This window comes from Phasianus colchicus, chromosome 1 (assembly GCF_987193195.1).
Source record: "Phasianus colchicus chromosome 1, bPhaCol1.hap1.1, whole genome shotgun sequence".
Lineage (NCBI taxonomy): Eukaryota > Metazoa > Chordata > Aves > Galliformes > Phasianidae > Phasianus > Phasianus colchicus.
Genome location: NC_143436.1, coordinates 132979017 through 133123195, shown reverse-complemented (window position 1 = coordinate 133123195; position 144179 = coordinate 132979017). Strand labels below are relative to the sequence as shown.

Below are 144179 nucleotides of genomic sequence, written 5' to 3'. Positions count from 1 at the left end.
GACTGCCTCTGCACAAAGCAGATTTGTACTCTTTGAAGAACACAAATAAATCTGCCATAGATTTGCACTGTGCCACTGAGTACAGACAGCTCTCCATCAGATGTGGTGATGGGTCAGGAGTAGCAGTTTGCCCACAGGATGATGCCACTAGCCCTGAGCTGATTCTTTTGGTGCTGGTTAGAGATCTCTGCTCCAAGCTCCCAGAGTCAAGAAACTTCTTAGTTGTTGTACCCTATGTAAGTTCATGAAGGTATCTTTGCACAGGTGCAGCACAAAAATGAGTAGGTGCTGCTGGACATGGGATGGGCTGTTGGTGAGGACAGGATGGGTATTTCTGTTTCTTGGTGCAGTTTCTCCAGAAACCAGTTAAGCTACTTGTGGCTGAGAAAATCATGTTTTGTAACTAAACAATTAAATTAAAGAATTGTTTACAATCCTTTGGGCCCACTGGTGGGGTCCCTATTCTCTTGTTATTTCTTCCCTCTTCCTGAACTGGCCTGGAGAAAAAGCTAGGGAGACAGTTCTTCCCAACACACCCTATCTGCAGAGGTCTGAGAGGGCAGCTCACATCAGAGAAGATCCTGGTGTAGATCAGAGCCAGCTTTTGCTCTGTACTGATGGACCTACTGATTGCTCCCATGTCCTGTTTTCCCTCTGATCCTCTGCCAGCCTGTAGTGCTTCCAGCTATGGTCCACCAAGCTTATTCTACTACAGAATAACAATTGGATCATTCTTGTTCTCACAGATTGTACTGTACTATTAGAAATAGGCCAAATTTCAAATATCTATGCAATAGAAAGACATATAACTCCTACTTATGCATTAGCTCAATTCACCAGTTTGTGTATCCAAGTACAAACCTAGATGTTCGAGTACCAGGCCCCACAAAGCCTTTATGAAAAAACTGTGAAGCATAAACCTACATGACTAATGTCAGGCATACTTTTTACTTAGAAATAACACATTTTTTTTCTGATATAAGAGCTCTTTGATAGATTTAAGACTCAGTGCTTAAAAGAGATGATGATATGGACAAGTATGAATTTTGCTCTTCATGTCTGAGCTAGTTGCATGACCCTCAGCATAAAGCTGCCAGAGAATCTCTGCATTACTGGACTGGTGTGTACCTGAGTCCATAGCTGTACCCTTACTGAGAACTTTTTTGAGGAAAATTCAGCTCTTCTAACGTACTTATAATTGTAGGTGTCTTCATCTGACTTAATTACTCTGGACTCCCTTTATAATCAATGGAGTGAAATAGGCAATTTTAGGCTGTGACTCATCTGACATATCTTAGACATCTACTTAAGGATGAAGTGAATCATGCTTTGGAGCTGTTTTTTTTTTCCTTCTTCTATATATTTTTTTTTCCTCCCAAGGCAGCTAGGAATATTAAATAGAGCAGAGAGATCTACAATATAGGCATCTGTATTTGGACAGGTGAATCTTATTCTTTCCTTCTACACTGGAGTTCCTTCTCCTTTTGCCCTAGAATACACACAGGTCATAACAGCTCCTCTTAGTCTCTAAATCCTATACTTTGCTTCAGGTCTTTCATACACTTAATTTGCAGTCTTGTCAGTCCTTTGCCATGACTTACAACGTATTCATTGGTGAAGGTCTTTAACAGTGATCCTACAGCATTCTCTTCCTACATCTACACCTTGTGACTGTCTGCAACCTGCCAGAAACTCCTGTCTTTGCCTAGGACTGTCTTCAATCCTTGATTTGCTTCTGCCTCCACGTTTGCATGGTATTCAGTTGACAGCCAGTCAGGTGGCAGCTGGGCACACACCTAAGCTGAATAGGAAGAGCAGAGCATACTGTAGTTTCAGGAACAGAAGCCATGGTTCAAAAGGACATTCTGAGTGAGACCAATCCCAAATGAGCCCTGTTTCTGCAGGAGGAGTAGCAGTTTGGGGGAGAGTTCATTTACTGGCACATTTATGACTGCATAAGAAGGATCTGCATGTGCCATTATTGTTCCAAGCACAGGCTGAGAATCCCATTTTCTTGAACCTTCCTGGAATGTCAGGTATACTGGTAATGCTGATAACCCATAGATATATTACTGCCATAGTACTATTGCCAAATTCCCCAGGCTTGCATCATTCAGCCAGTGACCAAAGTCAACTGGGTTCCAGTTAGCAGTAATCACTGATTATTGCATTTGATAGTGTTGAAGTGGTAGCTGCCTGGCGTAAGCTGCTGATACAGATCCATAGGAGTTTGTTTCCTCCTGCAGAAGTTCTAGAACCAGACTATGCCCTCATCACGGTGTGTGAATGTGCTTGCTTCTAAAGAGCTGCTTTGCAGGTGAAGTAATGAGACAATCAGAGCATCTATCATGTTGTGCAGATGTGTGGTACCCCCTGCTCTTGGAGATCCTCTCAGTATTCCTGCGGGTCCTAAGTGTTTCTTTCCTCATGAGGGCTTCAGCTGCTGGGAGGTACCAAGCAATGCAGAGCAGTTGAGCTATCACTTTTAAGCAAAGCAACAATTTCCATCTTTCAGAGCTGCAGAGAGCAGAAGGCAGTATCCATTGCTTCCGTGCCAACTGCTGTGCAGAAGGATCATCCCTTATGCTTAGAGATGCTCTGCTTTTATACCCACTGTGCAGGGGTGCCTGTGCTAGCTTCCCAAGCTGCACTCTGATGCCACACACTGGGAAGTGGAAAGGTCTGGCCTGAGCCATATATTGACTTGGGCTGAATGGAAAAGGGACAATCACACAGGCTGAGCCAGAGAAAGGCTGTGCTATCAGACACTCTCATTTGGAAAATGGAAAAAATTACAAGATGCAGGAAAGCATGGGGTGGGATGTACACTCTAGGAAGTGTACGAGGGACACAGAGTCACAATGTCCATTAACCTGACTGAGATTTTTCATTCTGATATTACGTAAGATCTGACAGCCTTTTCTAATCCCCCAGTCACTTCGCATACTTCTTACTACTTGTTTTGCATTTTAAAAAGAGATGGAAGCAGCTATGGTGTCAAACACTCCTGGGGAAAAGGGAAGAATAAAAGCAGGGGGACAGATTGCAGCCTATTGCTAGTTTCCGAAGAAACAGCAGTTCTATCACCGAAAAGGAACCCGTAGTGCAATATTAAAAGATAAATTTCTTTGAGAAGGAAATTACTTTAAGAGGGATGAATACTCTATTGCATATGTGCATTGGTGTTCATCCAGGAGAAAAAAAAAGGACCTTTTATAAGGTCAGAAGAAACATTTTCAGCATTAGAAAATGTTGCCCATTTACATTCCACAGTTTTCTCTTATTTTAAATATTTTCTAGCACAGAAAATGGTTTTGGGCTAAGAGAAATCATTCACTAGAATTACTTTTCTCTTTGGTTTGCTCACTATGTATAGGCAAAAGTGCAGTTCTGCTATCTGCTAAATCTGAGCTGTGTTTAACTACAAAAGCAGCCCAGATGAAACAATCATTCTTTGTGGAGAAGAGACAACTCAGTGAGAATACAGCAGATCCTTGACAAGAGACTCAGTCCTGTGAGATGCTTAGCAGTCCGGTGCTTATCCAGCATAGCCCCTAATCTGAAAACTGTGGACCTAACTGTGGGCCCCAGTATTGCAAGACACAGGCCTAAATGAGAAAGTGAAATAGCCTGAGTATGGCTTGTGGGAATGACAGTAGTTTATGAAATGGTAAGACAGCTGGTGAGGTTGAAAAGTATCCTCAAGAGGTACCCAATTTATGGGCTATTGGTGCGTGAGCCAGACAGTTTTTTAAATGGATAATGACTGGTAAGGTAGCTGTATTCCAACCAGCTGGTATCCTGTTCTTCATCTTTAGATAGAGGATGGAAGCAATTAAAGTTAATCCTACTATATATGCTACATGGAAGATGTGGGAGCCAACAAGATTGCCTGCCACTTGCTGTAAATTCTCTTCCCTGTTTTTTTTTTTGTTGCTTGTTATTATTATTTCTGAGGAGAGTCTGGATATTCCTTATCTGTCTTTAAACATTAACACCCTGAAGTTTTCATATTCTGGCAGATTCTGGAATTTTTCTTTCTGACTTCAGTGTCTTAGACATTATGTCTTGATTTCTCTGCCAGATTTGAAAATAATGACAACAACAACGATAATTGAAATCCAGTAGTTTACTTCTTCAGGGATACTTCTCACTGTCTTTTTCTGGAATAAAAATCTCTGTTTTTGTAATTTTTTTTACAGTCACTCACACCTGGGGGACTTTCCACAGGGATCCTTCTTTTCCTGGGTTCTCTGCCAGCCCTGTGCACGGGGCCACAATCACAGGAGGGCACACTGGCTGCCAAATTGTTTTAATCCTGAAATGACTGCCAGGCTCTCTAGGTGAAGGCAGGGTCCACCCAGAAATATCCCATGAGCTGCTGGATATCAGCTGGACCACTGTGAACAGAGCTGCTTATATTGCCCCATGGATGCACACAAGAAAAGAGGCCATCCTTCCTTCTGTGGAAAACAGAAGAATGATAATTCTCCTTTTTCCTAATAAGGAGATTTTAGAGCAAGTTTGAGTTTAGCCAATTTTTGTCGCACATTGCAATTTAATTGTTTTCTTCTCTTAATTAAGTTCATCTGACAGGATTTAGCCAGAGAACTGTATCTAAAAGCTTTTTTTGCTGACTGTAAACACTTGTTTCTGAGAACATTTGTCCCTAATTTTTTTTTCCCCCCGCTCTGCTTGGAATTGCTGATGAGAGCTGTCACAGGTTCAGGACAGGACTTTTGGTTCATTTAAGGAAGGCTTTGAAATATATAACCAGCAAAGTTTAAATTTGGATAATGGTATTAGAACATGCCACAATCACTCCTCATCCCAGTCTCCCCCCAGAAGGCACTGAAACATAGCAGCAAGACCAGAGGTGGATAAAAATCTGCTGAGCTTCAGAATAACTACCTTAGTGAACCTGAACCCAAATTCCATAACCTGAGATGATTTATCGTTTTGCAGCAGAATCATCCAAGACTTGGCTTTGTGTGGTTGTAAGGGAAAATTCCACAGCTTTGACATGTCTCTGATTTTGTTGTGCTTACACAGTTAATTTTTAAAAGGCAAAACAGATGCTACTTTGAGAAAATCTATGTTAAGAGATTAAAGGAAAATTATGATTGCTGACTGAAACAGAAGAAAAGGAACAGTATATACAAACAGTTTTTTGGACATTTTATTTGCTAAAAGTATGCAACAGCTAACATTGCTTTCCTTGTAAGAGATACAGGAATAATTATACCTTACAGCAGTAAATCCTTTTTTTTTTTTTTTTTTTTTCAGTAAAGTTTTGAGAGACCATTTCAGTCACATTATTTGCAAGTGTTTGCTCTTTCTTAGATTTTGGAAAAGAGTCCTCTATTTTTTTTTTTTAATGCAGACCCATGGGTTTCCAAATGTTATGTAATGTTTCAATATATACAGCTATGAGTTACAACACCTGTGCTTCTGCCCTTGTATTTCAGTATTTGTATTGATCACTTTTTCTTTTCCTGAGCCATGAAGAATTGTCTTTACCTGCCTAGCTTCAGGAGAACAGTTGTCATTATTTGCAAAATGTCTGTGTCTTTCTTATATTTATCTCTACAAAGGACAGAGGAAGCCCAACATAACGGACGACAATGCATTTATTACAATGCAGTTTCTTGAGTCTGTGTCCAGCAGGAGCAGCCTATTTCTGGAATGCCAGGTCCAAATTTCCATTAATGCTTCCAATAAATTCACAAATGGTTCCAGGCAAGCAGGGTAGCAAAAAGAACTCTAATTATGAACATCTGGGCGATAACTTCCCAGCAATCCTAAATAAATCACAAGAAAATGTCAATCTCTCACTGTGGTTGGGTCTTAAAGCACCTCTCTGTGGTTCTGTAGCCCTCTGAGGTTCACCTTGTCCTGTACAGTATGAGGAAGCTGCACAGCCTGGAGAGCATCTTCCAGCCACGTTGTGCTAGAGAAATCTCTTTGCATCCCTGAACACCTCTGTAGACCTATAAACCCCATAGGAATTGTGTACAGAATGACTATCTGTGTATTTCTACAGTGCTCGGTGAAATGAATGGTCAGCTTTGATCTTGAAAGTAGTGGACAAGCAGGTTGGGAGGGAACGAAGAGAAGTTGTTGCCAGGAGGTGATGGCGGAGGAGGAGATAAATTCCCATCTAAATGTTCCCAGCTCACCTGCATAAAATGAAACTGATTTTTTTAATGGGTACGTAAATTGCTAGGCAAGCAAGCAGCCTCTTAGTTCATGACAAAATGCCGAGCGCAATCCTGCAGTAAGCAGCCATGTTGGCAGAAGAAAAAAGGAGATATTTCCATTTATAAGGAAAGGATTTCCTCCATAGGATGAAAAGACTTGGTAGTCTGCAGGAACCAACTCTGTCCTTGTACCTTAAGCAACCACAGTCCCAACAAGTCTCTGAACAGAACTCCAGAAAATGAAAAAAGCAAGTGTCAGACATGCTCTTCTAAGGAGATTATTTTTCCAATTGATCTTTTACGTACAGAGAAACTGATTCTGTCCCGTCTCAATCAGAGTGTGTTACAACATTTGCCATTTTTCTAGTCTTCAGTGAGCAGAATAATAGTTTGCTTTTTGCTTCACCTTGGAGCAAAACACTGAAACCTAGAATTATTGCCGCCAAACAGATGGGGATATTTCTCATGAAGATGAAAAAGCGAAGGCCTAACAAATGAAAAACATTTGGAAAGAGAAGGTTAAAGCAGGCTCTGCTGCACTGTTTGGCATTGCTATTTTAGCAGTGTATATAGTTTTATGAACTATTCTTTTTTTTTTATGTTTCAAATACTGCAAAGCCTCAGAAGGAAAGTGTGGTTGTTCGTTGTTCATCACAGAGCATCTGCCTGACGTGGGCACAGTCAGGTCACAAACTGGAATAATTGTTTTGTGTGAGTGTATTTGTTTGTTTGTTTCTAGAGTGGAAGGAAGAATAATTTATTCCTTCAAATAGTTTCTAGTCAGCTGAAGATTTTCTTTCAAAATTAATGTATGGACAGTGCTGGCCCTTGAGACCAAATATGAATAATTGGTGAACCAGCAGAGAGTGTATCATAAAGTTACCAGCCTGTAAAGCTGATTATACCAAAAGAAATTTATAGATTTTAAATCCAGAAAGGACATTGTGAATGTGTAATATGACCTCTTGTGTAACACAATCCATTTTCTCTTAGCAGTTCTCACAAAGCCCACATTAACTAAGCCCAAGATTGTTGGACTCACTTCAACAACTCAAGACTTGAAGATATATCCTCTATTGTTTTCCCAGTGTCTAACTACTTCTGCTATTACATCCAAGCTATTCTCACCAGTGATCACCTCATCCCCACAGACATTCCACCTTGATCCTGCTGATCAGGATGAGCTTCTTCGTGCATCATGATGAGCTAGATTTTATGGAACTTAAATCATTCTTGCTGCTGTAGGTGTTTTATCTCCTATTATTTATTTGTTTGTTTATATGTTTATTTATGTTATGCTTATCCGGTGTATCAGCATCTTTTTCACTTCCAGAGAAATTATTCTTTTCTCTTTTGGCTCAAGAAGTCGTGTCAGCACTTTGTGGAAGCCAGCAGAAACTCTGAGAGCCTCAAGCTTTTCCTTCAGCATGCAATCAAGAGGCTTTCCTTTAGTGTCCGATCAAGAGGCATTCTTTACATTGTTGGCTTAGCTCTTCTGTTCTCACTTCCTGCATTTCCTTGCTAGCCTTTGAAACTGGCTGCTGGTATGCAAGGAAAGGACAGCCTTTGTTTGTGAAACAGTCACTGGTAGGATGAATATTCTGCATTGTCTCTAGGTGTACTTCATCCTTCTGAAGGGACAGGCTTCCTCCAGCTTTTCTTTTTAGATGTGGGTGATACATTTTTCTTTTTATGACTGTATGTATCATCTTATACAGTTAATAAGTGACAGCCAAATATCATTTAACTGTACAGCAGCTTACAGAATGTTATGTTTTTATACTAGATTGTCATATTTTCATTGTGGATAAGCAGGCTACTGCTCTGCTAGAAATCTCAGTGATTTCATTTGGACTCCCTGTGAAGCGGCCCCACTGACAGCTCAGCCTCCTCCTTCCTCCTGCTAAGGCAGTCACTGGCACGAATAGGGACCCTTTGATCTCCAGCATCTCAGCTCTGGTGAAACGGCAGTGTCACCAAAGCTAGCAGGATGAGGTTTGAGTTTTTGCTGGAATGTTAGGCAGGCTATTGTTTCAGATTTCCTACTTGGTTTCCTTTTAAAAATGCATTTGATCTAACTCCATTGCTGGTAGTCCAGAAATAAAGCAATTCCTAGGGGTATGAATGCTATTCAGAAAAAATAATACCAATATTTTTCTGCTTTCCCTCCCTGGTATCCAACAGCTTTGCCAGGTCATTTTTCCTCGAAGAGGAAATAATCCATTTCTGGAATTCAGATTTTCCTGACTTCTTGGAAACAGGGAGTATCAAGTGTTCTGAGTAATGTTCCCCTTTGAAGCTTTCTTAAAATAGTCTTTTTAAATATCTGCCACTTTTGAAAGGTTTAAGTTTCCTGGGGGTGTAATTCTACTGACATTGATGGCATCTTCCAGCAGAAGCTCTGCTTCTGCAGCTTCTTCTGTGAGCTGCATTGCCCTGTGCTTGATAAGAAAAGCTCATGAAGTGGGTCCAAACCCAGCCACGAGAGTCTTCTGTTATGCTTTTCTCCGGCTGTGCCCAGCATTCAGGCAAGTCTGATGCTGATCTGACAGGGGCTGAGCCACTGCAGTTACCAGTCATCGCTCACACAGCAGAGAGAGGGCAGTGCTCACAAGCATTCAATAAGGACAAAGACAAGTATCTGATCATTTACCTGTGCAGCCAGTCCTCCCAGGAAAACGACTACATATCAGAACGAAAGTCTCTCTCATGTTACCAGGAGAGAGATAAAAGGCTCATAATTCTTATGGAACAAATCACATGCAAGTGAGTCATTCATAATTGCTTTATAAAAATAGTGAATAAACGCTGTCTTATTCTGTACTTGATTAAGCACGTGTATAACTTTTAGTCAAGAGAACCTGCCTTGTGAGCATAAAGTTGAAGGAACAAGGCTTAGTGAGAGAGCACCTTGTGGAAAACATAAATCCCAGAGCCAAAAATGTCTCTGGAAGACGCAGTTCTCTTTTAAAGCACATCTGCTGCAGAAAGATTTGCTTCTGTGCAGAGAAGAGCTTGTGCTTGTGATTTCCATCTATCTTTGTGAAAATAAAACTGGTTTCCAAGGAAGGTTGGTAAAGGCAGGAATTTCACCTATCTAAAACTGAGATTTTCCATACAATTATGTTTTTATCTACCTGGGTACTGGATGTGAAAGATACGTCATTTGTGCCTTCTCTTTGAGTAGTTAGAATTTCGCTCATAAAACAGTTTTCTCCCCGTTAAGGTATCAGTTAAACACTGAATATGAAATAGAACTGAGCCAAACATTTGGCTGCAACACACTAGAAGTGTAAAAACTCATTCCATGACAAAGTTTCACAGTCTCATTTTTTTAAGGTAGATACTAACAGTTTCCTTCCAGCGCAGTAAACTATCTCTAAAGCCAAATTCAATTCAAAGAACAATTTTCTTTTTCACACGTACATATGAAAGTCTATATAGATGTGTGATTTTGGACTGAAAAATATTTTCTTTGGTGAGTATTGCCTGAAAGATCTGTGCAGTGTTCAGTCCTCCCATCTACAGCTCTCTTAACTGATAGGTGAGCAAATTCATTGTTCCTCTGATCAGTATTTCAAGAGCCTGCATGGGAAAGAAAGCATCAGAAAGCACTTGCAAAGCAGAGCAGGGGGTGTCATTGTGGAGGGTTAATGAGTTTGTCAGCACAGTCTTGGTGGGGATTGTCTCTCAGTCCTACTCTGGAAATGCCACATCTCATCCACTCGTCCAGTTCCCCTATGGGCAGAGGTCTGCCTGATGCATTTATGAACCCCAGCCCTGTGGGCTTTTAGTTCTTTCTGACTCTACAGGCCTGTCAGGACTCACAACCGAACACGAAAAACTATGTGCAACATGCAGGTGTCTCTGCAATAGTGGCAGCTTCCCTTATTGGTGATAGGTACCTCATCAAAGCAGTGCAGGGACTGTCCATTGTATTCTGAAAGAGATGGCTACATGGCTACATATATATATATATATATATGTATATACTATATTGGCTCTTCACACCTATATGAAAACACCTACATTTAAGTGAGGTATATGCTGGCTGTGGTGGGGGATTCTTAGGTAATCCTCATGTACTCAGAGGCTTGAAGGAAACGTTGGTTCAGGCAGCTCTCCATGGGGTGGCTTGTTTGTTGGAAATGGTTTGAAAAGACTCAGACTCAGTGGGATGGTGCCTTTCTCCCAGTTTTCTTCTGCTAACAGGATCAAGCTGGGATCTGGGCCTTCTGATGCTGGACACTGTGGCAGCTTTGATGAATGTTCTTGTCACCTTCTGCATTGATTCTTTCAGTTCTTTTTTCATGTCTTTCTCCTGCTTGGTCTAATTCAGGAGATGGCTGCTCAGCAAGAATGTTGCTGTCTCTTTCACATGAACAACATAACCTATCCAGGCATGGTCTGCTTTATAGAGAGGACACATTTTATTCCAGATCTACAGTAGGGTGGATTTGTGTATCTCTTCACCACTTGCTTTGTCCCTGAGCTCAGCTGGCCTGTTTTACCAGGATGCTGGACATCCACCCTGCATGACTATTGATGGTTTGCACACCATGGGTGTCACAGGTGGTTGGTGTTCTTGGAGAGAACATGCAGCTTAGAGAATTTATCACAACAGTGCTGAAGAATGGAGAGGAGGTGAATTACCACATGTCCACTCCATCCAGCACTCAAAGGTCCAGCTCTGCCTGTGATTAGCATGCACATTTTTTCTAAAAGAAAATGCAGCCATTAGTTACCATCTGATGGGAAATGAGGAGACGTTGTTAAACATCTCTCTAGTAAATGTTCCAGCATCAACTCCTAACTCTGTGTTTGTTGCCTTAGGAAGAACATGAATGTGGAGGGGCAGCTATCAGTCCCAGGCCAAACACAGTCAGATCCAGCGCTGCACTATTCTGCCCATGCAGGGGGAGGACATTTCCATGCCTGACCTCACTCCCTCCTGGGACATGCAGCACAGGCTGGTGGCAACAGTTTGCCAGCCCAGAGCTCCTCTGAACATGCACTACTGGTGCATAATAAATGTGTCACAAGATTATCCCAAACTGTACTTGGTAATGAGTTTAGGTACACTAAGAGAACGAACCTGGCTGCCAATGACAGGTACAGCATGTGTATGCATTGCATACCTTGGAGTTTTACTAGAATACTCCCATATAAAATTGTCTTTCTTGTCAATTCAAGAGCAAAAGACAAAATAGAAAGAAGTTCTCATAGTAGTTAACATACCAATTTGATTAAAAATACAAAATAGTTTTAGTATAAAATTGAGGTACAATATTTCACCACTGGATGGCAGAATCTTCCTCCAGTCTAGAAATATATTAACAGAACTGTTTGCTTATAATCAGTCTAGCGTCTGATCAAAGTGGAAGGATCTACTGGAAATGTAAAAAAACACCTATATTTTTAGAAACTCCTTTCTGACTATGACATCTGAGCTTTTAATATCTGTCTCGAACACATGAATTACAGGGCCTTCGTTTTTCTCCAGATTTGTCAGTGTCCCCCAAATTTGCCTGCTTTGTCAATGTGATACTCGTGCCTACACTGACTGTTTTTTCTCTCAAATCTCATTTTGTGTCACAACAAAATGTTTGAACTGCAGAAATCACGACACACTTGGGAAAGATGCTGCAGTACTATAATCTCTTGAAAATACAAACAAAATACTAGCTATTGATATGAAAGCTCAAGTAAAGTTGTGCTTGGACCAAAAATGACAATATTTTTATTAAGAGGATTGGTGTTTTGAAACAGTTGTTGGAACTTTTCCGAAATTACTTTAATTAGAGAAAAATAATTCAGGTCTGACATTTCTCCTTTTATATGTGTGCTATATACTGAGCAAAAGGAGAAGAAAGAAAATGAGCTAAGCCTTCATCCTTATCAAGAAGGAAGACAAATTTTGTTCTTAACCTTAGAGGGTTTGATACTAGTTTCTATCAAGCAAAGACTATTAGTTTTCTATTAGGGGTGACTATCAATTGCTTCTAGCAATTGTTAAGAAGCCCAAACTCAGTTTATTTTCTGAGACCTACTCCCATGGATTGTATAAGCTTTCGCTGAAAGTTTTCACAAAGTTTTGAGTAGAATTATAAATGAAACAAATCTCGTAATGCTTGGCAATCATCATTTTAAATATTCAAAAGAAAACTTCCTCCAAATGATTGACTTTTATATAGGAAACAAGAATTTTACAGATAGATCAGAAAGGACAAAGTCTATGGTAGGGCATAAAAAGCTGTTCTAGTGTGTGAAACATACTGCAGAAACAAGTTCAAATACTTCACTATAGACTTTGTACAGGGTATGCCTTTAGAAGTCCTTATTATTGTTGCCGCTCCCCTCTTTTTTCAGGTCATTTCTGAATAGCCTGAGCTACACCTATTGATTAAATTTTTAGCTTGAAAGAGCCAAGATAGCATTTACACCGATAAGAACTGAAATATGCTTTGAATCTCAACAACAACCATACAGACAGTGAACAGTGCAGTATAAGTGAAAAAGAAATCCACCAATAAAACCAACAAATAGCATGCAGACATTTCCAGATGCCTGGGGGATGCAGTGTTGTTGCAATGAGCTGAGCATCGTGAGCACAGAATCCTAGAATGGTTTGGGTTGGAAGGATTCTTTAAGATCGTCTAGTTCCAACTCTAGACATCTCCCACTAGACTAGATTGCTCAAAGCCCATCCAGTCTGACCTTGAACACTTCCAGGGAGGGGCCATCCACAATCTCTCTGGGCAACCTGTTCCAATATCTCACCACACTCATAGTAAAGAATTTCTTCCTAATATCTATCTTCTCCTATCTTGCAGGCACTGTCCTGGAGTAAGGTTCCAGTGAGCAGGGGCAGCTCATATGGACAAACTTTAGCAAGGATTGGGAATTGCCCACTCTCTCTGCCCTGGCAAATATTACCTAGGTCAAGATTATGCTCATCTTGATTGAAAAGACTCCCCTGGTCACCTAAGATGAGGCTTGACCACCCACAGATCTCCTGACATGTTCTCTGAAGAGCATCTTTGCTCTGAAAACTGCACAGCTCAATTTCATAGAATCTTAGTATCATCAAGGTTGGAAAAGGCCTGTAAGATCATCTAGTCTACTCATCAATTCATCACTACCATGCCCACTGAACCCTGTCCCTAAGGGCCACATCTAATCCTCTCTTGAACACCTCCATGGTCAAGTGGCTCCGTCAATTGGCCACTCTTTCTGAGAAGTTATTCCTAATATCCAACCTGAACCTCCCCAGTGCAACTTGAGTCCATTACCTGTCGTGCTATCACTGTTAGCTAGAAGAAGAGACAAGCACCCAACTCACTTCAACTTCCTTTCAAACAGTTGTAGAGAGCAATAATGTCTTCCCTGGTGCTCCTTTCCTCCAAACTGAACAATCCCAGTTCCCTCAGCTATTCCTCACAAGACTTCCACAGCTTCATTGTCCTTCCTCTGTGCACTACCCATCAAGGTATGCCAGAGGGTGAGTGGACTTGAGAGATTCTGGAGTATAATTAAACAGGAATTTGCAGTAACCAGACCTAAGTGGTTTGAACAAGAAATTTACTGCTATTAAAGCCAGCAGAGTTTACCCAGATAATCTTCTGTGTTTTCTTCTGTTCCAAATTAAATTCAGCTTTGTAATTTGTACTGGGGGAATACTGGGAAAGCTGCTTCTTCACCTGAGGACCAGTTTCAATTCCAGTAAAAGACTTCACTCAGTAGTTTTACTGTGTGAGGATCTTGGCTTCTTTCCCCAAGAGACCCTGTAAGGAGTATGTCCACCCAGTCCTGGAGCTTTTATTTATCTTTTTTTCTGTGCTTATCTCTCTCTGTGGGACCATCCATAGAAGTCACCAGCCATACAGAGCACCATCTATGCACATGTGAATCCCTTGAGGACTCTTCTTGTGACTTGCATCCACCATAAGACTGACGCTGATGTCTGACACTTGCTGTACCTTTGTATCTTTGAAGTTAGATTATGAACTATAGGCAAAATTTTTGCTCCTTTAATGCATGGGACAGTGCTAACGGGGTTCATTGCAAATGAACAAAATGTGAGGCTTTGAGTGATATTTCTGGAGGGCTGTGCTGGTGCTGGGACCACACAGCCCCAGTACTTTGAAGATCTGCTTCAGAAGCAGCCAATAAGCTAATTTGGCATGCCAAAGCTAATGCTGTGAAATCCTTGGGAATATCAACATTTCAAAGTACTAACACAGATGTCAGCAACTTCAGGGATGGAATGAGTTACAGCAAACTTATGGCTTAATCTGTTATGAAGATTAGTCTCTGAAAAATTAGTAATCCTGCCTGTGTTTTGCAATGTTTGTCTTTGTTTGGCCTTGATATAAAGCTGAGGTTACACTGAGAAGTCACTGCTGAGTGTTTAACAGAAAAATCGTGTACAGCCTTGTGCCTGTATAATAACCCTTAGCTTTTGCTTGTGCTTTGAACATTCATTTATTTCTTTTATTTGTTGTCTTTCCTTCTGCAAGGTTATCCCTGCTATGTTAGTGTCTCTGTAACATGTTGCTGTCTTTCAGTACTAGTGTCATGGATAAGGAGCTTTATCTCTCTGCGTCTCTATCTTTGACTGTAAAATAACACATTTAACTGCAGAAGAACAAACAAAAAGACTTTTGGTCCTTCCATTGTTAGTGACACCCAATCCATTAATGACAGGCTAATTGAAAAAATTTCACTTACGGCCTAACCCTGATATTTTATTCTGAAGGTCAGAATTATATAATATTTTCCTTAACCAAGATCTTGAGCACTAATTCCTATTCTCTGGCAAAAGGACTTGTAGGACTTGTGAGAAGAGATTCACACTCCTTGTCTCTGATGTGGAAGAAGAGTCCCAGTGCTCATCTCCAGTTGCAGAAGCCACTGTTCATAAAATCTTGGGTCCACCTGGGTAATCCGTCTGCTGATGAGTCCATCTGTTCACTACACTATTTGGAACTGCCACAGCCTGCCTAAATGATGTATGTTGGAGAATAAATGTCACCTATCAAGAGGCCTGTGCCCAGGGGAAAATTTCATCCGACAGCTCAAGTCCTTTCTGTAGGCCTAAATTGTCCCTTAGTTCTTGCAATGGATACAAACCATCATCCCAGGATACAATTCTATCTGCTTTGCAAAGGTAGAAGTCTGCTTCTGCCTCATAAGGTGGGGTATTAATTGCAGAGAAATTTGGGATGGGGTGGAAGGTGCTACCTTTGTGACTCAATTTCTTGGATGGAATGCAAAGTAGGATAGAGATAATATAGCAGCAGCAGACAATCAGTCATGGGCACATGCTTGGAGGTGTTGCCCAGGCAGACAGGATGAAGCAAACACATTAGGTGATAAATCTCAGGTCTTCATCTCATTGCTCTGTGCATATGAAAAGGTGCTGGTGGGGGGGGATGCAGCCACCTATGGGGAAGGATGACTGGATGCTGCCCCTTCTGCCAGAGGGTTTGTGGTGCAGAGATCTTTCAACAGCTTCTCGATTCCTCCTCATCTTCACTCTGTGTTTCTGGGACTCCTCAAAGGACCCAGCTGCAACATGACCAGGTAGCTGCAACGATGAACTCTCGGAAACTCAGGCTCTGGCAGTATGTTTACCACCAGCATGAAGTCTGCTGGTGGGATTTGTCCAGAATAAATGAGATGTGTATATGAACTGAAGTGGGTTTGTGCTAAGAGGAGCATCTATAGTTCTTTTGGAAGAAAACTACAGGAAGGTCCCTGCAAATCCAGCTTTTTATTTTTTCACGAGAAAATAAAAAAGCTTCACGTTGTGGAAATGAAACTCCCCAAGATTCCCCAGAAACAGAGGCTCATACTCCTCCAGAGCTTCTTATTCCCTTGATGCTCTTTGTAGGGTAATGAAGTGATCTGTGGAGGACTCCTTCAGCTATTCGTCTTCCTAGGATGGAGTGGTAATGCAGAGAATTAAGGCTCCCAGAAGACCATGGCCATTCCCATGGCCTCAATACATTTCATTTCTGTAAGTGGAGAAAGGCTCCAAAAGAATTATTCATCCTCCCCCTGTCCCTCAGAACTTTCTCCATTGCTGCTCTGTAAATTAAATCTTGCAAGGATTTTTCTCCTGAACAGGCTCTTAGGGCAAGTGCAAAACTCATTAAATGAAAACAAATGTTCAAACCTGCTCTGTTATTTCCCTCCCCAGTTGCCCTCTTAAGAAAAAAAAAAATCATAAAACTGAAACAGAAAAAGGTAGGAGTGTCCTGTTTTGCTAAATAAGGTGGAAGGCTGAAGTGAGCCCAGGTGCAATTGGTGAGACTCGGCTGAGAAGAGAGAAGCAGTCTTGAAAGCAGGTGTTGGGATGCTGAGCCCCAGGGACAGCTGGTGGAGAGGATGTGTCTCTTCTTTGGGGGAGTTACCTACAAAATGACCAGATGGAGGCCTGAATAGCAAAAATGCAGATGATGCCAAACAGAGGTATTGCAAAGAGTTTTGAAAACACAATGCTGCTGAACAAAATGCAGTGGAAAACAAAGCTTCCTAAAAACTTGAGGGGGGCTTTACCAGCATCTACGGCTGCCTGAAACAGCAGTGTTTCTGTTTGCTAAGAACACCTGCACCCACGTGGCAGCTGTCCTCTGCCCTGGTCTGAACTGACATCTTCATAACTCTCTGTCAGCGACTTGTATTCGCTGTAGTTCAGAGTAATCAGTCTCTCTTGGGAAGTTACCATTTGACTTTCGCACTTGCCCTTACTAAGCAATACCATAAATCTTTGAATTGTCTGGCTGCCTCTAATCTGGCTGCAAGTCTGTTGCATGCTTGGTGGCTGGAGTGGAGGAGGAGTGAGAAAAGCATCTCTGTGCTGTGCTGAAGTCATTCAGAGTGCCAAAAAAAAAAAAAAAAGGGGTGGGTATTGTTCATCTTCCTAATTAAATGAGTTCAGTTTGCATCATTAAAATCTACTTCATCACACTGCAGACTTGGGAGGAATGTCTGTTTTCTTAAGTGTACGCTGATTGGGAAAGTGAAAATATATGTCTAGTTGACTCATAAAATTATTTGAGTTGGAAGGGACCTTTAAAGGTCATCTGGTCCAAACCCCCTGCAATGAACAGGAACATCTACAGCTACATCATGTTGCTCAGAGCCCTGTCCAGCCTGAAAATGTATCTCGCAATGACTGAAGTTACATTGGTCTATCAAACCATGTCAAGCGGCTGGGACCTTCTCTTTGCTCTGAATCTGCTCAGAGAAATGAGAACGATAACTGTGCCAAGCAGTGCATGAAAAAATAATAGAGGGGGTTGTACTCAATATTTGTGAGACCATCAGCCACATCCATCAGCAATCAGATCTATTAACATGATTACTATCGGTAATGCACCCTTCTGCTCTGAGCTTCCTTAATTTGGGCATTCATAGCAATCAGGTACCCACTGAAAGGCTTCCGATTTTTATTTTTCCTGAATATTATTAGACAAAATGATCAGAAAATCTTTGAAAAATGCCTTCCTCCGGTAGTTTAATTCTGGCATCCTTTTAAAATTTTTAAATTTATTTTGTACTCTGTGAATGTCTGCAACGAGAGCAGAAATAGGAGAAAAACATGTCCTTGAGCTTGTTCAGTGCTCAAACTCAGCTGCAGCACCAGATTTGAATGAGACAGCAAAGTAGGACAATAACCTTTTACTCCTGAATGCTCTTGAGGTCAAATGGGAGAAAATACACCATTCAGCTATAGAGATTTCCAGTTTCTGAGGCAATCATTTATTTTTGCTGTTATCAGCTACTCATGCTACTGTACGTTATAAAAAATGACTCTCCCACCCTTCAATATCCTTGTATTGTGCTTGTTTCTGCAGTTCTGCAAGGAACTTAGGAAACAACCAGAGGAAGCTGGATACTAAGCTTCCGAGAATATTATACATAGCCTACATGTGTGAGTGTGTGTGTTTGTGAAAGAATATATATATATATTTCTCTGGAGGCTATGTAGTCAGGCACCCCTGAATGCATTTATACACGTCCTAAGTAGAAGGGTGTGCCATTATAAAAAAGGAAACCTTGTGTTTATGCAGATAGACACATAGGTTATACACATCATTATGTCTCCACGCACTCAGAAATAGAAATCAACTTGCATAAAAGGGACAGAAGGGCAGTATTTAATCCTGGATCTGGATGTATATCAAGTATGAAGGTCTCTGCTTCACTCATGCAATTCATGGCCCTTACCCGAGGCACATGGACATGGGCTCAAGCCTTGGGCAACTCAGACCTGCTCAGAGGAAATCTGCCGTGGTCTTTCTCTTCTGCCCTACACATGCCCTCTTTCTGGCTACCTGCACAAAAAATGCACAAGCATTTTCTATAGCAGTGCAGTGTGTCATCCTAGAGCTGGGACAGCCAGCCTGTTCTTGACTTATAGTAGGGTGAATAAACACCATTCCCTGCTTGTAAGGTCGGGCCAAGGAGATGATATTCCACTGGGGAAGCTCCGTCAGCCCTTCTTCGTCTCTGCCATATTCCTGTGATCAGGTTGAGTGCATTACACACCAGTAACCCATGCCAGTCACTTTGGAAGTCTGTGTGAGAGCCAGCCAGTGGGGTTGGCATGCTGATATGTATGGATGGACAACCAAATCTGCTGACAGCAGCCGTGTTGGCAGCAGCAGCAGAGTGTCATCTCTTGGTGGTGAATGCAACAAAACAGGACAATGTGGCAGCTGTATCACTGCTACACTTGCTGCTGCCTCAGAAAAAAACAAGCATTACAGACATATTTTTTCCCAAGCCTGTCTCAGGTGTGTGATGCACATGTGCTCAGATGCTTTGTGGACAGGCATACTCGTGAGGGCATTTCCCAAGTGCACCCAATTTGTTTGTAGCTGTTGGATTTCACTTTATTAGTGTTTCAAATGAGGGAAAAAAAATTTAGAAGGATTTGAATCCATCTAAAATACTGAATTTTTCTAATCTCCTTTTGTGCTTTTAAAAGCCTGATGGTGATTTCTTCAGTAACCAAGGAAGATGCATCTATCTCTTTCCAATCTGTACACTGCCTGACAGACACTGAAGGTACCCCAGGTGGAAGCAGCTACGAGCAGTGACCCCAAACCCGGGGTCAGAAGTCTGATTGAGTCCTTGTCACCGTTTGTCCCACTAATAACCAGACACAGTCATCATGGAATCACAGAATGATAGAATCACAGAATGGTTTGGGTTGGATGCAAGCTCACAGCCCACCCAGCCCCAACTTCCTGCCCCCCACCCACCAGCTCAGGCTGCCCAGGGCACCATCCAACCTGGCCTTGAGCACCTCCAGGGATGGGGCACCACAGCTTCTCTGGGCAGCTGTGCCAGGGCATCACTGCCCTTTGAGTGAAGAATTTTCTTCTAATACCTAATCTAAGCCTCCCCTCTTTTAGTTAAAAAAAAAAAAGTAAAATTCAGGCCCTGTTTTAATTATTTTTCAATCAGCCAGAGTGAGTCTCTGAAGCTTAACAGTGCAAAAAGCTTCTGAATTACTTGCATGAACAGGATAGGTAGCAGAAGAAATTCCTGCTAGAAATGAGAGCTTTCTTCTGCTTATTGCTGGAGGCAATCATCTCTCCTGCTTTGCGGGACTTGTAACCTCAAAGCCCCAAAACATCTCTTAGTCACCTTTTTCTCCCTGCAAGATCTTGTTGCTGAAAGGCAGCATCTCACTGTTTTACCTTCCACATGCAGAAGCCCCGTGGTTTCACCCTGCAGCTGCAACACATCTCTGGGCTCAGCCCCTTCCTTACCCTCCCTTCATGCAAATGTTGCTCCCATTTTACCAGCTCCATCAGACAAAGAGGGGCTGTAACAATGATGTTCCATGCCGAGTTAAATGTTGCTAATGGTTTTAAGAGATCGCAGTAGTACAAAATGCCTCCTGGGTGAAAACACAGTAGTTAAATGTGGAAAATGTGAGTCTGTCCACACAGTCAAAACACAGTTTAAAGGAGCCTGGCTCCGAAGAGGCTTCAGCTGGGCAAACATAATGCATACTTTTGTTATCAAAATGCACTTAGATCAGTATGGCTCTTTGAAACCACACGGACATCATGGCTGCAAGAGGTGAGCTGTAATGACAATTGCTCTGTTGGGGATTTCACACGGGGCTTTGTGTGCTCTCAGAGGGAAATGGTGGTCCAGCATGGAAATCAGCACCCCTGCCTCTACTGAGTGGGGAAATGCTATGCAGAGCCATTCGTTTGAATTTTAGTGGAGAGAATGTCTCTAAAAGCTTATGCTCTCTGTGGTATTATGAAACATACGCCTTGGAACGCATGCTATGTCATCTGTTCTCATGTTTGTGTAATGCAAAAGGAACAAAAAATAGGAGGGAAGGCAATGCAGAGATTTATCATAGAATCATAGAATCACAGAATGTCCTGGGTTGAAAAGGATCACAAAGATCATCCAGTTTCAACCCCCCTGCTATGTGCAGGGTTGCCAACCACTAGACCAGGCTGCCCAGAGCCACATCCAGCCTGGCCTTGAATGCCTCCAGGGATGGGGCATCCACAGCCTCCTTGGGCAACCTGTTCCAGTGTGTCACCACCTTCTGTGTGAAAAACTTCCTCCTAATATCTAACCTAAACCTCCCCTGTCTCAGTTGAGAGAGTTCTGTCCTTGGCTTTCTGAGCCCAGATGACATGGCACAGCCAGGTGGCACCAATGGCAAAGGAGGAGGCTCTTGGGGTGAGCTGGAGGGGATGCAGAATGAAGAGCTGATCTCTGCCTGCTTTGGAAAACATCTTCAGACAGAGATTAATTAAATGAGGACGTGCATGCTATAGACAGGGTGAGTGCTGCACGGTGCTTTGATTGAGTGCTGCTCTGCAGCAGCACTTACTGTCCAGCAGGCAGGACAGACAGATACTGCTCCAGCACCCTGCTCCTGCAGCATCCTGCAGCATCCCGCCTCTGGCACTGCCTGGGCTGCAATGCATCAACCAGCAAAAAAGAAAGAAATTAAAAAAAAAAAAAAAAAAGGGAAGGAAAAAGTAGTAAGTAGTATTTCCCTCAGATTTCCCTGGCTTCATGACATAGCTATGATCAAAATACCCAAGGCTGGGTTTCCAGGGTTTCCTGTATACGCAGGAGCTAATTAAAGGATTTTTCTTGGCACAAAGGATCCTCCTTCAGCTGTGGCCGGAGGAAATAGGGCAAACCCAGGCACTGGGAACTGCATCAGCCATAGGTCAGCAGCAACAAACAACGACAAGCTGCAAAGTCCCCTTCCAGATCTTCCACTGCAACGCACTCAGCATCAGGAGGCACTGGCCTCTGCTCTGCCATGGGGCATCTAAATAGGGGTAAGGGGCTGTGAGGTGCCTATCAGAGTAGTGGCAGGAACCCATGTTTTGTGAAATATTTCTCCTGAAAAGCGGAATGCTGCCAAGGGATGGGCATTTCCCCCCACAAGGCTCAGGGCTGCAGCTTCTGCTCCAACAAAACGAAACGAAAATAAAAGGAGAAAGAAATGAGCAACTAAGCTTAATAGCAAGATTGAGAGTCAGCTGTGTTGCGGTCATGGATTCTGCTCTACATCTTATGTGTGCTATGGCTGCTAACTCCAGAAATACCTCTACTAGAAAATAACAACAACAACAAAAAAGTATGCAAAAATCAGGCAGCACCTTCCTAAATCAATGCAGCTGACTGAAATAGGACTATGTGAGCAAGAACATACTTGATTTCACCTTAATTTCCTGTTTGATATGTTTTGAGAAAACAAACACTTTCAAAACTTGGTGATCTTCTGCTGAGAATGCGAATAACTAACAAGGCAGCTGGCTCGTTAGTTCTCTCCAATTTCCCCACACTGCAGCTGTGTCTGTGGGTGAGCCATGGAGCAGCAGCCAGGCAGAGGCTTGCAGAGTTAAGATGCAATGAGGGGTTTCATTACACCTGGGCAGTGAAGGGACACAAAAAGGAGCTTTTGAGCTTCAAGCTGCCAACCGAAAAAAGAAATGCCTGCACTGCAGTAAAACGGCCAATTGCATTTTTTTTATTTTTTCCTGCTCCTAACTAGGAACAATAGCGAATGCAAATTGCTTCTCTCTTCAGACAATGCCTCTCCTAAATTACCTTTAAGAAGCATTCAAGAGCCTATTACTTAAACTTTAAGATATCTGCATGCTTCCTTCCTTTCTTGAAAAACTAGAGCATTCTCTTCCAGTCCTTGGGACATGCTGGGGACAGCAAGTTCTGCTGGTGCACCTGTGCCTGTATTGGTCAAGCATCCCCAGGTGCTCACAGCCTCAGGGGACTCATGTCCCAGAGCTGGTCCTTGTCCACTGCCCTCCTGCTTGCAAAAAGGTGATATTGTGGCCTTTGTTATAGAATGGCCCTCTGGGACACATGATTGTACAATTGTTAGACTTGGAAGGGGCTGTTAAAGGTCACCTAGCCCAACTCTACTGCAGTGAACAGGGACATCTACAGCTACATCAGGTGCTCAGAGCCATGTGCAGCCTGACCTTGGATGTCTCCAGTGACAGGGCGTACACCACCTCTCTGGGTAACCTGTGCCAGTGCCTCACCACCCTCATCATAAAAAACTAATTAAATCCAATCTAAATCTCCGTTCTTTTAATTTGAAGCCATTTCCCCTTGTTCAGCTGAAGAGCCTGTCCCTTTCTTTCTTACTGACTGTCTTTTGATACTAAAAGGCCATTCTCAGGTCTCCCCAGAGCCTTCTCTTCTCCAATCTCTCTCAGCCTGTCCTCATAGGGGAGGGGGGTTAGCCCTGGACACATTACATAGTACGATGCTGTGCAAGTCCTACACAGACAAGTGAGACTAGAAGATGAGTTTCTCTGCTGCTTGATTCATCCAAAGTTTGCATGCATCACCAGTACATACTGATATAAGTGAATTAGTTCACTTCTAAGCCTCAACATTCATTGCAAATCTAAGATGACCAAATGTAATTGTGTTTGCAAAATGTCAGGGCTGGTACAGACTGCAAACACCCAGCCCAGTCGGCATGATGTTGTTTTGTGTAGTACACACAGCTGGCTGAAAGGCTTTGTCAGAAATTTGGGCTTTAAGTAAATATAACTATTGCAGATGTGTTTAAAGCTTTAAAAGGTTTGATTTTCACTTGAAATCAAACCTTCATATTTTCATCAGCAATTTGATGAAAGAAAAGTGCTGTGCATTTTCAGGTTTGTATGGTGAAATGCTGAATATCCCCATTTCCTCTCCCCAGTTACTGAGTTTGCAGGTAAGGGTTGGGATAAGAGCAGCCTCAGCTGCTACTGAATCTCCTCCAGTGGGCAGGTGTGAGGGGTATGGAGGAAGTATCCACCAATACACCTCTTAGGATTGGTTGAGAGGCCTCTCCGCTGCCTTCAGTGGCAAAAGGCCTCTAAAGAGACATGGTTTTCTCTTGTTTCTAGTCACAGAATCACTGATCCCTAAATGACTGACATTGACATGGACCTCAGGGCCCACTTGCTCCAGCCCCTGCTCCAGCAAGGCCACCAAGAGCAGGGTGCCCAGAGCCACATCCAGGTGGTTGCTGGAGATCTCCATGGAGGAGACCCCACAGCCTCTGGGCAACCTATGCTACTGCTCCATCACCTGCACAGCACAGGAGTGCTCCTGGCGTTCAGAGGGAGCTTCTGTGTGCCAGTTTGTGCCCATGGCCTCCTGTCCTGGCACTGGGCACTGAAAACAGCCTCTGTGCACTCTTCCTTTGGGTATCTGGACGAGGAGCTGCGAGATCTGGTTTAGTAGCTTGTGGTAGCAGTGGTAGTGTGAAGACGGTTAGACTAGGTGATCTTACAGGTCATTTCCAACCTTGTGATTCTATGATTCTATGATTCTATGATTTATGGACATTGATGAGATCCCCCTGAGCTTCCTCTTCTCCAGTCTGTCACCTTCTTCCTTATAGCCTTCTTTAGATACTTGAAGGGCCACTATCAGGTCTCCCTGGAGCCTCTGCATCTCCAGGCTGAACAGTCCCAACTCTCTCAGCTCCTCCTCACAGGAGAGATGCTCCAGGCCCTTCATCATCTCAATTCCTGCAAATGATGAGTGCTGCTGTGCCATACTTTGGATTTCTGAAGGGGAAGGTGGCTCTATGCTACCTATGTAAGGAAGGGAAGGAGGGAAGATTTAGGTTGGATATCAGGGAGAAATATTTTACCAAGAGAGTGGTGAGGTGCTGGCACAGGCTGCCCAGAGAGGTTGTGGATGCCCCGTCCCTGGAGGTGTTCAAGGCCAGGTTGGATGGGGCTGTGGGCAGCCTGGTCTAGTATTAAATGTGAAGGTTGGCGGCCCTGCCTGTGATGGGGGAGTTGGAGTTTGATGATCCTTGAGGTCCCTTCCACCTTGGACCATTCTCTGTGATTCTGTGTGTACATGTTTTGGGAAGGAAAGTGGGGAAGAGCTGTTTCTTTGCAGCAGGAAGACAGGGATGGTTAGATACAGTTGTACACATAAAATGACCTGTGAATTAGTAGGAGCCCATAAAATTTACTGCTTTTGGAAAATGAGTTGAGCAAGCACAAGCAGTATTATGCACTTGGTAGCTTACGTTGCCTAGTGCCAGCCTTTCGTTGATGCTTTTTCCAGTCTCTCCCAGTGCTCCCAGTTCACTTGGGAACTATTTCTGTGCCTGTCCCATACACATCACAGTAACATCGGGATGACCAAACTGAGTGCTGAGGTTCCCTTCATTGCTCCGTCTGCTTTGAGGCTGCTGAATCCATCCATAGTTCTCCTTACTGTTGTGTTACATCTGCACAATCCCATCTCTAGTAGCTTCTCCAGTGCCTTTGGCACACACTGCAGAGCATGGGCTGCTGTACTGGCATGGGTGTCCTGAACTCCCACATGCATTCAGTTACAGAAGTACATGTCTGAGTTTATTGTGAGAGTGAACAATGCCTGGGGCACTGAGCAGCTTGGATCAAGAACTCGAAAATGTGAGGTTACCCCTATTTCTAGTTCAGGTTTTGATGTAAATGTTGGGATTAGGGCAGGAATTGCAACTGCCAGATGATTCAACCCAGTACAATTCTGATGTAGTTTATTTTAAGCTTAATATATCTGCACTACTGCAGCTGGTATTAGTGCAAAGCCCTTTCATGCAGCACCTTTAGTGGATAAAGCTCCCCAAATCCCCCATATCTGCCTGTGTGTGGATTGGGTGATTGGCCTGCTACACTTGGGCTGTGAAAGCGTGGGGTGGAGCCCAGTGTGACACCGGGATTAGGGGTATGGCCACAGCTCTACATGTGATGCTGAGAACAGCAAAGAGGTGCGTGGCTGCCCTGGGTGTGGGGCAGTGGTATATGGCTGGAGCACTGTGTGAAAGCACCGAGTGTTTGCTTTCTGTTTTGACATTTATATGCCCATTTCCACTGCACCAGCGTGTGTGGGAGATGTTATTTCTGAGCTTAGAGTGCTAACTTGATAGAAGGCCTCTACGCATCCAAGAGAAATTTATAAAATGGATAAATCACAAAGAAGTTAGTTCCCATAAATAAGAGCAAGGAATACGGAACATTGCAGTGCTTAATTCATAGCTCTGTTCTTCTGGGTCATTAATTTCAACATGGACTTCTTCATCAAGCAAAGGCTGGCAGATGTAGCACTGCTTGCAGGGCTCTGTGAAGTCATTATTTGAAGCCGTGCTGCTCACAGACTGGAAATGGGTATTTTAAGGGCCTCGTGGAACTGTGCATGAAAACAGTTGCATGCTTTGAGAGCATCAGCCTCATGAGTTTCAAGTTTTCTTTTGTAAGACATGAACACGACTCAACTGCGCCAACAGGACTAACTTGAGAAGTTTATTTCTACTTGATTAAAATCAATGTACACAGCTTCGAGAAGCTATTGGTGTTTGCTTAGCTAAAATGTTTCAAATGTTAATAGCAGCTCCAAGTTGTTGACAAGCCCTAAAGCCCAGCAAGTAATGTGCTTTGATGTGTTTGTCTTCTGGCAGCTGAAGAGAGAACTTGATTCTGAAAGGAGAAGAATGAGTTTGCTTAATATTTTCTTTCCAAATGTGAAATCTGTTTGGTTTTTTTTTTTTTTTTCCCCTTTTAATTTTTTATCCTCCTCTCCGTGGTTGAAATTCCATTTGTATTATTTTAGAATTTATCTCCCCAAAGAAAACGGAGGTCTCTTACTGACTTTGTACTGACGGAGTTCTGTGCCCCCAGGGATCTCACTGCATACTTCTGGCACGTGGAGGCCTTGATGTTATGGGTGTCCCTATCTGAGCTCACTGCGCCACTGAGGTCAGTGGGATTATTTGGTTTATGTCAGATTAAACTCAGAGATGTTTGCACCATCACTGCCATAACAAGATTTTTTTTTATCCTTTAGCACAAAGCTTTTACATTTCATGCATTTCAAAATATGTCCTTCATATATCTCTAAGCATGGGTTTTTCTTGCAACAGAACACAGTACTTATTGAGATCTGACTCCCAGCTGGGGTAAATCAGATTGCAGAAACCAAAAGCTGCAGTGGTGGACCTTGATCTACAGGAATGTTGAGCTTCCCTGCACACGTGACACAAGTATACCATACACACACTCAGTGCAGCACTAACACAACCATGTGGCACTGCATGAGCACCTCTCAGCCCCAAAGCAACCCTTTCAGGGGTTGGATATTAGGAACAATTTCTTCTCAGAAAGTGCAGTAAGGCAGTGGCACAGGCTGCCCAGGGAGGTGGTGGAGTCACCATCCCTGGAGGTGTTCCAGAACCGTGTGGATGTGGCATAGAATCATAGAATCATAGAATCACAAGGTTGGAAAGGACCTACAAGAGCATCTAGATCAACTGTCCTCACATCCTTGCAACAACAAGCCACTAAACCATATCTCATAGCTCCTCATGGGTGAGGGTAGCACCGCATGGTGGGGGTGGGCTGCTGGTTGGATTAGTTGATTAGATGAGAGGTCTTTTCCAACCTTAATGAGTCTATAATTCTATGATTTTATCTGTCACAAGGTATTGCTAGCAAAGAATTACATTCCTTTCAATGAGAGTATCTTCCAATAGGGTGCCCAGTGATACTCCAGCTCCTTCTGTTGTCTGCACCAGGCCATGAGGTAGAGGTAAATCAATGAAGTGGTTTGTGCCTGCATGGTCTATCCTGCAGCAGCTGCAGTTTGCTATCTGTAAGGTTTGCCTCAGGTTCACAACATACTGCCACATTTGGGCCAGGAGTAGTAGCTGAGCCCTCAAAATACATCTGGAACTTCCAACTGGCTGTGGGAGGCTGCAGAGAGCACAGCCTGCTCAAATAATAATCCCAAGCTCAGCCTCCATCCCTGTCACTTGCACGCTCTGATGAACCATGCTCTATTTATCTGGGCCATAAGCTCTGCAAGGCAGAGTGACAGGCACACGTGTGACACACATGGCACACTGCTGCTATCAGCCCAGGACAATTGTGACTGAAGGGTGCATTTAATGCCTGGCTACCTACCTGGCAGCCCACACCTGCTGTTCTGTGAGGCCCCATTTTACAGGCAAGGGAATGTTTCTAACCAGATAGCAAAACTGACACATTTCCCCTGTGACATCAAAAGATAATGCACCTCTACGTAGTGAATAATTTAGAATGGCAATTGCTGCATAGTTTTGTGTTAAATACAGCTAACTAACCTTGCAAAACATTACCTGTATGGTTGTCCCATCGGATGCACCATCAAGATACAGAAGGCTGGCAGAGCAAGCAGAGGTGTCTGCATGAGGAATCCTCTCACCCAGCTGAGACAGTACAAAAGGTTTCCCCACCTGAGCTGAGCTGTGCAGTTCCCCTTCCTAGACAACAAAGATCAAAAAGAGCTTTGAGGGCAGCACATCCCTGCCCTGCCAGCATGGAGCAGCAAGGTTGTATGCTGGCATCAGTGCCTATGTCTGCCCACCTTCACTGAGCTCACATCCTAAACTTTTCTGAGTCAGCCACGTGCTTATAACTCCTCACAGAAGGCACTGGCAACCCTGTGAGTCCCTCAGCATATCTACTCTATCCCTAATTAATTCCAGTTCCAAAATGTAGTTTAGCTACATGTTGATGTGTCACATTTGATCAGGGTAACATATTTACAGACTGATGGCTCTTAGATTGCTTTTGTGTCTTCCTTTCAAGAGATACTTCCCACTCTTTTATTATCAATTCTGTCTTTGGGGAAGAGGCCAATACGCCAACAGTGCTTCTGACACATGAGATCTGCTCAGGTACAATCTCAAAAGCAGTGCAGCTCCCTGCTTTTGATAATGGAGCTATCTGTCTTAGACTAGGCTCAGGCACCTTACCATGTCTGATCACCAAGGGCTTGACTGTACCTGGCTGGACCAGCAGCAAAGCTGTGAACAAAACCTTCCTCATGGGCTGCCCTTTAGCAAGCAGAACTGACTCCTGCAGCCAAAGCAGCCCCTCTGGTGCAGGGTCCCAATACAACAGATCCTTCCATGTTAAGCTCTGCGGCAGGCACTTCCTCTTTGCCACCCAATGGTTCCAATGCAAATAGAACTACCAGAAGTTGAACAGCCAGATACAAGGTCACAACCAACCAAATGCCAGGTACTGCAAGTGAGGGGCTGAGTTAGTGTTAACACCAGACTGAGACGTCACTTTACAATATGGATAGTCGTTTATTTATTGTTTTATCATGACACATAAAAATGCTACGGCTGCAATATCAAAATATGGTGTCACTTATAAAATACCAGTATTATTCATGCGGTGGTAAGATACTGTTAACATTTACAGAGACGTGTGCCATAATTCCACAGTCTTGCCAAATGTTTTGCCCCTATGACAAAACCCCGCGGCGAGCAGACAACGGATGGAATGCAGTGTGCTGTTATCATGGTTTTGCATCTTTGATTACTGAATGGCCTATAATGGTATCAATGATTGGTGCTGAATCGAATCCTTTTGGATATGTTAGATGGGTCCTTTATTTTTACAGTATGTGTCAGAATAAAAGAGAAGCATCTGAAAAATAAAGAGACGGCATTTCCTTACAAAATGAGATGAAAAAATAAAAAATCATATAAAAGGAACATTCAAGTGTTTCTTTTTATATTTAAAGCTCTTATTTCAATATATTGTATTTAAACATTCTTAAATAATCACTCTGTACCTTTGATTTTCTGTTTCATTTTTGGAAACAAATAGAGTAATCTTACTATAAATGTGTGCAAATAGAAAATATATAAATATATTTGAGGCCCATGTCATAAAAAGGTGGACTCAGAATTGTCACTTTTCCAATGGTCAGCTGGGGTCCCTTTCATTTTATCCTGGAAGTTATTTGAGCTCTGTTCTTTTAAGTCTTTGAAGTCCTCCTGCAAGGAAGAGCCAAGCACACACATACCGTCTTGTGTTTCATTTTGTAAACTACTTGATGACACCTGTAAAACAGTTCCAAAGCGGCTGAACAGTGGAGTTGATGTGATCCACTTCAACAAACTGAAGTCTGTTTGGTCGACTGCTGAGCTCCATGGGAAAGTTGCTCCCATGGGAGACAACTCCATCTCTGAAGTGCTGTGAGTAATTTCACGAAATCCCACAGACCTTTCCTGGCTATGTGCTGATGAGGGGAGACTGCTTTCTTCATAAAACAGAGCACTCTGAGGAGATGCAGACACATTCAGATCTGTTGCACGTTCTGCCTTTTTGTGCTCTTGGAAAAGTGACTCATTTGTTGGAGATGCTGGTGAAGGTGTGTTTTGGTTGTAAGGCTTAAAACCGTCACTGGCATTTGAGACAAGGTTTGGTGAGAAGCTGTTTGCAAAGGATTGTGTCTGATGTATTGGTCCTTTTTTGACATTCAACTTGGTCAGAAGCTGGGTGCGAATCTCTGGAGATAGTTTACTCAACTGGCGTCCAAGCTGAAGCTGCGTTGGGAATAGTGTTCCCTGAAGGGTTCTGCACAGAAATCTGCAAGAAGAGAATGTGCATATGAAAGGAACTGAAAGAGAGAACGTATTCAAGTTATTATCATGAGAATATATAAAAAAAATGTAAAACGAGATTTATGTGCCCTTCTTATATTTGACACAAGAAAGATGATTGATGAAAACTTCTGACTGCTGTGCTAATATGTGAATAATAACAAGCGGTGTAATAAAAATGGCTTTTAGCCAGTGATCCACTTTGTGATGGCATATGGTCTTTCATCTTTCCTGATGTGGACTTAAAGGCAAAGGGTAGATCAGTCGGTAGGGAAGGCTTCTTAAATCCATAAGCAGGCAAGTGAGTCCACATGGGCGCAATCTGGTCTAGTACCAGATCTGGAGGTTGGTGGCCCTGCATTTGGCAGGGGATTGAAGCTTGATGATTCTTGTGGTCCCTTCCAATTCAAGCCATTCTATGATTCTATGCTATGATAGTTCAGAATTCTGAACTATCAGAATTTCTGTATTGTGCATCAGGACAGGTTGAATCTGGAAGAATCATGAAAAACCTCACAGGATAGAAAATCTCTGCATGGCCAGGAGCTTCAATTTACAGCAGTCTACATGAGCAAACTGTTTACAATTATCCCCCTCCTGTGGTGTACAGCCAGGAGCTGTGGACTCTTCCTGTGGTCAGGAGTACAGAAAAGGTTAAACAACCTGACTTGATATAATGACCCACCGAAAAATGTTGTCTCTGTTGATAAGACAACGAGAGGATATATTTCTTGCCCTCGTAATCATATGTATGAAGTGCTTTCACATATGAGAAAAAATACAATACCTGGGCAGCAATGCAACTACTGGTGATATAATGCAAGTGAAGTAGAATATCGGGTCTCCCATCAGCCTTTCCATAGTCCAGTAGGGATTGGATGGAGGATGGCATACTGGGCAGGAAGCATTGTAAACCAGAGCCACAAAGAAAAATAAAAGGATACTGAAGATGCAAGATGACCAGTGGAGGAATGTCTAGAACAACAAAAGAAACAACAAAAGAGCAGTGATTCTTTCTTTTCTGAGAAAATGATTTTGAATCAACTGCTCTTAATTTCTGAAGCTAAATGCGTGTATGGCAAATAATTTAGAGCCTTGCATTTTCAAAGATTCATATTAGATACAAAACACTACAATGCTGTGCACAATTCACAGTTCAAAACTTTTTCATGTTTTCTTAAAACACTTGATAAAAATAGAATGTGCTGGGCAAACAAAATGAACATTTTGTGTTTTTGTAAGACTGCACTAAGAAAGAAATGAGGGTATGCCAGCAAGTTTCTGTGGAGACTGCGGGTACCTTACCCAAGTTTTGGTTTCAATAGCCAAATGTAGTATGATGGTGAAAAGCGCTGTTGTGGTGATGGGAGTTCCCCAGGAGAAAATATCCACCTCCGAATCATAGTAAGTCTGTAAAGAAGTAGACAGAACTTAGCCCCAACTGTTACCAGTTCTCTTCAAAATGCCTGAAATAGAATGTCTTAAACCAAACACTTACAAAATAAGGGATGAAGAAGCAAACAAGGCTTTGATACATAGCATCAATCATGTTCATCCAAAACATGTGTGGCTGATACTCCTGCGACACAAAAAAAAAAAAAGAAAAGGAAATCAGAGATGCTATTTGCTGGGCTAGGATTTTCAAATGGCTTGTGCCACTGCCTCCAACACTTTGGTGATCACCCTTGGGGATGAATTATGAAGTCTATCTGCAAGTCACTCCTTTCTGAGAGGAGAATCTTCTCCTTCATTTTTGTTTGCTATTGGAGGGTGTAATCTGAATCTGACATTCCAATACACACTCAGACCAGATGACATTTATGAAGGTGCCCAAATTTATGCACTATAGTTACACCAGTGATTTCAAGTGCTCTCTGAGGTGAAGGCATGTGAGTAAATGGGTTTTAAATCACGTGCAGCATGTGCACCCAAACGCGGAATGTATATTTGCAAGAGAGAAAAAAGAAAAAATGCATAGATGCTTAGAAAGGAAGATCCACAACAATGAACTTTAATGAAAGTTCATGTAGGAATGTATGCTATGTTACAAATACACATACAAAACATATGTATATATATAATTTATCTGTGTGTGGGTACAAAATTGCTTGCTAGAAACGATATTTAATCTAACATTTTGATTGTGGTGGTATGAATGATCATAAAAAAGACTGAGGTATAAGGAAAAATAATTTATAAATGGAAAAATATGTATTTATTTATTTGAGGATACAGACTCTGTCTCTAGCCACCAGGCCCATCTCGGGTCTTCCCCCTTTGAAGAATATCACAGCAACCTAAAAGCAAAAACTGAAAGATGCTTAGAAAGAATTCTAATATCCTTTCATCCACTGAAGAAACATGTGAATAAGGACTGGAACAGGTGGCTCAGTGCAACTGTGGAATTTCCAGTCTTGGAAATATTCAAAATTGGACTAGATAAAGCTCTGAGCAACTTCATGTGGCATTGAAGTTAGGCTAGTGTGGAGCAGGGGGCTGGACAAGATGATTTCCAGTGGTCTTTCCAATTTTGAAATTCTACAGGCATACAAGTGATCCTACTTGAAGCAGGACTTTTGACAGGTTTTTAAATTCCTTTTTAGGTATTCAGAGAAAACATTCACCAAATTTCAAACAAACTTAGAATAGTCCCTGTCTTGCTGATGGGAAATAATTGTACTGTGCACTGGAGACTTCTCTCTCCAGTTTGCCAGCTGAAGACAGGCAGACACAACTACCCAACAAACTTAAGTTGTGACTAGATTTCAAAGAAATGTAAAAAAAATGGAAAGCAGGAGCTGGGTGAAGAAGAGAATTTGCACTAAAGCGCTAAAATTCTTTCAACTTTGCAGCACAGTGTCTAGCAGTGTGTCAACAAGGACACTGAGAGGCAAAATGGTCACTGCCTCCCTCAGAGAGCAGAGTGTCAATACTTTTAAGGAAGGTTTTCTCCTTGAAAGCAACAAGTGGATGTGAATAGTTTTGCCAAGCAGAAAGATTTTCCCACACTGCAGCTGTAATTATTGGAAATTTGGTTTCAGTCCCTCCTGGAATTCCTTCTGTCTTCTTTGTGCAACTTAAGCAGACAGGGACAAGGTGCTTTCAACAAAGCTTTCTGAATCTGTTGTCTGCTGATGATGAAGGTTGATAGACTTCCCTCAGAGCCTATCAATCTCTGTGCTTACTTTTAAAACCATCTTTGTTTTTTGTCTGTTTGTAAAGGGCTCGGGCTTGAAGTTGTGAGTAAGAATGGTTGAAGTACTATACAAAATCTGCTTCAGTAGCTATTTGTGAGTCTAGATCATGAGGGAAGTGTTCAGCTCAGGCTGATTTGAAGTGCCCATCTTCCCACCTGATAAACATTTCAAAACATAGCTGTTCTTTTTTGTTGCTGCTGATGTTTTAGATGTACTTTTGCCATCTAGATACTTTGACTCAGTTGAGCAATAGCAAGCAATAGTAACAATGACTATCCAGATCTTTTTATCAGCCATGTGCTCACTTGGAGCCAGGTTGCTTTCCAGTTGAAATTGAAGGCATTTAAGAAAAAAAATAATACAAAAAGCAGAAGCTTTTACCTCCATATTCTGTCCGCTTTTATAAAGCTGAGGTACAGATAGTAACACTTCAGCTGGCACATCCTTATCCAGCACACCAGTAATCAGTTGTGGAAGAGAAGAGAAAAGCAAATTAAAGAAGATGAGATACCACTGGTCAACCATGGATGAGCCGGAGAACCCACAGTAGAACTGGTACCAGAAAAGAAGGGCCACAAACATCTGAAAGAGAACCAGCAATGCCGTAAATATGAGAGGAGAGACAGCATCATCATCCCATTCTGCAATCATTCTCATTCCAGTTCTGCAAGGACTTTTCCATGTACCCTAAACACGTGAGTTTTCTAGTGAAACCCAGACTTGAACTCACTGTTCCTCATGCCTGTACCACTTAACTAAGTTACGGTTTGGCAAATCTGGAAGTCTTTGTGCTGCTGGACCCTCAGATCTTATGAATCAGAACTTGAATTTTCAGTTCAAGTGAAATTCTGAAATGCAACTCAGTTAACCATAAAAAGCTCTCCGAACTGCAGCTGACATAGGTATTTGACTACTCATCACACAGCACTTACATTGCTGTCATAAGAATAAGCATTTCCATAATAACACCTTCTGGTTTAGAAGGCTCAGCTAGTCTTCAAAAGGTAAATGCAGAGTTTTTCCAACACCATTATGAGACTTCCAGAAGCAAGACAGATGAAACAACAGGGTCTAACAAAGTAGTTCTTAACTGTTCTGATCTTCGTGTTTTGAAATTCAGCAGATGAGCAGCACAGTGAAGACTTTTCTACCTTACTTACTCTTTATTTGAATGAAGGAATTGATTGCATATACACGAATGGGACTGTTCATGTAGCTTGGTTCTACTCACTTCTTCTACAATCCCTGCAACATGAAAAATCCTAAGGATTTTAGGGCTCAGGAGAGGTGTTGACCTCACCTGTGAAGGGAAGTTTGAGGTCTAGAAACAGGTGCATAGCTTCCTAGGGAAGGAAATAAATTCCAAGGCTTGGTCCTCCTAAAATTTCAATTTTAATTATTCTTTGTAAAGTGATTAACACTACAGAGAAGGCAACCTTGGCAACTGTCCCTCAGGGGTTTTCCTCATTTTAACCACAAAGAAGGGAAATGACATGACCTCTCATTTTCTCTTCTTTTTATATTTTGCTCTCCAACGCTTTCAGCTAACTGGAGTATGTTAACCCTTCTTCATCTTCAGGTATTTAAAGGAAAATAATAATTTATTCTATTTGAAATTCAAATGTGTAAGAAAAATACCCACAGCCTGCTTAGGCAGTGAAAACCACTGCAAGGAGAATAAGGATGTCTCATACAGGGAAACTGCCAGAAAATATGAGGCTTAATCCTGCTATACATAAATGTATATGGATGTGTATACAGAGAGATATACAGTATGTACATGTTCAGGCAATATGTGCATACTACACTGTAGTAGTTTGTATATCAGTAGCAACATGTCTCACAATCTGTGAGCCCATACCATAAACTAATTTGCTAGAAGTTAAGCAGTAGCGTAATATTAAGGATCAGCTCTAGAAGTGCTTCATATATTTCAGGAAAAATGTCTTCCTTTGCCTAAAACAGGACTGGGTTAACAGAGCTTTTGATCAGTTGGCTGGAAGATAGCAATTTCATTCACAATTGAATAGACTTCAAAATTTACTTCCGTTCCACATCCAAAAGACAACAAAACTTCCTGAGTCTTTTCACAAAATGGAATTGCAATAAATACATGGATTTAGAGACATTTCTCTTGCTTGCTTGAAATAAACATAATCCAGCTAATCCTGGACCTAAGAAATTTTCCTCTCCAGAGCCTTGCTAAATTTCCATCCTGGAAACAGTTTGGCTTTGACAAAAATGGGGAGTCTGATGAAAATACATTCAGATGAGTTTTCTCATGCCATCTCTAGCGTGGGTCTCAGCAGTGCTGTTAAAGAAAGCTGTACAAATAAGTGGCACTTCAGTAACCAGTGAATCAATTTCTCCCCCCTGAAATTTTATTTTGGATTAAACAAGTGTTTGATTTAAAACACAGCATTTCCTCATTTGTGTACATTACCCAACTGAAAAACAGTCAGAACAAATTAAATTTAATGAATTTTCAATGTAAAAATTGAGTTAGCTTTTCAACGAGAAAGGTTTCTTTTTTTTTTTTTTCTCCAGATGAGTCTCTTAGAATTTGGCCCCAAGTGGAAGACTTCAGTGAATACAATGCACATGAAAAAATGTCCAGTGCTCTCTTGCAGAGGTAATGCATTAAGGAGAACAAGCAGTGCATGCTTGTGCAGTAGAAGTTTGTTTATATAAAGTCCCTTTGTATCACGCTTGGTTATTTCCAGTCATGCTATGTTTTAGTTTATATTTTATTTGTATTTTTATTCTCTCTTCCAAGCCAAACATCTTCTTGGATAAGTCATCTGAGTTTCCAAATGGCTTTTGCAGCAATTTGGAATTTAAACTTTGAGTTAGGTTCTACGAGAAAATGGAAAGTTTCAGAATACATGCAACTGGGAAAAATAACACTTGAGTGAGTAAAACCTTGCAGAACATTTGCAGTGTAGATATCTTTCTCTCCACTGAGAATCATCCAGAATTTTCTTCTAGTAGAAAGATCAGGTGCTCCTATCTTTCATTTTTGAATAATCTTACCTTACGGGCAGGCACAGTGTCAGACATATTCATGTCTGTATGCTGGATATCCCACTACAGTTTAGAGACAGCAGAAACAAGAATTGCTCAGAAAACTCTGAAGGCTGCCAAGGCAGAGCCAACACAAAGGGATATTCTTCAGTTATATGCTAACCCTGAGGCAGCAGCTTTTGAAAATGTCTTACTAAAAATGGCATGAGAAATAATACTTGTAATCGAGGGAAGTTGTACCAAAGGAAATGGAAGATTTTATAAGGGCTGAACAAAAATGTAGATATATAAACAACATCTCTGACTGCTGATTGCTGGGATGTCTTACATGTATTCTTCTTCTTCTTCTTCTTCTTATTTTCTAATTTTAATATGAGATTGCTCTGAAATACACTTCCTGGAAGTGGGAGGTTTGATACTGTTAAGCCAAAGGGTATCTTGGAAATGTTCAGTGCTGGAGTTGGAGTGCAGATGTTCAGCATCATCCAGGACCAAGCTGTAGTACTCACACATTTGAAAACCAGCACATATTTCATTGCTGTGTTTCAACAGGTGAACCTCCACTGACTGCAACATGATTTAAATCTACTTGCTATTCCAGGCTCAGGCAGCAATTCAGACTTTCCAAGCCTCTTTTGTTTTTTTTTTTTGCATGTAGTTTCTGATCAGACCACAGACAGCATTTTATCATGCTCCTGTTAGCACAAAGCTGGTTTATTAATGCTTTTGTTCTCCTAAATATTCCAAGAATATTTAAAATTTTCAGCACATAATGGTCTTTTCCTGAGAAGATGACTATTTTCAGGTTGAGATCAGACAGAGATTAGCCAGACGAAGAGGAATTTACATAAAAACTTACCACTGATTGAAAAATTGAGACTGGAATTTGGAATGCAACTTTTACGAAACGGAGAGCTACATTTTTTCTTAGTAACATTTGGATAGTGAGGATGAAATCCATTCTCCCACTCATGGTTCACATATTATCCTCTGGAGTAAGCAGAGGTCTGAGAGCTCTGGCTCTCTTCTTTTTCCCACTTCTTCATATCCCTGGCTCCCAGGGTGATTTGTAGGTGTTGAAAGTGAGGAGATCAATGTGCCAGCCAGCCGCTCCCACACAGCTGATGGAATTCTTGCTTGTCTCGTTAGGCAGTTTTCAATCAATCACCTTTGTACTCTGAGATCAATGCAAAGACACTTTGTTAGAGCCAGGCAGTCGAGCTGCTATGGCTCAGTGCCCAGGACTGGACTAACTCCTCTTTCAGACGCCAGGGAGGAAACACAGACCCTTAGTCTGTTCTTCACCACGGTGTGCTTCCTTTCTAATGAATTCTTTCAGTTAGCTGGGAATAAGATAGATCAATGAAAAATCTTCCAGATCTTGGCATCTGAGACACACAGAGGTCTTGAATTATCTCAAGTCACCAGGGAAATTGTACAATGATTCATAAGCAATTACAAGATGGAGTCAGGAAGAGAATACACACCCAACTGCTACTTTGGACCAATGCTGGATGACCTTGGCATTAAAGACTCCCGTGTCTAGCCAGCTAAATTCTGTGAAACTGCTCTATAAATGAAACTTTTCTTAAGCAGTGCTTGTTATTTCTGTTACCTAATTTGCACATTCAGCAACACACTATAGCTGTTATGGAGTGAGTCCTGTATTTTTGCAAATGGCAGCCAGCTGTCTTTCAACTCTGCAAGTTTTTTTGCAGCTTATTTATAAGCTGTTTGAAGGCTGACCTAATGCTCACTTAGCACAGAATAAACCCTGGAAACATATGTTGCTACAAAGCTGCCAAGTTAAACACTTACTGCATTTTTGTAAAAGAAATACAGCACCATGTTGGCAAGTCGGGAATAACACCAGTGACCATGAACAAGCAAGAGCTTCTCTAAATGTCGGAACCTCGGGATTGCAAAGTCGCTTGCCATCACCGCCTGTAATGAGAGAAAAGTTGAAACCATTATTGTAAGATGTCACTTTCAACCCCAGCAGTGAATCTAGTCATCTTCTCAGCTTATAAAGTCACTGGAGGTTGTGGTGATGAGGAATCAAACTCATTATAGCGCACAGAAAATGCAACCTTGGAATTCACATAAGAAAACCCGGTGGCTTTGCAGAACTTGCCAGAAGACCTGGTCCTTGTCCAGTGCAGATGATGGTCTACACTCCAGGTTGTGACAAGCAGAAGGAAAGCAAGAGGTGGCAGAATGGCTGGCAAGTAGTTGCATGAGCCTGAGGGCTCAGAGTCACACATGTGTGAACATCTCGGTTGCTGTAATGTCTTTCTCTGTAAAACCAAAGGGTTACGTATGGGGCAAGATGAACTGCCAGTGAATGAAACAGAAAAGCACAATTAAGAGCTTGCATCACAGTTACTGGACTTTAAAAGACAAAACAATAAAAATACTGGTTTCAAAGAACATTTCAAATCCTGGCTTATAAAGCTTACTCAGCAGTCCTGAGACACCCGTATTTTGAGGGATTTTTTAAATCATGTGCTAAAACTCTCCATGAATAATCATGTTAGATGAGACTCCCCTGGGGTTGTGCAGACTGCCAAATCAAATTGACAACATGAGACAAGTGGATGCACTTTCTCTCTACTTCCGAATGACTAAAATTCAAGGCACTGTACGTCTAGATGACACCATCCTGTAAGTGATGGTTATCACAGACATTTCATGATCTTCCATATCCTAGGATCACATTAAGATTTCATGTAATACTACCTTACATTTCATTTTTATTTTTTAATTTTGATATCAGCTACTTTTCAGCAAAAGCATGAGGAAAGGTGAAAATCTCCAGAGGATCAAGTCTTCCTCATACTCTCTAGAGGCCATGTGTTCGAATGAGACATCTTTCCTTTTAATTTTTCCCACTTCCTTTTCTTGGTAAACCATCAGAAGGAATCATTCTTCCCAAATAAGTGTGCTTTTAGAAGCTATTCAAATAAACTCTGAAACACTATGGAATGCAGTGTAATTTTAAGCAACAGATTTATATAAACATTTTTCAAATGTTGACCCATCCATCCTGGGATTTCTCAGGGACTGAGATACAGTTGTCACAACCTCACAGCACACATCAGTCTGATTTGTCTTGCATATATGTTGTTCTTCATGATTTGAAGATCTGCTTCCTTATCCTCTGCCCAATCTCAGCCTGTTCCAATGTTCAAGCAAAACGGTTAGCTTCTTTGCAGCTCTGTTTCTATGCTATTACTTCACAACACACTGTGGGAAATGTATAGTTTTTTAAAATTCCATTTTGATTAGAATGAAGAACATGGGAAGACAGTGTTATCCAACTGCATCTGCATGTTTATTTCACTTCAAAATATCGTCTCAATTTTTGCTTTTTAATATTTTCTTCCAGCTTTTTCAACGGAAAAAATGATTCATGCTCCACACACTTCCATAGAATTTGGAAAGAAAATAACTCAGAGTGTATTGCTGTTTCAGACATCCAAACCCTCAGAGCCTTTTGAGTATCTGCATGCATAAGACTCTGACAGCTGTTTATAGTAAAAAGGCCTGCATGGTTCTTTGGACCTTGGAGCAAAGAAAGAGATCTACTAATATTTTCCACTCCACTGAACTTTCATTTAGAAAAACACAGACAGTTTAATGGGTTAATGAGCAAATAACTTTCAGACTTAAATACACCACAAAAAAAAAGAAAAGAAAGGAGGGCATTTGAGGACTTCTCATTGTCAGTGCTCAGCTGAAAGTAGCACAGTGGCGCGAGGAATTAAAAAATGCATGCTACATATGTCTACATTAGGAAAAAAATGGATCTGAATTAATACAAAGATTCTAAGAGCTGATAAGCTGATAAGAGTCGATAAGACTCAAGGAGCCTGGGCAGACCCTTTTTGAATTGGTGGGCTTGGAGAAGACTCCACATTCTCCTCTGGGTTTCCTGGACTGCCTGCCAAATGATGGTGCAAAAGCTATGCAAAACTCTTGAGGCTCTGTTATGTAGCAATTAATATATTTAGCTTAGTTATTAGCTTAGTTCAAGGCTTCTTTTTCTCCTGCCCTCTCCATCCACCACAGTCAGATTCAGAGGGCTGAGATGCCATGTGCACTGTAAGTATCAGAATATTGTGGTAGCTTCTTCCAGTCTAAGTTACAGCTGTGCTGTAGGAGAAGCATTTTTTAAGAAATTTGAAGCTTGAAATCTTTCTCTTTGAATAGCACTGATGGACATCCACTTGCACTGGAGATGACTTTGACTAAACTTCATGGATGATTAAAAAGAGAAAGTAAGAGCTCTACTAGGTCAGGCTGAAGCCCATCATATTCCCTGGTATTCAGTCTTTAACAGTGGCCAAGAGACAGTGCCTTTGGAAGAGTGTATGACTGGAGAAACACCTGGCTTTTCTCTAGACTACTGTCCTAGCTTCTAGAGATTTTTATGCCGGAAAACACACAAATTTGCCATCTAAGTTCAAAGCTCAGTTAGATTTTTATTTCTTAAGTTTGTGTTTTTAACACAGTTAAACCACAGTACTCATGAAATTACCTGGAATAAAAAAACTATCACTACTTCTTTGCTCCACCATGGGGCACAGAACCACCTGCTGGTAACTAAGTTAAGGAGTATGTTTATCTGCCCAGGTCCTAAGGACGAAAACAATTCCCATTCTGCTTGAAGAGCTCTTAGTTTGTGAAAATGAGGTATCTTCCTCATTCTGTGTGCCTTACTTCCATTTTTGGTGTTAGCATAGCAAGTGAGCTACATTAACATTAGGAGACAGACAATAGATAATACAGTAGGTAAATAAGCTTCCTCTCTTCTGGGGACAGGAGAAGTGCCTCTTACACAGTAGGAAATGCAGTAATGACAGCTGAAGACATCCAAAAGACTGCAGGGCAAGACCCTTTACTGTGCCATTCCCTGTGGCAGGAAATGGGAAAAAAAAAACCACAACACTTGGTGCTGTAGGGAACAGTGGTTCTGCAAAGGGCCACAATTTTCTATTTCTTCACTGTTCTGCTGTCTGGATAAGGCTAAGTAAAAAGATGTGTGGGTGTACTGGCAAAAAGATAACACTACACTATACAAACAAACTGCTTCAGCTGGATGCAGTTATTCCACAGGAGGAGTATAACCAAGCAGTACAAGAGAGAATAACAGCAGAATAAGGCGACTCTTATTTCATGTCTAACTAACACATTGCTGAGCTTTATTCCCTCCTTGAAACCAATATTTATTAAATGATTTCTTAAAATACATTGCTTAGAGGGACTGATAAGCTGAACTTTCTGAGAACATGTAAGCTCAGCACAGATCTGAGAACAAATACAAGCTCAAACTCAAGCTGAAAGCATCCCTATGAAGCACAACTGGCACTCAGCACAACTTGCAGGTTCTCCTTTATTTGTGCTGGCTATCCAAAGGCAGCTTTGTCAAGCTAGCATATGGGAAGTGCCTATTTCACTCTTTGCACATGCTTTTCAGTGAACGAGCAACATTACCTGCATGCCTTCTTGACCGGAGATCCCCACACCAACATCTGCAACTTGGATCATACTGACATCATTAGCACCATCACCTGAAGATGACAAGATACAGTTTTGTTTGTCACAAGTAGACCAGGAAACAGCAAAGCAAATGAAAACTAGTTATAACTATGTGTTGGCTGAGTATAGAAAGGGATATGTGGGATTAAAAGAAAAGCCAGCTTTGGAACCTAAGGTTCAAAGCTTGGCAAAGCTGCTGAGACATTCTTTTCACTAAAACATAAAATAACAGCCCTGAACTGAACAAATATGAAAATACTCCAAGAATGAGCTTCTTAGTGCTCCTGCTTCCTTATAACTGTCTGCAGTAAGGTACGATTAAGAATGAAACATGCAGTGAAGACGCCCATCTAGCAAAAACACAGCAATACTAAAAAGTGGATGAATTCTTAACTTGGATTGCCTAGTCTGACATCACTAATATAGCACTGCAGGCAGATTTATCTGCATGGGTTACAGAGTCACCATCTCTTGCTCTTTTTCTAATCATCACACCACAAGGTGACAAAACTGATGTCTCTGTTACTCTTCGAAACAAACTCAGCTTAGCTCATGTTGGTTAAAAGGGAAGATGGAACAACTAGTTTTTTAAACCAGAGCAAGAGCTTGGATTCAATGCACAGGTTCAGGTTGCTTAGAAAGACTGAAAACACAAGCTACTCATTCTTCACTATTGTTTGTAATCTTTCTGGATAATTCAAGTTAACCTGTTAGATATTTTTGACAACATACAAAAATGATGATGCCTACTGTCAGTCAGCCAAAGACATAAAATAAGCATGAGAAAGGAATACTTGTGATAAATGTAATGGGCATGGGGATTCTTAAAATCAGCATACATTTTTTGCTGTAGATGTCATAGGTGTCTGGCAGTTATCACGTAGCCTGGATTTCTCACAGGTAGGTCCAACCCATGTGGTTATGTTATGATTGACTAAGATAGGTGGATGAAATGTAAAAAGTGTTTTGTGATAAAAGATGTTACAATGTGTCTTCTTGTGTAACCTGAGCCTAAACTCGAGATAGGGAAAGAAAAGCTGATTGATTTTTCTTACATAAAAATTATGGAAACATGAAAGAAGCTGCCAGATTTAAACCAGGATGCATGACAAAATCTGCCCTTCACCAACTGAATGACTAGCTCTTAAGTAGTGTAAAAGTTGGCACGATGCCAGTCGTAAATTCATTTTCTATACAGATGGCCAATTCATCTCCTACGCTGTATTGCTTACTTGTGATGAAAAATGCAGACCTTTGAGCTTAATCATGGCTGAGTGAAACAACAATGAGCACACTTTCGTTCTGTGTAATACACTGATTGCAAAATGGTGTTCCGCACAGTATCAGCTAACTCAGTTCTTCACAGCAGTGTTTGGACATGCCAAAACCTCAAGGCATACTGTAGTATCACCAGCACCTAACTTCTGTAGGATGAAATCCTAAATGCTATTCCAAAAGTTCTGTTCTAGCTTTGAATAAATATGTTAAAGCTGTTTGAAACATTTTCAGACACAACTAGAACGTATATGAGTTGTATGGCAGCTGGAAGGATACCATTGCAAGTCAAAAACCCAAGATTCTCAGTAAACATCAAAGCGAGTTAGTTTAAAATGAGATATTTACCTATTGCCAAGGTCATTGCTTTGAGTTTATCTCTGACCAGTTTCACTACCATGCTCTTTTGGAGTGGAGTAGAGCGACAACACAGAACTGAACGGCACCGTTTGGCTAGTGCAAGAAATTTATCTTCTAATGTAGGTTCCAGGGCATAAGCTAGAGTCCTTCCATCAATCACTAGGCCCAAGCTGGAAAGCACAGGGGAAGAGGGTGGATAGAGAGGGGTGAACCCAACAGTCATGTTTCCAGTAGCTTCGTCTATTGTGTTGTTTGAAAATTTAGATTCTATGCATTGCAGACACTGCTCCAGCAAGATAGCACATGTCTCCTGAAAAAAATTCAAAACAAACATGTATGAGAAAAAAGAACATGTGTTCAAAAATTGGTGTTCTTTGTATATTTAGGCATAAGGAATATGGAGGTGTTATATTTGCTGCACCATAAAAGTTTTAATTTCTAATATTCTCTATTCGCTCTAAACACATTTTTTTTTTTTTTGTGGAAGACATGACAGCAATGAAGGCATGAAAGACTTAAAACCTAATTCCTCTTTAACATGCAATATTGTATGCTAAACGAATTTCTTTTAGCTCCTTCTCAGAATAACAGCGTTGGAGAATGATATAATGATCAGTATCAGTACCAAGTTGAGCATGGTGATGAGCACCATGTATACGCCTACAACACTTATCAAGTAGTTATGCATTATTAAAGGCCAATTAAAGGTTATTTAAGCCGAATTTTCTGTCCTAGGCATACTCAACTAGAAGATGTTACTGAGAATATATGAACTTTTAAAATGAAATGCTACTGGTTGTACAGCAAAGAATGACAAAAAACAAAAGATCATTGAAAGTCAGTTTACCAGTTCAGTTGATACACTCAAGAAGGGGAAATGCTGTTATCTTTTCTTCCTTTTCGAAAAGAATTGGAGCTGGATACTTCTGACCTACCTCTCCTCTGCTGATCTGAAGTCCAATTTTATCACCCCATTAAAGGACTACAGCACTATCGGTCTGGTTCCTTGCATGTTAAATCATATCAGTAAACTCTTTGTGACTGTCTGCTTGCGACAAGTTGAGCACAGGAAAGATCAGTAATTCAGAAGAATTAGAAAAGATCTGTTAGGAAGCAAGTCATTACTGTAGGTGTGGTTTTCTGGCTTTTGAGTGCTAGCACTGAAGTTTAAGTATTGTTTCTATTTCCAGAGAAAAAGCCATCTGAGAAAACATGAATGAGTTATCTAGATACTACATTTCAGTGTAAAGCACACATTTTCAATTCAATTGTTTTCTTCCTAACCAAATGTTCAATAACAGGTTGCTTTAGTGCCAATATGCAAAATGAGGGATGTTTTCAGAAAGCATACCAAATGCAGGCATTTATGTTGTTATGGCATGTTGGTGGACCCCAACACACACAGTTAAATGTCTTCAGTAAGTTTATGACACATGACATTATAACTTAGAAATGTAATTCACTGAAAAGTATTCAAAGATTTGTCCTACCTGAAAATTACGGTTGAAGCAGGAAAAGGAAAAGAAAAAAAAGAGGGAAAGGAAAAAGAAGCCATCAAACTCTTAATTGTACAAGTTGAAAACAAAGTAAAGCTATTTCACAAGTAGACTTCAGTATAGTATTGGATCTGCTTACTGGTGATTCAGCATTCAAAGTGATGATTTCCTCATCATGATCTAGTAGCTTGCAGGCATATGCAATATTAACAGCAGTTTCTTGCTTGTCTCCAGTAAGAACCCAAATCTGCAACCCAGCTTTGCGCAAGCTTGCAATGGTTTCTGGAACACCATCCTGTAAACGGTCTTCAATACCAGTGGCACCTAAGCACACGGTAAAAGCAAATTATTCCACATTCAGTAAACACTTACGGTTCACCTCAAACTGTAACCTTGGATTTTTCAAAAAATTACAGCCACTTTCACTGGGAAACAGCTAAATGAAACTAACAATGTATGCAGTATTCAGGCAGCTTTTAGGAGGCATCCAGAAAGAGGAATAGAAAACAGCTGGTGTAAACATTTGCATAGTCAACAACAAATTCAGAGTTCCAAACTTCAAAAGCAACCTGATGCCACTCTCACAGTAGTTCACAAAGCTGATGTACCTTTGCTTATTGTTTCTCTGCTCTACACCTTCAACCTTTCTTCTGAATGTTACTAGATAAGATATTACTGATTTAGTTCTAAAGGCTCTTGACTGCCTTTCCTCAACTAAAAGAGGATTGGTCATTACAGATTTCTCCCTTTCAGAGGGGAATGACAGCAGAACTTCAGCTTGGTAACCACACATTAGGCTTTAGACATAAACTACTTAGTGTCTCGTGGCTGCTCTTTGCTCTTGTAGAAAAACACTGGTTGCCCGATGAGATTTAGCAAGGAATAAATCATAAATCTATAATCCATAATATAGAAGGAAAATGTGGCTTTTTCATACTCCCAGTGAATCTTCCTACTTGTTTATAACAAACTGAGTATTTTTCCTATGCTTTCATAAATCAATAGAAGACAAGATTTTCAGATTGTAGTAAAAGCAGCTCAGGACCAATTTTAGTGCCAACATTGAGTTTTAGAGAGGCTTCAATGTGAGGATGTGTAAGCCCTGACAATCAGACAACCTGAAGATAACAAATACACAAATTACCTGAAACAACAGGAAAAGCAAAGCAAACTTCTGCCATCTCTTTATTACCATTATAATTGTTTGAAGAAAAGCACTTCGGCCATAGAAACCCACCTGCAGACTGAGCACTAGTTGTAGGTGAAGTGCAATGTCATGAAAACTTTTGAATTATAAAAGCTTTTATAATTCAAATAGTTCACAAGGGAAAAGACATTTCTTTTCCAGACTCACTTTTTTTATTCCCAGAACCTAAGAACTCTCTTATTTATCGCACAATTCAATTTCCATTTTTGTTTTTCAGAGCACAGCCAGAGCCAACAGGGACAACCATGGTGGGATCTTCCTGATTAATGTGGTCAGAATCAGTCACCTCAAGCTCCCCTTTAAGTCAGAGGAGAAAAACAGCCACTTTGAAGGCATGATTCATCTAATCCTAAAGGAGGTATCTAAGACAGATCAAATGAACTGAACTTTGCTTTTTTTCTCTCTCCACTAGTTATATAATGAGCCTTAGAGATCTACAGTAGACACAGCAGAAGTTCGGTAAGGTGGATCTCATCTCCCAGAGACAGGCAAGTTGGCAAACAGTGGAGGCTGTTACCTCCATCAGTGCTACGGCTGTCCCAGTTCCCCTGTCAGAGAAAGAAGTTGGATGCTTGGAGTAATAGTGGATACATATGTATTTTAGAATCTCAGCGCTCTCAACTGAGCAGAGAAACAGCATGACTTTGCACTTGGAATATATTTTACATACACTGATTTTAACTACACCATTATGAAATATTGCAGTCCCCTTCCACAGTGCACACAGGCCCTAAGTGTTGAACCTGACGTATATGCGTTGATGCCTCTCACAGAAGCAGTTTATGAGCTTTGCTTTATGAACACCTCTGGCACCCCTGGAATCGTGGAACTCCCTGGAATAGTAAAGAGGTTCCAAGCTACTGAAATTCTGCAGCCAAGATTGGCCAAGTCCTTCTCCTACTTAGAGCAGCAATTCTCATTTATGACACTGTGTCAAATACATCTCTTGCTTTACTCCAGCCATTTCACTAATGACAAAATGATTGCAGGAGCAAGGATAAAAAGGGTATGTTTGTTATGTTAATCATAATCCTATTCCTTTGTGGTGCTGCACATGACAATTATGACAAAGTCCAAAAGCATCTGATTTCTGTACTGTCCGAAAATATTTAAAGAATGGATTTCATAGCCAAGCTTTCAGAATTTTCAGCACTTTTTAATTTTATGCCCAGCTCTCATTTCATTACCTAGCAGATGCAAATTCTTCTCTATCTGCAGTGCTGACTGAAACAGAAGTTCTTCACGATTCTCAATAGAAGATTCTGCTTCCAGATGACTTTTTAACCAACAAGCATACTCCTCTTTGCTCAGAACCTGTTCAAAAGAGTATGTGAGGGCACAGTCAAAGTGATGCAGAAGCATTCATACTTTATTGAATAAGATGAAAAAAAAAAAAAAATGAAAAAAATCAGAAATCAAGAGCAATAAATTAAGACAGCCTTCAGTTATCTTTGCCAAGACTCTTAAAAGAAAATTAAGATCTTGCACTGACTTACTCGTTTTGCAATACAGAGGGTTCGCAGCCCATCTACAGCATACAGATTAAGGTAATTCTGGGTTTTGGTTTGGATTTTCTTTTGATGTTTGCCCCGAGGGTCACCTAGATATCAATAAAAAAGAAATTAGCGACTGAAAAATAACAGCAGCTGAACAGCCTCAGAAAATAAAAGTGTGTCTATAGTACTTACGTACCATCACTTTAAAACTGATACTTTTAAAGAGCTGTTGATATCTCCTGGGAAACTTTCAAGTAAAACATTCCATTTAGAAAAAAAAAAACACCCTATCTCATAGTTCCATCTTTTCTTTCTTCCCTCTTCAAAAGTCATTCTGAACACATGCTAGACAGACCTTCTTTTTTTTACTCAAATATTTGTTTGGCCCGAAGGCTTTGAGAAATCACGATAATCTTAACAACAAACAATAATGCCAGAAAGGGAAGCATGATTCAAATAGCCTACTGGCAAATCCTTCTGTACATCTCATCATGTGCAGAAAAAGTACACTTAGTTTTTCTCATGGGTTAGTATTCCAGGACAACCAGAAACTGTGCTCTGTTTTTGATATCTAAGTATATTAAGGTGCTACTGTTACTACTGTATGGACACGACTTTGTGGCCTGAGCGGCAAGAAGTTCTGGGTGTGACTTTGATTCACTCAGAACACATTTATGTTTACACAAACCTCACAATTAGCTTCTACCTTGAACGCACAACTTCCACCTAGTTTACTCTTCCCTTAACCCAGGTATGTCCAACCTGCGGCCCAGCAATGCGGCTGCGTCCTGCCCTGCACCATCATGGCGGTGGCTCTGCTCTGTGGAGAGGCCCAGGTGCTTAACGGTCTGACATGGAAGTGAGGAGGAAGCAAAGGCGTGTCATCAAATTCCTCTGTGTGAAAAGAACAGCACCCACTGACATTCATTAACACTTACTGAATGTTTATGGAGACCAAAGAGTGGAGGTGAGCACAATGAGACAGTGCTGGTGTGTGTCAGCAGTGGGGAAAGTGACAGTGGGTCAGCTCTGCTGGTGCGTATTTTTATGAGCGCAGAATGCATGCTCTTGTTCATTGCCAGTGAAAATGTATAGCTAATGGTGACGCCCGTGTTAAAAAGTAACGATCTGTAGAAAATAATTTGTCCTATCAAATAATGTTATTATGCTTTATCATTTGTAGTTTCCATGAAAATAAATAGGAGGCGTTACTTTTGAAGTGACCTTTGTGTATGCATCCCAAGACAATTCCTGCTCACTCAATGCGGCCAAGGCAAGTAAAAAAACCTTAAAATCATGTGTAAGAACTCAGAATTGAGATGGGATTCCACTCCTTCTCTTTCTTTAGCTGGAATTGGCTCAATGTACTCAATATTGTGATTTAAAAAAGGTTAATGAATATGGAACTAATACATTTTGTTCCACGTCATTACCTGAGATGAGGTCTTCAGGAGTTTATAAAATGTGATATATATATATATTTTAACATCTAGAATCAAAACTGATTCATGCACACTACGCTGTTGTAGTAACTTTTAATAACATAAACAGTAGTGTTACTACTCAGGAAAACTGGTATAGGTTTTTTAATGAAACCACTGATGAGAATGACTGCTACTCTGAGGCAAGTTTCCTATTTCCTGATATAATCCTTTTTTTATACCACTACCATAAGCAATTAATACAGGTATCTAAATGAGATGTCAGGAATATCCAATTCTTTATACTTTTCAGTACACATGTTCCCAGCATAATTCATACTCAATTTGATCTTGCTTTGTGTGACTAAGTACACACATACCTGTCTATACACATTTGTAGAGCAGTACAGAGTCTAATTAGGTATTTGGAGACTTTGGTACAAATGTTTAGAAGTACTGATACTGCAGGAAGCAAGGAGTTGGGCGTTTGGAACCCCAATATTCTGGTTTTGCACACTGTAGTCTGTGTAGCAATTTTCTCACCATTAGAGACTATCTGATCCTCTCTAGATCTGTAAAGTTGGGAGTGCACATACCCAGATTTCCCTGAAGGACTCTATAATGACTGTGGTATTTCATACATTCCTCACCCCTAAGTGGCAAATATTGTTGGGAACATCTAGTAGGTCTGTCCATCTATCTATTAATACTACCTGTGCTATCATTGCAGATTTTTTCAGATGTACAACACAGGTAAACTGCTGTGGAAGAACATCTCTATGAATACAGCTTGCAATTGGAAAGGTCTTCCTTACGCTGTGTAACTCTGACACACACCACATATTCCTGCAAAAGCTAGTTAAGCAGTTCACAACCAAACTCAGCTGCAACATACAGCTGAAATATGTGTGTACTGAACTGTGATCTAAGATTTTTATTTAACTTCTTTTCTATCTGTGCATAATATCTGAGTTGTCTGTATAATACATCTTTTTTTTTTTTTAAGGAAAAAGTGTTGCAGCACACCTTCTTGGGGGCTTCTACTAAGCCTTTTTTTTTTTTTTAAAGAACAAAATAAGCAAACACCATTCCTAAATTATAGTGATGCATCACTGCTCTACAGAGAAAAAATGTGTTTCTTGCATAGCTCACACGCAATTGTCTTATGGGAGTGGCTATTTCAGTCCCTCACTGATTTCAACTGGTGCAAACTGGAATAGCAAATTACATTTCTATCACTTTAAGGTTCAGTGGTATTAACCACTTCATATCTGTCTGAATATCACAGGCACTAATGCAGTGACCATAATGCCAAACACTTATACTACCTTCAGTGAACAAAGACAGTAATTCCCTACAAGTAGAAATGTGCACACTGGTTTCCATGTGAATTTTCAGTTCTAGTTTAAAGAACTGAATCTCCTTCCTCTGCCAGCACACCAATGAGAGGTAAAACTCCCTCTGGCTCTCCTCATATGCTTTATCAATCTCAACTGGAGATTCACCTTGAGATCAAAAGTTAAAAGAGGGGAAGGGCTCTCTTGCAAACAAATCCAGTGGTGGAATTCTTTTTAGTTGGGATGATGCAGTTTCTATGCTTAGCAGCATGACCACATACACTATGGAAGAAAAAACCAGAAAATAAGTCTTCTAAAGAAGAATGATAGAGAGCTAGTGGCATTTTGCTTGCTTCATTTCCTACCATAATCACTAGTTGAAAGCCAGCTCAGTCATTGTTTTCTCAGTGACTTATGTTCACAGTTCCTGTGTGAGCTAGTTATTGACTCAAACAGTAACTTTCTTATTTATGAACATGGTGACTGCTGAGATAAAGTAAAAACAATACATCCTTGGGAATCATTTCAAGGCTTTTGAAAATATCTGGGTGCTGACAGAAAACGACAGTTTTCAGAGTCTAGATATAGAGGCAGAAGGAACAGAGGGAATTCAGAAACTTTTAGGTTTTGAAGGTCATGATGATTTCTATTTGTTTGTTTGTTTTTTTAGATATATCTGAAGCTACCACAAAGTACTTTTGCATCTATTTTGGGGCTTTTCACCATGGCATTTTTAAAAGACTTTTCCTCATAGAGAAACAGAAGCTTTCTGTGTCATAGGACCCAGTCCTTCATGGAGACTATAGACACAGCATTGCCTTGGTCTTTCAGTCTGATAGCACAAGCATCACAATGTCTTAAAACATACAATCAACTTGTGTACAATTTACCTGTCCCTGAGGCACTAATACAGCAAAAAAGAAAAAGGAAAAAAAAAAAAAAGAGCTGTCACATTGATTAATTTGTTGGTCCATTACTTGAAGTGATAATTGCTTGAATTCTTCATTTCCTCTCACATATTCCTTGATCAATGGAGAACAGAATGAAACCACAGATAGACTCATATATATATATATATATATACACACATATATATACACATGTAATTTTCACAATAAAAATCTTTGGGAAATCCCTCTATGTGGGGAATACCACCCTGTGAGGTGACAAGGAGGCAGCTCCCTCAGGAAATGACAACATGTGCCCTGATGTCAGGAAACTACAGACAGGGACCATGAATTCAATTCCATGAGTGAAATTGTTCAAGAGACATGTCAAACATTTTTTAGACAGATCTGCTGAAACTAACAGAATTACTGAAGCCAGCAGCAGATGAGAGGGCTAGAAAATAAAGGAAACTGCTTATGAAGTTCTAGTAACTGCACTTTACACTGCTTGTGAAAGCAAAATATACTAAAACTCATAGTTCATTCGGGGCTAAAAAAAGTTTTAAAAAAATTGCACAAATTCAAAGCACCCTTCAATTGCCTGTAAAGATGCAGCAATCTCTGTATTTGCCCAGCTACATAATTTGCTCAGTGATAACAACTGTCTTCAGGGATTCTGCTCCTGCATTTCTGACACAGCTCCTTCTGTTGTGTTGCTGGTGGTTGGTTTCTAGCTGCCCCTGCTGGATCTACCCAAGTCGGTCCTAGAACCACTTGGAATTCGCCCCCAAATTCCTCCATCCATTGAATTTTTATTTCGTGGTTGTGACAAAATATTTGAGATTTGGCATAAGATAATGATTTCTTTTTGATGCTCAGTTCTCAATCTGAGAACTTGTTTCCAAACATTTTTTTCCTTGTATGTTACTAGTAATTCTGAGTATCCAAATTCTCTAGTAATCTGGAGGGAAACAATTTTCCAGACGTTCTCAGTACTGTCTTTGATATCAAATCTTAACCAGAATATTATTTATGAATATTTTGTTGTTAGTTGAGGACAAGTCGTTCCTAATTTTTTGGCTCTGCTTTGATTTATGTCACTATAAACTTAAAACTAACGCCAACATTTTTCTGTATTTCATTAAACTAAAACTGCACAGTGTAAGCCTTTCACAATTGTTTTCTCCAGCTAATGTCAGAGTAACCGCACAGTCAATGCACTAGTGACACACAGGAAGCACCTCCAGCACTTTCGGGTTCTGTCCATTCATACTGGGGTAACCCTTAAACAATTAAATTCAGTGTTGAACATACCGTAAATTAGATTCAAACTGACTCATGCAAACTGGCACTCCTATGTTTATGCTAACTTCTGAAAGCTTACAGGGTTCTTCTTGAATCCAATTCATAATTAGCCACAATTAATGTTCTTCCTGATTCATGAGATACCTGAGTGTTGCAGACTCTGGGGAAGCAGTCCGTGATCTAGGGAATTAGCTATTCCCTAACACAATTTAAGATTTCTCAAATGAACAGATTCTTTCCTTATTTTGCCACTACCTTTCTGTTCCAATGGCTGATTGATTCACACTGCCCTTTAGCACCACAGTCAAATGCAACATAAATATGCCGACGTATGCAAATAAGTTACTACAAAAGCAAGTAAAGATTCATAGGTGAAACAGATAAGGGAGCTGGAGTAGGAACTGATTGAGTTTCACATAAAATACTGAAATAGCTATGCACTGCTGGGCATGTTCTCCTCAAGAAATGTAAATTGTTTCGGGAGACTCTCAGGAAATACATTCAAAATAAAGTTTGCTAGTAAAAGTTCCTGTACAGAAATTGATGTAATTAATTCTTGTAAGGCAAAGAACCATTCATTAGTTACAGAAGATTTGCTTCATAACAATGAAGTTCTATAAAAGAAGAGAGATGGCTGCCTTTCTACCATTTCATGTACTCACAACAAAAGCAGGCAGATCTGCTTGCTAGGAAAGGCAGCAAGACATGATCTTTCAGCAATTAAGGAGAACCGCCTCCCCACACCCCCACTCTTACAAAGCTAAGAGGTGTACCTGAAGAACAAGGCAGAAGGAGATCCATAATAACTGAATCTGCTCCTTTAGTGTAAACATTTATTTCATCCGTGAGAGGATGTCTGACCACTACTGACATCCTCTTCCTGATGGAATCAAAGCCCAATGTATGTAATACTTCAAAGTTTAATGTTCCCAGGTGAGGTAGCTCCACTGATACCTGGTCAGACAGCCTTCCAACCAGAGAACAGTTATATGCCCTTGCTGCATAGACGAGAGCAGCTTCGTCTGGACTCTCTGCTTCATAACGGAGCTCTCCTTCCTCAGGCCCGCTCCCGACAGCCATCCTGCCTTGCTGGGAGCTGTAGCCATTGTTATTCATCTGTGCAGAGTATGCCAGCTTCTCTTCCAGTTTTAATAAAGTGCTCTCAGTAGATGTTGATGAAAGTATACTTAAACCAAATCTATGCATTGATTTGTTTGTAGCTAGGCTGGATGAACTGCTGCTGTTAGATCCAGAGGTCAAGCGACTTGGAGTGAGTCTTCGGATGAAGTCTTCTATGGTTTTTACAGGAGATTTTAGTTCAAATCGGTCTCTAACCTTGAGAAGAATTAAACAAGACAATGAAGAAAACAAAACCTGAAGGAAAGCTCTATAAGAATTTAGACACTGAATGTAGACATTCAGCCTAAGTAGCTCCAACTTAAGAACAGAATTTCTTTGTGAGCAAAAAGTAATGGCACTTGCAATTTGAGAAGAGAAAGTAAATGGACTCAATAGCAAAAAAAAACCCAACAAGACCTAGAACTTCAGATTGTGTCTCTGCATGAAAGTACGTATGCTTGTATTAAAATTATTTTTACTTCTTTCACTTCTTCAGATAGGCCTAATGGATAGACTATTGATGTTGGACCACCACCATAGTACATTCTGAAAGGCTACTGCCATTCTTTGTGCATATTCAGTGAAGGCAGTAAAAAACATTTTAATGCAAGAATTTTGTACTGAGAAGTGTGATACCAAAAAAGTTTTAGGGGAATAGGCCAGTGTCAATGGTGCCTTCGGCAGCAACATGCTGATATAAATAACTTCCATTGTCTTCTCTTTTGGATTCAGTTTGCTTCAGTTTTATCATTTACCTCATTTAAAATCTGATTTTGCAGACTACTTCACTTCTTATTCCTATTTGGAAAAGAAATAAATCTCAGAATTCTCTCCAGAATGGAAATTCAATCTGTAGGCTAGCTTTAATATTATGTTCTACTATAGTTTTGTCTTGGGATTCTATTGTTGAAATTCTCATTCATTTAGTTTAGGTTGATTCAAGCAGTAATGATCATTATTTCTGTGAGCTTGACACATCTTTTAGACAATGTGAAAGACTTGTGCAATGTTTCTCAAGTATATTTTCTTTTCTAAAAAACATCTGACCCTATTCTTACTTTAATTCACATTTACAAAATTTACACACAGCTTATGCTCTTTTTTGATAAGTCTTGCAAAATATAAATCAGTTTCCACACAGACTTGCATACTTACATACATACTTACATGCAGATGTATGTACATACACATATATATACACACATTTATCAATTAAATTATATTACAAGAACTCAGGAATTTTTCATTAGTATCTTAAAATTGCAGACAAAAGCATGTCTTACCCTGAAGGTAAATGACATGTTCCATTTAACTAATGCTTGACTGAATCTGTCCATTCACAATGCAGTTCTAAGAGTTGTCTCACATTTAGTTTCCAGTTATTTCTCACTAGAACAGGCCATTCTCAGTTCCCCAACTTATGAGATAAATTAGTATAAATACAAACAAAACCTTAAACTCTATTTTGCTGTTCCTTTAACCTACCTTCTGTCGGGGCTGATTTGGAGCAGTAACCACAACAGTATTACAGATAGTCAAAGCAATGAAGAAGTCAAAAATATCACACAGTTCTGGACTCAGATGTGATAATGGCTGTTCGTGGCCCCTCATGATCTCCAGATGCTTTGCACATTCATTCACCTTTTCTAACAAGCTAGGATCTGGTGTGATGTCCTTCTCCTAACAATAAAAAGCAGTGACTAATATCAGTGATTCTGCAAAGTAGCATCAAGCAATCAAAGTGCCCAAAGCAATGTCAATACCAAGAGTTTTATGAAGGCCTCATACCACAGGGCTGAGATGAAGAGGACTGTAACTCATGCATCGTAGAAAATGTACTCTTATCAATGAGGATGCTAATAGAAATGGAAATGTGAGTAATTGTGCTGTCAGCTTTTTCACTACCGTTATACTGGCAACATTTATCTACTTTGGGAGTAGTGAACAGGGGAAGAGTTACATACTACTATTCCTCACACCCCCCAGTCCAGTGAGAACATTCTGCATGGTTTGTTAGAGAACAACTATTCACACATTTGAGAGCAATTCACTTGCCTTTTATGCTAAAGCAGCACTCTCAACTCTATTTCATCAGCACTTTCTACTTCTTTGATCTATTTCTTGTCAGAGCAAATTCTGGTATTTCTTAAGATACCAAGATGCTAAGATATAAAGTACTTAAAGATAAACTGAAGTCAGGTTCTTTCTTCAGTAGAATTTTATTTTATCTGCTGATGTTCAGGAGCTGATGAGTCTGAGCAACCACTGAACTGTATGTTTATGAAGTGTAGCTTCAAGTTGTACTGAAAGAACTTACTCCTGACTAAACTCAGAAGTTCAACCAGTGCAAGCAGCTTCTTTCTTTGCTTGTATTTGTAGTTTATTTTGAGGGTGCGCTTATGTCAAAAAGACAACAAAAAATCCCTTTGTAGACAAGACTTGGTTTCTCTGCTCTCTTAATACGACTTAACTCACGTAAAACTTCCAATAATATCATAAAATAAATTAATCAAAGCAAAGTTGTAGGGGCATACATTCATCAACGTTTTGAAATGTAAAGTTTTCTTCTTTTTCTGAAACACATTTGCAGAAGAAAAAATGCCAAGATGAAATCTGAGTGGTACGCAATGTAGTACAGATTTCTTTATCTCTTCAGGACATCACTCTGTTAAAAGATATAGGACAGTGTGCACTTAATTCTCACGACTTACCATTGGGCTACTGAACGCAGTATGCTTCGACAGTATGCTTGCTCTTTTTGCTTCAGCTCTGCTTCCTGTGCGGCGGTGGGTTTTGGTGCTCTGGCTTCTGTGAATTACTTTGATGCTCTGGTGGCTGCAGATACTGTCACGCTGTGATAAAGTTCCTCCTTTTGGAGCTGCTTCCTCTTCCTCAGAATCAGGTTCTTGGTACATCGCTAAGCGTTTGGCTATCAATAAAAATACAAAGGGAGAAAGGTTGCATATCACAGAATCACAGAATCACAGAATGGCCAGGGTTGGAAGCGACCTCAAGGATCATGAATCTCCAACCCCCCTGCCACATGCAGGGCCACCAACCTCCTCATTTAATGCTACACCAGGCTGCCCAGAGCCCCATCCAATCTGGCCTAGAACACCTCCAGGGATGGGGCATCCACAACCTCTCTGGGCAGCCTGTTCCAGTACCTCACCACTCTCATAGTAAAGAACTTCCCCCTGACATCCAACCTAAATCTCCCCTCCCTCAACTTAAAACCATTTCTCCTTGTTCTGCAGTTATCAATCCTTTCAAAGAGAGCTCCTGGGTTAAATGTTGCTGAGAAAGAGGGAAAAGGGACGTGCTGACTTCACTGAAGTGTTCTGGTTTTACTCTTATGCCTTCGGAGCAAGACTGAATGATTCCATTACAGGGAATAACAGGGGATTACATCTAGTCTTAACTACATGGTACCTTCTAATGGAGGGTGCAGACAACATAATTAGGAATATAATGTAATGCACTGCCTTCCTCATCATGAGACTGAGAGGCAGCTGACTGAGAGACTCTGTGTTAACACACTGCACTCCTGATGGCTATTCCATAGTTCAGCTTGATGAAATCAACCAAACCCCAGCCTGGGGTCTGTCTCCTCTTCTGGGACCAGTCTGACAGGCAGAGCAATGCTGCCTGTGGTACAATGCTTATTGTGCAGTGCACCACTCCTCTTCTACATAGAATCAGAGAACGGCTTAGGTTGCAAAGAAACTCAAAAATAACATAGTTCCAATGCCGCTGCTGCATTGGAATTTAGTGGTTGCCAACCACTAAATCAGGCACTAGATCAGGCTGCCCAGGGCCACATCCATGCTGGCCTTGAACACCTCCAAGGATGGGGCATCCATAGCTTCTCCAGGCAACCTGTGTCAGTGCCTCACCACTTAGCTCTTGTATCCAATACAAATCTCCCCTCTTTAGTTTAAAACTGTTTCCCTTTGTCCTATCAATATCAGACTGTGTGAACAGAATGAACCTGTTTTTTCAAATTATATATTATAGTGGAGAACTTGGCTAATGAAGACTCCAAGTAGAACAATTACAGTTAGAAATGAATCTGGGCAGTCTGATATGCAGAAGTTAAAAATTTAAAAGAATGAGAAGTGCAAAACAGACCTGAATCCAGCCCATCTAACAACAGATTCCATTCAGTTCTAACTGATACATAATGTATTTTTCCATTCCTAAAGATCATGGGCACTTAATAGCCTGTGTCATTCATTAAACAGGCGCGTGTCACTTTAACAGGTATCTATTCCCTCATTAGGCATTCATGAATAAGCTTTTCATTATATTCTCAAAATAATCCACACTGTGCAGAGGTACAATGCATGTTATATACTTTTGGCTCTGCCCTCTTTCAGTTCCATGTTATAACAAATTAAATCTTCCTAATGTCAAATGATAGATCATTAGCATGTATGTCAACTATTCAGGCATTCTGCAGGAAAAATTGCCCATGAAGATTTTTCTTTCAAAACATATTCCCAAGAAAAATCTTGTATCATATACAGTAAGTTCAATACATGATCGTTTTAATGGGGCTTGCTTTATGATCAAAGAAAAAACCATCCTCACCATCTGCTGTAACTTTCAAACATGTTTTAACTGTCAGAAAGCAGCAGGAGGAGCTGAAATCGGATCGCACACACTTTATGGTAATAGGTCTACCTGTGCAGAATCATATATTGGAGGCTTTTTCACATCTATTTGGAACATCCATTTAGTCTGAAATGCAGGAGCTGGAAGAGGTTCCCAGCAAACTACACAGTTGTTCAGAGAGGCACACAGCTGCAAATAGAAGAGCACAGCACCACTAGCTTCTCCTTTCAGTGCCTCCTGTGTACTGTGACGCAGATAGCAGAATCTAGAAGATAGCTCAAAAAACTAGGGTTGTCACTGGTCTCCTTGGCCTTTGTGTTGCATGATAATAGGCTCCATTCTGCAAGTCCTAGGTTCAAAAAGCACTGCTCAGGATGACATACCACTGAGGACTTAAGCAATTAGCAATACTTGAGATCTAAATCAATCATAAGCACATTCCAGTGCCTCCTCAGCAAACCCAGTCTCAAGGAGAGTTGGTGTCATGTGGACAGGTAAAGCACAGTTAAAGCTTGGATTTGCTACAGGGATAACCCTTCCCACTCCAGATGTGGGCATCTGAATGGCAGACTGAGAGAATGCAGCACTCCTTGCCAAAAGAGGGAATACTCCTTAGCAGGGAAAGAACTGGGTACAATTATTCTTTCCAGCTTTGCAAAAGGTGCTACCCAGTTGGTCAAATTCTTTTCCATGCAGAATTGTCAGAAAAAAGGCCACACGTCTTCTTTAGTAATCATATCTAATTTAAGCTTCTGCTCCAGAAACATGTGTTGAAATACATGACTCTGAAGATGAACCAACTATGGCTGCGTGTTACAAACAAAAATAATAGGGTTAAGCAGAGAATGCATTTCATGCATAATACACATTTATGTCTGCATACCATATATCTGTATTCTTCACTGCTCTTACATTACATCCAAAAATATTTCGTTTAGTCAACACAGGAGAAACTGGTTCCTAATGCAGTGTGTGCCTTTTTTATTAGCATTATACCAATAGTGAATTGGTACACACTCTAATCTGTCTGTGTATCTTTAAGCTATGCTTTGTTCTCTATGCAGATTTTCATTGTAGCACATTCATTTAATTGTTGCTGCAGTGAGGAAAAAAAAAAAAGAGAAAAAGAGAAAGATACAAGACCAGAATCTCATTTAACCAAGTCAAATGTAGCTCGCTTAATATAAAGGGTATTATTTCCATTCTATACCAAGGTAAGCTTGTATAAAAAAAAGGCCACAGAACCTTTCAACATTTTCTGGAGTGCAGTCTTAACATATTATACAACAAAAACTAAGAAGTTGAAGAAATAATGAAACACAGTGTGATTGTTATGTTATGGCTAAGGTTCATAATGCTTTAACTGTGCGAAGCGTGCTTCTTGGGGAACATTCTGTTCTCGCCACCCACTCAGCCCTCTCAAATTCAGAACCTTTCCCTATGAATATTATAACCTGAAAGACATTGTTGTGAGATGCTTTTCAGCTTCAGCAATGAAAATTCATGGCCTTGATCTTTCCTCTGATAGAGAGTTTCCTACTAAAGGCAGAGACACAAACACTTTGCAAAACACGCAATGCAATGCATGGAAGTCTAACTTAAGTGTCCCCTCGTTCACTTGATATTTACAGCACAAAGAAGAAAGGATAATTAATACTTATTCCATGGACTCTTCCATCTTTCAGAAGACAGCAGTAAACTGTCACTAAAACTCCTATAGCTTCTGGTATGTATTTTAAGATAATCTTTTATTTTTTCTGTGTTAAAATCTCTCTTTTTTTTTTTTAATTATCTTCTTCAGTTGTCTCATAAGTTACCTTCCATGCTATGTTCTGCTATGAGGCATCCATCTTAGAGGCTGACGGAAGCATCACTGCTATGCAGATAGATGTTTAGTTAAGTAGAGAAATGTGACCAGGAAACTATAAAATAATTTGTTCTGGACAGAATAAAACTGCAGACCCCTTAAACCAGACTAATTCAGCTGTCAGTGTGCGGGTCCTGATTTTCCTATGGAATAGCACCATGTATCCCCAATCATTTGGATAAGAATGCTACTGAGTTATCATGAAGTAAGACTAGATGCCTTCACACTATGTTATTTCCTAATGATTTTATGAGTGCAAGCTTATTTTGCTTTGAAGTTCTCTCTAGTGTCTAAAAAAACCCTGAGACAAGCAGCTAGCATGCAAAAAATTTGTATGACTGTGCTAATGTAACTTACTTTCCAAAAGCTTCCCCATAAAAACAAGTCCTGAGACTAGAAAACATGAAGATTTTCCATCCTCTCTACTCTTGGCAACCGCATGGGTATGAAAAGAATACATTGAAGTCTTTCATCCTGAACTCCTCACTCCACTTAGAAATGGAGATTCTTTCTATCCACCTAGAGATTTTCCAGAGCAATTTTGAGTGCAGGCATACCTATACTCACGCATACATGCTCAGAGGAAATTATTACCTGTCTCTAATCTCTCCATCATTAGTTATTGTTTAGGAGTTCAAAATACAACACTCCCAGTGTATTCAGTTCTACATTTCCTGTTTCTGTCCACATTCTTCAATAATTTTTTTTTTCAGAAAGCAATAATAAATGTAAAGAGAAACTACAAACAAGCTATACAGAGCGCCTGTTCTTTGATTGCTTCAATCTTTCTGGAGAAGAGCTAAAAGGACCCTCCTGATTTCTGAAGGTTGTCAGATGGAAAAGAAAGGCAGATAAGCCATTCCTCTGGAAGAACCAGACACATTTAGGGAAAAGGTTTTACCCATTTTTATGCTTTTTTTTTTAGTAAATTCAATTTTCTGATGTGGTTATGTCTTTTGGTTATGTACAAAATGAACAACAAAGTTTCACCATGATACAGCCCCTCAAACTAAGAAAAAGATTTTTCCACATAATGCACTTTCCAGTGAAAAGTAGTTGCTGGCCAATCTTTAGCATGAAAACATAGAGTGAGGAAGAGAACTCTTTCTTTCTTGAATGCAGTGACTAAGAAACTTGGCTAGCCAAGGAAAAATCACTGGGGTTTTCAGCGTTTGCCTTCACTACCATAAAATTATCCTTTTATTTGGTTCTCTAGAGTTTTTTTCAGTCATTGGAAGGAAAGAGAAAAAATGCAAAGAATGAAAATATTTAGTTTTTTCAGATCTGTGTGGTTGCATTCACGGAGGTTCAACTTGTGTGTTGTCAGAAGTTCCATACAATGGGTGGCTAAAACTAGAAAAACAGAGATCACACCCCATAGACAACAGACAATTCATTTAGCATTTGGAAAATATCTAGGACAAATGTCAGGCCAAGAGCATCTGGTTGTAGCTAAATCATATAACGACTTTCACAAGCACAGTCAGCTTTTGGGCACCTACTCTCTCTGGAATCAGCAGATAGACTTGGGGCATGTCCAATTTCTAGAACTGTTAGAAGCTGGCTACTAGCCTGAAAGGAAAAGCAGTGGTATGGCAATGTAGTTTTACATATAGGACAATAAGTTCTTGGGTTTTTTTGTGTCCACGTTCTTTTGGGCTATGAGGAAATACTGATTAGAAGAACTTTTTTTTTTTTTTTTTTTTTGGTGTGATCTGGTACACCTTTGCAGCATCACTGACTGTGAAAGCAACATACAGCAAGGTGTTCTCTTTAAGATAGAAGTAACTCCATCAATTCCTGGGATTTAACCAGAGCATAGTGCCAATGGGTATTCTATAAATGCTGAGGACATTTATGAATGAGACACTCATTTTTCCACTTGGAATAGTCCATGATATATCCTGCTCTTAATTAACTCACTCTAATTCAAGAACTAAATTGATTTAAGAGAACATGTAATCTAGATATGTGATGGGAATTCTCTTCTTCTGTATCTGGAATTCTAAACCACAGAGAAACAGTCATCTAACAGACAATAAATATAGGTGTGTAAAACAAATTTGATGAACTATTAACTGTGAAATTACTAGGTGACTATTTTCTACATAAATATCTCAAGTAGGTAACAAAAATCCCACCTCTGTCAACACTGTGTCCAGAAGGCCCACTGATCAGTTTAATCCTAATCTTTTCATAATCTATACCAGACTATTACAGGTGCACTCAACAGTGATGTGTATTTGATAGAGCTTGCATCATGGAACAGTTGCTAAGCACACTCACACCTTCCCTCACAGCTTTCACAACTGTATTTGGATCCCGTTTGGTGCTAAGCTCTCACATAGAAGTACCATGAGTAATAGTCTGTACTACCTCCAGTTGGCTAGGAGATTCTGTCCCATGCTGGTGGAATTTATTGGTCTCTATTATTCATATTTTTGTCACCTCTTGTCTAGACTAAAACAATGCAATATTCCTAGGCGCAGTGCCACTAGCCCTGTAAGAAACTTAGAGCCAATACAGAATTCTGCAAGAAAATGTCTTCTCCAGCAAATTACAAAACTGCTGCTTGCTCTCTACACTGCCTAGAAAATGTATTGTCTTTTTCAGGATTTTGTGTTTTCTTTTAGAAACATTTAATTGCTTCAGCCCTGCAGGAGGTCCACATGGGATTCTGTGATGAAAACCATAGTTAATATGCCTGCTTTTGTTACAAAGCAGAACACGTCTCCATAATCATCAAGCTCACCTTTTACATGGTAAATTAATATGATACCGCGGAAGAAAATTTCAGAGAAAATAAGAACACTGCCACCACTCAAAAAAAGAAGAAAAGACATGCCTCCCCAAATGTCAATTTTAACACAGCACAGTGTACACTTTTAAAGGAGTCCCCACACCCAAACAAATTGCATGCTGTGCATATAGGGATAGGAAAAAGAGGAAAGAAGAAGCTACACATCATGAGTGTCACATATTGCTTGACACATTAGTGGCAAGAACTCAGATATGATGATGACAACTGCAGGATAACAATGCCTGCAGGACAGAAAAGAATGGCATAACTGATCATAACTGAACAAATTTTAGGAGAAAAGCTTACAGTGCAGCATGCATAAAATTTGTGAAGACTATGCACAATCTGCTCATTGAGTAATTAACAGATATATAGCAGTCCTAGATTACGCAGAAAAAATATTTCAGCAGAAAACTGAAGTTCCAAAGTGTGGAAATTTTAGACATGAATCTGCCACTCTAGGTATGAGTTCCCCCTTACTGTGTATGCATAGCTGAACTTCAGAATATAGGGGCTCTAGATAACTTTGGAGTAAAATTTGTCAGAACTTCTTAGCATGGGAAAAAATGCACTACATTTTAGTTTTGTTCCTGAATGGAACTGTTCTGACTGAAATTACTCCCCCAGACTTCATGCCTGAGGCAGACATCTGGCATGGGAAACTTTAACCAAATAGTTAAAAGGTTTGTAAAACTATCCGTAGCTGAAAAAAGGATCTTATCATGGGAAGGATCAAGCAACTGTAATAACAGGCACTGCTACCCAGCCACAGCAGAATAACAAACTTAAGCCAAAGAGCTCTGAACAAGTGTATTTCCATAATCTCTTTTATAGTAGAAAATGACTTGTTATCTTCAGCTTTTGTATCTTGACCTATGTAGGAAAATTTTAAATACAATCCTTCATCTGAAAGACTGAAAGAAGAGTTTGATTCCAAGTAACAAATCACAATGCCTGAATAACATTCAGATAAGCAAAGAAAGACCCAGATTATCACTGAAGTGGACGAGAAAAGGTAGATGCATTTTATTAGGTTTTCTTGCATATATGGCAGTGCCATATCACCTACCAAATCAAAGTGTTTAGAATTTCCTAACTCATGTAGTCTTCAGTAAAGTCTCAGGAGGGAAGCTGGAAGGCATCCAACAGTTATATATCCCAAAACCTCAGAGGGGAATTCAGATACACAAGTATAAACACTGAAAATCAGCTAACAAATAATTTGCAATTAAGCACAGAGCAATGAAATGTTATTGATGCACCTCTTATAAAAGAATGAGCTGTGGTAAGCATCTTATCTATCTAAACAAAAAGATTTCAACAACAGAGAAGTTAAGATACAGTTAGAAAATCTGACTGGCAAGCAGCTTAAATGAAGCCTGAATGAAGAATAATTTTTAATTTCTTGATTATAAGGAACAAAAGCAGTAAAAATGATCACTATTTATGCATAAAATGACTGAGAAAGTTCTATTTTCTGTAGAGGAGAAGAAATAAAGTTTAGAATGCCTTGTGTAAATAAAATATCATTTTTAAAATTCCTTCATGTCTGCGATTTTATACCAACTGAATTTAGAAGTAGCCTAAACACAGGAGTAAGTGAAAGGAATGACAGAAAAAAAGAATTACTTTAGTTTATTTAGGTGCTTAATTTATTCTTTTGTTTGTAGTGAACTGCTTTTGCAAACACTTTTACTGTAACCTCAAATAATAAAATGAAAGCATACATAAACTTAGATTTCTGTTAAATGCATTACATTTGAGAAAAAGAAGATCTGAAAGTTGAGCCTCAAATTCAAGAGCCTGAGCTCAGCCTCCACTGATGCTATTCAACACATAAAAATACACTTTCAGCACTGTTTTAGTTGGCAGTACCATCATCATTCCTGCATTCTGAAATTAGAACAAACAAGCAAACAATCAATGGCAAAGGAAAAAAAGAATGAACATGGAGTACTGAGATCACAACTAGGAGTCCAGACACATACTCTTAATACTAACTCTCCTTTCTTTCTTACCTACAGTACAGAGGCAGGAAGTCTTCTCTATTTTAATTCTTATTTCTCTAACACTGGGATAATAAGACTACCCAAACACCCTGTTTTTTCTGAAGAAGAGTGCACAATGAAGTAGTGTACTACTTTAAACTAAGAGCAAAAAAGAACAATTGTTGCATAATCCAAAGCTTCAAAATATTATTTATCATCTTGGAATCTTAAAAAGTTTTTAGATTTTTTCCAGTCTATTTTGATTATTTCTCTTATTCCATATCTTCTTTTGCAAGCTGAACTTCTGTAATGGCTTTCAAGAAAAAATTTTAAAGCAGTGATTTGTAATGTTCTGCTAGGAAATCTAATTTTTGCAATTAAGAATGCAATACTATAGCTATTGATATTTTCTGATACATAGATGGAATATGATTTGAAGAATTAAAATCTGTTATGTAAAAAAACAGTAACAATAAAACGTCAGAGAAAAAAAAGCTTGACACTAACTGTAAACAACTCAAAAAACAGGAAATCACTTCATTATTTTGATAGGGTGATGAGATGACACAGAGATGACAATCCCCATTTTCCTTTGTGACCAAAAGTGAATTTTCAGTGTATAATGCTGACACTTGGGCACAGTCTGTCAACTGCAATGGAGACACCTTAATGCAGACACCTGTCACATACACAGGAACACTGAAAAGAACCTGATAAAAGTAACATAAAATATGCTATCAGATCAGATTATGTTTCCTGTGAATATGAAAGCCAGTAGACTTGTTTATGTTTTGTTATGTTATGATGTTTTCTTATTCTAGCTATTCAATCTGAGACCTATCTGGCTGCATGCTTAAAGCTGGTACTTTGCATTGTACACTTCAAACACACAATCAGTTGTGCATTGGTGATACTATCCAATTTGCTTAAATTAGCCATGTGCTGAAGTGCTTTACTAGACCAGAAGCTAAAGCTTGAAGCCCTAACAGTCTTGACAACATGCTGTCAATGTTAGAGAACATTCTGAAAAGACTGTCTTTACTAGCTGAAAAAGTCATCAAATTATAATAACACGAAAACAGTTATTATGGAGTCTACTGAGTGGATACATGCAATTTCTTTTGTTTTTCTTTCTGATTTAAGATTACAGCAATTTTTTAATCTACTTCACATTTCACCAAAGTACAGCAGTTAGATATAAAACAAGATCATGAGCTCACCATTATCATCGTGGGAATACTCTATTCCAGAAACTGTGCATCTTCGGAAAACCATCTTATTTTCAGTAAGCGTCCCAGTCTTGTCTGAAAAGATAAACTGCACCTGACCTAAGTCTTCTGTGATATTTAAAGCTCGGCACTGCAGCTGAGAGTCTGTTTCTTCATCATATAAATCTTTATCTTGATGAATAAAGTACACTTGGCAGATTTTAACTATTTCAATGGAAACATACAAAGAAATTGGAATCATAACCTATAACACACAAAAATAAAATGAATTAGGAGAAAACAGACTGAATTAGTAAAAATCTAATTTGACAGTAGTCTAGAACGCAAAGAGGCTATGTACTTTAAATGTCTACTGTGAAGCTATCAGCACATTTGAAAATAGTCTATTTGCTGTGTCAGATTAGGAAAACGTCATGAATTGCAAAGCTGAATTCATTGTTATGTCTGGAAGAGTGATTATCAAAACTTGGACAGAAATTGAACTTTTCTGGGCTAATAAGATATGCTTGAAACTAGCCAGGAAAACATAACAAAGCAAAACAAAAAGACAGTGCAGTCAGAATCCTGTAAGTGTGTTTTGCACTTGAAGAATAGGATGAATTTATTCTGCATAAATAATATGCTGCTTACAAATTCCCTTAGCAGCAACAAAAAAACAGAATGAGATATGTAAAGCTTTCCATAGGAATGATTTCTTTAGCCTTGGCATCTGCACTGCAGATTAAATGAATGAAGAAAAAAAATAATTTCAGAAGAAAGAGATATGAGAAGTTTCTCCAGAAAGGATTTCCAGCTGTTTCTTAAGGTTTGTCAAAACTCCATGAAATATCTAATTTGCATCTCAGTTTTAGCCTGCAGATGTTTGTTCACATTGACACAGAATTGTTAAGAACCACATTTTCTGGAAGTGGTTAAAAATGTATATAACTTATGTTCATATCATACTCAAAGTGGTACCCCACATCTTTGATGTGTTTCACAGTGGGTGGATATGAAGCATGAAGCCTGTTTTCTTTCAGGTGAATCCTATTTCTTCCTACTTGTTTAAAATAAAATAGAACACCTGAGTCTTTTAGGGAAGGTTAGTTTTCACGTGTTTTTCTTCTCCAAGGCCAATGTAGCTCTGAGACCTTACTGTGTGATCAGTGTGTTTGTTTTCAAGAAAATTTTCACTTTTCATCAGTGAGTAGACCATTTACTTTCTTTCATTTAGATTTCTGTTTATCGTCGCATTCTCTATATTTAAAATTTGAAGTGTCTAAATACATTTCTACTTCTTGATTATCTTCTCAGATGCCTTAGTGGTAGAAGGGGTACTACACACCCCGCACATAAATAGAAAATCATAAATACGAGTGGCATTATGCACAACTTGAATACCTGAAAAACTATGATTGCTGTCAGAAATAAATACACTGAAGCTAGAACAGGAGACAAATATTTGCCATCAGGTCCTGGAACATCAAAAACTGGTTTCTTCTTCTCACCGTATTGCCATACCCACAGCCCGTGACCTGCAGAAGAGTTGAAAGAGAGAAAAGTCTACAGTAACTCCAAGATATAAAGGTATATAATATAAACTGGTCCTCAGAGAAGAGTTACATAGGAAATTGATACTTGTTTTCAACTATTCAGTATGACTTGAAAGAGATTCACAAAACCTACTTTTTTTTTTTTTTCCCAGTAGAACTTAGAGCTTAGGAAAGGCATTTATCTGGTCTTAAGGACAGCATCTACGAGTCACCTTCTGGATAAACTTTACCCAAATAAAGCAATCTGGCTAGTGTAAAACAGTAGTTCAGGCTAAGAGTAGCAGCACAGACAACAGCAGGGAAGCTGAGGAATGAAGAACAGGAAAAAAATTAAGCTTTGCTTAAAACCTTTTGTTACTGATCATGATGATAGTTAAATAAATATGAGGATATTATTATTTTGGGAAAAATACACTCTTGTTAAAAACAGAAGGTTGTCTTTTTAAGAATAGTGCTAGGATTTGCAGCTAGTTTCTTCTGAAAGATGGAGGAGAGACCTAAAACAGATGTCTGATGTTTGTAAGGTTAAAATCAAGGATGAATTTCACCACCATAAGAAGTATTCATATTATTTTAATTACACGTCAGAAAACAATAAAAGAGGACAAAAGCCTATTTTAAAATTAATTTTTTGAAAGCCGTTATCTGTCTAGATGTAAATTTGCCTTTACATCCTGATACAATAAAACAGCATTGAACTTCTGAAAAATACAAGCAATATTTAAGCCAAATAAGCAAATTATTTTGTCTCAGTACTTCCAATATCCTCCTACTGATGTCTGTACTTCTATTCTTGATTGTACTCCCAAACCTAGAATGACCTACATCATAACTTGTTTTATAAATAACTTGACTCAGATTCCCTCCACTTATAATGTCTCAATAGAAGATATAAGATTCACTTGACTTTCAGAGAACACAGTTTTGCATGTGTGCAGCACCAGTCAGCTCTGGTTTTGAACTGCTCAACCAAATTTGCTTCCAGCTGTGCATGGTGGTTATCACTTCCTGCACTTTGCTTTGGCCCTCTGCTGGTGGTTTCTGTCCTTGGAGCAGAAGTGACAGAGTAGACATCAGATGTGCCACCTACTGTGTGCCCACCTATTCATATTTACACTCCCACAGCCCAGTGGAGTCACAAAGCAACACAGCCTGCTACTACTGATTGGGGCATCGCTTGTCCTGTGGTGGTGGATGGGACAGCTGAAGGCAGGGACTCCCTGCAATTAAGCCTCCCTCCAATTAAGGTACTGCAGCACTTCAACAGAACCTCGAGGACAGGGCTCCCCCACACTGAGATGCTACACCAAAGTGTCATGAACTCAGCGGAAACAAATACGAGGACTGATTCACAGCTGGAAAAAACTCATCTTTAAGCACTATTTGACAATACCTGGAAAAAGGCATGCTGAGATTTATTAAAATGGCATAAGACTGTTATTAAACTACACTGTGGTTGTTAGGAAACATTCTAATGTTTCCGATGCATGACTCACACACAAACACAAGAGAACACACAAACGTTAGGGATATGGAATTCATATGCAATATATTAACAATCATTTTAGATGCCAGATAATAAGAAATTCATTTCCTTCTCACAAACAAAGAAAAAAAAAGCCTGAAGAGTATTAAGCTCAGTATTTCCTTAAACACTTCAGAAAGTCCAGAGGATCTTCTAGTTGGATTTATGAAGATTTAGACATTTACGTATTTCATCAGTTTCAAAGCTGCAGCCTTGAGTTAATAGACAGTACTGGGGCACAGCCCTGTGCTAATTATGTTTACTCTCTGGTCATAAATTGATCTGTTTGCTGATTAAGGCATGTTATACTCTACTACCTGTAATTTTGAGGTCACTGCCTATAAAGTGGCTTCTTTTGGACTTGTCATTTTTGGAAGTGATAGAATCTATGCATTTGGATCTCCGATATTAATGATTTATGCTTGATTGAAACTAAGAATCCATTTAGACAACTCTGTGTATTAAAACATAATCATTTCAAGGAAAAAAATGTAATAAAGCAGTTATATGGATTTTATGTTTCTGCAGATACACATGTTTTTGCTGAAGCTAAGCACGTGAATCTCAAGAGAGTCTGATAGTTAAGTTTCTATTTTTAAAGAGCACTTACCAATGGCAGAAAACAGACACATGATGAGAAGTATAAGGATACACCAAAGGACATCAGCATTCATCTGTCTTTCAAGCTTACTGCGTTTATAACGAGGTCCATTATTATTTAACAAAGCTTTGGTCTCATGCCCTGCAAAAGCAATTGCGTCAAATGATGTAATAGGGACTCCTGGGTGTATTTTAAGGAAACTATAAAAAGGCAAGTGTGCTCAGACAGAAAAGCAACTTTTACCTGCATAGATTACAATTCCTACAACTTCTTCTGTATTTCTAATAGTACATCCACGTAACAAAAGATTTTCTTTGAACAGTCCATCCTTTTTTCCACTTTTATGTACACTGCAGAAAATTTAAAAGCAGAACAAAGCACAGCATGTCAAAACATTAAGCTTGTTAAATCATACTCTGTAATACAACAAGCCAAGGAAACATCTTCAGAGTTTAAGAAGTTTTCTCAACCTGACGGTGAAATATTCCCTTAGATCTTCCTCCTGGGACAATCCTCTCGCAGACTTTGAAAACAGAATCCCTACCCAGGAATCCCAGACATGCAGCAGTGCAACTGAGCACTACCAATTGCTCTGGCTAGGCTGTGGGATATGCAAATGCACTGGTCAAATGTTCACTGGAGATAAGAAGGCCAAATCTACAGCAAGTACACAGCCAGTTCTATGCTTTGAAAATGCATTAAACTTTTTGTGCATGTACAAATTCTGCGTGTGCAATCACAGTAAACACAATCCATCTACGGAGCAGTTGTGTGCAGAATGCTTACACAGCGTTCATATGTTTTTATCAAAGAAATATGGGGAAACTGGGAAAGGGCAGTGCTTCAGATACAGTGGCACTAAGAAAGATATACCAGGGATAGTGCATATCAGTCAGTTTAGTGAAAAAGAAAGGAAAAAATTTCTGAAAGTTCATCAATAAGGGAGACTGCTTTCAGAAGTGTCTTGCTCTGTAAGAAAGATGAAATGGCATGCACTCTGATGACTGCATGCACCAAAGTGCATGAGAAGAATGGAACAATGCTACATTTTCATTACAACTTCTTATTGTCTGCTCTGTACGGACTGACTCAAATTTCAATTGATTGAGAACTGTGGAAAACAGCCTTATGAGAATTAACTGCTGAACAATAATGACTATTAAAGCATAGGGTTAAAATGTTTTATTAGGTAAGAAAGGCAAGCCAAATAATCATTTCAGACCTCTTCTGCATGAATAAAATGTAATTTAACAGTAGTATACTAGTGCCTCAGAGCAGATGAAAGCAATCTGAAATGTGTTCTGCCCTCGCAGAGTATCATAATCACCACACTTCCAAATTCCAAAAAATCCAACAGCAATAGGAAACTAACAAGAGCTCAGAGTTTAAGAGAAACCCTGAAAAACCCCAATCTCTTATGCTTAAATTAACAGTGTTGTAATGCCAAACTTTATGGCTACCTGGTTTTGAACATTTAAAATACTGTCCCCTGAAATCTGCAATCTAGCTTAAAACTGTGACTTCTACAAAAAAAGTGGATTTCATAAGGAGAAAACTTCTGCTTAGCCCAACCTCCCCATGGGCTTTGCATATGAGAAGAGGTTTTGTTCAGCAAATATCTGTAACTCACTGTTTCACCTTTTGCCAACAGAGCTTTAAGAACTGGGGACTGCTGTATGTCAATAGGTGTAAATACTGATTACCAGCTGGAGAACTATCCACATTTTGCTGGACTTATACCATGGGGACTAATTTTGTAATGAATCCATAGTGCACAAAATACCTATTACTGGGATTCTGCCTCTTGCTCTTCAAGATGGAACCGTGCTTTAGCCTTCCTTCCTCATAAATGGATGTTAGTTTGAGTTCCTAATTCAGTTTCCAAACCACACTTACGAATTCTTTTAATAAATGGACTTGTTAAAGACAAATCTACTCAGGAAGTAATAGCTTTGGCTTATGATTTTATAGCCTTCATCAGTTCTTTACAGTTCTTGACTGTAACAGTGGACTGTGATAGGCATATTGTAGACAGCACGATTACTTGTGTGCTTGTTCTATACAATGAGATAGTTGTTCTTGCTTAGCTTGTACCACATCTGATCCTGCTCCATAGCAATGGTGTTAGCACCTGAAGTTAACCCTGAGGTGCCAAGACCTGCCAACCACCTTCACTCACTGAACCTTCTCACCACAGCCCATCCTCACACACACTTTGCACTGCTTTTTATGTTTTCATATCCAGATGAAGTTGACCAAATCACCTGTTCCTCACCAAGTCTTTAAGAAGCATGGACGAAATCAATGTGCTGTTGTAGAAACAACTCTCCTGGTTTAACACAGGAACTCAAATACAATTTGAGGACAGCTCACATCAGCCTTCTGTTACGTTTTCCCTTGGAACTTAGCCGGCACTAAATAGCAAGGTGACCTATCAATCCTGTAATCAAAAGGCAGTATTTTCTTTCCCTCCCTGGTGTCTCAGATTTCTTACAAAGCAAGTAGTGGAGCTGTCATTCCTTCCCAGCACTTGAGAATCGCAAAGAAAACCTCTGCAGTCTTCAAGGTGGCCTCAGTGCCATCATTGAAAAGAACCTTCCTGACTCTCAGTGCTGATTGAAGTGTATTCTTGTGGACTTTGTACCACTAGAGCTTGTCAGAGAGACACTGACATGTAAGTTAATATACTTTTTCCTTAAAAAGATTGTAATGTGATTTTAAATTATTTTGGCTTTGCAAACTCAGGTCAAGCTTTGAAACAGAAATGCAGGCATTGCACTCTACAACTTCCTGAAGGGAGCTTGTGGTGAGGAGGGGTTTGGCCTCTTCTCCCAGGCAACAAACAGGACCCAGGGAAATGGCTGCAAGTTGTACCAGAGGAGGTTTAGGTTGGACATGAGGAAAAACGGTCAGGCATTGGAATGGCCTGCCCAGGGAGGTGGTGGAGTTGCCATCCCTGGCAGTGTTCAAGAGGCATCTGGCTGAGGAGCTACGAGATCTGGTTTAATTTGTGGTAGCAGTGGTAATGAGAAGACGGTTGGACCAAATGATCTTACAGGTCGTTTCCAACCTTGTGATTCTATGATTCCTATTATTGCTATTATTTTTCCTTCCCACATTCCCTTTGGAACTTTCCAAGCAAATCTTTTGATACTGAATGGTTAAATATAGGTTTCTTTACTTTTCTTGCAAAAAAGCCTTTTACCTTTCAGAGAAAAGCTGAGAAGTTGGAATGCAAACTATGACTTTCCCTTTTGCCTTGCACATATACACATAAGAAAGGTAGGAACAAGATTTTAAGGCCAATTTTGTTATTTTTGGAAGCTGGTACAGAATTTTTGAATGTTTGCCGTGCATACTGTACATACTCTGGCTAGACCCAAGCAGGCAGAGGGCATGTTAGGTTTTACTCTATTCTTTTTACCCAGAACATTTCTTATAGCTTGGGATACACAAGGGTGCAGAAACAGCAGGGCAGTACTGAAGCAAGCACTTAAGGAGAGGCAGCCTCCCTGCCCATCTGCACACGGGGAGTGCATTCAGTGCAGGTCATGACAATGTAACTACACAAGTTATATGTAGTAATGTGTATGATACTATTTTGTAGACACAGGATAGGGCTGGGCCTGTCTCAATGCATTCTGCACTATTTTTGTTGGTTTGTATTATTGTATCTTTTCTCACTATGAGCTGTCAGTGCTACACTGCTTATCCATAGTGATCACAGTTCAGAAAGTTTACAATATGCACACACAAACATTTCTATTTCTCTAAAAAATTGTCTACATAGACATTAGAACATTAGATATATTTTATATTTCAAACAGGAAAAGATACACCTCTTTAAAAATAGAAACCTACTGTCCTCACAGCATACTTATTTAAATAGCCTAGTAGGATTTCTTTTCAGTTGAGATACTTTAAACTAGGAGCTATCTGAATCTGTCTTTCAAGCAGTCACCACTGGTAAGATTTTGAATTAAGATCTGATTTTGACACGGCAATTACATGCCTCAATTTAGATGTGCTAATTACTATTCATCTTGCTAACATGAAATGTAGCCATGATTTCATGATACTAATGAAGAAAATCAAAAACAGAAGGGAAAAAAAAGCCCTCTATCCACTGACAAACTTAGAGAGTTTATTTGTTGACAGTTGATCTCTCTTCCCTTCAAATGTCCCATGGACCTTTGGTTGTAAATGTTTTGGAGCACAGTTGATGAGACCTGGAAATCATCTTATGCTTTCTTTCAGATTCACATATGATGTCTTGACTTTTTGCTGTGCATTTGTTAAACAGCCTTCCAGAATATTCTGTGTGTTACTTGCTACATAACTCAGCTCTGTAACTTACATGATACTGAACTTTTTCACATGGAGTACATAAATAAATACATAATTGAAGACAAATTTATGCATGCGTTCTGTAGCATTCAACCTCTGTTCAGACCTAGTGAAAGATATCCTAGTCCATGGACTAGATGATCTTTAAATGTGTCTTTTAATCCCAACCATTCTATGATCTTATGCTCAATATTTGGGAACTGAGATTCAAACACAAGAAGTGTGCAAGATAAGCTGCCAAACTTTCCATTTCTATATCTGGAAATGTCATTTCTGGAGTACAGCAAGTTCTCTATTAATGTAGACAGTTCCACACTCTCACACAGTAATGTCTAATACTAAACTTTTATCTTTACATGAACTGTAGGGCATTGTGCTGTTAAATAAAGGAACACATTTTCCCACACTACAACTTGACGCAGTTTTGAAAAAGCTAGCCTGATTCACACCAGTTGACAGTACATCCTACACAATTTGTGACATCTGAGAGTAGTAACTGAGCTGGTAAATTGCATCATTATAAAAAACTCCCTAAGCCCCAGCAATTTTCAATCCTTATACCATTTACGCAATTCAATACTGCTTATCACTCCTAATCCAGGTGATAAATTACGGTATTCTATAAAAGAATTAGTGTCTGTTTAGCTCTTTTAATTAAAATGTAGACAAAAACAACAACAACAACAAAAAAACATTCCTAGGATTTCATGTTGCATGAAGTTAAAGACTCTAGAAAAACACAAGAGTGCATCTCTTAAGTCACTGCTAGTGCTGGTGTGTCCACACACTATAGTCCTGGCTACATTAGAAGCAAAGCACTGTGTGCATACTAAAACATTTCTCATTCATTTCTGAGCAGAACAAACTGGCTGGGGGTGAGCACCCAGTTAACGCAGCTCTGTTTGTTTAGAATTGTTAAGTGGTTGTACGTGACTCTGCATGGTAACGTACAAGCATGCCCATTGTATGAGCCAATTGTTTTATCTGGTCTGAATGAGGAAAGGAATATTGCCATAGCTGGAGAAATATCTGTTTCATGTCCTGATTTTCCTCAATGACGTTTATATTAAAAGAAACATCAAACAGACAAATCGTCATAAAAAGAGAAAAACATATTGTGCTTGTTTGTTGGCTCTCTTGAACTGTTGGACTGCTTTTCTATTTCCTACAACTTCCAAATTGACTTATTTCGATCCATGGGGGGAGGGAAAGGGAGAATAGTGGCTGCAACTACACTGCTTCATACACTCATTCTGGAGTGTAAACTGATTCTGGAGTGTAACCTAATCAAAGCTAATAACTACACCACCTCCCTCAGAGGAGAGGTTATTCAGCAGTGACAATGACACAGCTTATATAACTCAGACCAAACCAAAACAGCATGTATTTTGTTCTGTATTAGAGGAAGGGAGTGTATACCAAAGGATATTACATGAAATACTCACATGGAACCTCGAAACCTACTTAAGTCGTTGTTAGGATTCTCACATTCAATGACACTGGTGAACTTCAAGGGGTCAAATTCTGAGTCCTGAAATAAAAGAAGTATTAATGACTTATTGCAAAGACTTGCAAACTATATCCAGAATCACTTTCTTAAATAGCTTTCTCAATATCTCTAAGTCCAGTTTTTTTCCAAAGGCAGTCAGATTAATGACACTGACTAGAGGCACTGAAAATCAAAGGGATCTGAGGAACACCAAACTTCTGCAGGCACTTTGCAAAGTCTCTCTTACTTTTTTATGAAAGAACATGGGCTTCTAAGGACACTATTATTATTGCTTTATGGCAATAATAAATAAATTAATCTACTACAGTAAATTAGACACATATAGTAAAATAACTATTTACTAATTAACACTTAAAACCTTGGTTCTCTAGCTCATTAGTCTGAAGCTGGTATTTTTTGCTGACTGCAGATTTATTTTCCTGTAGGCAACACCTTGTTGTATTAGAGTTAAAACATCCTATCACAGCATAATTATTTGATTTTGTTAAATAAAAATCAAAATTCTTTCTTCTTTGACAGATTAAATAAACCACGCAGTTAAATGAGAGATGCCTGCTTCTGCTGCTGGGACATCTGTTTGTCTCCAGAAATGCAGACTACCATTAGGAAAATGCTTTCCCACCCTCTGAATGAAAGAATCAATTATGAATCATCATTTTATTCAACTTTCAACAGTGATAACACTGCAAATATTATGTTTTATAATGGTTTTGCTGAGCAGCCACAGACTCCAACTAACACCTTTTAGACTATTTTATAGGAAGGGCTTCCTGAGAAATATTAACCAAAAGACAAAAGTTTCAGCTCTCTTTTCAGCTTCTCTAAAACACACAGGTGTCTGAAATATGTATATATTTTCAATATTGGTTTTATTTAGAAGTAAAAGAAACTATTTTTTAAGAAAGAAATAAGAGACTGGAGGATATGCTAGGATCACAATCAGTGGTGCTCCTTAAAAGGAGGTGAAGAATTTCACCAAATACCCTTGGAAGACCAACTTAAAGTACATAGGAGACAATTCAGACCACCCAAATCTGACACTGTTGGAAACCTTTACTGTAATTTTGAGAAACAAGAGATGTTAAGTGAACTGGGAAGCTGGGCTGTCACTTTGAGATAGCTACAGCACACAAGAGTGAAGAATCTCTTTTATTTGCAAAATTGAAGTTGTCACCAGGGGGAAAAAAGCAATAAAAACAGAGGCCATCTTTGAGCAAAGAATAAAATTGCCATGCTGAGAATCAGACTTCCTAAATTATATCAAAGTTGGCAATCAGGTACCTGAGACTTAGCAAGAAATTCATATGATCTCCACACCAACTACTGTTGGTATTTAAGTTCATGGGATATTTCTCCTGGTCAGCCTTAAACTTCTCTAGGTGACTGAGTTTGATTCTGGAAATGTTCAGTAGTATCTACTCCTACGGAGGCACCTGAACTTCCATTAGACTTTAGAACAGAGCAGAGCCTGTAAAGCTGCATGTTCATCCCCTTTGAGCCTTATTCCTCAGCTACTCCCTGCAGACAGGTAGAACTATTAGTAAAGAACTAGGAAAGAACTGCTGGTTGGAACAGATAATGTGAAGCTTCCAGGTCTCAGCACCTGAGATCTGTTACCACATCTCTAAACCTGTGCACTACTATCCCTTGTGTCTTTGCCTTCTTCTTTCTAAGGTGCACATCTACAGACACTGCACCGTCACCAAAGTGCAGGAAAAATAATCTACAAACACTGCTCAAAGTCTTTCAGTAATAAACTCTCTGTCTAAGTACTGTGGTAAAGAAGAACCAACACGGTAGATTAAACAGCATTTGAAACTGGAGGGGAAGAATAGACTGGAAAGGGAAGCACGACTGCCTTTTTGTTAAAATACACACACTGATAGAAGTGTTTGTTCATTTAGTACAAATTTTCATTCAGCAGTCCTAAAACAAGAAAAGAAAGAAATCTTAACACCTTTGCTGGATGCCTCTGAGAGAATCCTGGAGACACTTTATAACAAAAAACAGTGTAATCAAATGCAAGCTTTCTCTGGCTGCTAAACTCATCACAGAGACTGCATGCTTTTCTATGCCATACAGATGTATTAACATTCACTTTTACAGCTGAACTTCCGTTCTGCTATGAATTCATGTCAGCAAAGCCAACAACTTTACAAATAAGAAAAAAATCTGCTTAGAAACTAGAGATAAGGTCTTCACAAATTAAAAAAAAAAAAAAAAAAAAAAAAAAAAAAAAAAAAAGAAGGAAGGATCTTGAAGATCTCTTTCAAGATTATAGAGGACTAAACCTACCTGACCTCTACACAACTACGATGCAACATGCTCTTTCTCCTGTTTGTTGGGTTCTCTGTGTTTATGACTCAGTTTTGGAACGAAAAGTCCCAAATCGTTAAATCTAACTGTCTGTGTACTTGTGTTCTGCTACAATTAACTTGAAATACGTGATTATGATCTTTAATCAGATAATATCTGGGAGGGGAGAAAATCCAATTAGAATAGTAGTTTACGTAAGGGAACAAAGCTGCTAAATTCTGATTTGTTGCAAAGGCTCCTTGGCTTATTAATAAATCAAATAGCTGCAATCTCTTCCCTGTGAAATGGAAGTATAGATTTACACTGTATATTATAGCAACAGCAGTGTTTTGATGTGAAAATGCTTTTGGAAAAATGAAAGAACAAATATGTTACACTGCCTGTGTGTGATTGCTTTTAGTGGTTATAAAGAAACACAAAGCTAACATAAGATTTCACAGTGATCAAAGTTCTGTTCTTTTTTATGCCGATATCCACACTTCAGTAACAAACAAAACAAACTGTGATAATATTCTACTATATTAAAGCTGTGGGAAGCTGCAGCTAGAAGGAAGTTAAAACAAAAACACTGCTTTCCTAGTGCATGAAACATGATTTTTGTTGTTTTCTAGGTAGAAGTACATGGAAAAAAAAGGAAGTCTCCACTAGTACCTTTAATTTTTCTCTCACAGTGCATCACTGTTAAGACACAGACTACATGATCAAAACATGGTCTAAAACAGCACTTTGTGCAGTGGTTATCTCCTGTGCTGGATTTTCAAGTGCTTTATTTCCCACGTACAGAATTGGTAGGTATTAAACCTGCCATAGCCTGAAGAGAATGCAGAGTTCCAAGATTAGCCAGATTGGTAACTGAACTGAGGCTTTCCAGCACCTAGTTTCCCTAAAAATTTGACTTATTTGTCTCCAAGCAGACATAACAACATCAGGCTACTCACAAAAAGCAGCCGGAGGTGATTTTTTTTCTTTTTTAGCATACATATTATACAGTATGTACACCTATGATACAGTACCTTTGCATGTCTCCCAGGCTTGTGCCTTGTGTGCTGTTGATTTGAACAACTGACTTTCTGGTTGAAATAAATCTGAGAGATTTGCTGACTGCACATAACTTTGTCCCAGAATATCACACAAAATTTTTGGATAGCAAGGGCTAGGCCTAAATTATCACAGAATCATAGAATCATTAAGGTTGGAAAAGCCCACTAGGAGCACCTAGTCCAACCAGCAGCCCATCCCCACCATGCCCACTGACCACGTCCCTCAGTGCCACATCCACACGGTTCTGGAACACCTCAAGGGACGGTGACTGCACCACCTCCCTGGGCAGCCTGTGCCACTGCCTCACTGCTCTTTCTGAGAAGAAATTATTCCTAATATCCAACCAGAACCTTCCCTAGCAAAACTTAAGGCCAGTACGTTCATGTCAGTAAAATTTTTCTCTTAAACAACTTGTACTTCTTCATATTCTTGTATTCTGCTAGAATATCAATCTACATTAATACCATTATTTCTATGGGTGAGTCCCTATAAACCACAAGTAAGACAAAATATCTTGCTTATCCTTTAAGCAGAGTTCCTACTAGAGGTAGGGCTTAATTCAGGGCACAAACTGATGGTTGTTAAGACATAACAGAAAAGTATGTTTGAAAGGATACGTGAAGATCATTAGAAAAACAAAAAGTCTGAAAGAAGGACTAGAAATGTTTATACTAATTTATGTGAGTGTCAACTTAGAGAGAAGAAGACAACACAAGCACCACACATTCCAAAGTCCAAGTAAAGCCAAACACATTAAATTACTCTAAAGGAAAGAAGAAATAGCAACCAGTACTCAAAAAAGTTTTTAAACCTGTTAATGCTCAAAGATTGCATGCAATCATATTCCCTCCAGTCCAATCAACTTCAAATACACTTGAAACTGTGGAAGATCTTCAGTATGAGAGACAGATGACATTTAGAGCCAAGAAATGCAGATTTGTCTTGCATGAAGCCAAAAAGGGAATCCTTGTTTTCCTTTCATTTGAGGAAAATGGACCAGTGTAAACTTCTCTGCCCACGCTGTTCATGCTATCTTAGCATTTGCAGATTCATGAAAAAAAAAAAGATTAATTTCACTCTTTTCCAAATGTTAGATATTGCTCCTGCTTTTTTGACACAACACACACACAGTTCCAAGTATCATTCATCTGGGCTCCAGTTTTGTTCTCTGTTGTCTTCCAGGCTGACGCTGTTCCTTAGGTTGGGTTCTAATTTCACATCACCATCACGGTGTGACAGCAATATCACTCTACAACAGGGGTCCAAGATGTACCAGCTGCACACTGACAAGAGTATGCAAGTTTTTTGAAACACTGAACACAAGAAATGTGTTTGCTTGCCTTTGCTCTGGTGAATGTAAGGAATAGCTGGATGGCTGATAAAAACTGTCTGAAAAACTGGATGATCACATGCCTGTCCATGGGGGATTACGAGACGAAACTGGTGGCAGGCCTCATTCAATAATGTGTGGAACCCAGGAAACCCAGTTAGTGTGACTATCATGGTACAACGCAATTCTGTTTATAAAGGAAAATCATAATTAGGTCTTGAAAGATGTGAAACAGGTTTTAATCATTTCTTCCCATATGGTTTGAGAGTTCCAGAAATATAGAAATTAGTAAGTACATTATTTTGTCACTCACAAATGCACAGCACATTCATACATATCCCCACATCATGGATGTTTATATCCTATATTACAAAGCTTTCAGTGACTACAGATTATCCACTTCACCCAACCAATAAGAATTCTTTCATTTTGAAAATGGGAGAATAAAGTGATGGAGAAGATACTTCAGAAGAATGAAGACCACTTTTTGCTTAATTCTTCTGCCATATCATGACATACCAAATGAAGAAGAAAAAAAAAAAAAGAAAAAGAAAAAAAGAGATTTAACTCAGTTAAAAAACTGATTTTCATCCAATGCTTGACTTCACATTCTGACTTTGCCGAAGTAGCCTCAGTTCATTGCCTTTCTATCAAAAAGTGCTGACATCTTAGTAACTTGTAAGCATTTCTGAAAGGTTGAAACTTGTCAAAAGGACACAAAATGATATTTATATTAGGTACTCAGGGATATATTTATGTACTTGGGGATTCCACATAATGTATTTAATTTCTTCAGGAATCTGCTTGCTAGGTAGACACCTAGTGCCCTGCCCATAAATCTTACTCCTTCAAATTTCTTAACACTTAGAAAAATTCATTTCTATTCTGAATTCAGTAATGGAAAAGCTTGTTTTCCTTATGTAAGTAGACTTAGTCAGATTGCAAAAAATCAGTAGCTGAATTTCAAATTAAAGTTCATTTAAACTGCAGATGTAAAGGGTTTTGTGACTAGGCTTTAACAATGTTCTACTGAAACCTATTAAGCCTGATAAGGAGTTCCATTTAAAACAATAAGGTAGGTCTACAATAATTGGGATGTGTCTCTGGGGGAAGCACAAATGCACAAAGGAGAGGAAAACATTCAGGAAAGCTAAAGGAAAGATGTTTTTTTAAAAAAATTTTTCTTAAAACAAGCCACTGTCCCTTATTTCTCTGGTGACTGTTGATATACCACTCTCTGAAAAGCTTATATCCTAACAAGGCAAAGTGTTGAGGGGAAAAAAATGTTACAATGCCTATTTTACAGAGTGAGAAACCAATAGGTAGACAGATCCAGTAATTACAGGCTTCTGTCTCAGAAAAAGGCAATGGAATTTAGCTTTCTCCATCATGACTTTGGAGCTGTGAGATCATTCTGAATCTCTACATTGAAATGCCAGCCCTTCCAGCACTGCTGGCAACCTTGCAAAACTGTCAGAGCTCAAGAAGCAAAACATGCTGCTCTGCCAAATGAGTTAGTTCGACAATTATGGTGTTGAAACAACACATTCCCCTTCGTTAAATGTGTGCTGTACAGGAGATTTAATGGCCTGTTAGTAATAGTAATAATGCATAGTTATTAAAAGATTTTCCTTTATTAATCTGCCCTACTTTACTGCTGCAGAAACCAGAGTTTGATGTTTGTTCCTTCCTTCCAGTAGGACAGCATGTGCACATCAGGATGCCTTTGGATGACAGTGACAACTACTTTTTTTTATCATATTCTGTTTATTTGCTATGGTATGGAACTTATCCAGACTCTTCCCCGCAGTCAAGTTGCTGGATAAGGGCTTTGGGTATATGTCTGGAGGAAACAAGAAGGGAGAAATGGAGTGATGGGGACAACTCAGAGGAAATATTTAACATACAATGATCTGCCACAGTCAGAAGAAAATAAGTTTCCAGTTTAAAAGCTTTTAAATGCAATAAGAATGCATCTCCTCAATGCATCAGTCCATCCTAGTACTGCTTTATTTAGTAGTATCCTGCATTTACACTATAAAACTAATCTGACCTTTTATTAACGTGCAATTGGAATTACATATTGATTTTACATATCCAAACCATGCAGACTGTTTATATACTAGAACACTGAAATGTCTTAATGTCTAAACTGCATTAGTCATTGGCATAATTTATCTGTGCCACTAATTCACAAGAAAAGGAAGAAGCAGTTTGATCTATGCTATTTAGGAACTAAACAGATCCAGCTGTACATCACAATTTAATAGCTTAGTTTTTCACACTGACAACTACTACTATAACTGTTTTTTTTCAGTAGTATTTGTTTAAATGGAACAGAGATTTTCAGTATTTAGGAACACTGGAACAGCAGAGCAAGGCAAATATATGCTAGGGGGCTGATCTTCCTCTTGCTGACTTAATTAAGTTTTCCCCTTTGCAGGAAATAGCATGAGGGAACAACACAATAGTCAGTCTGCAGTGAAAGAAATGGGCTGCAAATAAGGTATTGGAAGACCTTGTATGCACATGCAGCCCAGAAGGCCAACTGTATCCTGATCTGCATCAAAAGATGGGTGGCCAGCAGGGAGACAGAGGTGATTGTCCCCCTTTACTCCGCTCCTGCGAGGCCCCATCTGGAGTACTGCATTCAGTTCTGGGGCCCCGAGGACAAGGATGTGGAACTGTTGGATTGGCTTCAAGGATTATGAAGATGATCAAAGGCCTGGAGCACCTTCCTACGGAGGCAGACAGAGGTAGTTAGACATTTAGCCTGGTGAAAATAAGGCTATGGGGAGACCTCATTATGGCCTTCCAGTACTCGAAGGGAGCTTGTAAGGAGGAGGGAAATCAGCTTTTTACATTAGACAGTGACAGGACAAGGGGAAATGGATTTAAACTAAAATACAGGAGATTCAGATTAGATGTTAGGAAGAAATTGTTTACTCAAAGGGTGGTGAGGCACTGGAACAGGTTACCCAGAGAAGCTGTGGATGACCCGTTCCTGGAGGCATTCGAAGCCAGGGAAAAAAGCAGTCCTAATGAAAACAGACCTTTCATTTTGAATATTACAGGGCAGCATTCGTATTGGCACTATTACAGTTCTGTCAGCCTTTCCATGTGTGTCTCTAGCATGCAGTTATATATCCGAGAAACATATCTCCAGGCTGGTTGCTGGCATGCTGTCTGCACTTCAAATTTTGTCTTGTAGGAACATCTTTCACCCCTTGCTTTCATCCTCTCTCCGGATGCAAACAGCACTGAGAATGCACCTTCTCCACTTCACCCTGGTTGTTTCACTATGTCCCCCATGACCATGACCCTGCTGAGGGGCTGGGTGACAGAATGAGAAGATTAACAGCCGCTCCAGGAGCAGCAAGGCTGTGGCTGACATGTATATGCATGACAGAAGCTGGGAGAACTGCAGAGCACTTCAGGCAAGAGCTTTGCTTTCTGCTCTGTGCTCATCTATTATCCATTCTACTGATCAAATTCCTTTTCGATCAACACGTTCAGGACTGCAGAACCAAAAGGAAATGCACAAGTGCACTTCATCATAAACTCAAGGAATTCAATGGGTGATTTATATAGATGCCAACTGGTCGTACAGTTTTTATGAAAAGAAATTCATGATGGCCTTGAAAGCTGCAAAATGGGACAGCAGAGCCGGGAAATGGTCTGAGGGGGATGAACACAAACCACATGGGTAGAGATTAAGGTTTAGTTCTCTATTCAGGGCTCCAGCCAGGCTCATGCTGTCTTCTCTTCACTGACTCCATGTGTGTCATTAAGTAAGCATGGAGCTAAAGTGTACATGAATATAAGCTGCTGGCTAAGAGAACAACAGAACAGAAGAGCCCCTCGCTCTCATACAATCATCTTACACTGGCTGTCTTCTCTGGTTCCTTATGGAAATACTCATGATTATGAACATTCAAAAAAGATGTAGAAGCGCAACCAATGAGAAAAAATGTCAGAAAACCAACATGGAGAAAGAACATCAATGAATAAATATATTTCTTTGTGTAATTCTTCTTCCATGACATTATAGAATCATAGAATTGTTTGAGTTTAAAGGTACCCTTAAAGGTCACTTAGTCCAACCCCCCTGCAGTGAGATGGGACACCTACAACTACGTCAGGTTGCTCAGACTTATCCAGGCTGATCTTGAAAGTCTCCAGGGACAGGGCATCCACCACCTCTCTGGGCAACCTGTGTCAATGCCTCACCACCTTTATAGTAAAAAAAGTTCTTTCTTATATCCAATCTAAATCTCCTCTCTTTTAATTTGAAACTATTTATTTCCACTTGTCCTATTATGAAACACCTCCTTTGAAATCTTAATTAAAGATTTCTGAACCAGGTTCTTGTTGAGCAGCAGGGTCTAGTGCCATTTGTTTTCTGTTACTTAAGAGCTGACATGATCCACCTCCATGTTTTTAACAGTAGGACAAAGTTATTTTTGTCCCTTCCTGTTACACTGCAGCAGCCTCTAAGTTGGATCTCTGTGACTGTGGCCATACAGACCATGTTGCTATACAGGTGTACAAACATACTTAGCCATCTGGGACATGGTTTTGAATCTGCTACTTAATAAAATCAGGCCAAAAATAAGAAGCAAAGAAGCTTGAAAAAGTTAACTGGGGGCTGGCAAATGTTCATGACAACTTCTACAGGCTTTCTAACCATGCTGTGTGTGAAACATAAAAATCTCTTCCTTTTAGAAGGCAAAAGAATAAGTGTTCTCTTCTTTGATATAAAACAGTCCGTTACTATGTCATTAAGAAAGCTGAATTAACAGCTTAGCACTGCTGTCTATAAATCAACACGCACTACTGATGCTTCTAAGTCAAAAACAAATAGAAGTACAAGCACTATAACTCTATATGGAGAACAGTATTAACTCAAGTCATGTATCTACAGAACAGTCATACACATATATTAAGTGTCTGACCATCACGGAGTTGTAACAGAGCTTAAAGGATGAACCTGAGTATAATGAATGAATGGAAATGTTTGTGAATTTCTTGAAATAAAAGTTCCCATGTAAAATAACTTCCCATGTAAATAACAGTTTATGCAAATGTCTACAGCTCTCTGTGGCCTTATCAGTACTAAAACGTGTATAAGACTTGGGGGGTAACAGGTGGAGAAAAGAGAAGTGGAATTGAGGTTCACATCTTAGATGTTGAGATAAATACAAGAGTTCCTCATTATGTTCCTCTGCCTTTTCTGGTAGAAAAGGAGACCCTTTCCTTACTTCGGTGCTAACAAAGGAAACTGAGACCATAAAATCATTTCTGCAGTTACACAGACCTCTATACTGTGAACCCTCCTGTTCTGTAAAATAAAGCCCTTCTGTCTTTTCTTAATCACTGATACTGCCAACTGGGATTGTGCTCTCAGAGACAAATGTGGTAAGATATGCTTCCAGCTCTAAAATCAAGTGTTCTCAGCATTACATTATAAAATCTAATTTCTGAGAACAGGTATCTCAGATATTTCCCATGCTCAGCTGAGATGCCAGTGTATGGCAAAGGAATAAACAGTTCCAAAAATAAACTTGTTTAGTAAAACTGAATTGGGCTGGGGGATCGAAAAAGTCATGAGAAAGCAATAAAAATAAAGATGAGTTTAATGGGAAAACCTCTTCTTAGATTGCTTTAAGTGCAAATGTTTACTTCTCTGTAGTAAGAAACAGTACAGCATTTCATTTTCTCTATATACATGAAATTCTCTACCATTTTCTAACACTTTTCTCAGAAACAGCACAATGAAGAGATGCTGGACTAGCCATATGGAGAATGAAATCTTCCATCTCTTTTAGAGGTTGGCTGCAGCACAAGCACTGGCACAGTATGTTGCCTTATATTGTTTTACCACTGTTCCACCAGTGCTGGATTAATTGCCTGAGGAATGGGAGATCCCTTGCAGCCATTCAAACTTAGTTTCATCACTTCAGCCCCTTTCACTCATATTTAAACACAAAAACATAATCAGTCAACATCAATGGTGAAAGTCAAGGACCCAGCACCATTCAGAACTCTTTACCCAACTCAGCCCCCAGTGATAAGATTAAGATATCAAAAATCTGGTCTTATTCAAATTCTTTGTCCCTTTAATTAATCTCTCTTAACAGTCAAACCTGTGGCCTAGACACCTGCACAGTGGTAACCAGAAAAAGATGGTGACCTTGCTCGAAACTAGCTGAGCAGGAAGTGAGCCATCATTCTTCAGTTTCTTTATATTTGCATCCTTTCCCCTCATCTCTCAGTCTGAGACTGCATGCCATGGTCAAATAGCCAAGTGAAAAATGGTTCTCCTTAGTCCCCTAGGATTCTTAGTGAGCATAAAGGTCTGTCGAAGCACAGACTCAGATCCTGCCCAGCAATATGACATTCTGCACGCAGCTGCTCTCCATGTGTTTTTTTTTTCTTAGAGGGAAGATAGTTGCTTCCTCTCCAACTAGAGATATTCCGTTTCCACAAAAGTCATCTCTGAAGATGCAACAGTGGAGATGTAGAGCTTTTCATAGCGATTCAACCTTCATCAAAGTAATTTACTGAACATTCTGGGTGTAACCTTTAACAAGGGTCTTCAACGGTTTTGACATGCAAGTGTTTTGCACTAAACAGAAGGCTCATTTTACTAAAATCTTCAGCTAAAATGTAAAAAAAAAAAGTTCTTAATTTGACATAGTCATAGTGCATAGGGAAAAATGTTATTTTCTTTTCATTGTTTGGTTTTCTTTTTTTTAAACTCTTTTTTCCCTCAAGGAGATCTAATTTTGTCAGTGTGTGGGGGATGGAGCACTAATTTTGTGCATATCAGAAATTTTCAAGTCATTTTTTCTATCCTTGAAAACCTTTTCAAAATAATGCAAAAAAAAAAAAAAAAAGGCACACACAGCATAATCCCCTGAAGATGATGTTAGAAATACAATCACTGTTCCTGTAGCCTGATTCTACCCTATAAAAGCACTTACAGTCTAAATAAGACTGAGTATGCTGATTAGTTGTCAGCTGTTTGATTACAACAGAGTACTACTTCCACTTACTGAAGTAGCACCACTCAGTGAGTAAGGAATTGGCTAGATGGTTGTATTCAAAGAGTTGTGGTCAACGTCACCATGTGCAGGTGAAGACTAGTGACATGTAGTGTCCCTCAAGGGTCTGTATTGGGACCCAGTATTATTTAATATCTTTCTTAGTGACATGCACTGGAATCGAGTGCACCCTCAGTAAGTACACAAATGACACCTAGCTGTGTGGTACAGTCAACATGTTGGAGGGAGGGGATGTCATCCAGCAGGACTTAGACAGGCTCAAGAGGTGGGCATGTGTGAACTTCATGAAGTTCAACAAGGTCAAGTGCAAGATCCCACATCTGCGTCAGGATGATCCCAAGTACAAATACAGGCTGGGTGGGGAATGGATTGATAGCAGTCTTGAGTAGAAGGACTTGGGCTGTTGGTTGACATAAGTTCAGTTTCTCAACATGCAACATGTGTGCCTGCAACTGAGAAAGCCATTCGTATCCCGGGCTGTGTCAAAAGGAGTTAAACAGGCTGAGGGAAGGTTCTCAGCTGAGGGGGATTCTACCCCTCTAATCTATTCTCTTGAGACCTCATCTGCAATACTATGTACAGCTCTGGGGCCCTCAGCACAAGAAGGACAGGGAGCTGTTCAAGGGGGTCCAGAGGAAGCCACAAAGATGATTAGAGGGTTGAAGCACCTCTCCCATGAAAGTTGTGGGAGCTGCTCAGTCTGGAGAAGAGAAGGCTCTGGAGAGACCTCATTGTGGCCTGTCAGTATCAAAGGGACTCTTACCAGGAAGCATAGTGATAGGACAAGCTGTTATGGTTTTAAACTAAAAGGGGGTAGTTTTAGATTAGATGTTAAGAATAAATTCTTCACTATGAATGGTGAGGCACTGATAGAGGTTGCCCAGAGAAGCTGTGGATGCTCCACGTCTGGAAGTGTTCAAGGCCAGGTTGGACAGAACTTTGTGCAACCTGGTCTAGTGGAATGTGTCCCTGCTCATGGCAGGGAGGTTGGAACTGGATGGTCTTTAAGATCCCCACACCATCCTATGATTCCATGATGACAGCATGAGCTTATTAGTGGGCCAAGCAGTGACAAGGGAACTTTCTGAGATAATGAGCTCATATCAGTAAGTTCAATGTTAGTCTGCCTGGTAATTGTGCTGATTTTACTTTAGCTGTTCTTGGGCTAGCTCAATCAATACAGATGGCTACACAAGAAACCTTAGCTCTGTTTAAGGTAAATTAGAACTTGAAAACGGCTTTCTTACTTTTTTTTTTTCTTCTTCTTTTTTTTTTTTTTTTTTTTTTTTCTAATGGAAAAAAAAAAGCTGAAAGAAAGAGAGCTTGAATGCTAAAAGAATGTCCACACTGAGACACTGAGCTGCCCTGGGAGCTGTCTTCATGCAAGAAACATGAGTTGCCCTTCTTAAAGTACCTAACAAATAGTGCAGCCTACAGTTATCAACACAGCCAGGCTTAGAGTGCAGCCCTTCTACAAAACAATTTTACCTTTTCTTTTGAACTAGTTTCCGTTCAGGACTCATGGGGAAAGAAAGAGATGTATAAATGTCCTAATGCTTGGAAAAGGGAGACATGGGACTACTTTTCTAAGCAGTATCTAAGATGTTTCCAACATTACACAACAACATGCTGGATGATAGTTAGAGCTGTCAATTCAGCCTAACTTCCAGACTGGGATGGAAGAGCAAATGTGCTTGCAGTAAGCACAGGCTCTGAGTTTATACATATTCCAGAAGGGCTCACATACTGTCTTGTAAGGAAATCAGTCTGAGTTATTTTGGTGCTAGTCTGCATGCAAATGAATCCTCCGAACAGGCAGATCATATTCAAATCTGCTTTTTAGACAAAATAAATAAGCAGCCACAAAGTCATTTGCAAGGCTTTTCTAAATCTGTTAAATCATGCTACTACAAGTTTGTTTTGAATAAAGGTCTAGTCTTTGAGAAAAAGAGAAAATAAATCCATCATCTCCCCCCGCCAGCTCTCAGGGAGATAAATGCACTTTCTCAAAGGGGATGGTAGCTGCTAGACTTAGCTTAGTTTTCAGCTGAACTGAAGCTTTCCACAGTAACATCTAGGACATGGCCAGTGGTTAATAAACCATAAGCAACTCCACGATCTACAGTGAGTCTTTGTACACTTTGTTGAAAGGCATACTGAGTGAAAACAGTGGAGTATTTTGTTTGTTTCATACTGCAAGGCAGTAAGAAAATGTAAATGTTTTTCGTGGGTCTAGATTCATACTATCAAAATAACCTAAATCAAGTTTATGAGACCTGAAAGGAAGTTTTGAGCTTTTGCAGTCCAAGCAGTATCTGCTTATCCACTCTGTGAAGAGCGGCTGACAAAACTTTTCACATGCATGTAAAACATTCCATGCGCAATTAGGCAGGGTGTGGTGGCAAAGCAACCCAGAGAGTCATACAGAAAACACTGATTCTTCTTTCATAATGTGTCTCCTATTAGATCCAGCACAACAGAAATTGTTGCTGTGACTAGACAGCAGCAAAAGTTGGATGGAAACTAGAAGAAAACTGTGTAATACCAAGAAACACTTTTTTTTTTTTCCCCCAACAGATACTTACTGGTAACACCATTAGATCAGCCACAGGGGGATTTAGTGAAGCACTTTCCCTCTTAGCTGTGTCACACTGTACACACAGCTCTGATCTGTTTTTCAGTGTGGACAGTTCACCATCCTTTCAGTTTGCAAGGGTGGAAATGCAGAAATACATTTCTGACATTTCTAACACACCCTGGCACTGCAGTTTCAGGATAGCAAGATCACAGTGTTCACAATCTTGGAGGAGAAACTGTCAAGGCCTTTGAAAAAAAACTCTATTCTTTTTTTTCTTTTTCAACCTGCTTACTGTGCAATTTCTTTATTTGCAAGATTGACTGTCTTGAGAGTCCAAGAACGAGGTACACATTCTAACTAGAATTGTCAGACATACAAGCCACCAAGGAGGAACGTATTGATGACTTTTCACAGCTTGCCTATCAATGGAACGTAGAACGGTGTACAGAAAGCAGTCTTGTGTTAGACAGATTCCATTCGTTAACAAACACACAAAGCTAGCAAATAGTAGGTTCTTGGTGTACTAAAAATTATTCAGATGAATCAATGCAGCACAAAATAAGCAACATTTCTGGTCATTTGCACTGTAAAGGAGGACAGCTTCTTGGAATTCAGAAGCGGAGAGGTCCAATCCCAGCCCACAAATGCTGATCTTGGATCTTCTGAGCGTGTGTTTAGAGCATAAGAATGTCTGCAAAATACTGGAGACACAGATGAGAACTGTTTCTATAACTGCTTATTGCAGTTTCTAGCGTCAGGCCAAAAAGAAATCAGAACAGTACTTTTCTTCCAAACAAAGGTTTGGACGAGGGAAACTGTGACCTGTTACGTCCTCTGCAACTACGCTGTTAATCCCAAATTGAGACACAAAACAAGTCTTCGTACCATGCTGGCAGAATAGTGACTGTTCGAAGGGACAGTTCTGCCTAGCATAACAGCTCTGGGCTTGCTGTTCTCTCGAAAGGGCTTTTGAGAGCATGCTGTGGCTGCAGGAGCAGTGCCCAGAGCATGCCACACTTAGCAATTCCAAATTGATAGTGAAGATCTTGACTGTAAATTGCACGAGTGGGCACAGGGCAGGGACAGAAGCAGGAAAGCATTAAAGTGGCTTAAAACAACTGTTTCACCTCTGCCCCTGCTCCTTTCCCATGCCCAGTAGGGCAGTGGGTATAGAAATAGCTACCCTTTATTGACCTACTTCCCTGGCGTATTCTCAGAAATAATTCATATAGGAAACACAGAAATGCCAAGCTTTGTAACACAACTTATTTTAAATGTTTGAGACACTGCTACAGAGACATTATTCAAAGACTTCTATGGGCAGCTGATATTTTAAGAAGAAGCTTCCAGAAAATCTTTATTTCTTGTCTCATGATAAGCCACATGACCAGGCAGAATCATTTTGTAAAGAGGACAGTGTGGGAAAGAGAGGGTCAGGAATACATAATCTATTTGTTTGTTTTCCTGCTTGAACAACAAGGCTGTAGAATGAGATGGAACCAAACAGCTATGAACATAGCTGAAAGTTATTCCACTGAATAAAATGGCAATATAAAAATACAGAAACACTCTTGTCCAATCCATGAATAGCTTAGGATGTAGGTTCTATAAAAGATTTGTGAACAAACATTGCTGAGCTTTGATAAAAAGATGGTCAGCATTCAATGCAAGAGAATGTTGACCTTCCAAAGTATTTTATGAGATGTAACAATAAATCCCCTCCAGTTGTGGTGACTTGAATATATCCAGACAGGAAATGAATTTCACTCACAAATATAAGTGTGACCTGGGTATTCCATGCTGTTTATACATTGCTGTTTAACTTCTACTCAATGAACATTTTCCAAGCAGCTTCCTCCCTCCATCCTACTGAGTATCTCTCAGCAGGGCAACACCTTCAAGAACCAGTAAGAGCCAAACTAGTCCGAGGGGATGCAGGTAATGCTTCTGTATGATTTAACAGTGTGCTCAGACATGTTTTAGCCATGACTTTAATGAGGATGGCAAGGATTCTGTTCGATGATTCACGTGACACTGTTACAGTGAAACTCTGTGATGCTGCAGCCACTGAGGGCTTGGAACTTGCAGGTGTGCACTTTGCCTACAGCTTAGCTGACACACAAACCAGGGCTTGGATATTTCCTGCTTTCTCAGCTATTTTAGGAGAGGGGTGTTAGTCACGTGTGGTTTTCTCACAAGCTCTCTTTCAATACTTGACTCCTTGGGGCCCAGGAGTGTTTTCATTGAAATGAATGAGCTTTCTGTCACTGATGCCAGTTTAACCCCTCACAAATTATTATGGACCCTACCGCTACCATAGCTAGACACCTAATGATCTAAAAATTATTTCAAGAAATTATTTATCCACACATCTGGTAACACAGTTTGGGGATGGAAAAGTCTCATAACCAACTTACACTACAGAGAACTAAGATACTGAAGGAGAATAGGATGGAAATGCAAGGAGTGTCAGGTGTTTATGAAGCAGACTACAAGTATCCACACAGTAACTGATTTCTTCAAAATGCCTGCTTTGATGCTATTCAGTAGAGCAGGGTAAGCTGAATAAGCCATGCCACAAATACCGTGACTGAGTTGCTTGGCACATAACCTAGCTGTGACTGGTGGGCATTCTTTCCTCAGCCTTCTTCCCCAGTGGGGTTTAATTCAGTCTCTGATAAATTTTAAACTGAGGAGAAAATTACACGACCATTCGCTTCTAAACAGAGTCTTGTAGAACTGTAGAGAATCCAAATTAAAAGTCTTCAGCTGCCTAGTCTGGAGATCAGCAACTTAAACCTCACTGAGTGTGAAAAACATGAAATTGCTGGAGTAGTCCTTTCCAGTTTTCCTACTAAAGCTATATTACAGAATCACCAAATCACAGGATGGCTGAGGTGGAAAGAGACCTCTGGAGGCCACGTAGTTCAACCCCTGCTCAAGCAGGGCCATCCAGATCAAGGTGCCCAGGCCCATGTCCAAGTGGCTTTTGGAGATCTTAGAGGAGGAGACTCTACAACCTCTGGGCAGCCTGTGTGAGGGATCCATCATCCACACAGCACAATGCTGTGTGGTGTTCAGAGGGAACCTCCCGTGTGCCAGTTTTTGCCCACTGTTTCTTCTCCTGGCACTAGTCACTTCTGAAAACAGCCTATCTCTGTCTTCAATGCATCCTCCCTTCAGGTATTTAGACATTGATGAGATCCCCCCTGAGCATCCTTTTCTCTGAGCTAAACAATCCCAGTGCTCCAAGCCCTCCCTTTTATGATAGATGCTCCATTCCCTTAATCACTTGGACTAGGTTCTGTATGTCCATGCCTGTTTGCACAGAGCCCAGAGCTGTCCCACTCCCTCAGCCTGCTGATGCTGACTCTTCCTCATGCAGCCCAGGAAGCTGTGAACCACCCCTGCTGTGAAAGAGCCCTGCTGGCTCATGTCTAGCTTGAGTACTGGGTCCCTCTGGGCCTTCTTTGCAGAGCAGTCCCCAGCACAGACCGGTGTATGGGGTTGTTCCTTCCCAGGTTAAAGACTTCACCCTTCTCATTGTTGGACTTCATAAGGTTCCTGTCAGCCCATTCCTTCAGCCTTTCCAGGTCCCTCTGGACAGCAGCATGACCTTCCAGTGAATCAGCCACCCCCAGTTTTCTGAGAGCGCATTCAATCCCATTGTTCAGATCACTAATGAAGATGGGTTAATGCATGCATTTGTTTGCAGGGTAGTGACAGAGCTCAAAGGCTCTGGCCACATTAAGGAGGTCACTACTCTCAGAAGTAGAGGAGTTTGTGAAGTTGACAAGTACCCTCAGGTATCACAGTCCTAGTGCCAAATGATAGCAGTTGCCAGGGAAGCAGATCCTAGTCCAGCAAAAAGGATTCCTCTGGGCAGCAGTCTGGTGATTCACTGTACTTGGATACATCAATTCTTTTCACTGTGCTTAGCAGCATCTCCTGCTGTGTGTCAGGTATTGAATCATGAAAATTCAACCATCTGCTGTGGAGGAATGGGGTAGCTGGTACCATTATTGGTCTTCCTTTGTGAAAGAGCTGGGACATGTCGTTCACTTCTAGCCGTACCTAATAATATGAAAGCATCCCTATATGCAATCTATAGTTTTTGTCCTATATCATTTGCCTGAGGTCATATTGGATGTCTGTGTTGGCAGAGAACTGGGACATATAATCTATGTTCCTCCCTGGAGCTCTACCCACTGGGAGAAATTTCCTCTCAGTGGGAACAGGATAAGACTTTTGAGATGCAATTTAATTAGCCTCTTTGGAACAACCAGAATTTTTGAGACATTTGGCCTGTAGCTGAGTAAGCTTCTTGTCATGGTGGTAGCTCACATGGGACGTCTATGTTCTACATGGAATTCACTTAATATTAAACAAATGTTTATCTCACGTTTTTACATGCTATTCACAGATGGGCCATATCTATCACAAACAATTACTTGGAAGAGATATTGATGTTTATCCTATTGGTTGGATGTCTTTAACACTGATATACCTCAGTACAGCTATAGGCTTTTGTAGTTACTTTTGATGGCCTTTTAATGGCAGAAGCTGCCACAGTTTGCATTCTTCAAATGAGAACAACTATTAGAAAAAATATGTAGCTGAATTCTGTAAAATAAGTAGTTGGTTTTTTTTTTTTTTTTTGGTTTGGTTTTTTGTGTTTTGTTTTGTTTTTTTTCCCACACCCAAAATACAGGAAATTGGGGTTAGCTGTCAGGAGAGGAGGGCATACAAATAAATACAATTTCAGTAAGATTGTTAAGTAAAACTTCAGGCAATTTCCTCTCATTCTGCTGATAGTAACTGATCTCCTGGATTTTGTTTTGCTTTAAAACAATGCTGCTGGGGAGAGATAAGTAAGAGTGTGAGAGCAACAAAACAGATTTTCAGCACACAAACCTCTAGAATGCATGCATTCTGCCCCTTTAAATTTTTCAAGTTTTAATGCTCCAACTGCTGGAGGGATATTCTGCAACACAGAGTTTTAGGCAAAATTCCTAATTGAATTCCTGACTGCAGGCGGGAAAAGTAGCTGTTTATATTTAAGGATCTTTTCACTGGGCAGTTAAAATATGTTTTCAAAAATCAAGCTACAATAAAAGCAGCAAAACCCCTCAACATTTTCCAACCGCACACAATTGCCCCAAATAATTCCTATTCAAATTCAAGGAAAAACTTATACTATTATGAAGTCAACTGTTGGCACGTTCTGGTGTTTTAATGACAACCATAACACTAACTCATTAGCACTACTACAACAAGCAGACTTAGCTTTGTGAAGTGGACTGGTGAACAGTTCCCTTATTTGAAGCAAACTGTTATCTTATGAGAGTTAAGACCAATGACTTACCAGCTCTAAAAACCTCCTCACCACCTGTCTTTGTTTTAAGTTAGTTTCACCATCCAGGTTAGCTGTTTCTATATGGCATAGCCCATCAGGATCACTTGAAGAGAGCAGCAAGATGTCAGCAGGTATGATTTCATTACAGCGAAGCTGAACAAAGTCTCCAATTTTCACTTCTTTCCAGTATCTGCTTATATATTTCTTCTCATTCCTGGGGGGGAAAAAAGAAGAGAGATTTACAGAACATACACAAAATAAATGTAGGCTGGAGGACCCCAGATATGACCCAATTTGATCTGTAACAGGAATTAAGTGGAAGGTCCACAGCTATGCTCACGTTATACTGGGATAATGTCATGTAGGTTGCAGGAGGCAACTTCTCACCAATTCAGCCCCAGGTCAGAGTTCCCACATCCTTTAAGAAAACCAGTTGTTCTTTAAGGCCCAGACAAAAGAGACACAAATCAGTTACTGAAAGAGACTTCCAATATTTGTCAGTAAACCTAGAATTTCAAGCACATGTAATGTGCAAAAAAAATCCAAAACACAGTCTCAACTGCTCTATAGGAAAGGATGCTGTCATTTCAAAGGACACTTCTTTTTAAATATTTGTAAAGCATCTCCGCTATAGCCATAGTGCCATTTGCTACATAGCCCATTTCTGCCTAGTTTCCCTGAAACTTTTTTTGGAATGGAATTTCTTTGTCATTTACCCACCTTAAACGTTGATGCAGATCTTGTTCATTTACAAACATCCAAAAAAAACCTGTCTGGTTTTATAGGCCATGCTAATTAACTATTTTTTCATTTTTTATAATTTTATAAGGGTTTTAGATGCCTTGTGCTCTCTTGGCATTTGGGTAAATAGCTTTCTTCTGCTGAGTTTTTTGAAAGAAAATCAGTTCAAAACAGCCACAATATTAACTTGATAAAATAGGTCCTGACAATGGGAAGCTGTTACGCTGACGCTTTCCCAAAGCCATCACTCACTGTGTATACACACACACTACTGTCAGTACTGGACCCCTTTCACTGATGCTGGAGCCAGGTTTCTTTCATGGCACTTTAACAGGCAGAATAGGATTCTGATAGCGAGATTGCTATTTTATATTCTTTTAAATACAATTCATTACTTTCAGTAGTAACGTGAATAGACCTATAACTAAGAACAAGCATGGAAGTCCTGCTAAAGATGTTACTCTGGAGCTACGGATAGTGATGCCGTGCCTAATTCATCCTCATCATGCCTTCACTGGCGTTGCTGGAATTAGAATCTTTGTTTGCTTTTATTCATCTGTTTACCCAGAATGATAACATGTCAGGTAGAGCAACAAGGATGAGTCAGATCAGGTTTTATCTCCTAGAACTTCCTCACTGCCCTTTCCTAACATCCATTTTATAAAGCAAGAAACAAAAATGATGGCTGTGCTTTCTATTTCAAAAAAGTCTGGAAGGTAGTAAGATGAGTTAAGTGTAAAGCATGAGAATACATGGAGGGCAGTAATGTATGTACTAGCTAGAGACATCACCCATTCTCTCCACACTCAGGCTCAAACAAGCCTTTCACTTTTTCTGCTAAGGAGTAGGAGCTGCTCTGAAACCCAGCATGTCATAAGGCAGTTCAACTCACCACACAGTGGGTCTGAAGTGTTTGTTGGCTATGCACCCTATAACTCCAAATTACTACATGTGGCCGCTGATCCTTGATTATTTTTACAAACTGTATGATGACGTTCAGATGCATACAGAGAGTAGCAGTGCAGACATTTGATTTGGCTGCAGTGCTATAAGGACAACTTCTATTTGACTTAACTTGCTTGAAAAGAGTTGCTATTTCAGCATTTCCTCATCTCTCACACTCTTGGCAATTGCAAAAACTCCATACTCAGGACACAGGAGCATGGTTCCATTAGGATAAATGAATGCAAGACCTCCTGCACACATTCTGGAGAGGCACAGGAATCAGGTGGCCTCCAGTACTGCACTTGATGCAGCTCTGCTAACAGGGGCCATCAGTGGATGAGCTACCTGCGTGCAAGGAAAATGACTGCTTAATCCTCTTCAGACAGGTCTGCTCTTACCCAGTCCTTAGTTATAACTGTCTTATTGCAGAATGTGAATTGTAACTACGAATATTCTCTACAAAGTACACTACAATACTGTCTTCAGTGATGGAGGTTTTAGATAGAAGAGGCCCTTTTCATGACTGTAATGATTCACCTTTACATCAGCCTGCAGTGACAGAAAACCTAAATTAAACGCGCTTCATGTATAGACATATGTGAATTGTTACATCTTTGGTGTTTCCTTCAAGTGGTTTTTTATAGTTCTCAAATTCAGAGCAAATGACATTTAAGCAGGTGCTTCAGCAGAGCTCTTCATGGTCATGGCCAGACTTGGAAGAAGTCAGCAGTTTAAAATGCAAGGCTGAAAAGGAATACCAGATCATGAAGATCCATTCCCTGCATCTGATGGCATTTATGAAATAGTGACCAAGCCCAAAAGAGGGACAAGAACAGGCACTCCATGCACTAGAACAGAAGAACATCAGCATAATGCAGTAATATGGATATTTGTTACTTATCCAACAGCCAGCACAACTTTTCCTGGCAAGGTCCTGTCTATCCATCTATCTGTTCCTTCTGAAAGGCCTTTCTGTCTCTCTAGTCTTTAATATCCTACATCTGAAAATCTTGCTGTCTTTCCTGTTATGACTACCAGCTAGTAAGTCGATGCTTCAAACATGGATGTCTGAATCTATTAATCTGGGATCCTGCCAGTTCTCGTGGCTTGGTCCTGATTCTGTGTCTACTGTATGGTCAGCACCAGTCCTCCACAGCTCTACTGCACGGTTTCCATGCTGCTCACAAAGAACACCTTGACAAAAGCTTTTGGCAAATGTAAATGGATGTCATCCAATCTCCTGGAATATGTCATGAAAGTGCCCAGGAAACTCTGGCAGAACACAGGACTAGAAGACAGTCCTAGGCTAGATGTGTGGGCCAGAAACCAGCAGCAAACCGCTCTAGTTCTATCTGCTCTCACATATAACAAGACAGAAGATATATTTTAGTATCTATAACAAACCCAGGGGTGATGCAGCAAGAAACCAAAGCAGCAAGCCACAGTGAAAGACAGGAAGAGGTCAGAAATACTAACTCTTATCTTTCAAGCCAGGAGAGGTAGATGAAACTCTTCCACAACAATACACTGTCACGAATTACTACCATTCTGCAAAAGATACTGCTTTTACTCTCTAGTTAAATCACTGTGGTGAACTATTAATTTCAGACAGCTCTGCCGAATTCCAGACAGGTGCATTCCATGGGGCTCACATACAAGAAATGTCTAGCTTCCTGACCCCAGCCTAATCTTCAGCAACACGTTTGCATGCAAAGTAGGATCAACTGTACAGCTGTGGTTGTAAACCCTGGTCACTTGAAACCTCCTTCTCCTTTCTTGCCAGTGCTTTTACTTTTCTGAGCACATCTTTACTGGTAGACATTGACTGAAAGCTAGAGATGGATGGCTAACAAGTCAGCTGGCTCAGCTGTACGGACATCAATACTGTTAGTCAGCAGCAAACATAGTCCTGGCAGCAGTCAAACTCCTTTGGAGATTAATGTTCTTTTGCAACAACGAAAGGCAAATATTCCAGCATATCTGCTTTCAAACATGCAGGGGAAAATTTACAACTTCAATCGTGTGAACATAGAGAAAATGATTCTAATTGCTATTTAAAAATTTGCGTTAGTCTGCTTGCTGCATGTATTTGGCCAACATTCTGCTTTGAAGCAGAACTGCCTGCAGGTTTGGGCCAAATTTGAGAGTGGCTTTGGTTAAGAGCAAAACAAAACAGACAAAAAACCTACAAAATATTACTCAAATTTTAAATTTATAGACAAAAAATAATCTTTAAGATCCAAAAGCTCAAACAATACTTCTTGTTTTTCTGTAAATCATGCTGGTTTTTAGCACGTACTGATAAAGATCACACCAATAATTTTACTCTTCTGGGCATATAAACATCAGTTTATGTCTACAAAAAGCTGAAGATGTAAAATATCTCTGGCTGAATATTTAAATAATTGTTTGTCTTTTTTGAATAGGTTTTAACTGTTCTAGTGTGGCAATGCCACACTTAAAGGGAGGTAAAAAAACTCTGCATGCACAAAATTTAGCAGGAATCTTACATGTTCTTTCTCCTTCTCTCTTTTAAAAAAAGTCTGGTGAAGCTATCACAAGCAAGTCTCGTTATGAAATGTGAAGGCCATGAAGTTGTAATCTGTTATTCTGGTGCAAGGCCTATATACTAGAAATTTTATACCTTAAATTGACAATATGGAACTAGAAGGAAATCTCTTCTTGCTTCCTATACTTCTCCAATGACAAAAATTACAGTTAATGAGTGTGAATTTCTGATGTAAATTTGCTCTAAGTGAATGATTAGGGAACTTGTAACACTGTTCCTTAATCCCAACCTAGGTTCCAGTACTAATTTCAACAAGGCTTGTCACAGACATTTAGCAAAACGCAGGGGATATCTTCTTGTTTTGCTTGGGGGTGCTGTGCTCTATCTGGCTTACCCAACATACTGTACCCCACTCAGGATGAGACTGCAGTCTAGAAGCTTCTAAGACTCTCAAAGCATCCAAATGGAATGTTTCCCAGTCCAAGCCCATCCGTTGACCTGCTTTTGAAGTAACTATTGTCCCTACTTCAAAAGAAATCAGCATCCTTTGCCTTCCCTGCCAGCTAATGTTGACCATTGAACCAGAAGGCTTTAAGAGAAACACAGCAATAAATCTATTCTGTAGAAGAGGAAGAGCCCTCCACAAGAGACAGGTCAAAGAGCTGTGTACAAGACATTCTTCAGAGTTGTTGATGTTAGCCAAGTCCTCCCCTTCCATCTCTGGAGGCTGAAAGAGAGTAGGGATGAACTAAAGAAAGCATCATGTACATCTCTGACCCCAGTGAGTTAAAACATGTTCAAGTCAGTTGGCTACAATGCCAGGACAAGGCTTCCAGTTAGGAACAAGCTAATTAAAAAATCTGAGGATAATTGGCAGGACCCAAGCACAGCAGCAATTCCCGTATTAGAAACCAAGCTAGGAAACCTCATACTGTAATGCAAGCACAGGAGTTCTAGAGCAGGCAAAACTATCTTTAGGGAGACTCTAGTATTCAGCTGTTTGTAAACAGTTCTTTCACATGCTCACGGAATTTTCTCCCATTGCCTGTGCTGGAGCCCTAATTTTCAACTTTCTACCTCTCTGCCTAATTTTACTGTAGATGTGAAGAGTCCATAGCACTCCAATAACACTACAGTGGTAAACTGAGATTTTGTATAATTCTGCAGAGGCTACAGAAACAGAATTGGTGGGCAACACTGAAATACATTTAAGAAAACTGCTGTTATAACCAGAGACCAAAGCATATATTAAACAAGGCCTGAACATGCCAAATGCCTATGGAAACATGTTGAGAATCATTTGAGTACAATTACAATGTTGTGGCAGAATGAAGGAAAAACATGTAACGTAAGTTAATGCTAAGGCAGGTTACATAATGCCCAGAATATGCCTTCATTCCACCACAAACGATAACATCTGTTTCTCTGAAAATAAATCATGAAGAAGCTCCAAATCTGATATTAATCAGACAAAACAGATTAACAGAGTGTTCTTGAGAAATGCTGAAAAGAACAGAATCTCTCCATGACTGATGTTTCTAAACAGATCCCTTAATATTCACATTACCTTAAGAGCATTAAAAAGTTTTCTTGTTTTCATGGAGTTCAAATATCTTTTTTTTTTTTTTTTTTGCATTATCAAGCTGCTAGAAGCAAACGTGTATGTGTAGCAATGTAATGAGGCATAAGGGTGCCTTTAAATAAATTCACACTTTCTGAAAAATGCTAAGTTTTCTGTTCCAAGTCAAATTATGGAAACCTCAGTGTTTCAGGTTTAGAATGTGGAAGTAATCACTGAATTACTCTTGGCAGAGTTATCTCCATTATACCTCGTGTTGAAAGAAACCCTACTATTGTTAACCATAATGAAACATTTGCTACCCGGAAAAAATGATTTTTCGGCCAAGAACCTTGTTGTTGCGATAACAACACAAAGTATAAAGGCAGACAATGTAATGAAACTTCACACAAACTGAAGAAATAAGAAAATGCCTTCTAGAATTGATCTCAAAAAATCTCAGGACTGTTTTGAAGAATATCTAGTTGGGGTTTTTTTTTGTTTTTTTGTTTTTTTGTTTTTTTTTTTTCCCCCAAAGTGGCATGATTTCCAACACTCCCATGTTTCCTGCCAAAATGCTAGTAACTTCGTATCATTCTTCCAATTAGCAGACATACTGGGAGAGAAGACTGCCAACTTCTTATACTTAGCAGGATGGGCATGCAGCGGCTGATCTGAGACTTTCTACACTGATACCCTACAAGGAGGTGGAAGAAATGGCAGATCTGCCTAGACTTATCCAGTTTGCATCCAATTCTACATTTATTATCACCCATGAGCCAGTATCCTCTATACAAAAAAAGTCACAAAACTTTGGATAGTTTGATACATGAGGACTTCTTCTTGGAGCAAAGCAGCGAAACAAGTACTGGTCTGTTTTTTTCCTTAGGATGTCTTCTTCCTGGCCACTACCAAACACAACCATTGCACCTGCCAGCATCACTTACTGGTATCTAGAGCAAAAAAAAAAAAAAATATATGTGAAAGGCACTGCCACCTCAGCAGTGGGCCCATTGTCAGGTAAGGTTTTCACCTTGAATTTTAGGACCACCACAGATGTTAAGGTTGAATATTTACGTCACAGCTCCAAGTAACTGCAAAAAGATTCAACACAGCCTGTTGCTGTGCAAACATGGAAAGAGAAACAATACTTTGCCTGAAGGGGAGCCATTCAAATTACAGCTACCTCACGATGCCCACTTCTGTCTGCATCTGCTTCTGAAACAATTAAAGCACAAGCTCTTCCAAAGGAGATCTTAGTTGCTGAGTTTTTACAATTAACTGATAGCTAATAGCATAGAGATGCTTAGGAATACTATCTGAGTGCCTAAAACTAGGTGCATAAATTTGGTGGACTAAAACCTTCACCTTGGTATTTTCCCAGTGTTATCAGTTTGCAATTCTGTGTGAGAGTTTGACATACTGGCTTAACAGTGTATCTTCAAAGGAAAATATAGCGTGGCTCTGCAGGTGATGAGAGACATCCCATTCTTTAACAGATTCAGACAGATTCAGATTTTTTTTCCTTCTCATTCCTCTAGTTCCACACCCCTGCCTGACCTGATCTCAGGACTACATGACCCAACTCACAGAAATGCATTCATATGCTCACTACATAGACTCACAAGGTCATTAGTTGAGAACTCAAAAAGAAACGTGCTTCCTAAATGCAACAGTTTTAGCTAAAGAACTTTTAATCAGGAAAGGCATTTCCTGCTAATTACATACACAGGCCTGATGGAGTTGTTGACTGACACTCAGTTTGGAGACTATTTTTCTCCTTATAATTATGCCATCCTAACACTTCTCCTTTAAAGCTCACACTATCTGATCACTGCACAAAAACATACTCTAGGAGTCAATAGAGTTCAACTACTATTTTAAGTTAACAAAAAAATTGTTAAAAAGAATATTAATAATTTGTTACATATATATTTAACAAGCAAAACCAACATCTCAAACTGAAGTATAAGTCTTTGTTCTTCATTTCCAGTTCCTCCAAAAATTATTAAGTTTTACTTTTTCCTTCCATTTCTGTTCTGGGTAACATCTTTCTATGGCATTCATCTGGACGTTCTCACCTGTTCTCATTTAGACAATCCACATTTCAGGTTGAGGACAGGAAACATATTTACCTATCTGAATACCATTTGAGATCTCAGCAGGACCCAGGGTGTCTCTTTGGCTGCAATTCGAGAAATTAGATTTAATCTATACATAAGGTGTTGTTACTTGCAGTGTCACATACAAGTTACTCTTTAAAGAACTGGTAATAACAAGTAGAAAAAAACGTTGGCTGTACTATTGGAAGAATCTTACAGAAGAAAATAAAGTTGGATGCTGTATTTTTGCAGAATGTTTTAACATTTCTTTCTACTCTGAAACTGAGATGTGAAACTAAATAGAACATTTCGGTTTGCAAGGATATTTGAACGATGTTTTGTTGTACTCATGTCTAAGTTCATAAGAACTTTATTTAACTCTAGAGTTACCAAAGAATTACTTTCCTCTTTGTCAGAGATGCACTGAAGGGAATTTGCAAAAACCTTGAAACCTTTAACTCAGGCATGCCTCTGTTTACCTAGACTGGTCCAAAGGAGAATTAAAGTGCTTTCCTGGATAAAGCCATGGTCCAGCTCCATGTCTAATCAGTCTGATGCCTAAAGAAAACTCTCCCAGGTGGGTACAGCAAAGTAGACAGTTTTACCCGACAGTTATAGATGCTTACTGGCTAGCAAGCAAAGCAAACTAGATACATCTCTATGCTTCTGTGACAGTGATAGAAGAAAGGCAGCAGTGCAGATAGTGACTTTATCTTGAACGTCTAATTGTGAATAAAAGAGGCCCTAAAATACTCAAATGTTTGCAAAAATGTGTATCACTGTAGCATCCTGTAAACTCCTCTTGATGAGTGCCACATTTCACTAGAGCCCTGTCACTGGTATGACAATTGCCTGCCCTATGGCCATAATGCAGATTCCCAATGGGGTGAGATAACATTTCACTTCTGAGCCACTGCTCACGCCCCATCACACTATGTTTTCCTAGCCAGCTACTGCACAGCAGAAAGGAGGTGAGTAATTTTGAAATAAATGTGTTCTCGATAGTTTTTTCCTGATCTGAAGATGGAAAAGGGTCAGCTAAGGCCCTGAAATATGAACATAAAGATCTTTTTATTCAAAGCCTTTTTTAGTACTTACTATTATTAACTCTTCTTTGTTGATATTTCTCCATGCAGTTTCTTAAACACCAGAGCAATGAGACTTCCCAGAAGAGACATCACTACTCCAGTAACTAAGCCAGATGCTGAAGAGCTGGAAGTTGCTGCCTTGCTCTCACTAGTGCTTATACTGGTAGCCAAAGTGAAAGAACTGTCTGACATTTTTAACTTACACCTACAACGTTGCTTTGCCAGAAGCAACAGAGTGTACATTCCTGGGGAGCCTCTGCTTTGAAGCATAAACATCTATTTCCAGCTCTACCATGTCCTCAAGAGTGAAATAGCATTAAAAAGCATAACAAATCAGAAGAATGCTTATTCTTTTGTGTAGCTGGCAGCGGAACAGGCCTTCACTAGTCCTTCAGGCTGATCTGAAAAGCACAGCTGAAGTTTTAAACTTAGTGTCTTATCCTACATTACAGTTTCTCCATACTGAGCTGCTCTCACAGATTATGTGGTTTCCTACCTGTCTGAATCATCACGAGCTCCAACAACACAAGAATACAAACACAAGGAAAAGCAAACAGCCTCAAGCTATATACTTCAGATGTTTATATTACCACATTGTTCTTGTAACAAAGTAAATGTATGAAAATCTTTGTAATTCTTGTCTAAAATAATCAGAAGGTGTTTCCCAAGAATGCTTTCTAAATGAAGATTAGTACAGCTACATCTGAACTGGGATGTAAGCAGGTTTCCCAGAGTTCACGACTGAGCAAATACACTGGGTTGAATCCTGCATCAAGTTGAAACCGGGGACTGCATAAGCCTCCATTTGTGGTGCTCTAAGCCCTGATGCAATTTGAATTCAGACATGTCAATCCTTTTATAAGATTGTTTTACTTCTACGGAAATTCATAGACTTATAAAAGCGTTCCACACTCCTATCAGAGAAGAACTAGAAGACGCAAATCATATGTAGCGATGTGAATCTTTGAAGGTTTGAGTCAAAACAAGTCTGTCTATGGATGCAAATTCAAAATTCGTGGTGAAAATAAGAAATAGAGATCCATACTGAAGAAGTGAGAACCACAAAATGCAAAATTCTACTGACAGAGGAAATGTAAGATGCTCTCAGTAACATTTGAATAGTTCAGACAAAACTTGATTGCTGTTGGTACCTACACATAAAGCATCCAGGATGAAAATTAATTCAGTGCTTTCAGTGTCAACTTGACTATGCTAAGGGCCTGTGTTTTCACACAACCTGCTGCCTCTCTGAAGTAAGGAAATCAGCCACCATCTCATTAATATTCCAAGCTTACTGGAGACAGTGAATACACTTGAAGTTCTAAGCTAGAATAATTTACTTTCCCAGAGATAAGAGCATTCTCTTTCTGTCCCACTGACTTACAATCAAAATATGACTATGAATTACAGTCAGTACAGTGAAATTACGGGGTATGGTCACCTAACGCGTACCATACATCTCAACCTGTTAATACAGATATTCAAAGACCAAAAGTATCTTTCCATAATCGTTATCTACAGTTTTAAAAAAATCACTGAAGCTGTTATAGGCCCACTACTGTCAAGAGCACGTTGGTTGCCAAATTTGCATATATTTGTACATATTTCAACAAAAATGTGGACATGCAAATATAAATTTTTCTTCACTATTGTGCTATTATAAAGAAATAGAAAAGAAATTCCCTTTTAGTTAATTTTGAAGACTTGCATTTTGCTCTTTGAAGTGTAAGCAGGCCAACTAATAGGAATAAATAGTGTGTTTTGGTTCTTCTTACTTTACTAGAAAGAGAGATCTTTTCAAGTACAGTCTTCTTTGGTAATTACTAACAATCTGTTTGCAAATATTATTCTTATATCATTTCCACTTACCATTCACTGAACTCTACAAAATAGGCTAAAAAACTTGGCCCTGATTCAGAAATGTACTTGAATGTATGTCTGAAGTGAGCTGGAAAAGCATCCTTTCTGGCCAAAATCCAAAAAGAATATTTTTTTTGTTGTTTGCATTGATATCTTCTATCATTTAAATTCAATACCACAGAAAAAAAATAAAATTTCAAGATCTTTACTGCAGCCAAAAAAAGAAAGGGACTGTCTGCAAACAGCTGTAGTTTTGGCAATCCCAGGAACTGAGATCAGAGCAAGCAATTACAAAGGGACTATTTGTTGGAAGAGTTTGAATTACGGGAGGAGAAAAAAAATGAGTAAAACAGCTTGTGAGATCTGAAACACCTCTGCAGGTGGCAGGCCACCCTGCTCTCTGCAGAAAAAGCAACACCCTAGCAGGTACTAAGACCAAAAAAAGTGTGCTACAACCTATCAGCAGAAGTTAATTTAGAGAAACGGAGAAAAACAGTTTTAAAACCAACTTCAATCTCTCAGTGTACTATTCCAAACTAAATCCACCTAGTCTTCCAGATAAAACTTGCAGACCTAAGAAGAGAATTTTCTGCCCTGAACCTGTTTCCAGCAAGTCTATAAGAAATGTAAAAGGTTAAAAAATGTGAATCGCAGCTTTATAGAGAGTACACAGATCTTCAAATTAGCTTAATTTCAACACAAAGCTCAATTCTGCAAATTCCTGCGCAAACTTTTCTCTCACTCCCTCGCACATCACCATTTTCATCTCTTGTAGTCAAGCTCATAACTGAAGATGATTTTTACCTACGTCTCATAAAGAAAAAAAACAACAAACCAACAGACCTGAAACATGTGCCTTTCCTTTCCCCCCCTAATGCTAAATTCGTATTAAGACAATCATTTCCATCTAGTCTCTTTCACACCCATATTGCTACAGTCACTTTCCTCCTCTGTCCTCAGTGATTAATGGCTTTGAACCCAATGGTTCCTCTTCACTTCATCCAGTTGAAAGGTAAATCCTCTCCAAAGCACCCTTCTCCTCCTTATCTAGCTTTTACATCATCTGTGTAGGTGGTGATATTTCTTGTTGGCACCCCATGAGTTGTTACATGCCTTCTTTTATGATTCTTGTAGCTATAAAACGTTTCCAGACATTGAATGGATTCCACTTCCTTCCATGCCTGTGAAGTTAACTGAGGGGAAGACACTCGAGCCTGTAAAATTTCTAAAACTGAAACTTATGGTTGCAATCTCCCTTCAAATGAAACAGACTTGATTCAACTAAGGAAAACAATCTTTTATCTGCAGGCACTAATTTTCACCAAACTGCTGTGTAAATGTAAGCTACAAATTCTGAAAACAATTTTCTGACTCCGCAAAACAGTGAATTTTTTCTACAAACATGTTAAGAGCTGCTCACGTCATCAGGTGACAAATTTGGTCTAGAGCCCTTCCAACATAGAACACATTGCTCAGCATGCCAGCAGCTGGGTGCTGCTTTTGGCTTGGTCGTTCTGCAGAGACCAAAGCTCTAACACCACAACCTCCAGAACCCTAATCTACTCTGCTAGTTGATTATTAGCATTACAGCAAGAGAGTGGTGTGAGAAAGATGTATAAATTCTTCAGGATTAAACCAAATATTATAATTTTTTAATGTAATCCAAACAAATATGTTCCCTTAGCATTTTTAAACTCATATCCATTAATGCTGCAGGAAAACAAACAGAATGTTTTATGGAGTGCAGGGAGACATCAGTAATCATTTTTTGTTTAAGATGAGGAATAAAAATTGCTACTGACCCAAAACCTTGTTTGAAAACTCTATGTACCATCGTTTTCCTTCATCTTTTTAAACAGGACAAAGCAGAAATGGTGACAGTACTGTAATCTGACAGGCAATGTAAGCAGCCCCAAAGTCCTTCTCGGACTACAGAGCGTGCCTCTAAAAAATTCCAACTGATACATTCTCAAAATAAATGAAATGCACTGAGCTCTGCGATGGATAAAATCTGTCACATACACATTGATCTCTTACAGTTCACTATGAAATAAAAGTAATGTGAATATTTATGCTCTGGAGACTGTCAAACAAAGTAGGAGAAAAGAGTGGTGTTCTCAGAGATCAGGTTTCCAAAACCTGTGCTACTGTCTGTCCACTATTCTACTGCAGGTGGCATCCTGCTAGTCTTTTCTTTCTAACACATGGTTTATTAGCCTTAGCCTGAGGCAGCACCACAGAAGACTCCTGCAGGAAACACTACCTAGCACTGTGCAATGGGACTGTTTTATGGAAAGGTATTTGTGGAATCAAACTAACCTAGTTACAGTGTAATTAATTTTCAATTTAAACTGAAAAATGCCTTCTAACTAGTATTTGCCAGCTTGTACATTCACTGTTGATAAGTATTAAGAAATCCTCTCCTTTCTTACTATTTCAATATCAGTAAACAGGTCTCCTTCAGGCTGGACTTGCATTCTTTTAGGAGAATCCTGATTTTGCATGTATGTCAGGCACTGATAAAGACATACAGGAGGAAAGTGCACTGGATGGGGACAGAGAGATGAGGTACACAAACAGAGATAAGGTACACAAAGTATAAGCATACAGAAAGGAATGCATGTGCAATACAGGTAAGAATGCCTGCAAAGAAGACAAAAAACAGAAAGGAGGTAGTGGCCATTCAAAAACACAGAACCAGTCTTATTGGGGAAAACTTTCATTAATTTTGTGAGAGAGATAAAAAGTTCTAATTTTTGGATAAATTCAGCAGTTTGAAAATGGGGGAAAACAAAGGCTGGCTGGTAATAAAAGGCTGCTGTTTCCATGACTATACCTTTGCTGGACTCCTAAGTGTTACTGCTAGGGTTGCAAAACAGCAGCGCTGTGCAGCTCTGTCTCCTGGCTTTGCCATACTATTTTTGAGATTCCCCCCAGTTTGCAGGCCACAACAGGCTTGGAGATGTAGGCTGGGAAATAAATTCAAGCGTTTAATATACACTGAAGGCTGGATTATTATTTAAAGTGCACAGAAGTACCAAACGATATTGAGATGTAGGAGACCAATATTTATTTTTTGACTCAGTACAGCTCTTCTGGATAGAAGAGCTCAATTACTGAAAGAGTGGAAGATGACAACTCCTTGTCCTGAACATTTTTAGTTTCTCTGTTTTTCTTTCAAATGCCCTAGAAGACTGTTTGTCACACTGGAGAAATTAAATGAAGGTCCAAGACCGTTACCAAAAACAACAAAATGCAGACATAAAATGTTGAGCTAGTTGTCTTCAGCATTAGGAATACAGGCCTCAAAATTGGAAAGCTGACTTAGGAATAGAACCCCAGTCTCCCCTCGACTAAACACACTTATAAAAAAGTAACTAGAGTTGGAGAGATGCTTGCTCCAGCTCTGATTGGTGTAAGGCTCCATCTTTTTGAGAGCCTTGTGAAGCTGCTGCATGCCCAGCTGTTTCAGAAAGTGCCTCTGCAAATCCTAGCAATAATGTATCCGCATTATACAAAGACATTTTTCAGTATTTCATAAAATCTGAATCTCAATATTAATTCAAGTGGTTTTATGGCAATATATCTAGTAGAAATGGCAATATATGAGGTGAATTTAGAGTCATATCAGAGAAAGCACTGTTGAATCTTATCTTACCTGCCTCTGCAGTAACCTGAAACCATGGGAGCACCTGAGAGGCGATGCACAAAGTCAATTCTATACTGACTGATATTAATATCAGTAATAATCACATACATCATCCCACACATAACCACAAAAATTAGAAAGTTAAAAGAAGGAGGAATAAATTTTCACACAGCAAAGTGCAGAGCTTCTTTTTTTTTTTTTAATCTACTTAGGGATGCTATTAATTTTCCTGTCTCCTCAAAACCAAGGTGGTATTTACTAACAGGATTTTAGAAAAATAAATAAATAAATAATTAAGTATGAATGTAAACTGACATATGAGGGAAATGAGGTGGCTGGGAGGTACGAGACATTTTAAGGAAAACAAAGTGACTATTTCAATTAAATCTGCTAACTTCTGACAGCCAAACACATCAGCGAACAAGAGGAATACATCTAAGTGAAATAACTATTACTGGAATTCAGTTATCAAATAGAAAGATGTTTCCTGCTCTCAGGACAAAATATTTCCCACCATCTCACTTCTCTGTAAAATACTTACAGTTGAAACATGCTGCATGTATTCTTGAAGGCTTCAAAGCCAACCTTAGTTTATTTGGTACAGCACTAAGAGATGTACAACTCGCGATTTGTGCACCTTTAATGATGTGTAAAACTAAAGGAACCAATTACATTTTTGCAGGTATGACATATTCTATTAAACCTTCTTATCAATCACACTGCTTCCATATCAGCTCATCTGGGAAACATTACATTCGTGTTTCTGCACAGAAACTGTATACCTATATTTTTCTTGCACTGGTTTAGAATTAATTTAAATTTCTTAAAACTTATAATAAATCACTAATGATGAGACTGAGGGAAAAGATAGAATGATTCCTGCCAAAAAAAAGTTTAATATCCATACGCTGGGATTTTCTGATTAGCACAGTTTATCAACAGGCTCTTCTTATTTCTTAGAAGAGTGAATTTTATCTAACTGCTTCACCCAGACCTTGCAGTCATTTTGTCTCCTTCAATCCTTAGCACAGAGGTAGGTGAAACACGGCAGAGAACGGGCAGGAAAGAATCCAGCATGCCCCCAACTATTTCAGTGGAGTATTTCATTATTTACACATGTATATACTGTTAAGTGCCTTCCAATTAGATATTTCTAAGATTTATAGCTAGTATGAAATAAAACATGCTTTTTCCCCTCAAAACTTGCTAAGAATTGAGTACTCTGCACTCTAACAATTTTCAACTAAGCAGAGCTCTCTGCTGACAACTCCTGTGGAAGCTCTCCAACATCGAGCTGGACTCATGCTGGCTTCATAATTTCCCCAGCAAAACACTGCATGATATTTCAAGCCACGGAAGACTAGATCAGACTTCAATCCCCATCAAATAAGATAAGTTTTATTTATTTGAGCTAGCACACACAGTACAGCTTCAGAATGAAATGTGTTTTACTATGGGTGTGGTAGCCGGGCAGTCCTGGATACTGACAGTTCCAAAGGCTTAGCCAAATTCCATCAATTCACCAGCTATAACTCATAAAGAAGCTAAGTGTGAAGGTCATAAAAGGCTGCTGGTTCAAGTCGACCAGTCAGCCTAAGCCAAGGCAAGTTGGGTTTGGCACATGGTCAATGGCACCATCCTTTGAAATCTAGAGAAAACAAACAGGGGACAAGTATGAAGCGTTAAGAGAACAATCAAAATTTCCAGATCATAAGGCAATGAAATAAAGTATTTTAGAATGCCATAATCTCACTTTTAAGAAATATGCAGAAATTGGTAGTTTGTTTTCACATTCTCCCCAAATCTCAAAATAGTTGGGAAATTTTAATCATGTTGCCATCATCCTGCTTTCAAATGGGAATTCATCTTAAGGACTTAGGATGGGCAGGATGTCAGTTTTTCACCAGAAGAGAGAACATAATCTGTTAAGTATCACTAATAATTTTAGGTCTAAGTGTGGGAGGCGTAATATAGATCAGGAATTAGAGGAAGGTGTTTCTTCAACATTAATCAATGGCCTTGAGCAAACCTAAGAGATCAGTCAAATCTAAAGTCCAGTCTTCAGTTCAGTGATAATGCCTAATGCTTTTATACTTTTCTAAAATAGCTTAGTGGAAAAATAAGAAAAGACATAGCTTTCTGGGCACCATTGCTATTTTAACTGCCTTTGTGCCTTATTCAACTCCACGCCCAAAGTAAATCACTTTTTAACATCACTGTGTATGTCTTTGCAGGGAGGAGTGACTGTAAATAAAACAACTGATATTACCATGTTATTATTGAACAGTATTTAGCCTAATTCATATTAAAAAATATTCTATTGTGGTTTATGAGCAACTCTGAAGTTTATGGAAAGATGTGGATTGTTACGGTGGTTTCTTAACTGAAACAACAGAATGACAAAGTGTGAGCCTGGATTTTGTTCCCAAGCGTAACAGGGCACTACTATATGATTATACTCAGAACTCTCAACTTTTTTTTTTTTTCCTACAAGTTTAAAGAAGAATTTGATAATACTAGTTTCAAAAGTTGCATTTGTATTTTTAGGGTGAAGAATATCTTAAGTACCAGAATGAACAACAACTGCAAAGAATCACATGCCTCAAAGAGTTATGTGTCAAAATTCCCTCTGATCACAACTGCAGATTTTTGGCTGGCCTGTCTGACAATAAACAGTTACAGAAAAACACCTGCAAGGACATAATTTTAAATGTGCTTACCTTTCCAAAACCTTGTAGGCATGAGGAAAAGATAGTATGACTATAAGTGGAGTCATCAATACAGTACTTCATGAAAGCTTTCTGGAAAAGTTACTTGTAATGGTATCAGGTATAAAAAGCAGTGTTATATGGCTTATAAATTACTCGAAGGGCTGTTGACGTGGGTTAATAATAAAATGACAGTGTAAGAAGTACATAGAGGTAGTCACAGAGGAGTGCTTGATTAACTCCAGTTTCAGCCACCATCACAGCTGTGCAGCTGGACAGCTGGACGCACCATGGCAAAACAGACATACAAACACCTATACAATAGTACTACTGAGGTAAGTTATTTCCTGTTTGCTTTATCACACAGGCATAGTTTTGTTAAATAAAATGGATGGTTTTATTAGCGGTAGCCTATATTCAGAGAGCTCCTTATTTCAGAGAAAAATTCCACCTTTGGTGCTTGAGGAAAAGACACGAGATACTCAGGTTAAGTACAGCACTTCTTATCTCTGTAAGCAGCACTGAGGAAACCTGCTGAAAACTCACTGGAATTTATGTGTAACAAAAAGAAATGAAGAGAGCTACTAAACACAACACATGGGTTTGTAGAGTATGGGTGGAAGAAGGCTGAGATATCCTCTGGTCAATTCATAAGTCTAAATGACATAGAGATTAGGATCTGCAAACACACTGAAGCACGTGCCTTAGACTGGTAGAGCGTGGATAACAATACTTTCATGAACAGCTGAAGGTCAGCACAACTTGTAGCTAAACACAGATGATCCCATCATCTAGTAGGAACATCTACTCCTCTTACCTCTCTGCAGTTTGAATTCTTGCCAGGGACCTCAGCAGTGGAATGAAAGGGATGAGAATTTGGGCAAAGTTCAGAGAACAAAACAAAAAAAAAAAAGAGCTTTCTGAGGAAATACAAAAATAACTAGGTTGCACAGTGCATTCTGTAAGAGATGTGATAAATTCACAAATACTGTGAGCTGTTATGTGAAAGAAGGAAAGCATATTTAGTACAGTACCAGGAGACAGAGGCAGAAATAGAAGAATGAAAGCCCATCAAGTGTTTTACACTTGTGCAGCAACTACACTAACACAGACTATGGGACTGCTGGAAATTCAAGCGGCAGAACATCCATTCATGCTAACAGAAACTTGTACCTGTATTTTATTCACACTCAAGGAAGGGAATGGCCTGAGAGCCTGGTGATTCATCCCAAGCAGTAGCCCAGCAGAGGCCTTATTTCATGATTTTCCTGCATTGCTCTAGGAATATATTGCAGCAACTTCTTTTCTGAGCACTGCTGGGCCGAGGGCAATGGTTACCATCCCTAACTCACCACAGACCGCACACCAATGCTTTCCACACATAGGTGTGTGACTGCTGGCACAATGGCTGGTAGCTTCTTAGGTCAGGTCAGTTAAAACCAAAAATAATCAAAACCCCCCAAATCTTGCTCTTAGAAGTGCTGAAGCTTATCTGTACCGCTTTGACTGAACTGAGCTAGGAAGTGAACTAGCAGTTACACTGAGCAGTTGAGGGGGTGGAAAATGGTCCTGGAGGTACCCACATCTGCAGTGCTCGGCTGCAGCGAGAACAGGATGTGTAACCGCATTGCGTGCTGTCCCCTGCTCTATTTCAGAGAAGATGCTTCTAAAGGAGTAAAGCAGCTCTTTGCCCAAACCTCTTCAAGTCCTTTCAGCAAAGTAAGCATCACAGTTGACAATAATTGTAGTGGTCTGTGCATTGCACACTAAATTAGGACCATGAACTATATGTTTCTAATCTCTTGCCTCATCCAATGTCTTACTTTAATCAGGGATGAAATGAAGAAAACAAAAACAACCTCTGACCCCTCCACTTTCTAAGACTTGTTCTTCTGGGAGCATACTTGGCAAGCAGCTTTAAAACAAGGTGCTGAATGGAACTGTTGAGTGAGGATGTCTGCTATTCTTTGAAACTGCTGGTACAAACCCAAACCTGACTGGGATGCTGTCTCTGAGAGCTCTGACCTTTCTGTGATCCAGTTTTGTCCCTAATGTGCTGCAATACCTTCACAATGACCTTCTAGGAGGAAAAATGAGTTTAATGAATAGTTCCATTTTAGGAGACTGCCCCTGCCAGTATATTCTGGGTTATGTGGTTCATTTCTTAAACTATAATATTCCACAGGAAAAAGAAGGACAATTCTTGGCTGTAGGGTGGATACAGAAAGGTGGTTTTCCTAAATAATAAATTAGGTCAGTCTTTAAATAAGTCATCTCCATCTCCCTGGATAAATATTTACTCTTTGCAAACTAATATTAGGTTTATATGTCTCCCATAAGGAATTCTGGACTTAGCCATGAAAGAAATCTACTAGATAGCTTCAAGGGATAAGAAAAAAAGGAAAGACTGAAAGAACAGAAAAAAAAAAAAAACAACCCTCAGGCTTCCAAATTTTAATAGAACCACCTATTGTTAACAGTCAGGTACAGCACACATTTATTCAGAGATATTTCCCTAACAAAAACAACCACTGGAACAAACTACAAACAAAGTCAATTATATACTAATGGCACTTATCACTGGAAACAAGGACTCTGCATTTTCAAAAACAACTGATAATTTACAAGAAATTTATCAGGAACTTAGAGAGGATTTCTCCTTCAAGAGCTAAGCTCTGAACAAGGCAGACAAGTCAAGGGCGGTGAGAGCATTTTCAGAAATTTGATGATTCCCTGCTTTAAAATAATTTTTGTTTCAATCTGTTACTTCCTAATGATGTTAGAATTTAAGAGTGTTTTAATTTAGAATGAAGAATGCTTCAGTGTTTTCGATGACTAAATTTTGGAAAAGATATCGTTTTGTGTCCATCAAGAGTCTCTTGCTTTACAAATGATCTCAAGGTAAATTAAAGAAAAATTCATTTCTGTCTACCTCTGCTTGGTTTTCTTGGCCTCTGACAAAGCCCAGAGACTGGCTCAATTACTTCCTTGGGAGCAAAGATGAGGGGAAAGAATGGCAATTTAACCACAAGTGAAGAACCTTGACAAGAGCAAGCAGGTATATAAAACTGGCCACGAAAAACTAAGGCTGGAAAGAATGTGACATCTAAGGATCTGAGAAAGCTAAACTAGGGCATCCTTCTCATAGCAACAAACTAGACCAATAACGTAGGTACTTTTGGGCAGGGTCTGATGTTCTCAGGAATTAAGCTATTTGGCAGGCAGTAGGGACAGGGCATCAGAAGCCAGTTTCATGTCATCCATGAAATAATATAAATAGTTGTTGAACAGAAAGATTCTGACTCTCTATTACACTCTGCGTGGCCCTATGCTTCTACTAATAGGCAAGTTTCCATCCCCAGTGAGATCAGTGAGGAACTGACACCTCAGTCATTTGGGTGCCTAAGCACGTGTCCTCATTTTGAGTATGTGGAGTACTGGCAATATGAAAGCACAGTCATATGCAGTTAAGAGTGGACATAGGAGCTCAGCCCTGTGCAGTGCTAGAATTCACAGCTCCTCCATCTAATAAAGAAAAGCTAACAACAACTTGAGGAATGGGAAGTTGTTATTTCAACTTTGAGTTTCAGGACAAACAAAAGAACATCCTAACCTCCATGTATATCCTACTGTTGGCAGGTGGAAAAGCACATCTACTTAATAGCCATAAAACTTACATGAAGAAAAAGCAAAAGCAGCAGAAACATTAAGTCAGATTAAGTTTTAAGCAGAGTTTATGGCACGAATTTTGAATGCAGAGTCTCTTAGTCTGGACCAAGTACAAAGCCATACTTGTTTATCCTTTCTGCTATAAAGTGCACGTTTAGCTGAAGCAGAACAATCAGCTTGAGGAAGTATTTCTTAAAAAATAATAATAATAAAAAAAAAAATCATTTTTTCTTATTATTTAAGAAAGGAGAGAAAAATAAACATGAAATTTCAGTGTACGCCAGAGAAGTTTTTCTCAAGAACAGCTATATTTGTTATTAAATCACTAAGTATGCTTTGCTGGCTACATCAAAGGTCTTTAATTTATCAGTGATCAATCTGGGGTATGCTTGTAAGAAAACACTGATTTCTTTTTGCTTCTCACCAGCTAAAAAGAGTAAGCAGGAAAAAAACACCCTAGACACCCTAATCAAATTACACATGTTTTTAGTCTCTAGCAGCCCCTTAGAGGTGATTTTTTTTTTTTAGAACAAAGCAGTCTGCTTTAGAAATTTGCCTTTTTTTCCTTTCAGGAAAGTCCCGGTGCTTTATCCCAAATCACTGAAGCCACTGAACTTTTTTGCAGTTATTTCCGTGTGCTGCAGAAAAGATCTCTGATATGATCAGATTTCTGCCAAGCAAAAGGCTTTGAAATAACCCCTACGCTCCTCTGCCAGAATGGTGGGGAATGGGTTTGATTCTCATAAAGTGCTTAACATTTCACACAATGTTTGACATCACTGATCTCCGCTGGTATCAACACCTGATTTGCAGGAAAACTAAAGGCAAAATATATTCCTCATTGAGTACTGAAAAAACAGAGTACTGTGTTAAAGAAATAAAGGAATATGTAACATAGGGTCTAAAAATATAAAAAAATAATTAATTTCACTTTCTCTAGCAGCCCACTTACTTCTGATTCTTCCACTCATACCACACAAAAAGAGGGAACTGATTTTGCATCTATTAAAAGTAAGGGGACTTGTGCGGGAGTGAAACTCTAGATTCTTTTGAAATTCTTCATAATTTGGGTTGTCATGAATGGACTGACAATTAAATAAAGGTCTTTGGTTGGTAAGCTAAATATATAATGTAAAACTACATAGGAGAAAATCCTAACAGCTCTTGAGCTTGTGGTATACCCTGGAGAACAAGGATAATACTGGTTTCTATACCAGGTGTCAATTCAATTAATTAAGAAAGTGAAGTTTGGGAAGTGACTTGATTAAAATTTGTTAACAGCTACTCAAGTTGAGGTTTTATGAGAGGCATGATGAGATGAGGAAAGAACAAAATTCACTGCCTGAGAACTGAATCTAAACAAAGTTCAAATGGGAAACGATGCACAAATTCTCAATTGTAGCAGCAGGATGATGTCAAAAGGGATGTGGTGCATTTGCTTTCAAATGAAATCTGTAAGACAAAACTTTGTGCATCAAATACTAACTTGTTGAAGAAGTCACTTAAAGAGTTTGTTCCCAGTGTCATAATGACAACATAATCATTAGACAACAGTTATTTTCCAGTAACTGTGATCTACTTTCCACAATACAACACCTTTAAATTTTTCAGTCTTTGATCAAACCACATGTTTTTGTACCTGTAGCGCCCATCAATGCAAGCAGCACCATGCCTAGGCACAGATGTCCTGAAATTGCCTGTGAATATCCTTCCTGCTTCTAGTGACAGAACAGAAAGAGTAGGCTGCTAAGTTGCACAGAAATCTCTTTTAAATTTAATCTCCAATGCATCTTTATTTGCTTTCTTAATTAAGAATGTAGAAGTGAAATTAGGCATTTGTAGACTGTGATTCTTAGAATTACTGGGATGCCTCTGTAATCTGAAAGGTTAGAGCAGTTTTCTTTCAAAACACCTGCCATGTTGTAACTGAAAATAGTGCTTCTCTACAGCAACTCACACCCTAAGCACTTTCCATCTGAAGAATGTCTGACTATCACTGTTATTCCTCAAAAGCTGTAATGAGGTTGAAGCAAAGTGTGAAAACAAAACTTTTACAGAGAGCTAGAACATTTCCATTTTCTATTTGTTGTTTGGTGCCCTTTTTTTCCCCAAGGGAAAGAAATTAAGTACTCTTTGGAGGAAATAAGCTTTCTGTTCTATTTGGAAAAAAAATGAGTAAGGATCCTTCTATGTGAGGCATTATTCTTTAAGAATACATGAAACGCAGCCCTTCCTACAAGTCTGCTCAGGTTGTATTTATAGAATAAACTAAAGGCTTCTCTCTCTGAAAAAATACCAAAAAATGTCTTGTTCATCATCTCATATCCTGGCAATAAACAGTGGGGTGTGAGCAGAAAGTGTGATAGCAGGATGATTGAGCACATCTTTCAAGCAGAGGGCACTAAATTAGATTTTGTCCACTTCATACATTTCTACCCTTCCAAAACTGCACAAAAAGGTGTTGAGGCAACAGCTCAGGTGAGATGGGTCAGAAGAGCTCAAATGAATATGTTCAAATAAGCAGAAGTCTCAAAGACCTTGCAGTATGAAGCAGACTTCAGTCTCAAACATGAGGCATCTCAAAATTTACCATTTCACCTTGCCTAACTGACAGCAGAGATTTTCGAGATGTGTCTTAATTTTTTATAAGCAAGTATTTTCTAGTGAGGTACAGACCCAGCATTTTTAAACCTGCTAACAATAAGCTTGTTTTTACCTTTCACAGAACCTACTGGCACACCTTCCCGCATTTCTTAGAATTTGTAGATGCAGGTGGAAAACTACTGGTGGGTGCATTTAAGGAGAAAATGTCTAAGGCAAATGGTCAATCAGGGAAGGCAACACTCCAGCACTGCTATGTCCTAGCATTCATGTCCATATCTTAATTGCAATAGCCCTCTATTTCCTCCCCCACAGCCCTAGTGAAGAACATGTTTTGTTCCTTGAAGAAAAAAACTGAAAGCTTGGATTGAGGCAAGATGTGTTACTACCACTAAAAGAATCTAGAGAAAACTCGCACTAAATGTAAAACTTTAGTTCCTGTATTTCTTCACAAAACAACATATTTCTACTAACTCTACCTATAAGCAATCTCTCTCAGTATAAATGAGAAAAGCAAAATATTCGTATTGCTCAAAATGACAGTATTTACAAAATGATTGTTGAACTACAGAAGACAGCATGGAAAATGAGCAGACATTCAAAAACATGTAAAATGTTCAGATATTCACCTATTTCATGGAGGTTTTCATTTTGTAGAAATCTCAGTGTGATTGAAAATGGAAAAGCATTTAAAATGCCACTGTGTCTCATAGGAGAACGCTCCCTGTGGTGTCATCAAAGCTTTACTCAGCAAGACGTCTGCACTGTTCATAAATTTCAATTTTTTAATCACAAATGTCCTTAAATAGCACTTTGGTACCCCACTTCGTTTAAGAACACCTGAGTATAATTCATAAAATATGCAAGATGGTTTCCCAAGCCCTTTTCTCCTTCTGGCAGTGCATCTGAGTGAACTCCATATGCACCAGGCTCCACATCATGCTGGCTGTAGCAGTGGCAGGCATGAGCAGGAAGGAGGGCTCCATGAGCCAGGAGTTCTGTGGTAACATAAAGGGGCTCTCTTGGCCTAGAGCTCACATGGGCTGGGTTTCTGGCTTGCTGCAAAGTGTCCTAACTTCAGTCACTCTTGACAAGAAGAGCAAAATCCCTCTAATGAGAAACAAAGCATGACAATTTTTAGAAAAACTGCAGATGCACTGACAAAACTATGGGAATTTTGACAAAATAGATCCTATAACAACAGAACATGGGATTTGGTGTTGACAAGAAGCTTAGTGATGCTCTCAGCATGTTACATGCACCTCCCTGGCTTGTGTAAAACAACAGAAAAGTAGTAATTAACTCATGCTCAACAGCTCCAGCCTTCTCAAACTCTGTAACATTCAAGCTAGAAGTTGTACAAAGCTTGCCTTTATGCATACCCAAACACACTCTCATGGTGTGTTATCTTTGTCCAATAGAGAGGGCTCTCATCTGCTCCTTGCTGAGGCTTTTCCACTGCAAATGGGAACGGAAAAAGAGAACTTCTGGTGTATAACTCTTCCCAGCAGAGGATGGATGGGACAGACAGCTTGCTGGTGATAGAACTGCATGTCCAACATCAAACAGCTCAAGCGAAGCAAAACAAACCTCGTCCTGCTCTAGATGGTTTCAGAGAAAACCAAGGAAATTCAGCAGCTTAAGTGGCTGGTGTATACCAAGAGTAATTGCTGCTTTGTCCTCCCCCCTTTTGAGAATCCCAGTTTACCCTCTGATCAGATGTTCATGCTGAAGTCCTTTATGCTGCTGCACTGTTTAGTCCTATGGAAGGTCAGTGAATACAGAACTGGGCCTAATATTTCCCTCACTCATCAGCACTTCTTCTAAGCAAGTCTTCCAAAAACACACACCTCTGTTTTACTATGATAATGTAAGAGATGCTAACATCTATATGTTTGCAGAGCTCATTACCTACAGTAAAAACCTGGGTGATTGTTGCCTGAGCAAGATTTCTCATATTCTGAAATATTTGGAGAATAAACCTGAGAGAGACAGTTTCGTTTTTAACCTTTTTTTTTTTTTTGCTTTTGCTTTGAAGCCTTTTGTAATTTGACCTTTGGAACAAATATTTCATAGGATTATTTGTTGCTAAGGAACAAAATGGAGAAATTGCAATATTCTGTCTTTCTACCTGTGATTTGCTACAGCACATACACTTTTGTTCTGCACTGTTCCTTTCTTTCTCAATCTTTCCACCTCCACCAGCTGGCAATGTTTATTGTGCAGTAACATTTATTCAGTAAACAGACATCTCCAGGTATTTTGCTCTGTGTTTCTAGATGCCCATTCTCTTCTGGAGGCACTTGACAATGCCCATTTAAAATTTTTTTTTAATCTCAGAGTTCCCCTGAGAATCAGGGGAGAAGATGAGTAATTCCAGTCCACAAGCCACAGCAGCATTGGGACTGATCAGGTCCTTACAAATGGTAGGTACAGATTTCTTTGTCTCCAGGAGTGCAGTTTTTTAATAACCCATTTTTTACTTCATCTCAACTGACTCTGAAATCATAACTAATCAACCAAAGCTACAATGAAAAAAAAGCACAAACCTTTTGCATATAAATTAGCTCTTTTGGAAATCCCTGACGTAAGAAAATCAAGATACTGAACTCCAAGTCAGTTTTAGGGGGAACTGAATCACAGCATCATAGAATCACAGAATATCTTGAGTTGGAAGGGACCCAGAAAAATCACTTAGTCCAACCCACACAGTACTACACCCAAATCCAAACCCTATGTCTAAGAGTGTTGTCCAGATGCTCCTTAAACTCTGGCACTTGAGGCTGTGCCCACAGCCCTGGGCATCCCGTTCCATGCCCACCGCCCTGTGGTGCAGCCCCTTTCCCTGACCCTCAGCTGCCCTCCCCTGACAGCTCCATGCCGTTCCCTCGGGCCCTGTCGCTGTCACACAGAGCAGAGCTCAGTGCTGTCCCTTCACTCTCAGTGAGGAGCATCAGGCCTCCCCTCACTGTCTTCTTCTCTGGGTTGAACAAACCAATAGATATCAGCTGTTCCTCATATGTCTTACCCTCCAGATCCTAGCCCATCTTTGTAGCCCTCCTTCGGATGTTCTCTAACAATTTTATGTTCTTCATATATTGTGGCATTTCGGCCTGTACCCAATGCTGGAGATGAGGCCACACAGCACAGAGCAGAAGGGGACAACCCTTTCCCTTGCCTAGTGGCAGTGCTGGGCCTGATGCACACCAGGGCACAGCTGGCTCTTTTGGCTGCCAGGGCACACTAATGGCTTACATTCCGCTTGTCAGCCAGAACTTCCAGATTCCTTCCTGAGGAGCTGTTCTCCAGCCTCTTGTGTCCCAGTCTGTACATGTATACACGGCTGCCCCATTGAAGGTGAAGAATCTGGCATTTCTCTTGTGCAGTTGGTGACTGCCCAGCCCCCTAATTTGTCATGCTTTCTCTGTAAGGCCTCTATCCCCAAGGGAGTCAACAGCTCCTCCAAGTTTAGCTTTTTCTGCAAAGTTATTTAGTATAACTTAGTACAACTTCAAGTCCTGTATCCAAGTAATTGATGAAAACACTGAAGAGAACGGGCCGTAAAATGAAGCTCTAAGGAACCCTCACAGGACTGGTCATCAGTCAGTTGTAACCCCATTCACAATAACCCTTTGAGCCTCAACCATCTGCCAGTTGTTCACCCATTGCATTATGTTTTTGTCTAGCTGTATGCCGAACACTTTTTCCAGAAGGGTACTGTGAGAAACACTATTGAAAGCTTTGCTGAAATTCTAAAAGATTACATCAACTGTCTTCCTTTGGTCAATCACGTGAGTAAACTTGTCATAAAAGGAGATTAAGTTCATTAAACAGGACTTTGTGAACCTGTGTTGGCTATGATCAATGACTGCATTGTCTTTCAGGTGTTTTCAGTAACTCCCAAAATAATCGTCTCCATAATTCTGCCAGGCACTGAAGTGAGACTGACATAACAAAGGCCTCTTTTAGAAGACTTAAACACCAAAACCTCTGTGAAATAAATCATACTGCCCACATTTTGTAGACTGCAACTTTGTAGCAGAGAAGGATCGTGTAACTTGCTCAAGATCCTGTCAAAGTCCCAAGTGAAGACCGGAGGACTCCTTGTGATTGCATTTAAAACTGAATGCCATCCTATTCTCCAAAATGCCTGATGGCCTTTCAGTAACTCAAAAACACACTAGACTAAATGGGAAAAAAAAACAAAAAACTGGAGGGGTGGGGCAGGGGGGGGGTGAGATGGGAGGAAACACAGCCCAAACAGATGGGATATTTAGGATATTTAGTAGTGCTTTGGATAAACATAACGGATACTGTCAACTCATCTTCAGCTCCTGATGCCCTTAGAGCTCCACCTGTGAGAATACAACTGGCTTTGGGACCGCTATCTTTCCCTTACAGGTGATGTTCCCATCTTGCCGCAGGGAGAGATCAGGTACTTGGGGAACAAAATTATAATCTGTCATAACATAGAAAACTGTCCATTGCAAAAAGAAATAAAGGGCTAGATGTAAATCAAAACAGCCACAGAGCCCCAGTCTCCTGTGGATAATTTCAAGGCCCAAGCTCTAAGCACTAACAGTTCGTTCTCCTGAGATCAGAAACAGATGCCTTTTGTCTTACTTTTTAATTTATCTTAACAGTGGTCTTATCAGAGAAGTCCTTCAAATAATCAAGTTTTGCCCATTTTTTACTAACTGCCTTTCCCGTATCTGACTGCTACTGACCAAAAAGCCGTCAGTTTGTAAATCTTGCAGAAACAATGTTTTTTCCACTGCCACTCTTTTCAGACAACATGTGAGCAGAAAAAAAAAAAAAAAAAAAAAAGCCACAAGAATGCTGATACAAAAAATGACTTGTTTTGGCAAGTTCAACTATTTTATGTGCGTATATCTGCAAGGTGTTGGTAGCAAAACTAAGTTCGACTTCAACATAAGCACTGTAGAAAAATAACCAAAACAAAATACAAAACCTCCAAACACCAATACATGCCAAGTGGGGAAAAAACCACGACATTGCTAGAACCAAAATATTTACTTCCCAGCATCTAAAACTATTATGGACATTAGAGAACATTTAGGAAAATGCCTTTAAAAAAGTCACTGAAGGATTATTTTAATATCTTCAAGTACAAGGAGAAAAAGCCAATGCTGCTGATCCATGAAGTCTGGCTCTGTTCTTACCTCCCTAGCAGGCTGTGCACAGAACTGCCTGTACCATTCTTGCAGTCTGATCACTGTCAACCATCAGCCACCTCTCCCAGAAGAGTACACAGCTCAAATTAAGAAGTAAAGCGTGTTTCTTCAAAAATGTTAAAAGCAGGATCAAAAGCTGGAGCTGGCAAAAGCATAATCCCAGGTCATGGTGAAAACCATGCTTTTTCAGCTGTTGTTGCGTTGCCTGATATAAGTATCACACAAATTCTGTGATTAGTTTGGTCATCACTTTCTGGACTCTTCAGATGCCTGTGAAAAAATATTTGCTTTTGCAGTAACTCTCTATTAAGTGGCTGTTCACTGTGCAGTTTTTGAAGGTTTCTTGATACGCAGCACAGTCATGAAGAATAGATAACTGTCTCAGTATACAAACTGCTAACTTAGTAAGTATGAAATCACATCTTCTCTTGACAAGCAAAACTGTCACCTTGGCTCTGAGAAAGGAAAATAATTACGTTTGGATTATTTCCTTGTATTTTCTAGCAGTTTCCTGAGAGACCTTAGACAGATGCCTTAATCCTGTTCTGCACCAATTTTCTCCTTTCACCTCTACCCCATCATAAAGCAAATCAACTGATGTTTACAAAATGCCCTCTGCTTCCTTACAGAGAAACAGCTAAGAGTCCATTCATATATGTTTTAAAACCTATTAAACTCCCAATCATCTTTTTAATACTTTTCCAGTCTGAAAAAAAAGAGACTGAATATTTTTCGGAGCTATTCACAGTTGTAGATATTTTAAAATCACTATATCTTCTTGATTATAATTTGCATATAACTGAGGTTCACAGAGACTGCTGAAATACAAAATAATCCTGAAACTAAATTCAAAGATATCTGAACTGAGTCAGAGACTCATAGCATCATAGAATGATGTAGGTTGAAAGTGATGTTAAAGATCATCTAGTTCCAAACCCTACCAAGGGCAAGGCTACCCCCCACCATCTCAGGCTGTTCAGGGCCCCATTCAACCTGGCCTTGAATGTCTCAAGGGATGGGGCACCCATAGCTTCTTTGGGTAGCCTGTACCAGTAGTTCACCACCCTCCAAGTGAAAAATTTCTTCCTAAAATCGAACCTGAATTTCCTCTCTTTGTCTTTTTACATGGTATGACAGTGATAGGACAATCACCTTCCTGCTTATAAACTCCCTGAGGTACTGGGAGGCCTCAGTGAGGTCTTTCTCACCGGAACCTTCTCTTCTCCAAGCCAGACTAGCCCAACTCCTCAGCCTATTTTCATAGGAGAGGCACTCCAGCCCTCTGACCATCTCTGTGTACAATCCTCCTCCGTACAATCCTGTACAGCCAGCTTTTACCTCACAGCACTATGGAGCTAATGAAGCATTATCTGCTTCACACAGACAAGTGAGCCTTGCTGAGCAGCTCTGAGACATCTAGAAAATGCTGCACTCTGCCCATGGACACACGCCGGCCTGTTTCAAGTGCCAATACAAACCTCCTCACTGGGCAGTAAAAATGCCCTTTTGCATTCACTACTCAAATTGCCCTGGATAAGGCTTACTACAGGGAAACACATCAAGTACAAAAGTCAGAGAAGCCGTGCAGTATATTGCATAATGGATATCATATTGAATCAGGAAAGTCTCCAGCCAGCTGAGTTTCTGAGGCTCAGAATGTTTTGTCCAGAAGTAGGCATGCCTCTTCACTGTGAGAAGAGATGTGTCACATTAGGTAGCAGAGCTTTTTTGAAGTATTTGATAGCAGTCATACTGCCTGCCTCTTTACTACTTATGTTCACTGATTTTTTCTTCCTGTTCTGCTAGCATATCCCTCCCAGTCCTACTGCTGGAAGGTTTTAATCCAAGTCTTGTTAGGAACATTAAAAACTATTTGAAAACAATTTAGTATTATTAAGTATTTATATTATTATACTGTATTATTCTAGGAAAATTACTTTTAATGACTATTTTAAAATTATGTTAATAACACAGTCATTAGCAGTTTTTATTTACCCTTGGTTTCTATTACCACTTGACAGTTTTAGTAAAATCAGCATTCAAAGAAGCTTTTCCAGTTCATTTAAGTTCCCAGTAGAAATGGATTCAGATGGCAGAAATAGGGTAAAAAGGTAATAACACGCAGTTGCAATTGTTTACATCTCCTCCACCTGAATTCCCTGAAGCCTGTGCCAGCAACCTTTCCACAATGTGTATGATTGCAGTGAAAACAAACTTCTCAGCATCAAGCTGGAATTTATGAGTTGAAAAAAAAAACAGGTTAGAAAAGAGTGAGGTATACGAGGAGACATCTCAAAGAAGTTCTGGACATCTGGATGTATATTCAGTAACTGGAAAAATAAGAATACTGCTCTCAAATGAATGGCAATGGGGTCCGTGTACAATTTGAATACTGCTCGACTACATGGGGCAATGCACCACCAGCCTCAGCCCCTTCTGTTGATGTGGTTGTCTAAGCTGTCTTCCGTTGGTGAAGAGTAAACAACACAGACCTCATTTTATCTTACTTACAACCTATTGGTAGGATGCAGCACCACCATCACAGGCATTCTTTCTATAAATGTGGATAGTGGTTAAAAAAAACCCACAGAATTAAAAGAACAAAAATATTTCCCAGAAGTTGCCAGATAGGACAGCTTACAGAAATGTTAAAAGGAATAAAAGGCCGGATAAGATTCACAAAATAGCCACCGCCAGTGTGATAAAGCATGAAGGATGAACAACTGGGGACAAGATTGCCAAATGTAAAATGGAAAGTTTCCAACTCAGGAACAGCAGAGGAAAAACATGGATTAATACACCAAGACCAAATAAGCATCATAAAAATTCTCCAAGCCAAACCAACTGCCACTGTAAATAACCTCAGAAACTCTCCTGCATCTCCTCCTGCTTCCTGCATTCCAAGGAGGATTGAATTTCAAATAACCCTGGGGAATTCTAGAGAAATCTTACACTAAAATGTTGAACTCAGGCTTTAAAAGGTAGAAAAACTGTATGTTTTTCTTAAGAAACACCATTTCTGACTTTATTGTGATAAATTCTTCTGCAGTATTTATGTCTGAAAGAGGAATAGATGTTTCGGACTTAAGTTTTCTTATGAGTTTTATCTTCACTGAGACTAGCTATAATCAAACTGACTCTTAGCTAGTTTTGAAATTGGACTAATAACTGACAGTTTCCACTTGGTGTATTAAATCAAGAAAAGAAAAAACAGAAACAATAAAAACAAAATCAACTACTGAACACTTGACAAATAGACAAAATTGACTGGTTGTTGACTCTCCATTCTGACTACATTTCAGCTCTAGTTTTGGAAGCTCTACGCATATCTCTTGTCAGGCTGGAGATCCTACACTGCAACAGTCTTCAGCAGATGGTCTTACAGGTATACACATGTTTTCCTAGCAGCTATTTCTAACACGAGAAGTTTATTATGTGGTGTGATAAGATCTCAAAAATTGAGTCCACAGTGGCATTCCTAGAATTGAGAGGGTATCACGAACTGTTCAGTCCATGACAAGGGTTGTTATGGACTTTAAATGGACTCCTGGAAAAATGGACACAAAAGGTTGGACAGCAGTACCAGCAGACTGATAGCTGGCTCAACCTCGGTACAGATTTTCTGATCAACTTACATTTTAAAAAGTTCTCACAGGATCTGACAGAAATAGGAACTCTCAAACGCAACGCTGATCCTATCACAAAAGCACACTGAGAATGAATGAAAGACATACGTAAGAAAAACTTGATAGCAGATAGTACACTTAAGCCTGAATGAACAGGAAGAGATGATGTCAAAATACTGCATTCAAAGGAACTGAACTTAGGACTTTTAACATAGCCAACAGTGGCACAACTTCTTATGGTGCAGCATCTCTTACATGACTACACAGTGTATTCCAACACAGAAATTGGCAATCAAAGATAAATCAACAGTACTCAGAACTGGAAGAATAATTTCACTATTGATCCATCTGATTCAATTCCTGACCATCCAGCATTATCCCTTGCCAGGTTTAAACATCTGATCCTACATCAAACAAGACATCAAACATAGACCCAATAACCATATGCAATATCTGCTAGATACTTGACAGTGATGACTCTTTTAACAAACACACATCCTCTGCATTTTTAAGAGACACAGCTTGCAGACAGTTTAGTTGACTCAGTATCTAGGAACATCCAAACAAACAGAAGAAAGCAGAATTAGGAACCTCCTACTTTCTGTTTCAACACTCCTCCTCAAAAGCTGCAGTTGAGGTTAAAGAGCAAATAACATCCCAAAATACCAAGATCCCTCATATTACATGGGCTGCCTGAAAAATTCCACAGAAATGAAAATGTCAACAGTTATTCAAATAGGAAAATCATTTATTGGTTGCAACTCATCTCTTACATTTTCTCAGCATTGAGATAAACTATATAAACACAATTCACAGGTATGAACAACATATTAGTGACTAATGCTGAAGGCAAAACGTGTCAGGAAATGAAAGAATGGATGAGTTATTCCTTTCACCAGACAGGTGAACATACTTGCATCTGTAATTCTCAAAGCATAAATCTTGAATTAATAAATGTAACCATCAGGACAGGCTACTCTTCTAAAGTCCAAAAATTAAACAGAGCACTGACAGGAATTAAAATCTATCCCTTCTCAGTTTACTAATGGGATTCACCTTACTCAAATTTAGCAAGCCACCTAGTCAGGCTTCATCTGTGTCATCACTGGGGAGAGGCATGGATCTCCTGATTCAAACTCTCCTAAGCTAAGTGTCTCATAGAGTGGAAACACTTCCAGGCTCTGCCTCAAAGTGCTTAATGCTCTCCACTAATTGTGGCAGAGGCTTAGATGACTTGGTCAGACTGGACACATATAAGATAGAAGTTATGTAAAATAAACCTTATATCCTAGCAAGACAGATTGCTTCAGGAAATACTCCTGTCAGGTCAGAGAGAGCCTAATTAGCAACTGAGAGGATTTCCTGCCAGCTAGAATCAGTGGTTGGCTCACTGTTGTTTACAGGGCACATGTAGTAGAGTTAAGACAGGAATCAACTGTCTGTCAGGGGAATGGGGATTCCAAGCACTTTGATAAAATATGAACATGAGAGTGAAAAAGGGAAGATCAAAACACTTTTAAGTGTGCATATAAGAATAATGTATGCATTTATCCTAGTAAGCTATGTCAGATCAAGATTCTGCTTAACGCTTCGCAGGTGTACAACAAAAGGGGAAGTACAGCAAGGGGAAGCTGACAACGGGAACACAGGAATTTGAAAAGGGAGGAAAAATAAAATACAGGGAGCATCTGAACCCCCAGATATAAGTGTGGGTACCTAGAAAACAATGCACTGCAATTGCAAGACATAGGCAGATAAGATATAATTTACTTTTGCACCAAATAGGTATCTCTTTCTAATACACTTACTTCATCTCCTGCATTTTAAGGGTTTGGCTGGCATCTCCTCAGTGCAATACCTTACTTAATGTCTGCATTTTGAGAGATCCTGAACATGCTCACTGTTGTGTTTAGGTGACTATTGTTCAATATGTTGCATGTTGGCCTCAGTATCTGGGGAGACTTCACAACAACTTGTCCAACAACATGTTTGCAAACAAATAAAATCAACTGACATATCTAAAGCAGGCAAGTTCAGGTTGTTGGTCAAGGGAATTGGCCAAGGAGAGGCATAAAAGTGAATGGACAAAGGACAAGCATATAGGTATTTGGATGGACAACTCAGGAGACATCCAGCAAGAACAAGACAGCACATAAAGACAAATAATTCTGGTTACAAATGCTGTTCGTTTGTATTGAACCTTCTCTCCAAAAGGACACAACTGAAGACACCCTCAAAACTACAGAAATACCAAATCTATTCATTAGCATTCACACTCTCAGTGCTAACATAATAACAGCACAGACAAATCAAAACTGGAGTGCAGCTGTTGACAGTCAAACACTTAAACTCTTCCCTGAAGTAGGTCAGTACTTCCAGACAACCAGATCACAAAAACAAAGCAAGTGACCTCCATGCCTACTGAAACAAATCTTCAGCAGAGCCTGCGTTTATGAAATGACTGGATATGATGCAAATGTTGGCTGCTGCAGTGGGCAGACTGGCCTACTTGCCACACCACTCTAGAGAAATTGTGGTCAAAACTGAATAAAATTGTAATAAAATAGCAGAGGAGATGGCAGATGTTTTCCACCCCTAAAACACATGCCTTGCTTGTCAAAACTCTCCTGTGACCGCAGAATTAAGGATGAAGGCTGACCACAGCAGAGATTTTCACCTGCAGTGCTCAAGATAGAATCGCTCATGTTGCAGCAAAGAGCTAGACAGCAGTGTGCCAGCTCATCAGCGTTAGATAATCTTCACTGACCAGAGCACAGGACACACCATTAGCTGGGTAGCTAGCAGTTTTCTGTGGACAGACTGTGTAGCTGTACCCTAGAAACAGCAAAAGAGAGCAAGATGCTCCTCTCCGCTGACATCCTGTATGCACTGAAAACTTAGTTTCAAACTCTCTCATTGCCACATCCTGGTTTTGCCACAAAGATTAAACGAATTCATTCAGAAATGCGTAGGTCATCTTCCTCCAACTCAATATGAGGCCTGCTTTATCAAGTCTTTCAGCATTAAAGACTTATACTGTGTACATACATTTCCTAAGGAGAGCTCAGTAAGCCTACTTGAGCTCCTGGTAAAGGATGACACTCTCACACTCCCTCCACCTCCTCTCCCCTCCACAACACCACAAACACTGCTCAGGAAAAGCTACAAACTGTCTCTTTCACACCTTCTGAGCTGCAGCTGCCTTTTGGGTGTGGGTCATCTGTGCTTGACATACATCAAAGGAAGCTACCCTCTGGATCTAGACAAAGGACAGTAAGAAGTCAGTGTCCTGTCTTTTAGCATCTGTGTAATTACAGCACTCACTGAAATGCACTCTCTCTTGCCCAACGTCCTTCCCCCTCCCTGGTGAGACAGGATCAGGCAGGGTGTGTTACTGCAGGGCAGCAGCAGGGCTGACATCTTGTTAGTGCTGCGGATTTCTTCTGGGTACAGACACGATTGGCCATGAACATAGTTGCATCAGTGCCAGTTCCCAAGTAAAATTACTAAGGCTGCCTGGTTCATCTCTGCAACTATGTGAAGTGAAACAAAGCATTCTGCTTTTCATGTACTTAATTGCTCTCAATATATGTGGTTGCTAAAATCACGCCTGCACAGTATAAAGCCTGAAAATTGGGCACAACTCTGAAGCCACGTGTTCAGCTGGCCAGCTACACTGCCCTTGCTGTGTATATACACAAAAGTTCCATCTACCCAAAAGGCCTCGTATTACAGGGAGAGAGGAAAGGGCACCTCACAGACAGCTCTCAGGCAAGAAAGCACTGGGTTATCTAGCATGGGGAGACCTGCACTCAGACATCTGAAGCAGTGTCAAGGTAGCCAGCCTGCCCATCCACCTGCAAGGATTGTGAAAGCCTGGGTGAAGCATTCCAGTGAATTCTGCCCAGTGGCAAGGAGCCTCGTCCTTTCCATGTTTTCATCTTCTTTATCAGCCAACATTAGTCAGCTCGTCCTCCCCAAGCCCTGGAATCCTCAACTCTTCCACAGGAAAACTGGAGCCTTCCAGGCAGAGCTGGGGAATGCTGTTCCTACAGTACTTCACAGAAAGAAGGCCCTGGCTAAATTACACCACGCCAGCTAACAAGCAGTCTAACAAAATACTGATCTATAGCATAGCTGTCAGGTACTAACAAACATTTTCAGTTCTACTGACTAGATGACATGGGGAAGGTGGGATTTGGAATCACAGTTTCAAGTGGAGCTGAACAACACATGCATTTGGAAACGTTACACTTTGACAGAAGAAAGCAGATCTGTTAATCTTCTTTCAGCCACCTCTAGCAGCAAGCATGACCTCAAGATAATATAAAATATAAGAACGAGCTGATCCTGAATGTAATGTGGCCACCATACTCCTGGCAGCAGCCTATTTAACACAAGCTATTAAGTCTATAGAGTGCAGCACATCCCTGAAAAAAATCACTTGGTGGTATCAAAGAATGGCTTGAGTTGGAAGGAACGTTAAAAATCAAATTTGCCCTTTGCTGAACCACAAATAAAATGCATACGTAGAAATGAATGGACATAGGGGCTCTCCTATGCATTACAGCTAGCTGCATCTCAGAAAACAGCACAGGCTTCCTTTGCCAAAATAATAAACTCCTCTGCAAAATGAAAATACTCCATTACTCTAAAGGAAGAGACACTACTATATCTCTCAGAGAATGTACTCACTGCTAGTTTGGCTTGAACTGAAGCAAAGGATAGTAACGTAAACCAAGCAGCATCTCTCTAAAACTGGAGAAAGGAACATTGATATCTCTGACATAAATTCAGAACACAACATTTAGCTTTCAGCTTTCTGTGCACCGCGCTCACTCACAGAGGAAACTGAGTAATCCCAGGTAGTTTCCTTCTGAATCAGGTCTAGTGACATTTTCTTTCTGGAAGCAATGAGACAAGTTTATTTCTTCTGGTGATAAATGTCACCAGAAGAAATGCCTTCAGTTCTTGGGACAAGACGCTACTATGTGTGGGTGTATTTGGTTAGCGTAGGAGGCAGTCACAACCAACGTCCTGGAGGCTGGTGTCAGCAGGAAAATATGGGACCTAAATGGAGTGGTTGCACAGAGTCATCCCGTGGCTACTTCACAGGCCATGAGTGGCATCTGCTACGCTCCTGTGAGGATTTGGTAACATTCTGTATCTTTCTTCTCACAGGATGGAATAGCTTTCACTGGCAGGCTGACAGAGGGAGAGAAGACCCATTCGACATCTTCCACACCTTGGCAAAACAAGTATCAGGTCATACATTCCAATTTTTCACATATTTTCTAAGTCACATGCTGAGCGAAGAAGCAGTTACCACTCTTATCAGCATGTAGAGACCATTACAGTCTTTAGCAATGCTCCTCAGTGGACACAGCAAGAATTACAGTAAACCTAAAAAACAAAGCCCTTTGGTTTTGAACATAAGGCTTCTAGAAAAGTGTTAGAAGAGAGAATTTCACCAACAAAGCACTTAGACAGAAACAAAATATATTCCTTGCTGGATGAGTGCCATTATTTGTTGTGACTGCAGTTATCACTATTCATCTCCTATTTACATACCAAGCAAATACATACCATACTTTGTGACAGCACGCTGAAAACAAAGCCTGTGCTTAGAAGAGTTTTAACACTATTCCAATGACAAATTTAGTTCTATCAAATATTTAAGAGCAGGAGCAATGTGTGCTGGACTTGTTTGGAGCAAATATTCATGTGAAACTGCCAAGAAAAAAATCACTCTTCCACCCTCCAAGTCCAACTTCATAACCCAGAAAAGTAACTAATCAAACAAGATTTCACTACAATGTTAAAAATTTGTGATCTCCGGACATCAACCTCCATCCCTGGGTGATGGAAATATAGAAAGGGAGCAAAGAGATGTGATTAAGGTGACTGCCAAGTCGTGAAGGATTTCTGCACAACAGTCTTCTGCAGACTAGGCTCTAATGTCTGTCTAACTTCTTTACATTTAAACCAACTAAACAAGAGACAATGTGATTTTCCATGATCCAGCCTTCCCAACTTAAATCTGAATTTTAAGTGACCTGTGAAACTGTACTCCTAAGACAGTGTCTGGTTTTCTCTGTAGTCACAAGCAGGGCAGGAGCCTGAGAGAGGCTCCATTGACTCCTCATGGCTAAGAAACCTTCCCTCTTTTCCTATCAAGACCAGCATGCTGATAAAGGAGGACCTGCAAATTATATCACACACCAACACAATTATTCAGTTCTCCAGAACACTTTATTCCTCAACACACTCTGCTAATTCAAACTCAATAGCTTATTTCAATTCCTTCAAAGAATTAGGTCTTTTCACTGTCTACCAGCTGTCTAGAAAATAGGAGCTTTTGAGGGACTCTTTGAAACACCGAGAATTTCTACATTAAAGCTGTCTCCTCTTTCTGAGAGAACAAGCTGCATCTCCAGCTTATTACTTGAGGTTGCATCATCCTTTGCCGTTCTGTCGTCTGATAAGTTTTGCCAACTGAGTCATTGATTCAGCAGCAGTTGTATGTGAATGGGTCATCTGAGTCCGTGGAGGAGGGACAGCGGAGGAAGGAGGGCTCGCCTGCACACCAGCTGTTAAGCAGTCAGCACAGCAGAAGAATGGCATTTTTCCTCGTGTTCAAATTACTGACACCATCGGTTTGCATAGGCAGGGAACCTCGCCGTGGGCACTGCCCTAGTGCTGCTGGAGCCCCTTTCTGATGAGCTGGCACAGAAGACACAAGGCACAACATATGGGATCTGACCCGAATCTTCACTCAATCACTAAAGATTACCTAAGATGTAAAGACAGAGGGCTTTTCTCTGCTACAGTGATGCAATAGTCCCTGTCTCAAGCTGCTGACTGCAGCTTCCCACTTGCTGTTGACTGTGTCTGAGTGTTGAAGTAAGTAGTTTTTTCAGATGTATGTGAATGCAGCTGGAAAGGGGCCCACAGCAGCGTGGAGGTCCAGTGTAGCACTCAGCCATATCCCATCTCACTCAACTATGGCCAGCAAGGGAAGAGTTGCTGCTCTCCGGCAGCTCTAGGGCAATGCAGGGCTGAGCTGCGCTCATTAACCTGCACTAAATCTATGACAAACACTGCAGAAGAGTCTGTCCTACTGACACCACAAGGAAGTGGAAGGAAGAGACAGTCATTACTTGGTCAAAAAGTAGCAGAACTGATAAATCAATCAGCACAAAACGGATGTGGTGAGAGAAGATGTCACTTATTACTTCCTTTTGTGATGTCTATGCTTGAGCATTTTTCCAGAAACAGAGAGAGAGACTGAGGAAACAAAGTTCCATCTCCTCAAGGAGAACTCCAGCAGGACACCTTTTGGAGAAAAACAGCTTTTTGATCGCACTCCCAGTGACTTTATGATCTTGATACACAATGCTCAATCTTGGTTCCCTGCTTCCAAGATTCAGCTCTAGAAGTCATGTACATTAGTGAGAATCTTTGTTTCTATCTGTGAAAACCTTAAGTTTGTTGTCCCATCTCACCCACTGGGGCTAGGAGATGTTTAAAAAAATCATTTAGTGAAGTTGAAATAATGGCTAAAAAAGAAGAAAAAGTAGGCAGTTATGCCATATAAGCAATTCATTTTAGCTACCTGTTTTGTTTACTTCTTTTAATTGCAAGAGCAGGGCATTTCCTAAGGACTGCCTGTGGGCAGAAATAGTCAAGCTGCTGCAAGAAACAAGGGTTCTGCAGACAGCTATACTGAAGCTTAGTATTCCACTAGCTAGAAAGCTCTATCTGAACAGGTGATGTAGTTCAAGCTTCCAGCTTCATTACCCTACGGGGATTTGGCCCACGTGCACTTCAGGTGCAAATGCAGTGATTCTGCCCCTCAACTCTGCTTTTGTGAAGACCTCACCTGGACTACTGCGTCCAGTTCTGGGGCCTCTGACATAACAAAAATGTTGAGCTGTTGGAGCAGGTTCAGAGGAGGGCCATGACGATGATCAGACGGCTGGAGCACCTCTTCTGTGAGGTCAGGCTGAGAGACTTGAGGATCGTAAGCCGGGAAAAGAGAAGTCTCCGGGGGAACCTTACAGCAGCCTGTCAGTACCTGAAGGAGGCCTACAGGAAAGCTGGGGAGGGACATATTATAAGAGCACGTAGTGATGGAATGAGGGGTAAGGGCTATAAACTGGAAGAGGGTAGATTTAGACTAGATATAAGGAACAAATTCTTTACTGTGATAGTGGTGACACACTGGAACAAGCTGCTGAGATAAGCTGTGGGTGCCCACTCCCTGGTAGTATTCAAGCCCAGCGTGGATGGGGCTTTGAGCACTGGTCAAGTGGGAGGTGTCCTTGCCCATAGCAGGGGAATTGGAGCAAGATGATCTCTTAAGGTCCCTTCCAACCCAAACTATTCTATGATTCTTCTTGTTTTTCAATCCAGGAGACATGACAGCTTATTTCTAAACTGGTTTTATTTGGTAGGGACTGGATTAACCATCCACACTAGTCCTATTTTATTTCTGAGCAAGAATAGTCTCTTACTAGCCTTCCTGCTGCCCATCTCCCTCAACACCAGAAGCATTCACAGTCAAGAACAACTACAGGCAAGCAAAGAACTAGGCAGAGCCTTGGGTTAGCCCTGCCAATAAATGCTACATGGCTGGGTTATACTTATTTTAGTTTACGGAAATTAGACTGTTTTACTTGTGTTCCCATGCATATCTAGAGGCAGTGGAATATCCCAGAGTGAGATTTCTTCTGTGATATGAGTTTAAAAAGCAACAAAATACTGGATGTTGAAAACATAGACTATTCTGGATTCTTTTTAGCATTTTATTTCTTTTCACACGCCTTTCCCAGAATAGGAGACTTGCTCTCTGCTTCTGTGCTTACGTCAGCCCAGAGTACCCCTCCCAGACAGCTTGTGGAATCGGAGTATAAGCTTCTTGGCACGTGTTCCTTTTCCGTTTGATCTACACATCAGAATGAAAAATGAAACCTGCATGCTTGGAAACTATTTTCTTCACTCAATTTCCCCAAATCTTACTCTGAGCTACTACCAGATGACTAGCAGGCACAGTGAGGAAGATAAAACATGAGTTTTCTAAAGTTGGATTCTTACACATAAGTGTTAATGCAGAAGACATTTCAGGCTGATTTATGGATACCAAGACTGTAGTCTAAACCTATAGCCTGGATCATTCAAAAAACAAATACGTCTGAAGGAGATAAATGACCTAGAGCTCCATCCACAAGCTATGGGAGAGAGCAAAGCCACAAGGAATGATGACACCTGAGAAGATAAGTATAAAGCATTCACTCAGAAGTGCAATTCAGTGAAAGGACTGTCTCACATTCTCTAGAAATGCAAACACAGTTCGGGCTCACTAGTTCATGAAACCTCACACTCTTAAGCCAAATGCAGAAGCCTCTGGTCTCCAGCCTTTGCTCAACAAAGATTTATTAGCAGATTACTTGAGGGAGGTCTCGCATTACTGAAGTCAAATTAATGCCTGAAACAACACATTGGTGTGGCTGGCTACTTCACACCGGGAACGATTTGCCTAAGGGCTTCTGAGTCAAGCCATGCCTGTCACGCTTGCTGTCACTTTGTGATGCACTGTCCCCAATACAAAATATAAAACATCACAAAGCCCAGCACATATACATAGACTTATGCTTAATTGCTGCTTACTCATAAGCCTACGTGCTTTGGAAGTCCCAGTGGTTAGGGCGAGTTGGCTTCCACCTGAAGGCGCTGAGATTTAGCAACACCTGCAGCTCCAGGTCATGAAACAGAGAAGCCCAAGACAACTCCAAGGATAAAAACGGGTTTCTCCATGCTCAGCATGAAAGCCCTTTGGAAAACCCAGTGCCCCCATGTTCTGCAACCCACGACGGCCCCACCTGCAGTACACCAGGCACTCCATGTGGTTGATCTCCTGGTCGGAGCGGTAGCGGCTGTAGTCTTCCCACAGGTCCTTGATGGCCGTGACCGCCAGGATGAAGAGCACGGGGGCCAGAGCCAGCTCGGGCTGGAAGGCGTTGACGGCCGGCACGAAGTTGAGCAGCGCGATGAAGACGAAGTAGACATTGGCCAGGCGGTGGAACTGCTCGAAGAGGTTCTTGGGCAGGAAGGAGAGGGCCGTGTACTTGGTGGTCTTCAGGCGGTTGCTGGCCAGGGCGGGCCGCTTGGATTTCTCCGCCTCGGCCTCAGGTGGCAGCAGGCTGGAGCGCACCAGCCGCGTCTTGCTCTCCTTCTTCTTCCTCCTCCTCCTCCTCTTCCTCTGCCTCTCCTTCCCCTCGGGCCGCACCTGGGGCTCTCCCTCGCTCCCCGCCGCGCCCCCGGACATCTCTGCCTCCCTCGGAGCCGCTCTCGCCCGGGACGGGGCAGCGCGGGCAGCTCCCACCCGAGGCACGGCCGCCCGCCCTCCCGCCCTAAGTTATCATCCTCGGCCGCTCGCCACGGCTCTCGCTTTCCTTTTCCCCTCCGGGGGGGAGGGAGGAGGGCTCTTTCAAACCCTCTCCTAACTGATCGGCTTGGCCCCCGCTCGCTTTCTCCTCCTCCTCCTCGGCCGGGGAGGGGACGTGGGCAGGCGGCGAGCCGAGCCCTCCTCCCTCGGGCCTCGCCCCGTCCCGTTAGCGGCACGCCGCGGAGCCGGCCCAGGGCGCGGGGGGACGCGGCCGCCGGCCCGTACAGCATGGCGCGGCCGCCGCCACGCGCTTCCGTCCGCCCGTTGGCGGGATGAGGACGGGGAGCGGCACCGGGTGGGGGGAGAGCGGGGGGAGGACCGGGGCGGCCCCGCCGGCGGGGAGCTTAGAGCGAGAGCGGCCTCCCGCCCGCACGCTTCGCCGATGCCGTCGTTTGCCCGGGAAGGCGGCTCGCCCGCTGCCACCCGTGGATGCGAGGCGGCGGATGCCACGTTCTCTATCGCCTCTGACTTTCCATTACACGTACTGAGGTGGCGGTGGCGGAGGAGGAGGAGGTTTGGGTTCCGAAGGAGAAAACAGAACTACTACCGCTGAAGCGCTCACACGGCTGCGCCGGCATTTATCGCGGCCCCGATCCGCTCCCCGCAGCCGCACGCGGCGCCGCCCCGAGCCCGGCTGGCGGCCACTACGGCACCTCCGGGCGCCGCGGGCTGAGGCGGCCCTCGGGCTGTCGTTCTTTTTCCCTCTGATTCGCTGTATGCTTGTCGTTACTTTGAGATGCGTGTAGGTGATTATGAACCCCTTCTAGGCCCCGAGGCACTAGCTGGGTGCTAATTCAGCACGCATTAGTTTTGAATGAAGCCGCTAAAGCAGAGTAGTTGGCCAACCTTGCTGTCAGCTCCGGTGTTGCTGCAGGGGTTTCATGGATTTCCCAGTTTATGGAACGTGGAAGCACCAGTGGGTTGGGTTTTGTCAAGGGGAAATGGGATAAATGCCCTGCCTCTCTCAAGCCTTCTAAGGGGAGTGTATAAAATTGTCATCCTGCACTGCGAAAAGAAGACCAAAAACCTTCCAGTTTTAGTTTCCAGTGTTGTTTTTTTGAGCCTTGATTAACCAGCTCCTGACTTGCATAGATGCAGAATTAACTTCATGGGTGAGCTGGATTGAGTAGAAATCCTTGTACCATGCTTTGGAAATGCTGACATGGGGTGATGAAGGAGGGCACAGTATCCCTCTGCAATGGACCCAGAAACCAAGCTTCACTCACCTGCGGGCTGCTTGAAGATATCTGGGCTGATATCCCTAAGAGCTCTGCTTCACTCCTGGGCACCAGGAGTTCAAACACAGGATGAAGCTGTGGCTTCATCATTTCCCTGGATGTTCTTCAGTCAGGCTATTCACAGCATGTCTGAGCAGTGGGATGCTGCAGGCGCTGATGCTGATGGATGGCACATTTGTGCTGTGAGAAGCAACGTGGCTTTGTTGGAGTAGTCACCTTTTACTCGAGGTTCACATTAACTGTTCTTCCACAAATAAAGGAACGACAGGAAAGAAACTCAGCATTAAGATACTAATCAGAAGCTGAAAGTTCTTATGTAATCCTCAGCTCACATAGCTGAATTTCACATTGATACAACAGCAGAAAGATAACAAGCACTGTGGTGGAAGCCTCTGAAGACTTCTGTGTTTGTTTGCTAAAACCTTAATTTCAGGATGGCTTAAAGCCATTTCATTTGAGCACACCAGAGTCAAGGGTCGTCCTTGAAAAGCTTCACCATTAAAAAAACAAAACAACAAAAAAAGAAAGTATGCTATTCTTCACTGGTCAAGAGCTGAAAAGCTCTTATTATCTTTCTTTGATGCTAGTAAAATGCTTTTTTATTAATATGAGCAAACTGAAATATCACCAGGCAGTCAACATTTTTTCCATTGGCTACAACAGCCTCTCTGTCACATGAGAAATCCAAAGTCCTGGAAATTAATCTGCGATTAATAAAAACAAAAGAGCCATCTTTAAATACCTATGAAATCCAGTGTCTGCCAGGCTTTGCTAGCCAAGGCGTTGCCAGTAGAGACACTGCCAAGAATTCAGCCTCTCCTTTCCCTTTCTAAGTAAAACACTGGTCATAAGGAAGGCATAACTGGGGGTTGGACCAGATGGTCTTCAGAGGTCCTTTCCAACCCCTGTGATTCTGCAATTCTGTGAAGTGTTTGTATTTGAACTCATATCTGAACTCTTTCTGTCCACATAATTCAACTATGTGAGGCCACAAATACGAGGCAGGTTACAGATTCAGCCTTCAACTGTGCAACACATACGTGTGCAAGTCTGACTAACTTTTCAGTTGCAGAAGGTCAAGTTGTTAGTTAGAACACATCTGCATCTCCTTTTTGTGGAGTCTTTTGGAGGAAAGGAGGCAGACAGAGGTTGACTTAAAATCGGTCCAGATAACGCATAGTCTGTAAACAGTATTGCCTTCTAGGAACATGGAATCTGACTGGAAAAGCCTGAGGAGCTGAATGCTGAAGGCTTAGATTTACTGGATACCCCAAACTAAAATATGCACCCTTTGCTACTTCTGGGTTTTTTTGAATTCCAGCACTAAATATGGGGAAGGTCTTGGGATTACTCTGTGCTTTGACTCAGCCATCCCTGCCATGCATCAGTGTCTCCTTTCTGTGCTGATCTCTTCATTCATGGATGGTTCTGGCCATCCTCCATCTCACCAGCCAAACCTTGTTTCATTTTGCTGGGTATCTGATCTCTGATTTCTCCAGCTGTTAACCACAGTTCTGCCTCCAATGCCCAGTATCTTTGAATTTTGAGCCCAGAGCCATTCCAATTGTTGTTTCTCTTCTTGAACTGTACACATTTGTTTGTTGTTGTTGGTTTTTTTGTTTGTTTGTTTTCTTTTTTTCCCATCAAGGACTATAGCTGAAAAAGAGGGAGGTTATAAGCATCAATTATGCTGATAATATTCCTAATGAGCTCATCTTTGATAGCCTAGGCCATTAAGAGCTTAATCTTTGGGTGTGACACTGCTGTTAAGGCAAGAAGGAACTTTTCCAGCCAGAGATACTTGGCCTTTTAGATGTCACACACCCTCCAGCTTGAAATCATCACTGTGTTCTTGTTATGTGAGTGGGCTGGTTGCTTAGAAGTGGAGTATCCATTTTCTCATCTTCTTGGAGTCATCTACTTTGATTATATTTGAAGTATTTTATATGGTTCAGGAGTTATGTAGGTATGTGAAAATCATTGACCAAAAATGCCTTTGGCCTGATGATTCCACTGAACAGTTTGAAAATGGCATCCACCTGAACTCTGAAGATGAATACCCTATAGGCAAGGAGAAAGGATCCCAGCTTTATTACTGATGTAAAAGCTTGTGATTTGACTTGTCATGATTTTTGAATGCTTGGAGTTATCATTATTCTATTTTAAAAATTAATTTTTCCCTATTGTCAGGAGGTGAAGCAAATTCAATTTTAACACATTTTCTAATTTACTAGGCCACTTTTATAATATTTATATATCCCAAAATAAAGATTTCTTATATTGAATATTGCCAGAGACATAGATTACTCCCAATTCTCATAAAGAATCACCTTTGTTCCAAAGGACTTATTTGAATATTAATATGCTTAGTATTATGGAAGCACCCAGAGGCCTCAGTCAGAATCTAGGACTTGGAGAGCTATAAAAATAGCTGTAAAGACATGGTACCACACATCAGACAAAATCTGTTCTGCCCTTTGCAGATGAGACATATCCCATCTGGCTCTCCGTAAAGGGGACAAGCGTACATGTTTCAAACTAAAAGAAGAAAGGCAAGAGGCTTCTAGTGTGAAAGAAAAACCTGTTAAAAATGTCAAAATCAAATGGGGAGAGGCAACAGCCAAGACTGCATCTTTCCTCATTTCCCAGCATTCTGCAGGAGATACATAGGTACATACAATGCAGTTGTGCATGCATACACAAAGGCATAGTTACAGAATCATAGAATCATAGAACCATTAAGGCTGGAAAAGATCTCTCAGATCACCCAGTCCAACCACCAGCCCACCCTCACCATGCCCACTGACCACATCCCTCAGTGACACATCCACACTGTTCTGGAACACCTCCAGGTATGGTGACTCCACCACCCCCCTGGGCAGCCTGTGCCAGGGCCTGATCATTCTTTCTGAGAAGAAATGTTTCCTAATATCCAACCTGAATTATGGACTGCAGGCAGTCTTCAAATCCCATTCCTTACTTTTGCATTCCCAGAGAGGGAAGATTTGAGTCGCTAAGTGTGCGAGCTCCATGTGTGAAATAACAAGAGAGATGTTCAGTGTTGCAGCACAGGACCTCATGCTGTGCTGCAACTTTTCAGCATAATGGTATGATACAGAAGCGAGAGAAATGCTATGTGGACCTATCACGCCTCTCACCTTTTACATGTGTGTTTTTCCCACCTACTGCTCCCTGAGGGCACCTGCATTCCACATCTTGCACGCTGGGTGTTGCAGGCTCTCCTGCTCCACCACCACCTGTCTGACCAGCTGTTCAGCCTGATCTGTGACTCCTGACATTCACAAGCAGGTTGGGTCTGGCATCAGAGTGCTGAATGGAAGGAGGCTGTAGCACCCTGCTTTTTTTTACCTTTTATTCGTGCCTCAGAGGGTGCCACAGCCTTTCTTCCACCACCTGGACTGCCACATTTGCTCTGTGACCCTGACTGTGTGCATGTTGCTGGCAAATGAGCCCTGCGGGCTTCTATCTATCTCTTATCTGCTACTGTATGATAAACTAGAGAATAAATGAGTCAAAGTGTAGCAGAGACTGCAAAGTACAGAAATAACACATTATGGTAAATGCAGTTAGCTTATGTATACTTGTGGAAAATATACTTTGCTGATACTTAACAACCAGTTATATTTGTGTTATCGGGACTAATCACAGAGAGTTGTTGATCATCACTTAGAGGTTAACTTTCTGCTGATAATCTCAAATCACTGAAAAGTACCAATACCAAAATCAATGAAAAGTACCATTTAGCTCAGTAAAATGTGGTCTTTCATGGAATAAAAGCTTATGAGCTGAGGTCTCGTCATGGTTAGTGGAGAGAGGCTGGGACTTTTATGGCACAAGTGGGTCAGTGGGTAAGCAGGTCAGGTGAAGCCCATGCTCAAAAGCACTCATCATTTTCCACTAACTGCAGGAGTCATTAAGAGGAAGGAGGAGTCACCCTGGTGGGTATCCAAAGCTGGTCGACGTGAATCTCCCTCTTAATGTCGTGCTCATGCACGTCCAGAGCACAGAACAGCCACTTCTCTACTGTGAAGGACAAGACTGAACCAGATGAGGCACACACAGCAGGAGATGGCCATGTGATGACCTCATGGCCACTTATGCCCTAGCACATCTGCCAACAAAATAAAATTCCCAGTGTTGCTGTACTGGTGACATAGGATGTCCCCTTCTACAGTGGGAAAGCGTAAGCAATACCATGGCCAATTCATCTCTCCTCTTACAGAAATGCTTTTTTTTTTCTTATAACAGCTTTGTGTCAAAGGTTTCTGTATCCATTGCTTCAGTCCATCAGCTCAGTACTACTGAGTCATAGAGTCATAGCAGAAACAGAAATGCAGGAAAATCTATGTAATTTACCACAGAAAGAGTAAAGGCACACTTGCTATTTATAGAAAGTGCAGTTTGGGAGGAAACAAAAGTTAATATCCTGAGAACGGCACTGCCAACTCTTGCTATTTTATGACGAGACTCGGTATTTGTTGCCGTTCTTAAAACTACATAACCTATTAGAATGGGATCTTACAGGAAACTTAGCTCAGTAAGGCAAGAAACTAGGCTAGAAAAAGCCTGAAGGTGTGAAACCCCAAAGCAGAAAATAAATAGGAGAATGTAAAAAGACATAAATTAAGCTTGTGTTTTTGAAAAACACTCTGATTTTCAGAGCAGTTCTGTGA

General features: G+C 40.3%; 1 protein-coding gene across 1 annotated transcript; it reads right to left on the bottom strand.

Annotated features, from left to right (window-relative positions):
• Nucleotides 1-28852: 28852 nt before the first annotated feature.
• On the bottom strand, nucleotides 28853-138514 carry ATP10A (ATPase phospholipid transporting 10A (putative)). The gene is made up of 21 exons (XM_031605269.2): nucleotides 137682-138514; nucleotides 95559-95763; nucleotides 75797-75882; nucleotides 70248-70354; nucleotides 70014-70145; nucleotides 67727-67860; nucleotides 66338-66590; nucleotides 56557-56774; nucleotides 55331-55525; nucleotides 53500-54061; nucleotides 47777-47880; nucleotides 47468-47594; nucleotides 45213-45397; nucleotides 43566-43887; nucleotides 41898-41974; nucleotides 38220-38345; nucleotides 33759-33959; nucleotides 31679-31759; nucleotides 31486-31590; nucleotides 30968-31155; nucleotides 28853-30166 (listed from the first exon to the last, which is right to left on the bottom strand). Exons 1-21 carry the CDS (start codon nucleotides 138125-138127, stop codon nucleotides 29461-29463), a joined length of 4560 nt encoding a protein of 1519 aa, XP_031461129.1. The 5' UTR covers nucleotides 138128-138514; the 3' UTR covers nucleotides 28853-29460.
• Between the last annotated feature and the right edge of the window lie 5665 nt (nucleotides 138515-144179).

Excerpts from the sequence above, each read along its gene's own strand:
- ATP10A (XM_031605269.2), bottom strand. The coding sequence starts at position 138,127 with ATGTCCGGGGGCGCGGCGGGGAGCGAGGGAGAGCCCCAGGTGCGGCCC. Across the intron at positions 70,355-75,796 it reads AGTAGGTTTCGAGGTTCCAT|TGTACATAAAAGTGGAAAAA; the intron begins GTGAGTATTTCA and ends AATTTTCTGCAG. Across the intron at positions 47,595-47,776 it reads CCCTCTGTATTGCAAAACGA|GTTCTGAGCAAAGAGGAGTA; the intron begins GTAAGTCAGTGC and ends TCTTTTGAACAG.